Source organism: Triplophysa dalaica, chromosome 9 (genome assembly GCF_015846415.1).
Source record: "Triplophysa dalaica isolate WHDGS20190420 chromosome 9, ASM1584641v1, whole genome shotgun sequence".
Lineage (NCBI taxonomy): Eukaryota > Metazoa > Chordata > Actinopteri > Cypriniformes > Nemacheilidae > Triplophysa > Triplophysa dalaica.
In genome coordinates this window covers 16422615-16544510 of record NC_079550.1, presented here as the reverse complement: position 1 = coordinate 16544510, position 121896 = coordinate 16422615, and the positions used below count along the sequence as shown (strand labels likewise).

The following is a 121896-nucleotide window of genomic DNA, read 5'->3' as shown; positions in this document are numbered from 1 at the left end:
AACAAAAAACATTTTTTCATGAAAACTAATGAGTTTTATTGTAGAGTAATGTAATATTATACTCTATACAGAGGAGTAATGTACTTTGAATAAAATCTTTGTATTCATGTTCGTACATTTTGCTAAATCTGCATTGCACATTCGGTTAAAAAGCTGTTTGGTTTTATTGATAATCGTTGATAATTGATCATTTTACCTGCTGTGGTAAAATATATGTTGCTTTTTTCCATGTTTTTTATTTAAAAAGCAATGCTGTTTGTATATTGTTCATGTAAACATGCAATATTTACACGCTTATTTATACAGGTGTTTCGAAAAGGCCATCCATAGAAGGAATACTCACCATGTATAATGGATCTGTTGTGTCATTGGTGCTGACTCTGCACTCATTGGAACTGTCGGGGCCAAGCATTTACTCAGCATTCATATTTGGATTACTGGCATATTTAATAATTTTACTCTGCAATTTAACAATTGCTTTTACTATTTGCTCCAACAGAAGTCTTCATAAACCAATGTACATTTTATTGCTTAACATGCCTATCAATGACACGATGGGTGCTACGAGTCTTTTTCCTCAGCTGCTGTATAGTATATGGTGTGAGAACAGACTGATTTCTTACTCTGCGTGTGTTCTTCAAGGCTTTTTTGTGCACCTGTATGGTGGTGCATCTCATGTTATTCTAACAGCTATGGCCTACGACAGGTATATTGCCATCTGCTCCCCATTGAGATACGGTGCTATTATGACCAATAATAACTTGTTGAGAATTATAACTGGAATGTGGTTCCTTCATTTTATCATGATATTTGTGACTTTCTTGCTTCTTTTGCCCCACAAGATTTGTCGGACTTATATGGATGATCTTATCTGCTACAATCCATCAATAATGAAACTTGTATGCGAGAACACACGAGTTAACAACATCTATGGATTGATTGTTTTAGGTGTCTATCACATTCTTTCATTTTCTGTTGTGGCTTTTACATACATTCAAATATTAATTACATGCATTTCGAAGAAGCAGTCTGACGCAAAGATGAAGGCTATTCAGACTTGTGGTACTCACTTGGTGGTCTTTCTGTTTTTGGAATTTAACACTTTTTTCCCTCTCATTGCACATCGATCTGAAAACGTCCCGGCATACCTGCGCAGGGTCTTTTCTATTTCTGTTCTGGTGTTTCCCCCCATTGTAAATCCACTCATTTATGGTTTCAAAACTAAGGAAATTAGAAAGAAAATTGTCACCTGTTTTAAGAGAAAGATAGGCAGTGTATGAAACAAGCTGAAACTGCGGTTACAGTATATAATATTATATTGCTATATTTGATTTCTAAAGTACTTAACATTCATGATGCTGCTCATTCATTTTAACCCTTAATTTTCCTTAATTAAATTTTACAAGATTTGCACTTGCACTGAAAATCTGTTTTGTTTTGTTATTTTAAGTACTTAAGACTTTGCCATGCCATGTAAGATGAGAAATACTATTCTTAACAATTGCAGAAATATAATAACCAAATGAAATGATGAATAAAAAGTTATTTTTCATGTAAAGCTTTAATTGCGTGAATAATGTATTTGTCTTTTTTCCTACATATGAAGCAAATCAAATGTTTGCATGAAGCCATTTCCTTACTTTAAGTTCAAAAGCACAATTTCACACATTTCCATGCTGATTCAAGTTTGATGCTGGTCAAGTTGTTGGCCATTGTTTACAATAATAGAATAGCTGGTGAAGGACCAGACTTTCTGCTGTTTTTACTGCCCGGTGTGCAACCAGTGCAAATGCTGCCATGGGCGGCGTTTATGTAGGGCAGAGTATGGCAGTTGCCATGCCCTAGTATTCAGACAAAACAGTGGAAACAAAGTGTGCATTTTAATGCTCATTAAAAATATCAAAATAATCCAAATATTTTAGACTACTGTATACTTTTAGCATGGAAGTCAGAAGCATGTATATATTTTAGAATGTAAAAATGACAATCAGCCATTTACAGTTTCAATGGTGTAGTGGCTAAGATGTGTGCCTAAAAATGTTTGACACTATCACATTGCAGGTTCGAATCCACCTTTAGCTTGTTTACATTTTCACATCACATATTAGATCATAAAGGCATTTATTTTCAACTAAATTAAGAATCTATTTAAAAAATGCCTAACAGATGTTTAATAATAGTGTATGGTAAGGTAAGTAGGGAGGTCTTTATTATCAACATATGCCAATAAATCGGCAATAATTATTTTTTAATTAAACAGTCACATAACAATCTTATCTGCCCTAGCAAGATGTATAAATGCATTCCATTCCATTCCATTCCATTTTCTACCGCTTATCCGAACTACCTCGGGTCACAGGGAGCCTGCGCCTATCTCAGGAGTCATCGGGCATCAAGGCAGGATACAACCTGGATGGAGTGCCAACCCATCGCAGGGCACACATACCCACTCATTCACTCACACACTCACACCCTACGGACAATTTTTTCCAGAGATGCCAATCAACCTACCATGCATGTCTTTGGACCAGGGGAGGAAACCGGAGTACCCGGAGGAAACCCCCGAGGCACGGGGAGAGCATGCAAACTCCACACACACAAGTCGGAAGCGGGAATCGAACCCCCAACCCTGGAGGTGTGAGGCGAACGTGCTGATGTATAAATATTGTAAGATAAATAATATTTGGTACATTATCTATGAATAATTATAAAATGTACTCCATGTGCCAGGCAGTGGCGGCTCCAGACAATTTTGATTGGGGGGGGCAATGGGGGGTCCTGGTCATTTCAAGGGGGGTCTCATAAAAAAAACAAAAAAAATACAGTGGACAAGGCTAATAACTGTATATTACTGCTACTAAACAAATAAAACAAGATCCATGCACACTTCAAAAAAATGAAGACATGCAAAACAAAAAGCCGCGTCTTTTGAGAGAATATTCAACTGGTACTGTTTGAACCACGAGTAACTAAAACCCCTGGATGCTATGCCCTGCGATCCAAAAGAACGACATGGTTATGATTTTAATTTAAGCTGTCTTGGTTTCTCGGCTGCGCCATGGCTTAAATCCCCTGTTAAATCCTTTCCATTTCAAATAACGTATGTGCAACATTAAGTGCAAAATGAAAATAAAAATTCAATTATATCAATTACATTTGTCATCATAAAACCCGTATAGGAACTCCCAAATGTAATTGATATAATTTATTTTTTATTTTCATTTTGCACTTAATGTTGCACATGTTATTTGAAATGTATAATTAGATACACAATTGCATTGTCAATTTACATACTGCATTGCCATTTTGCATATTACATTGCAAATTGAATTTTGTAACACATATGCTTCCATATGCGAGTTGCTCCGGTCCCATCTCCTCATCCTCCAATTCCTCGGTGTCCTCTATTTCTAATTCTAGGATCAAGCAGGGCTCGCCCTCCACTGCAACGGGTATATTTTCAGTCCTATTTCCGTCTACTGTCATTTTGTTTTTAGGTATGAAGAAGCGATCCATTTTTAGCTTCAAGATATGAAGTGCGTTGCAGCACTTGCGTGCTCGCGGCAGCGCCTTGAACGCAATGACGCAAGGCGCAGAGGCAGGAACATTCATGGGGCGTCGCTGTGATTCTTATGTTTATATTTTTTTATATGTCGAATAAATTATGAATTATTATTATTCTGCGTAGTTTGAAGAGGACCATTGTTAAATCTTTATCCCGGATATATATATATTTTAATATATATTAAATATTTTTTAATCAGGAAGGGGGTGGGGGGTCAAATCGGGGGGCCAAGGCGTTTTTTGGGCGGGTCTTGAGACCCCCCAAGACCTCCCCTGGCGCCGCCGGTATGCCAGGTGCCAGGGTATATTGCACTAAATATCACAGCGTCTTTTGGATTAACGTTACCTGTGTTTTCATTTGGTTGCACTTGTCACAGAATTTGCACTGCTCCAACCTCACCGTAACTTATGCAATAAACTGCACTGCGACGAGTCATGTTTTATATTTAATCCTGTTTGCTGTTAATTTCAAGTTTTGCCTACATTTTTTACTCGTACTCGATTAATGGCTTATGGAAGGCCAAGTGGTTCAAATATACCTGAATTTTAACATGTTAAGTACATGTTCTAATTTAACGCGTAAACAAGACGTTAATAACAAGTTAAGTACATGTTAAACACTATTTTACTGTTATATTGTTGACATGTAATTAACGTGTTAAAATTCACGTATATTTTAACCACGTGGCCTTCCATGATGTATTTGCTTTAATTTATTTACAGTCCCTCTTTCACATAAAATGCGTATGTGAAAGTCCCTCCATTTTTCAGTGTCCATTCTTCAAACATATTTTATCCATATAGACATTCATCTTTCTGTTAGTTCTTTTTATTGCTAGTGAAGTTTAGACTATAAGAAGAAGGGTGTGAGATCAAGACATGACTCAGTGAACTCAAACTCATATCATTGTGAGGTATAACTATTTTGGAGCAAATGTGCAGACCACCATGCTACAGCTATGACTTAAATAAAAGCTTCTGACTTTAACATCAACAACATGTCTCATCATGATTCTGAATGAAAATCTTTTTAGATTTAATTTGGTGATGTAATTCAAAATCTAGTATTTCCATTTGTCCATTACGTTTTGTTATGTAATACATTTATCCAGAGAACAATAAGTTATTACCAAAAAAGTAAAAGAGACAATATATTTAGCATTCAATTTAATTAGACATCAATTTACATGAATGTCTGATCTAAAAACCTTTTCATTAAGTTAGAAATCTTTAATTTGTTAAGAATGCTTGACATAGAATAAAATAGGTGGGCAGATCATTTTAAGACCACTGTAAAAAGACATGTTTGTGTTTGATATATATGTTTGTGTATGGCCCACCTTTGTGTTTCTCAAAAACACATTCTCTCTTTAGAATGGCACTTAATATAAAATTACCTCTTTTAAGTGTCAAATATACAATTTAAAAAAATGATTAAATTTGGCAAACAATAATTCACAGTAACCTACTATTCAAGCTATACATTTAATAGTCGTGCATTTTGTTTGTGAGCCAAACCCATGATTTCACATCATTCTGTAGTTGTGCTACACACTATACATCATTATACATTTGAACATGTCATTGACCTGCATAAATCATCATATTTACAAATTGTATTAATAGCATAAAGTATACACACAGAAAAACGCTATGCTATTCACTTGTACTGTACTCTATGAACCGAAAAATGGATACTTGCTACATAGCCTATGCTTAAGGAAAGACTCATATTGACAGCTGTGCATTTGTTGAGACTGATTACTGTTTAATAGTATAAGAATAACCATACATCTTTACAGAAAGCACACCTAACTGTATTTTGGCTTTTTTCTTTATATTTTTCAATTGTCAAATGTAATTCACATTTAAAAATAATAAAAGATTCGATAGCACAAGAGAATACCTGCTCTTCAGAAAGGTACCTAGTATGAGCTCCATTGACACAAACAAGCCATAACATTGGTCTAATATAATAAATATGCCTTTAATAGCAATGTTGTTGTCTATTCTGAAGCATTTCTATCATGCAGCGTTAATATTCATGTGGCTTTTTCTTTTTGGCACAAATTGTGACAAAAATGTACTTTACACAGATATTTTTCTTTTAAAGACTTTAAGGAGATTTTGTCGTATTTCATAGCTGTTCAATCCATAAACAATTGGATTAACAAGTGGAGGCACTAAAAAAATGAGCATCCCTATAATCTTTTGCATATCTGCATTAACATTTGTGAACCTGTGTGATAGGATAGTGAAAGTTCCAACAATTTCATATGTAAGGAAAATAGTCAGTTGAGCAAGACAGGTATTGATGGCTTTGCTTTTCGCTTCAGATCGACTTGTGACCAAGCAGATGATCAAAATCTGAACATAGGAAAAAACTTGAATAGAAACACTAACAGTCTGCATTACGGCAGTGTTGAACAATCCTACAATGTTATTGACTGCGGTGTTGCTGCACGTGAGCTTGAGGAGAGAGGGGTTATCGCAAAATACGTTCAGAATGCGGGATTTGCATCTGGGGTGCTTGCTTTGCAAGGAGAACAACAAGACGATGAAAAAAAAGTCGAGACCCCACACTAAAACAACAATTCCCACTGCAACCTTGGGTGTCATGATAGCATTGTATCGCAGCGGCATGCAAATGGCAATGTATCGATCAAAAGCCATTGCAGCAAGAATAAACAATACACCACCCCCATACATGTGGAGCAGGAAACCCTGAAACACACAGAGAGGATAGTATGTGTAACTGGTTTCTGTTACAATATCAGACAGAACCTTGGGAAACATTGATGTGATGCCAACAAGATCATTTAGGGGAAGGTTGAACAAAATAAAATACATGGGCTTGTGGAGACTTTGTTGCAAAACAATGAGAAGCAACAGAGTCAGATTGCATATGATGCTGAGTAAGTACATGAAGATGCCGATGAAAAATATGGGATATTTGGCTCCGGAAGGGATGCAAAACGGATCCAGTGTCAGCTCAAAGCTGACGATGATGGATAAGTTTTCCATTACGGTTCTTGAATCTGTAAAAATCGGTAGAAGAGAAGTATTTTGTAATTTAATACTCAAAACATATTTGTGCTTATTAAAATCTATGAATTAAAAATTACCCACAAAACACAAACACATTTATATCATGTAACTCACCTCAAACATTAAGTAACTGCAATATTTGTCTTGATGTCGTCAAGGAAGCGTTAGTTCTATGATGGCCATCTAAAACATCTCAGTCTTATATAGACATATGTGATAGTGACAACATCCACATTAAATCCCCTGAAGAAAAAAAGTGTTTGTCACAGAAGGGAAAAGAATGTGCCAACAGTTGGAGGCAACTGCAATGTTTTGAGACAACATTTTTGTCACAATAATACAAAATACAAAAAAACGCACCATTGAAATACAAAAAAATATATGAAATCAAAATATACTTTTTGTGTTAAGTATGAAAAAAGACACAATGCAGAAGTAAAAGTGAAGTGCACACAACAAATTTGGTTATTCAGCGTTTTTTTATATTTTTATAATTGAGGTTTCTGTTGATAACTTTAGAAACGCCACCCTATAAAGAAAAGTTTCAGCCCAAGTACAGTTTTTCAAGGGTTCTTCGGTGGTTCTTCTGGATGGTTAAGGTGCTAAAGTGAAGTCCCTGTCAAGTTGTTTACAGGTACTTTTTACAAGCCAAAGAACTACTTTTGGCACCATTTTTCTTGAAATAATAAAGTGCTATATGGCACCTACAGTTTTTGACAGAGAGTCGAGTACCTTGAAGGCCCAATGTATGAAATTTTGTGTCATCTAGTGGAGAGGTTTCGAATTGCATACAACGTCTTACTCCATATCCCTCCCTTTCGAAGCACTACGTTGTCACGATTTTGCTTCTTTTCCGATAACGTATTTGCAAAACTCGCTCTGTAAGGCAGTGTGGGGCTACTGTAGAAACAACATTGCAAATTCAATGCAAGGGGACCCACGCTGATATAATATAAATACACATACCTTTTAACCTGCTCGTGAATTTTCGATTGATGAATGTTGCGTGTGTTTGAATTCAAATCCTCCCATATAACTTATTCACATAATTCACATACAGCCCACTGGGCACAACTGGGCCCCCAGGATTTTGAGTCCTGCTTATTTTTCCAAGATTTTGATAACTTATTTTATTTACTTGGAGGTTAATTTCTCCATTCAAATTTGGCTGGGTGGTTCATAACACACTTTTCTGTTGTGTGACAAACTCAGAACACACATTTCAATGTCACTTTACTCGGACTATAAGACTTATGTTTGTGTTAATTGGTACAATCAGAAATTTACTATATCAAAATCACAGGACAGTCTCAAAAAGAATGTTTCAAATAATAATGTTTTGGAATTTTAAACACATTATGAATCATTAAATGTTAAAGAAACAAAAGAGACAACACGTGGCTGAATTAAAAACCACAACATTTGTTTCGTCACCCTTTAATAAACCCTTGGAGTATTAACCTCATCCAGTAAACTCATTAAATGTGTTGATAAGATATCAGGCTAATACCCCAATGAACCCTCTCACTAATGACGCCTTTGGGATGAGATTCACACAGGATGACTCTGTATGTTTTGACCTTTTATTTGTAAATACATCAAAAAACAATGCCTTTAACTTAACTCTTAAAACTTAACTTTTATTGTTACATTACCACTAGTGGTGAGTGAAAGTCTAGGGTGCGTACTCTATACAAAGTAGAATGCAGTTGGACAGGCAACTTTATGACCTTACAGACTTAAGGGACAGTATGTAATGCAGACAAACAATGCAAAGTATAAATAGACAAACTGTCCAAAAAAAGACAATATACATTATACACATTTTGCAGACTTGACTTTGAGCATGCCAAGATCGTATGATGCATTATAGTCCACGAAACTGTAGTGATTGGTAAAAGGAAGTGGGAGCTTGTGAAGTGTGTCAGATTTTGATGTTGAGCAGCTTAATAGCCTGTGAAAAAAACTGTCCTTCAGATGGTTTGTGCAGGACCGGATGCTCCGGTATCGTCTGCCCAAAGGGAGCAAGGAGATCAGCAGATTCTGTAGCCATCTTTAAGAATCGGATGAAAACACATCTCTTCCATCAGCACCTGATCGATAAGTTCTGACTTCCATCTCTTTTCTACTCTTTCTATCTTTAGAAAAAAGGATAAAACGTGGCTTTGTATACTGTGGTGCGCTATAAGAGACCAGTTTTACTGTGCTTGTGCTTTTTGTTGTCCTCATGTTGTTTTTCCATTGCTTCCATTGTTTACCTAATTTGTTAATTACTTGGGATAAAAACATCAGCTAAAGCCACGTTTATATGATGAAAAACTTTTTTTTATCTATTTTCAGTTGAAAATGCCGTCATATAAACAGCCTCTTAATGACTTCATGTAAATATGCTAACATAGCTTAATATAGCTAATATGTGTTGGGAACTATTATAATTAGATTACAGGTCCAACAAACACTGCCCCTATTGGGACTGAAATAAAATGAAGCCAAATTGGTCCAGGCATAAAGAATGGGAGTCTGGTGAGAAGGTAATTATAGTCTTGAGAGATCAAAGGTCTGCACTGACTAAGTGATTTTCAGTCCCAGGTCACTTTAGTGAAACATGTGTATTATGGCCACCTGTGAGATTGAGGCCATGAGGCCTAAAAGCCCTTTCAGACCAAATGTGATATAATAACTGCACACCCTTTTACAAAGAAAACTTACACAGACAGCCATAACATATTTGAACTTTTAAAAAATTTCCAAAAACTTGTATAACTGTTTAATGTAATCTTAATATTATGTAGTGCGCAGTACTGTCAGAAATAAATACAAAAATGGACTTGGACCCTTTGAAAGGCGCCTTTAATGTACCATTCAGTTATGTGTACCCTAATGTTTACACTGGTACCAGTATATAGTTTTGAAGTTCTAATATGCACTCTTTAGGTACAAAGTGTACTTTTTAAATGGATACTGCTCACAAAATGAAAATTCTGTATATCTGTATTTGGAAGAATTTTACCACAAAACAGGAAAAAATAGGATTTTTTTATTTTGTTGAACAAAAAAAGAGGATATTTGGAAGAATTTATGAAAGAAAATAATTCTGGGGAAGATTTGACAACCATTAAAATGTTTCCTATACCTTTGTCACTGTGGGCAGGTGCCAAGTCCTGCTGGAAAGTGAAATCAGCATCTTATAATGCTTGTCAGCAAAAGGAAGCATGAATAGCTCTAAAATTTCCTGGAAGATGGCTGCATTGACTGTGGACTTCAGAAATCTTTTTTCATTATCTGTAAGCCATAATCATCAAAATTTCAAGAAATAAAGACTTGAAACATTTCACTCTATGTGTAATGAATCCATATTATATATTGATTTTACTTTCTGAAATGAGTGACAAAAAAATTGACCTTTTTCACGATATTTTAATTAATTGAGATGCATATGTATGTGCTCACTGATCAGATTCTTTTCATGCTTGTGCTTTATATTTTTTGTTTAATATGTTTAGCTGATCACCTACTTGTAAGTCGCTTTGGATAAAAGCGTCTGCCAAATGAATAAATGTAATGTAATTTAAGAGAAAAGCTGCAGTTAGTGCATTGTTGCACAATGACAGCACAACATATTTATACTTTAATTTGACATAATTATATAAATGGGGGGGGCACGGTGGCTTAGTGGTTAGCACGTTCGCCTCACACCTCCAGGGTTGGGGGTTCGATTCCCGCTTCCGACTTGTGTGTGTGGAGTTTGCATGTTCTCCCCGTGCCTCGGGGGTTTCCTCTGGGTACTCCGGTTTCCTCCCCTGGTCCAAAGACATGCATGGTAGGTTGATTGGCATCTCTGGAAAAAATTGTCCGTAGGGTGTGAGTGCGTGAGTGAATGAGTGAGTGTGTGTGCCCTGCGATGGGTTGGCACTCCATCCAGGGTGTATCCTGCCTTGATGCCCGATGACTCCTGAGATAGGCGCAGGCTCCCTGTGACCCGAAGTAGTTTGGATAAGCGGTAGAAAATGGAATGGATATAGATTGGTTTTACACTGTTTATAATTGCATGCGATATTAAATAAAACTCACAGTATGTCAAGGCAACCATGGAAAAATAAAGATACTGGGACAGGAGGTCCAATGTAAACAATGCCTCAGGTCTTCTGGCATCAGGTAATCGCGATACGTCAAGAATTTGGTTGATAAAATGCCAACAGCACATTGCCTATGGTATGATCAAATAAAAGCTGTTTATATTTTTCGTTACATCCTCGAGTGCCTTCGTATATTGTTTCTTATTAGTTGAACTACCTCATACCCAAATAAAACCGAAATATACACTCTTAAAAAAGGCTGGGTTAAAACAACCCAATTTGGGTAATTTTGGTAACCCAACGGTGGGTCAAATATGGACAAACCCAGCGTTGGGTTTTTTTAACTCAGCCATTTGGGTTAAATCTTTGACCCAACATGCTGGGTTATTCTATTTACATCAACTATTACATTGCTGGTTTAAAACAAACCCAAAATGTTTGAAAATACTAATAATAAAATCACAGAATTACTTGAGGCACTAGTAAGAATCAAAAGTTGAAGTTTTATTAAGGATCGAAATGCTAGACAAAAGGAATTCATAAACACTTGCAATATTTTAATGCTTACACTCTAAAAAAAGGCTGGGTTAAAATAAACCAATTTGGGTTATTTTGGTAACCCAACATTGGGTCAAATATGGACAAACCCAGCGTTGGGTTATTTTAACCCAGCCAGTTGGGTTAAATCTTTGACCCAACATGCTGGGTTGTTTTATTTAAATCAACTTTTGCTTAAAAATTACATTGATGGTTTAAAACAAACCCGAAATGTTTAAAAATAATAATAACAAAATCACAGAGAAATACTCGAGGCATCAGTAAGAATCAATAGTTTTATTAAGGATCAAAATGCAAGACAAAAGGAATTCATAAAAACATGCAATATGTTATGCTCAATGAACAATAAAATGGCATATAAAACACTTTGATGAAATGTATGTTTATACATATTTAAAGAACATTAATTTCAATAAATTACATTAGTTTAGATTTTAACATATACATTTAACAAGGTTATTAAAGTGGCACAAGTAAATATAAATAGTTAGACAACTTAACACTTCAAAACGCTATAAAAAGTATTTTACTAAACCCTTGTTAATAGAACCGCATTTATATGTTAAAATATAAGTCTATGCACAAGTTTTCTATAAAAAAAGAAATAAACAAGCGTTATGGATGTGAAAAAGGGACACCGTAACTTTCCTCTTCATATAAACTCACAAAACATTTTAAATAGTGTTAGTTCTTTCGGTTTCAGCACTGCTTAACCTGACATATCCACGGAGCAGTCTTACTTAAGAGGATTCTTTTCCTAGGAGTTGTAGACAACAGTGTGGTGTGCACTTTTGGAAGTGGATGTCCAGCAGGAGGGTTTCTTTATCAATTTGTTCATCTATAAAGAGACAAGAAAAGAGACAAGAGAAGAATGTAAGGAAACTGGCCAACCCAGAGCACAATGGATTATAATAAACATATAAAGAAGTACATTAACATTTTACCTAAATAATGTTTACCTTTAAGCCTGTTATGAAAACATCCACGTTCCAGTTGACATTCTCTTGAATAGAATGATCCATTAATATTAGCTGTTATTCTGCAACCTGTCAGTGGGGGGAAAAAGAAGAGTGGGATCTAGTACAGAAAGCGAAATACAGTCTTAAAGAATAATATTATAAACGTTAAAACAACCCTTCACTAATTCGACACACTCGGGAATAAGTTTAAGTCTAAAAAGAGCAACAATTGTTCGTCTCATATACCCAAAATTAACTATATCGCATTGTTAACCACTAACGTTATAAGAGCCAGCGGCTATTCCCGAAGCAATGGCCGAGATAGAGCTGCTCTCCACGGAGACACGACCGCTGACAGACTGAAGCTCAGACCTCCGACAGCGTCTTAACACAATCTCAAAGAGGCGTTATGTTTATATATAAATCACGTATTTGAGTTCTTAACAACAACATTCTCGTCTAAAAGACTCTTAAATCTAAGTTCCGTCACCGAACATTAGCGGTATTTATAAAAAAAATGAGCTGGATGTTTGCTTTTGCCACGTCGCTCTCGTGTCGACCTTAAACTAATATCAAGTTGCGTAAGTTACTGAACTAAATTCCTCACACAAGTCACACATTTCAGAGGAAATGTTGACCAAAAAGGAAGTTTAAATGATTAAAAAGCTGTAAATTAGAACAACGTGGGCATAACGTTACAGACTAGCTATCCAAAGCTAACGAAGCTAGATTGTAACGTTACTTTCAAACCTAATGCGAACAGCCGAATTTTGCATACTTTTGCATTTTTTTTTTACAGTAATAGTTTTATACATTAAAAACTCGTAAAACATACCTTTTGTTCTCCGAATAACAGCTTTCCGAGATGAAGTGGATCAAAATGCCCGCGAAGGTAAAGTTTGTCTGATGCGTAGAGGAGTGGGAGGGGTTTACTCTCTCAACTGTCACTCAATTGGACCAGACTGGTAACCCAGCGTTTGGGTTACTCAAAAAATGACCCAACACTAAGAAAATAACCCAACAAAATGACCCAACAGGCTCAACCCAGCTGTTGGGTTAAACAAATAACCCAGCATTTTTTAGAGTGTAATGAACAATAAAACGGCATATAAAACACTTTGATGCAATTTATACATATTAAGAAAATTAAACATCAATAAATTAAAGCTTGTGCTTGATGGGCCAGCAAAGCCCCCTGATTGAACCCCAGAGATAATCTATGGGGTATTGTTAAAAGGAACATGCGAGACACCAGACCCAACAATGCAGATGACCTGAAGGCCGCTTTCAAAGCAACTTCACTCTAAAAATGGCTGGGTTAAAAACAACCCAATCGGCAACCCAGCGCTGGGTAAATATTGGACAGAACACATACCGGGTTAAAGTAACCCAGCACACTGGGTTACACATGATAACCCAGCTTGCTGGGTTATTGTAAAAACCCAAAATGTTGTCATTTTAACTATTCATGTGTTTAATTCTGACTTATTCTTGCTGGGTTATTTTTAATTTATTATGTACTTCATTGTCAATCAAGACAATTGACATTTGTTTTTTAAAAATTCATTTTTATTTGACTGTAAAAATAATTGTTAATAAAAATGTCAACTTTTACACCCAGTAACAGCAATAACTTTAGATTTGCATAATTAAAAGAAAACAGTTTAATTATAATACATAAAAATGTTTCATTTCAAACATTAACAAGCATTATAAATGACTAATAAACATACTTCACAATATGTAGCAACAAATGTCAATTAATAAAACTAACTAAAGACATATAAATTATGTATAATACATTATGAATTACACCACTTAATACACTAAGAAACAACACGTGCAGCAAATCAACTCATTAAATACAGGCTACCACACTCGTCTTTCTTTAATATGTGCACAAACCTTGAAATGTTTGGTTTAAAACAGAGGGAGCAACATAATTGACTGGCCGCTTAATATCCAGAGTGGACACCGAGAGAGGCGTTCCTGAACCGTAAATGCTTGCCCGCGCTCGAGGGGCACTCGCCGGTTTGACTCAAATTTTGTTAAATTCTCACTAAAGTTCATAAACTTAGCTTACATGTGATGGGGTACACTAAAATTTTATTAATTCGCATTTTCGCGCATCTTCACAGGACTATGCGATGTCAATTTATCTGTAATGGTGATCTGAGGTAACAGTTGCTGGTCGTCTAAATTACATCACTAATGTTAGTTAAGACATGTTGCCTTGCAAAACGTTACAAATTATGCTTATTTCAATACATGTTTAATTAAAACGTAAAAAACGTAGCTTTAAATTGCTCCAGCCAGTAACTTTGCCCCTTTGTTCTTTATAAAAATGAAAGTTGCGAAGTACACTCAACGTCTTCAGGGCGGTAAGCGCTCGAGACTCTTCAAATAACCCAGCGGTGAGCAGAAACAACCCAGCACATTAACCCAGCGGGTTTAACCCAACACCTTGAAAACTAAAACTACCCAAAAAGTGTTTAACATGTGGAAAAATAACCCAACAAAACAACCCAACGGACTCAACCCAGCGGTATGGGTTAAAAAATAACCCAGCGATTTTTAGAGTGTTGGGCTTCCATTTCACCTGAGCAGCGCCACAGACCGATTGCCTCCATGCCCTGCCGCATTGATGCAGTAATTCATGCAAAAGGAGGCCCAACCGAGTATCGAGTGCATAGAAATGAACATACTTTTCAGAAGCCTGACATTTCTGTTTAAATTATATTCAATATTTAAATTTTCTGAGACACTGAATTTTTGGTTTTCATTATCTTATGTAAGCCATAATCATCAAAATTTCAAGAAATGAAGGCTTGAAATATTTCACTCTATATGTAATGAATCTATATAATATATTGGTTTTACTTTCTAAACTGAGTGTAAAAATAGATTGACCTTTTTCACAATATTCTAATTAATTGAGATGCACCTGTATAGGGTATTTGGAAATGTATTCAGACATTCATTTTAACCGTTAATAAAATTAAATATTAAAGAATATTAAAACACACATAGGATGTATATTTTAAAATGTAGTATGTGCAAAAAGTACAATAAAATAAATTGTAATAGGATTAGCCCATGCTGAGTATAACAAATTGAAACAGATGTCAATTATATTACATTTATGCATGTCTTAGAGTGAATTTAACATACAATTGAACAAATCATATGTTCCGGAATAAAAAAAACATGACATTGGCATTTCTAACAACATGTTATACCAGCTAAGCTACAGAAACAGCATTTGCAGTATAGTAATTTTGTCTAATTTTAAATTATGTTAATAAAAAACAAACTCATAACAGTAGAACTCAGTTAACACTGATCATGCAATGCTGCACATCTGCATTCTGTATTGAACATATAACGCATAACCAGTCCTAAGTTTTTTCAGGCTACTTATTGTTCCTGTTTTTCTTTTTTCAAACAGTTGTGCCATAGTTTTGCCTTTACGCAAATCGACTTTACACCGAGATTTTTCTTTTAAAAACTTTTAGCAGATGTTTTCGTATTTCTTGGCTGTACAGTCCGTAAACAATCGGGTTCAGAATAGGAGGCACTAAAAAAATGAGCAGCCCCATAATCTTTTGCAGATTTGAATGGACATTTGTAAACCTGTGTGACAGTACATAGAAAATCATGACAATTTCAAAAGTGATAAAGATAATTAGTTGAGAGACGCAGGTGTTGATGGCCTTGCTCTTTGCTTCAGATTTGCCTGTGCCCAAGCATGTGATCAAAATTTTCAAATAAGAAAACCCTTGAATAGAAAGACTAACAACCTGCATTGCCGCAGTTATAAATAAGCCATAAATGTTATTAACTGTAGTGTTGCTACAGGACAGCTTAACAAGAGAGACGTTTTCACAAAACGCGTTTACAATGTGAGATCTGCATCTAGAGTGCAGTCCCTGCAAGGCAAACAACACAACGATCATTAAAGTATTGAGGCTCCAAAAAAGAGCAACAATTCCTGACACAACCTTCGGTGTCATGATAGCATTGTATCTCAGTGGCATACAAATGGCAATGTAACGATCGAAAGCCATTGCAGCCAGGATGAACAAATATGCGTTCCCACTCATATGGAGTATAAAACCCTGAAACACACAGAGAGGATAGTAGGTATAATTCGTTTCTGTTACAATGTCAGACAGAACCTTGGGGAACATGGTTGTGATGCCAACAAGATCATTCAGAGGAAGGCTGAACATAAAAATATACATTGGCTTGTGGAGATTTTGTTGCAGCACAATGAGAAACAACAGAGTCAGATTGCAAACGACAACAAATAGGTACATCAACATGCCAATGAAAAATACTGGATATTTGGCTCCTGGAGACAAGGAAAATGAATCCAAGGTCAGCTCAAATCTCACAGTAATGGATAAGTTCTCCATAACACAACTTTGGAAATTACTGTGGAAAAAAAGAAATAAGTAATGTTTAATTATAATTAAGATATTTTTGATCTATCGTATTTAACCAAAAGTTCCTTACATAAATTGAAATTAAAGTAACTTATGAAACAATCAGCGGAGCATCTCACGATTAGGACTCACCTTATGTATTACTACCAAAAAAGTAATATCATCAAGCGTGACACACCTGACTATATGTATTGCCATCTTAATGGTGTCATCATACGATATCACTCCCGATGGGATAACAATCTGAAAAAAATGCTTGGTATTGAAGCCAGTAGCATGTCAGGAGCAGAAGGCAGAATCAAAGCTGTGAAGAATTTAAATGCTTGGATCGGTCCATTTGTCAACCATCTCAGGTATTGGTAAATGTCTAAAATGTATGTATAAACAAATTTAAGAATAAGACCATAGTAAAAATCTATTTTAGTTTCATGTCTTATACAAAACTTTCTAAAATAATTAAATAATAGTGCCCACAGCACAATACGCACCCATTCATACCCTATTGGTCATCACTTTAGGATCTCTTGACTGCAATTTCTCATCACCTTAAAAAAAGGTGCAGTGTATAAAATTTGTCAGTTTAGGGCTATTGCTGTTTATGTAGATATAAAAAGCGCATTCAAAGATAATAGAAACATAACGTTCATTATGTAAGGTCTTCATAGACCATTAGACATAGTTATGTAAGGGATATAGGGGTGTCCATGCCTAGGGATTTGAATAGTCGAATCAGAATTGTTACGTCTTGCCAATAATCTATTGATAGTCGAAACGCACGTGTGTGTGTGTGTGTGTGTATATGAATTTGTTTAGAACAGAATATACAGTACCTTTATAATAAATAAAAATATATAATAATAATGCATAATAATAATTAATAATAATAATTCATAAAATAAAATGCAGGATGTTGTCAGAAAGACGTGACGGTAGCCGTGAGGCGGGGAATCAGCTGTGCTCACACCGGTCCCGCATATCTCACGGAGGAGATTGGGAGCAAAAGAGGACGAGCGACGGGACTGTTGACGAGAGAGGACCAGGCCTGGCTTTTAGTTATGGTTTGTGTGTGTCGCCGGCAGTCGTCGGTGAGGGGCTGCCGGCTGTCTATTTACTGTGTTATTTGCCACCAGTCGTCCGTGAGGGGCTGCCGGCTGTCTTCTTACTTTGTTCTTGTTTTATTAAATGTTTAAATGTTGGCCGGTTCCCGTCTCCTTCCTTCCCTTTTATTGAATGTATTAAACAGGGGAACATATATTCAAAACAAAAGCCACGAATTGTATAATTAATGGACACTTACCATAAACATCACGTAACAATGTTGTGCCACATACTAGACCAGATCTCGCCTCAAAACTATTTTCAAAACTAGATAATAATGAATAGCTTTTTTTACAAACGTTAACTACCAATGAACTTTCAATAAAGCTACTTTATTAATAATGCAATGCAATAAAGCATTTACCATTAAAACAGTCCCTTTCATGACAAGTTCCGGAAACCCCGTCTAAGTGCAGCCCATTTTTTGAGACCGCTAGGACGTGACGCGTACAACAGAGCATGTGTAAGAAAAGAGCACTAGTCCACTAGTAGTCAATACACACACAAAACGTGTGAAGTGTGCCGTTGTCGAATGAGAATAATACAAAACCAACTGAGAACAGTAAGCTTAGAAGCATATCCTAGTCCATGTGGTTGGTGTTCTTGTTGTCTTGCTGTTTGTTCGGATTGTTTGCTATTGAGAATGACTTCCTCTATCATTAATTTGCAGTGTGTCTGTGAATGTCACGACTCAGCACTGCCCTCTGACCTCTGACCTCTCACCAGTTGTTATTGCAGTTGTTCTGCTTATTTCTGCGAAAACATCCGGCTACCTGTACATTATCCCTTATAGGGTGACCCCGAGTAGTCAAAGATATCGCTGATATTGCTGATATTTCATGAAAACAGCCAGCTGCTTGTACATTATCCCGCTTACTACATGGCTACTTGCCACAAGAGGGAAAAAAAACTGCACATGAAATGTGAATTTGAAATATTTGTTTAGCTAATTTAGCTAATGCAGACCTTTTGCGAGGAAAAGCTGTTTACTTTCAGTTTTAAGTACAGAAACGATGTTCAAATGTCATGAACAAGCAATTTGGTTTAATCATTTGTAAATGTAATGTAAAAAAATATGTCAAAATGATTTGCTGCATACGGGTTATTCGTTTTGAGAGGTTGTTATCTGGGAATAAAAAACCAGCAAATGTCGACACTGGACAATCAGTTTTAAGCATTCCAACGAACCTTGGAATAAGAATATTATTTTGCTTTTCTGTTAATAGATCCTCCAAAACAATTACATATTGGCCTTCAATATGAAGGTAATCCTATGCGATACCTCAAGAATCCGGTTGAGAAAAATGCAATATGCCATTTATATAATTTCTATGCTAATATTTTGTTCTTTGAAGATGAATCTTTTGATTTATAAATTTATTATGGCCTATTTAATTTCAGAACAAGGCAAAATATAGAGTTCGTCAGAATTTCATTTCAATGTTATTTATATAGCACATTTAAAAAGCAACCAAGGTTGAACAAAGTGCTTTACAATGTCCAAAAAAAGACTCACAAACAAGATAAATACTTCTTAACGCTATGTCATTCATAAGTTATACCTTAAGAGTGGTAGCAATATATTCTTAAGAACGACGTTGTGATACGAAGGTTTTGGGAAACCCAGCCCTGATAAATAACCAGGCGCAAACCCATTTAAAATCCTTAAAAACAAACAATAGAATCTTAAAATCAATCCTGAAACAGACAGAAGCCAGTGTAGTAAAGCCAAGACTGGGGTAATGTACTTTATGCTTTTTAGTCCCAGTTAAGAGCCGACCTGCTACATTTTGAATTAACTTTAAGCAATGAAGAGATGACTGACCCAAACCAACATATTAAGAGTTACAGAAGTCTAGTCTAGATTTTATAAATGCATGAATTACACTTTCAAACTCCTGATGTGGCAGGTGGGGCTTGACTTTAGCCAACAGTCTCAGTTGAAAGAAACTTGTTCTTACAACAGAACTAATCTGTTTTTGAAATTTAAAAGCACTGTCAAAAATCACACAAGATTCTTGGTAAATGGACAAACATACAAACCCAAATTACCAAGTGCATCTACACAAACACTAAAATCCCCAGGATGACCAAACAAAACAATCAAAGTCTTATTTTCATTAAGACTAACAAAGTTCTGATCCAGCCATATTTTTAAATATCTCAAGGAATCAATTAATGCCAGAATTTTGACAGGCAAATAGATATGTACATCATCCGCATAACAGTGGAAGGAGATATTGTATAAGCATTAATTAATCTTGGTTAATGTAATGTAGCCTTATATACAGTTTTATAAAGTTGTTATCAAAAAATAGGTATTTAAAATCCAAAAAAATCAATACAGGGTATAAAATCAATTGTATATATAAATTCTTTAAATGTATTAAAAATTGTATAGTATAAAACTGTAGCTCTGGTATGTAAAATGCTCCACTGAGAGTTTTTTTCTCACTCCAGACCATTTCATCATCATATCTTTTGAAGTCTGGTTGATGAGACCTGCGGGAAATTCTATTAATGAGTTCAATTTTTGTTTTGTCACATGTAAAACCCCTAGAAAATTAACCCCTCTTGCTTAATGAACACTGTTGCTAATAAAACTTTGGGGATTTGTTTAAAGGATCCTACGTTACACATGTTTACTAGCATCTGTGAATCTAAATGCATGAATCACAACAGGTATAACTTTCCCGTAGGAACATGAATTTTGCACTTTACGTTTAGTGAATTCCTACTGTAATAAATGTAGAGAGTATTTACATCTAGTTCCTTAATGCATTCATAATAGGACCAAAAAATATTCTGACTGTTTTAGACTATGTAATTTTGAGTTTTTTTTGAAGTGGACAAGAAACAGTGTCAGACTTTTCCTGCATTCCAATTTGCATAATATCCATGTTATCCATAAAATATCCACCCTAAATTGTATTTATAATTAGAAATAGCATGTCCCAAATCATAGCATGTTAAAATGAGTTTTCTCAAAGTACCCAGATGGTCTAGTATAGAAGATCAGAGTTCTGTGATAATACACTGTACTAATAAAATTAAATAAGTGATGCCTCACTGACATAATAAATAAAAGTATACAGTTAACATTAAGAAATATGAATAAATGTTTAAATGAAAAGAAGGGCTTAATGTGTGACCGTTATCACAGTCATCTAGGCAACAATGGCCACATATTTTTGGTGGTATCCCAATGCGTGCATACTGTTGTAATACATAGTTGTAAGTACATAGTTCCATAGCATGCTTTCCAATGAATTTAACTTTTCGTTTTTATTACGTGTGTGATGTCAATGAGGAAAGTGGACCTGCCCAGTGACTTCCACAAACAAGAGTGTAAACAATGCTGATGCGATCTGTCAATTTAGCTTAATGCTCCCAGAACTTACTGGGTTGCTATAAGCATTTTTCATCACTCTATAGTGGTAGGCCCACAATGTAACATCATAAAAGAGTACATATTACGAGATCATATAAATTACATTTCATGCCGTGTGTAATGTTGCCACGTTTCAATGTAAGCAGTCTGCCAAGTTGTAAAGCCGAAGGTCAATGAATAGAGTTCTTGGCTTGGAAAAAGGGAGTCGACTCTGAATCACGCAAAGAGTCGTGCCCTACATACTGCCGCAACTACATATTATACTCCCTGCCTACGTGTTGCTAGCAAACTTCACTCTTCTCCCCTAAACACTGTAGCTTGTGAGCCTCATTCGCTGTAGGATAATCACAGCAGACTTAACTCAGATTTCAAATGTTTCAATGCCAAAGTGATAGTCGCTATTGCATATTGGTTATTTTCTCAATATTTTTATAATATAACTTTGGATAAAAGACAAGTGCCTGCTAAATACATTTCATATAATGAACTTTAATAATACTCATACATTTATCGAAGTCTGCATCTAAGTCTTCTATAGTATGTTTTAAATAGAGACTAATAAAGCCTCAGACTCCTGATGTGTAGATTAAAGACCTTTTTTATTGAAATGCTGTGAGACATTAGTGAAATCTACCTGGTTCTTTAGCGACCTCTTGTGACAGTTGTTGGCTAACACAAGGTGGGTTTATGACAACAAACAAACACTATGTTCTGTGGTTTCTTTTAATAATATGAAAAACTTGTGCATGTGCTGGTAATGTTTAGGATTATATTCATTTAGGTTTACAGGCTTATACACATTGCTTAAGATTTAAAGGGTTATTCTCATTGGTTTACAGGCCCGTTCCCATAACATTATGTCTCTATTGTCCTCGTTGATCATATGACTAACAGGATTTCAAGAAAAACTAAATTCTCATTTGGACATTTTACTTATACTATGCTACAATAACAGTGTTTGACCGTTTGCAAGTTATTTTTTCAATTATGTCTCCAAAACTTTCTTTACCATTAAACACCTGTCTCTACTGCTGAAAGGCTGCTTAATAAACAGGTTTTGGCCACTTTGTAACTTGATCAGGGGCTTGAATAAATGATGGAGTTGGGTTCACTATTGGCACGGTTGTTGCTGTTTGCATTGCAAAACACACAACCCATCTGAACACAGATAATCTGTCTGAAAAAACTAGTGTACAGCAGCCTGCCATCAACACGCCGAGGATGAACACTGAGTAGTAAGTAGTTATGCCTCTGAAGACTAGACTTTATTGTTCTTTCTTGTTATTTACAAAAATACTACATTGCTAGCGGTAAAAAGACACAGGTATCAGGCATCTAAATGAATAATAAATGACTTTTTTATATTTACAGTGACTACCTGTTCAAATTGCTGCTGATCGGGGACTCCGGTGTAGGGAAGTCATGTTTACTCTTGCGGTTTGCTGTAAGCCAAATCATTTTCTCTCTTTATGTCATTGAGGCCTACTGTTGCTAGCCAACAAGTCTCATCATGAAACCTGTTATGAGTAGCGTTTGTTAGCAGTCAAATGTTGGGACATGATTCTGCATATAAAATTCTCATTTAAAAAAAGGAACAAATCTGTCTTTAAATCCTCATGCCATCCCACATCGTCTTTAAGTTTAACTCTTAACTATTTAAAATGCCGTCATGGTATCAGAATCAAAATGTTAAAGCCCCAAAAACTCATACATCCATCATTAAAGCAATCCACAACGATACGGTTGTTCAAAAGAAAACAATTGTTTTTTATGTTATTTGGTGATATTAAACCAAAACAATCACATCCGAAAATATAAATATGTTGCTAAATTAAAATCTAATCGGTTCTTGCATGTCTAGTTATCATATGATAAATCATGCCTGAATTTTAATACAAAATTATGTGTGTCTTGTACATCTGGAGTCAGTAAATTAGATATGTTCTTAAATATAAATGCTAAATAAATGTTAAAATCTGTAAACTGTTTAGCCAAACGGTGGCAATACAATATGATTTTTAGGCTGAACATTTTTTGCTTCAAAAGAATTTCTTGAATTTACTCACATAGTTGGAAAGTAACAACAAGTAACACAAATTGTTTTACAATACATTGTTTTACGTTGATATTTGACATAATTATTTCAACAGGATGACACCTATACAGAGAGCTACATCAGCACTATTGGAGTGGATTTCAAAATCAGAACTATTGAAATGGAGGGGAAGACGGTAAAACTGCAGATTGTGAGTAAAAGTTAGATATTTAACCTTGTTTTCTGAGACGACTACTTCTTTATTTTTACATAAGACCATGTGAAACAATGACAGTTGTTTTAACATTTTTCTATGTGGTTTTCCTGTCCTCAAGTGGGATACAGCAGGACAGGAGCGATTTCGCACCATAACATCCAGTTATTATCGGGGAGCCCATGGGATTATAATTGTCTATGATGTCACCGACCAAGTAAGGCCAATATTTTAGAAGTGTTTGTTTATATTTGATGTTATGGTTGTTTAAATTTGGTTTAATAAGGAACTTTACTTTATACAGGAGTCTTTCAACAACGTGAAGCAATGGTTAGAAGAAATTGATCGCTATGCCTGTGAAAGCGTCTCCAAGTTGCTTGTAGGGAACAAGAGTGACCTTGTTTCAAAAAAAGTTGTGGACTTTACCACGGCAAAGGTAAATCCCTCAGCTTGTTTACAGATGGTACCGTTTGTTTTACAGGGTTTGCAGATCAAAGGCCTTATATATTTCTATTAAATATGTATTTGATTGAACTGGTTTTAGGAACTTGCTGAGTCACTCAAAAGCCCATTCCTGGAGACCAGTGCCAAGAACGCAAACAACGTAGAGAAGGCATTTTTAACCATGGCCTCTGAAATCCAGAAGAGGCTCGGGACAGACAGTGTTCAAAATGAAACTGTTAAAGTGGGATCCAAAATAAACAGTGCCCCCTTGTGGCCTGGAGGAAAGAAATCAGCTGAGGAGGTCAACTCTTGTTGTTAGTGCTGAACATAATTTTAGTTCAGGGTTTTTTCACTTCTGTTTATATTTTTTTCTGTGTACGCTTTTCTTTTTCATCAAAGTAAATTAAAAGTAAGCCATGACTTCATGTTTCCGTGTGTTGAATGTGTTCATATGACATATTATGAACTAATTAAAATCAGATATACTACAATTACATTTAAATTTATTTACATTTATTCATTTGGCAGACGCTTTTATCTAAGGGGACTTACAAGTAGGAGAGCATTTAAACATTTTGTCAACACACTAAACAGGCCATGCTACTAGGATGATTAAAGCTAATTAAGCAAAGGAGAGAACGAACAACAATGATTTTCTTTGGACAGACATACAGAGTTATTGGTTAGTCAAATAAATGCAGAACAGGTATTTTTTGAGCTGGGGGTGTTTACTTGTGAAGGATGCTGCAGTTTGGATGGATTAAATACATTCCCATTGTAAGAAATTAATTTTAACATTTGTATACTTTATTTATTATGAGCTTACACTTGTTTATTGTTTACAAAAAACTCCGGACTATAATAACTGATAGTATTAATTTCAATACCACTAGAACTTCATGCATTTCATTTACAATTTCTCAGAAAGAAAAACGTGCATTATAATCTTGAAGGAAACTTCTTTAGATTATACAGATTCTGCAGAGCCCTTTTGCAAAGAAAACTGAAATAACTGTGCCATCTTAATATGCAATGCAGAAAATATTAATTCAGTGTTATAAGGATAGATGAACCATTTTCCTGCCATTTATTTATTTATTCATTCATTTTACCCTCTTTTAATTTACAATGGGGGTCGATTATTTTGAAGAAGAAAAAACATTAGCATAATATCAATAGATCAAGTAGATAGAAAATTAGGCATTCATGATGCAATACATATATATTATATATATATATATATTGTATAATCATACATAATAATTATACTGAATAAATATAATATTTATTTTCATGGTAAATGCAAATTGCTTAAAATGATTATGAAGCAAACAAATCTACCAACAAAACAACTGTGATCAATTGACGAGAGAGTAAATGTAGAATGACCTCATAATCAAAAATAAAAAGAACATTATTACACATTACAGCCAAGACTTCTTGCCAATACATCTAGCCATGTTGGCCTGTTTTAGCCGTATGCGCTCCCGTTCCTCTGAGTTTCTCTTTGGCAAGCACTCCAAAGTTGAGTCAGTCTCAAAAGCGATGGCAGGAGCGTGCGAAAGCAAAGCTGTCCCTGTCTTCTGAGATGAGGCTGTTGCAGGGGTCTGCAGAAACAATCCGCCTCGTATTGAGTGTCTGAGCTTCAGCAGCAAAGGTTTGTGCTGAGGGTACGGTTCCCTCTCCGTCCTGCAGCACAGAAAGCAGGCGGCGCAAAGCATGCGGAACACGTAGATCCAGCCGAGGTAGTGGAGCTCCACAATGTTTAAGAGGAAACAACCCAGACTGATGCTGAACATAAAATTAAGGAAGATGGTCTTTTCAGTGGCACGGGACACAAAACAGTCAGTTTCAGTTGGACAGGGGTATGTTTTGCAGCGGAACAAATGAGGCACCTCAAATCCAAACAGGTAATACTGACCTACCAGAAAGGTGATCTCTAGAACAGAACGAATCAGCACGTGAACAATGTAGATGAGTAGAACTTGACTGGAGAGCGTGGTCGGGTCTTTGGCAACCTCACCGAAATCTTCCTGCACCAGGCTTTGTTCCACACTCCCCTCATCCTGGACACCCCAGTCTTCTCCCTCAGGCCTATATGCTGACTCAGGATTGGGCCTTACTGAGCACTGGGTGTCTGCCGGCACCTTCTCCGTTTCCAACTTCTCATCTTTGGTGACCTTGTTCAAGACGTATACAACGTAGAAGATGGATGGTGTTGAGACGAGCACAATTTGGAAGACCCAGAAGCGCAGGTGGGAGACGGGAGCGAACGTGTCGTAGCAGACATTGTTGCAGCCCGGCTGCAGCGTATTGCAGGTGAACTTGGATTGTTCATCGCTGTACACGGCATCCCCAACCAGCGTCACCAACAGTATGCGAAAGATCAAGAGCACCGTCAGCCAAATCTTACCAATGACCGTCGAGTGATTCTGAACCTCTGTTAGAAAGCGGCCTAGAATAGACCAGTCCCCCATATTTTTATCTGCAGAAGACAGTGGAAGAATAGCAAGATATTCTAACATGTTACCATCTAAAATATAATAAATATGGAAACTTTTCATTTATCATTGTGAATATGTTATTTTGTGATATTTTGTGTTGTTAAAATATCTCGCAAGTCATTTCTAAATTCCTAAGTTATAACTATGAAAACAGAAAACAAATAAGAAGAAAACCCTTACCTCTGGTTGATTTGTGTCTTGATAATATTTACTATGCATTCGCATTGCTACATATGGAAAAAAGCTGTATGTCACAGGGAATGATCTTCACTGAGTGAGCTGGAGGGCAATGGGGTGACCACAGGCATACATCCAAAACCTCGTTGTACTTTATTGGGACAAAGAGTCCCAATGTACAATACCACAAAGATTTAAAACACAATGGGATGCAACTTCTCTGAATGTCCCTGAATGGTCAAACAAAATGTTCAAAAGAACCTGCTGGAATGGGAAAACAATTACCCCATGCCTGCTGTACAAGTGTGTGAAAGCCAAATGAAATGATTCCCTGCAAAACAAATTGTTGAACTCATATGCCTCTGCGACAATGTGAGAATAAATAGCATCAAAGTAATGACAAATTCAATTTGACTCTCATATTTTATAACATTGAGGTAAATCTGTACTCCTTGTGATATGTTGGAGTACTCCCCTTTTGTAAACACTTTTATGTACACCAAATTGTAACCATCTAATTTTAAAAACCAAAACGAATTGAGTCTTTGAAAGTAATATTACTGTAACTTGAACTGACCATGAACAAAACATTTTCAGGGTGTTCAGGTCACATATAAACGGGATTTCAATTACGATCAATATTGCTTGTAGATCATTTATCAGTATGAGAAACACTGCCTCACTTTGATGTACAAAACAAAGAGTGAAGATCAGGTTTGTTCATTTGTCATGGTCAGAACATAAGGGCTTTCAAATAAAACTTTTGGAATAGGTGAGGTTAGGAATTCCAATTACTATATAAATAAATATGTAAAAGTATAATATATAAATACAAATGACCTAGTATATAAATATAAAGTATCAGCCTAACTAAACTTACAATAGCTACACTGTAAAGCTTTGCCGTAGATTTGCTGCAGGTTTGCCAGTAACTTACTGTATATTGAATTACTCTCCTATTAGTACCATTTTCAATTTGAGTTAAACTTTACTTTAACCAAAATTAGAACACTTTGACTTTTGAGATTCAAAATGAGCAAGAAGAGCCTGGCATTAGCACAGTAGCACTTCAAAGCAATTTTGTCTTGTTTTTTACTAGTAATAAAATAAATGACAAAAAAAGTGACCTAAGATATTTTGTCTTGTTTCGTGAAAGAAAATATGAGATATAGGGTTTATGTTTGTGATAAGTTTATGTTTAAAACACAATTGCAAATAAAATCTACAGTAAGTTAGGCCGTCCTGCAGCAAAACTACAGCAACGTTTTACAGTGTAACAATAACTTAGAATTACTGTATGACGATTTTGGTAATATCTGCAAATGGAAAAAAAACACAATCATTTAACCTTAGATATAACAATAATTGAACAAAAAAAATCCATAGATTTAATAATTATTTACATTGCACCTGGGTGTATCCCAGAGAGCAGGGTTAATTTACCGTCAGCTAAACCCTGAACTCTCGTTGATTAACCCAAACCTTGCTTATTCGGGGTATGTCTGTTCCAAAACACCTGAGTTAGTTTAATCAATCTCCCGAAAGATACCCAGAGTTAACGCTCGCTCACAGAAACAACTTGAAGACAATGTCTATGGGTCACAGATTTCACGAGTCACCATGAAAACAGCCAGGAAGCTTAACGTTTTTTGATTGTAAAACAACGTTATAAATCAGAGGGTTTTTAAAAAAAAAACTTAAATCTGCTTCAGAGTATAAAGTGCGGAATAAAAATCATAAAATTGAATTATTTAGGTTATATTTTTATAAAACTATAAACGCTATTTACTAATTATTAATTAAATATAGAAATATTTTAAATATATGCACTATTTTTTTTAAATATATACTCATCATGGCTATCTTTGTTAAAGTTATATCTTTGTTAAGTTAAAACTGTAGATTTGTTGAGATGTTTGTAACTGTTATTTTAACTTGTTTACCATGGTATTTAACCAAAATTGTGTTGTATATATGCATTTGATCACATTGGTAATTTGGAAGGCAGAATTAAACCTCTTTTTTTGTTCCTTCTCTGTATGTTCCTTAAAAAATCTATTTGGTTTTCTGAAGACTGATTTTGCATTGCTGATGTAATCATATTAACGGAGAATCTTTTAATTCTAGAAACTACTACATTGGCCATAATCACAATGTATTTGCAACAGAGGATGAACGTCTGCTGTGACAGAGGTAGAGGTTTAAAATGTTAGGCCCAGTCATATATAAATAATAATCATGTTACCTTTTTATAACCCTTTATAATACACATACATTTTGTTTTTTGTTTGTTTCTTTAGACTTTGTTTGCTTAAAGGCCATGGCTTTCCAAATGCTAAAAGAGGTGGAAACGGCCTATCCTGAAAGTCTTATTGTAATTTGGAGAAAGGCCGTTCAATACTAAACTGTAGGAGGAGGCTGAGGATCAGAAAGACATTATTAAGGATGTATATACAGTCAGTTTGAAAAACCTTAAGTCTAAGCTTTTTATGTTTCTTTTAAGAGTTTCTTTTTAAGGATTTAAACATGTGAACAATATGCAATAGTTCCCCCCATTGGGGGTTCACCTAATAAAGCCTTGGACACCTGCCAGCCTGGGAATAGAACTTGTAACCTTGAGTTTGAAATCTGGCTCTCTAACCATTAGGCCACAACTATCTTTGACCCAATGCAAGAGAACAAGAGTACATTCACTAGGAGTTAAAATACTTCACTACTAACATGCATTTACAGTTGGAAATTGTAAGATGTGTAAATACATCCGGTGATATTTAGAGATTTCTTAATAAAAATAATTCAAAGTATATACAATATTTAATATAAATACATAAAGTTTAACAATAACACCGTACATTATTTTATTCCAAGATTATTTCATTTTAAAAGGTTAAATATTAAAGATTATAAAAATAGCGATGGGTGAGATTGGAAATGTAATTGTGATATTGCTCTAAGATTATTATATATTATGCTAATTATGTGTTTCCATGGCCACTTGACGCTCATCAAATGCGTGGGGTTACCTGCAAACCAACCCTTAAACTTACCTGGGTATGTCACATAACCAGCTTTCAGAAATTTTACCATTGAATATACAGCTATTTGTTTACTCTAATATTTATCCAATTATTAATAAATCAGGGTATCCGTTTCACTTTTGTGTAATGTATATAGTGTGTCTAAATTAAAATAAACAAGAAGTAAAATGTGCTTGTCTGTGTGATGTGCTCTGATGAAGAGCGCAGGCGGAATCTCAGCAGCAGCAGCGGTGTATCAGATGAAATGGTTTGGCCCTCGGGGTTACAGGAAGTTGTAGCAGCTGCCATGTTTAGCTGCTTTGTTGTAGATTTCTTGTAGGTTTCCTGCAGATTTTTTTAAGTGTTGCAATGGAGACGAGCTGGAGTTCATTTTTATTTCAGGTAAGCCCAGCGCTTGAAATAAATCGCGAACGCGCGGGAAAAACAGCGAGTCGGTCGGACTTTTAAACCTTGCGCGGGTCGCGGCGATCAGAGTTTTGATAGTGGATTTTTAAGGAAGTAAAAACAATGGTAGCTAAGCTAGTTCGCATTAGCCGCTAACGCTGCAGCTCAGACGTCCAGCTGTGAACTGTGAGGGAGACGTACGAGGGATTTCTTTCCCTCTTTTTCACACCCTTCCACTGCTCGCTCTTTTTTTACGCTTTTTTATTTTATGCGCTTGTTTGGCTAAAATTGAACACTTTTGCCGAGCGTCATGTAGCTCGGTCTTAGCTACTCATTGATTTTGTTGTGGTACAATTAGGTTGTTTTGGCCAGACGTAGCGTCTGCGTGGAAAACAAGAAAGTGTTAAGACGCAATTGCGAGCATAGTTTATAGTAAGTGTATGCAGTGTTTTTGCTTTCTTTATCTGTGTTGAAATGGATGTTATTAACGCAGGTCTCTTGGCTAGTTTTATTGGAGGGAATGTGGGGATAATGGATGTTTCTCAAAGCCTAGTAAGAAGCCTTCCTGGGTAGCACACCGTTGTGCCATAATGATCAAAGTTGAACGTTTACATGATGCTAAAAATGAGTCGAGGTTGGGATGGAAGGGCTGAATGCTCTTGTAAAGCACTAATAATAACACTAACGTGAGCTAGTTTGAGACACCTCTTAAATCTGGGATTATTTTTCTCCCTCCAGCTACAAAAAATTGAAGTAGGTTGCATAGTGAGTCTATGTTCAGGCTGGTGATATCTCTGATATTATTCGTGACATGATGCATGGTAGTTTTGGTTTGCTTATTGTGAAACGAGAATGCAATGGTTTGGGACGAAACTCACAACAGGAATTCCCCTTTTTTACTTTGTAATGTTTTAAAAGCTCTGATTTCTGTGACTACAAGGTAGTGACGAAGTTTTTTCTCTTTATTGTCAGTCCCCTTGGGAGAGAAAACATCTTAAGGGCTCTAGGCGTTGCTCCAAATATGTTTGCAGTTCCTTTTAAAATAGAGAGAGAGTAGCTGACAATATCAAGAAACATTATTGGGAACGATCTGTAAAAACAGAACGGGTTGTGTGTTCATAAGTGTAAATGCAAATGTGTTGTTGCATAGGGTTTTAACATCAGTTTAAATTTGTTTACCACACTTTTCTTGTTTGGAAAACAATAACACAAAGCCTTGCATGCAGTGGTCCCAATCCTTATTTGAATAGTTTACATGGTTGAGTTTAAACTCACTTTTTGCTCCGAATATTCTCGGTAACAAACAGGGTTCACTGACCATTTAGGAGATAAACAGCGCCATGTTTTATTTTTCGCTTATATCTTATTCCCAAATGTCTTATAAACCCATAAGAAAAGCTTAACACCTGCATAAACTTTGATCAACTTTGTACCAGAGAGATCAGTGGCTTTGGTTTATAGACCCAGATTTGGATTATAGACCTGTTAAAGCCGGTGTAAAAAGGTGCTTTATTTGTTCTTGATTCCACCCATGTGATGAGGCATCTAATGAGACGACGGTCTAGCGCGTCACTCCTCATTGTTCTGCAGGCGTCTGAGGTTAGGTTATTCATGAGCAAAGCATTGTCCAGCTCCCAACAGGCATCTCCTAATCCGTCTGCAGCAAACAAGAAGCTGATTCACTGGCTTCTATATGGAGAAAAGGAGTTCGGCCTGCTGTTGTTTTCTTGACAGGTTACATGAGTTAGGGGTGGGCGATCTGACAATCATAAATCGCTAACGATCTTGAAGACATCCCCAATCCACTTTTTTCGACGATATTGCGTGGATCATGATCTTGTCTGTTGTGTAAAACAAGAGGTGTGTAGAGTTTATTGCATTTAACTGTTTTCACTGTTTGAGAAAAACTATCGTCAATGAACTATACACACTGAAACTCAAGCGCCTTTTGCGACAACCCGTCAAAATAAAACACAAACGCTTGAATGAAAAAATACTGTAGTATTCTATAGTATTTGATATAACAAACTGTGGTATTCTTGTTGTAAATTGATAAACTAGTATACTTTAATATATTAACTATATTAAGGTTAGTATAGTAAGGAACACTATATTATCTAGGAATTTTACTGCAGTTTCCTAATGTTATATTTGTATATAACATGAATGTCCTTTGATGTTAACCAGTGTATTAATGTGATGATCTGCGTTTCTGTTTTTTAATGATGTTAACAGACTTTTTATAGTTGTGCTATTTGTACAACTATTTAGCCTGTGCTACAAAACCTAAAATCTCTTTAGCACCAGGGCTATGTGCAAGGAAGTTAATGTTCAGTCCTTTATTTAAAGATTATTTATTTATTTAAAGACGACCTTTTAAAGTCACACAGTGTGTGACGAATTTTGAATCTTTTTTATTTAGTGTATTTACTTTAATATTTAACCTTTTACCATTAAATTAATAAACATTATGCACACAATGACACAAATATTCTTAACCTTATCCCAAATAAAACGCTGAATTGAAATATAATTATAAATGACATATTTTTCATCTAAATCAGCATTTTGTCGTTTGCATCAGTGAATACTGTCGGATATTCAACATTTCTATCTTTAAACACTTGTGAAATATTGAATATTTAGTCACTTACAGTATATTGTGTGTTGCACAGCACTTTAAAACTGATTCTGAAGCATCTTCCTGAACTACATCTGAAGATGAGACAATAGCTGTGTCTTCTTTGATTTGACTGGTCACTGCTCGGCTTTTTAACCAGTAATTCCCGCCTCCTTTTATTTGCTTTCAATGTTAAGTTTACTCATTAATTTCACAAATTTGAACACACATACAGAAAAAATGTAGGTACAGCCCGGTGTGAGAAAATGGATGTGTGTCTTGAATAAATAAATAAAAAACTGTAATTTCACATGCTCTTGGGGGCCCCCTAGGGGCGGCGAGGCCCAAAGCTGCGCCCTAGTTCTTTTATAGGGTGAGCAGACTCTGGTTGTACCTCTTTTTAAATGTTAAATTGATCCAATTCACGTTCAGTCAAATGTATGTAATGCAGAAAAACTAGCTCGTATTGTCAAGTACTATGCAATGGACCAATATCGGAATTGGATGATAGTTGTTTGTTAAAATTGGTATCGATAAAAAAATCGAATGCTTGGGTTTGCCTTAGGTTTTGTATTGTTTGTAGTCACGCTTGTCTGGTGCAAATCTGCATCTGAAATCAACTACAGTGTTCTTTCTGTTAGTTTCTGTGTCCATATTGGTTGGAGTGACCTCGGCTTTAATTGTGAATTTATGTGAAGTCATCAAGGCATAATGAAAAATCCTGGTCTACCACTATGCTTTGAATCTTTATTTGGCTTCTTGGCAATCTCACATTCGTCCTGAAATTATAATATCAACAAAAATGTTGACCCATCAAATATGTGCTCGGATCAACCTTGGATAATTTGCATAAACCAGCTGTGTTCAGTTTAATTGCCATTGAAAACCGCACAGGTCTAAACCAAACTCATAGCTGTTGCTCAGAAACATTTTGAGTGTATGGGTCCAGAATGTATATTTTAATATGGTATAGCGGTTCTTCAGCTTTGTTTGAGACTGGTTCACCCCGCAGTTCTCTCGTTACTGTAGGTGCACAATTCTTGTTTTGGTGAATGCCCAGCTCACCAACTGGATGCCGTGACCAATGGGATAATGTGACCAGCTGCAAAACTGGGAGGCTAATAATCGTGTTATCTTTCTGCTGCTCTTATTTCAGGCCCTGCACTTGGATTTGCAACACCCACCAATCCCAATGCGGCACTCTTTTTTTTTTCATTTTTTAATAGTAAACGTACAGTAACAAACATTATTAGAGTTTTGGACTGCCGTATTGTATATCAAGTATTGTGTTATTATGAGACACTAATTCCTTTGTTTTGGCTGAAGCAGGCATTCATAGCAGTCATGTAGATAAAATGTGACCGTTAGCTATTTACATTCCTTTCTTTCATTTATAATGATACTCTGCTTTAGTTTTACCCCATGTTTTTGTTTCCCTCCCTAAAACACAATTTCATGTCTACTTGGCACGAGGGTTGGGAGATTGTGACGATGTTATCATATATCGCCGATGTCTTGACTATATCCCAATGTCGATTATCCTACCATCATACATGATGCTTTAAAATGGTTTGTATTTGACTTAAAATATTGTGCAAATGGCTATTCCGTCAACCGATGTGTGATCACTGAGACAGATGAGTGCTGTGTTCCGACGGCTCTCATTAAATCCTTGGCTGCATCAGAGCCAAATAGCGCATTTAAAGATGAAATTACTTTATCTGCAAATCGGCTTTTAAATTGACCTATGTCGAAAAAATCTAAATATAAAAAAATGCTTAATATCGATGTTGATAATCGGCCAGTTCGATAATCGGTCGACCACTACCTGATATCTACATATATCTCGATGATTTTAAAGTTTCTGAGTATGGAAATGGATGAGGTTAAGTAAACAATGACATATTTGTTTTTATGTGAGATGAACCTATTGTATTGACCATGTTTTTGTTGTATATAACATGTGTAAGTTCAGGTTGTCCCGGGCATTGGCATCTTAAGTTCTGTTAGGCTAGTCACATGAAGATCTGCTTTTATTACAAGCTCATATCGTTTTACGTGCAGCGTATTTACGTTTGTAGGCTAGAGGAAAGTGCCAGTATCTTTTTCAAAAGGCACAGGCATATTTAATATGATACACTGCTGTAATGACATCTTGATCTCGTGTAATCTATTTTTACACAAAGTTTCTAGGATTGTCAATAATTTTCTTAAAAAAAACACAATTGCTCTTTTATCTTTCTTTCTTTTTTAGTTATTTTAAAGTGTTGGTTACTTTGAGGTAATATAGCAAAAACAAATTCCAACTTGAAATGAAATCCAACTCTTTAGTTTTGTAGCTTTCTCGCTCGCTCTCTTCAATATCCACTCATCATTATGCACTTTGCCGAACAGCTAACTCGTCCCTGCTAGGGCCCCGTCAGGGCTTTTCTTGTTTTCCAAGTTGCACGGATGCCCTGGAAATGAGTCAGTTTCTATTTTTCACAAACATTCAACACCATCTCTCAGCTGAGGTCGTGTCTACCTCATTCTGTCCAGTAGCAACACTGGTCCATAATATCACAGAGAGCCATTTCTCACAGCTCAGGCATCCAGTTCCTATAACATTTTCAAATGAGCAGTCTTACACAACAACACTTTGAAATATGTCTTTGGAATGATTTACTCTGGAATGTTCGGTTTAATGTATGAAATAACTTTGGTTTGTGAAAATACTTTTTCTAGTTAACATTTTGCCATTTGTATTATCAGTATAATATTTTGAGGGTGAAGTTGAGGCCTATGGTTTAATGACATCCCTGTACTCCGGATGTTTGTGCAAAATCTGATGATCCGTGTTATTCCTGCATAATTTGAGAATGCTCCAGAGAACATCTTGTGTGCTACAGTGGAAGCCAAAAATTGGGCTTTCTTACATCGGATTTACAGTAGGGCTGCACGAAAATTTTACGCAATACCACTAAATCCTATTGAATTCAAGATGGCTGCGATATGCAATGTGTAATTTTTTTTTTTAATGCATAACATTTTCTCATCATGAAAGTACCTGATGAGGCTTGAGTAACAGTGATAAAAAGATGTCCAAAGGCATTTCCTAGATTCTAGAATGTGTTATGGTCTTCTTCTGCAGTGAGTATTTCGAGTTTCTGCACGAGAGCGCCCTCTGGCTTTCAGATGCAGCAGCATTTTCCCGGACATCACTCAAAAGCTGTGCATAAATCACGTGATGTTTATTGTGGTTTATCGTGACAGCCCTGATTTACAGGGCATTCAAGCTGTATGTTTTTTTTGTATATGTATTCCCTTGGTTTAAACGCAACACAATGCTAAATAAAACAAAATATATGACCAAGTAATGTGAAGGTCTGATGAACTGGGCTTGTTTATTGTTTTATATTGTTATATGAGGTCTACTTATGACGATTGCACCTTTTTTACATCCAAAAACATAAAATTCAAGAATTGAATTTTCTACCCAGATTTTAAGTGCCAGCTCTGTAAACGCCGGGTTTTGGGCGTGTCGCATTGAATACTTTATAAGTAAAAGCTCACAGCTTTGATTGGATAGCAGTTTTTGTAGTTTGAGCCTTCAGGCTTTGGTTAGATACATAATGTTAGGCACATTCGCACCATTCACAGTTTTGGCACAGCTTTAGTATTATCTGGAGACCTCCTGTGATTTATAAATGACCAGTATTTAATGTGCCGCATTCACACAGGATGATTTTACTCAAATTTACTGACTTATTTCCCGGATGTGATGGCAAGGCTTTGCGTATAGTTTGTATAGCCTATACTTGTATTGCGTTTAATGAAATGTGACCGTACCTGTCAGCATTTGAGACCCCTGGTCCCGAATAGGACAAAAGATCACTGTGATTACGAGTTTCCATGATAAATAAACAAATGGGAGACTCCCAATAACTTATGGATATCCCACAGTACCCAAAATAATACCAAAAAACTTCAAAACAGCCTCCATTATTCGCAAACGTTGGATAAAACCTTGAAAAACTATTTATGAGCCCACCAAATCGCAGATATCCCTATTCGCACAGGCTTAAGATCACAGACAACCTCTGCAATTAATACAAATGAGTAGAGGTCCCGAGGTAATACTAATCTCGTGCGATAGTACTCAAGCGATCTCTAACAAAGCTTGTGTGACGCAAAGTACAAAATGTTTTTACTCGCATAAGATCGCTGCACCATTCCTATCGGATCCAATATTGACGACACGGCACTGCTTTTAAATTTTAGTAATTCCACAATTCCAGTGTCGATCTCTGCCTTGTTCACGAAGGAATACTCTGTGAAATAAAACGAAAAAATGCTTTATGTTTTTCCCACATGAGCTGGATGGTCTTTAAAAATAAACTTTAACCCCGCATTACTAATGTTGGAATCCGAAGGAAGGTTAAGCAGTGACTGTATTCTTACACAACCAGGGATGGCACAATATTTAGCTATCGTTAACGACATGTTTGTTTATTGCATGCCGCTCGATCTCGTTACGCGCCACTTGTGGGGACTTCAGTTCTGTCATGCACGAACCAGTGGGCGGGGCTAAAATAGTACTCGTTGATATTTTTATGTGGAGGCGGTGTCCAACCTATCAATGTCGTCATGGATGGTGTCAATAACAGGTGTTATCTCAGTTACAAGGGCGTTTTCAATTCTGACACTTACATGATGTTCGCGTGAATAAGATTCCCTCTTATGTAACAAAAGATTGGGTCAAAATTGTGATTTTAATTCATGCCTCCTTTAAATAAAAACAAATGTTTTTTCCTCTCTTTTTTAGCAGGCCAATGAAGCCCTCCACCACCAGCATCAGGTCACCCAGAACAGCCTGCTGCCCCTGCTCAACTCTGGCCATGAGCCGCAGGATCAAAAGCCTATTCTTCCCATCCCTCTCGACCAGAAGCCCCCGGTCATTCCTTCCGACCTCCTCAAGGACAGCATGGCCGGCGGTACGGGAGGAGGAGGTGGTGGAAGTGGTGGAGGCGGGCAGGTGGTCATAAAGAAGGAGCCCAAGTCAAAAACGCCCTTCATATGCAGCTACTGCAACAAGGCCTTCCGGGACAGCTACCACCTACGGCGGCATGAGTCCTGTCACACCGGCATCAAGATGGTTTCACGGCCCAAGAAGACAACGACAGCGCCCACCATGGTGCCTCTAATCTCCACTGTGCCACGCGACAACAACGCCAACCCCTCTTACGTCTCCACTGTGGCGGGCATCCTCACCACGGCAACGACCTCTGCGTCCACTGCCACGGGTGTTATGTCGGCTCTGCCGCATCAGCCTGCCGTGCCCAAGAAGCCCCCCAAGCCTGTGAAGAAGAACCACGGCTGCGAGATGTGCGGTAAGGCCTTCCGCGACGTCTACCACCTCAACCGACACAAACTCTCTCATTCGGACGAAAAGCCTTTCGAGTGCCCCATCTGCCATCAACGCTTCAAGAGGAAAGACCGCATGACATATCATGTCCGGTCGCACGACGGAGGCGTGCACAAGCCGTACATCTGCACTGTTTGTGGGAAAGGCTTCTCTCGGTAAGTTGAACAGTTCACAGTTCAAGTTTAGCTAGTTTGTTTATGTGCTTGTCAATGTCAAGGTCAAGAATGTTTTTTTTTTTATTGCATGATGGGAGAACGATTTGCAAAGTCCTTCAGTATTTTTTACTTCGAAGTGATTAAATCCTCTCAAGTAGAAATGAGATAGGACTCATAAGTTTTAGGAGACAACTAGAAAATATATACAATTCTATTTGGCTGTGCCAGTTGATGGAATATAATCACAAAAAACGTCAGCTTCAGTTCGTCTTCAGTGAACAGTGAAGCTATTTATACTGTTTTCCCTCCGTCAGGCCAGATCATCTTAGCTGTCACGTCAAGCACGTTCACTCCACAGAACGACCCTTTAAATGCCAAGTTACGGTAAGGCTACAGTTCATTCAGCATTTTTGTTTCTAGTTTTTGACTCGTGTAGTGGATGATTGTTTCTGTTTTTAAACGTGCTTTTGATTTGTTTCCACAGGCCTGCACGTCAGCCTTCGCCACCAAAGACCGTCTGCGCTCGCACATGATAAGACACGAGGGCAAGGTCACCTGCAACATCTGCGGGAAAATGCTGAGCGCCGCCTACATCACAAGTCACCTCAAGACTCACGGGCAGGCCAGCTTCACCTCGCCCTGTAACAAAGGTATGACGATCCGCCTCCATCTCTTTCAAAAACAAATAAACTGGTTATTTGTGAGAACAGATCTTGGAGATTCGAAACTTAAATGTATCTACTTTTTGTCCCCAGACTCTAACAACATGTGCAACTCCGTCACACCAGTCACTGCTTCTAGCGCATCCAACACTACGGCCATGAACCGTGGCATCGTCAGCAACCCCATCACCATTGCTGCCCAGATGAACATCACCACCAACACTGTCAACATCACCTCCCCTGTCAGCCTCCATCACCCGGTCAGCATAAGCGGTCCGGTCAACATAGCCTCCATCAACATCCCAACCAACGCGCCCATGAACATCGCCCATCCCGTCGCCATCACCTCGCCCATGTCAATGAACATCACAGGTCCCCTCAACATCGCCATGAGATCGATGGATAGCATGCCTTTCCTCTCACAGGTCCTGCCTTCCTCTCCGCCTTGGTAGAACTGACCCCTGGCCCAAAAACTCCCCACCTCTCCTCTTAAACCTCATGTCTCCTGTTATAGTCTTCCTCTCCAACCGTGAGGGAAAATAACCTTGAGGAATTGGCAATGTATTTGTCTGCAGCGATAAGGAATACGGAAATCTTGTGGAAGTTAGTTGGTACTTTGCACGTCCTTCCTAAAGAATAAGCAGATCCAGGTTGAGTTAGTGAGGACAGAAATGAATGGGTAATGCATGGAGTGGAAGACTGCCGTGCTGTATGTTTGGTGATTTTTCACTTTTCTAGTGCCAGAAAATCCTTGCCAGTCACCTGTTAGTATTAACGGTTTGAGGACTTTGGCATATTTTAAATGTGAGGATTTTATTTTTGTTACATTAGCTTGCTTATCAGTATTTCATAGTTTTATGCATTTTAACGAATCGTGTACAACAAAAGGGACAGTGGCTTCCGTTCATGGAAGATGAGACGGTTTTATTTGTTTTGAGACAATACTCTACGAATGAGGAAAACTAAAGTTTTAAAATGCACAAAGGCTTTTACTTTGTGAGCCTTTTAATCTGTAGCCTTGTTTTTATTTCTATCATTATAACTATTCTTTATAGGTAATCTTTGGTCATTCCTGATTGTAGAATTATTACGTTGCGGTTCTTTTGATATCTGGGATATTCTGCTTAGTGGGGTTGGAGATTACAGTAACATAAAAATCTTGCACTGAACATCTATCTATTTGGCGATATTTTAATGGCAGTATTATTTTGGATCAAACATTTTAAGTATTGCTGGTTAAACCTCTTAATAGATGCCTGGTCACCCAGTGGCTTGGTCACTGAGAAGTCAATTTTTGTCCTTAATAATATTATCTTGAGAGCATTTAGTTTTCTAACTTTCTCTGCTCTTACTCGCTGAGGAATGAGGGCTGTTTCCTAAGGACCTTTTGCTCAGGAACTTTGCTGGGGGTGTCCTAACTTACGCTGCTCTTGTAGTGGATAGAACATTCTTCCCAACCTTATTTTCTACGTCGTAAACACACTAAATGTTTCTTTCCCTTTATTGGCGAGAACTGAGAAGCACCTCAGGGGTCAGGGTGCCTAGCTGTCGACACGGTCCTCCATCCCAGAGCGAAAAGTTTGTGTGCCCCGGTCACAGTGAAAACCAAAACTGCCTCAAATTTTCAGGGTTTGTCATGTTGGCGGTCATCATTCAGAGTAAACCTTTTAAAAAATAGTTTGACAACGAGCAATTAAAGAAAAGAATTTGAGTGCTTGGACTATAATGTTTATTTAGATGTAAGTCATGTTAAATGAATAGTTCACCCAAAAATTTAAATTGTGTAATTTTTCTTTTTAGTCACATAAAAGAAGTTTGTACTTCTTGTGCACTTTATTGTTTAACTCTAGGCACAGACCATAATTTAAGTCCATGTTGGCTGGCCTTGCTCTCATTGGTGCTTGAGATTTTAATTCTGTTTTCGAGTTTATACATTCAACACAGCCAGTATAAGTGATTTCTTCCTAAATTAGACTCATCTGATGACAACATTTAACAACTCCAATTAATTTAGTAATAATATTTAGATCATATTCTATATTGTATAAATTCAAATGACTGAATGTAGTGCTCAAGTTGTGTGAACTGCTGTCATGGTGCATTTGTGCCCTTTTAAGCTAAAAAAAACCTCTCGCAATGTAATGGCATGAGGAAAGACAACCACTTCAATTTAAAGAACGTGTCCACACCAGACGTGTAGAAAACATATCTTTTTTATGTTATTTTGAGTTTTTGTGCTGAGACTGTAATATGGCAGGCTACAATGGATTCTATATTAGAAACGTTGAGTTTTTTGATGTTGTGCATCACCTCTGGTGTGGACGCGGTGTAAGTCATACGAGTTTGAAATAACGTGAGGGTGAGTTTTCATGTTTGGTTGAACTATCCCTTTGTTTTTGGAGACCACAGCATATATTTCTAAATTCACTTTATTTGTTTTTTCGTTCTCCCTGTTGGATATATAAGCAATCTATCTTTCTTTGTCCTTCTGTTGACCCAGCCAGACAGCTGTCTCACCCGTTTATTTATTATGTGGGAAAACTGATGCAAAAGATGCTGTCCTATAATGCCCGCTCAAAAAAAAAAGTAAAACCAGCTGAATGTGATGATGTCATAGCTACCACTGTCTGTGCATGAAGTTTAGTTTGTATTAACAGGCACCCCCCTCCCAAATGTTTCTCAACTTACTTTGACAGTTTTGGCCTGTTAGCGAAATGTTTGTGGGTTGGCATTACATTGGCTTTTTCTTTTTTTCTAATGTTGCCTTGTTTTGTAGAGGCAGTTCAGTTTCCAGAACTGGAATTCAAGGAATGTGATTGAGTTGACTGAAGACACTACAAAAAACAAAGAGGTTTTAATTGTGCTCGTGATAAATGTCTGTCCTCCCGCGATGGCGTCACTTCCGTGCCTGAACTGCATGTGTGAAAATGCCACAGTGAAACGCATCTGTCTTCTCTGTTCGGCTTGCAGTGCTCGGCTATGGAACCTGCCTGGGCGCAAAACTGCAGTTTAACTGTTTACCAAATGTGTGTGGAGATTTAGAATCTATTTTGCATACGAAATATCAAGTTTTCCTGTTTCAGGAATTATGGATTTGTTATTTTTCTTAATCCTATAAAGTATTGCTCATGAAGTTATGCATCAGTATCTTTTAAAGAACACATTTGTTTAAAAGGGGTTCAAAGCGAAAAAGGTTTCGGATTGGAGAGTTAAAAATGAGTCCAGTCCTTTGTTTCACATTGTGTTTTGTTGAATTGGCAAACCCATGTGAAAGCCAATGAATGTATATCTCTGTACAAAACCATTTAGCTCAGAGAACGTGGTAGTTATGATAGACACATGCAAGGAAGAATACAAGTAAAATTACCTTTTATAAGACTTTTTGTATTAGAAACATTAACATTGGTAATTTTGTATATATGAAGACTAGACTTTTTTTGGTTAGCAGAAAGGTAAAACATTCCTACATTTTTTTTAATGTATGTCAAAATGATTATGTAATCACATTGCGCAATGTTTTATGTGCCTTTTATTTGGGTTGTCTAAATAAAAGAAAACTGTAAATTATGGCTCGGCTCATTCCATTTAGAAATGTATTTTTATCCCAAATGACCAACAATACATTTAAGTACACATTATTTCATGTGTACAGTGTCATGAGAATTGAACACTGTCCTGGGAATTTTGTGTTGCGAATGTTCTACTGTGGGAACAGTATTTATGTGCCTTCTCTTTGAAAGATTCTTCCTATGTTAAATGATTTAATGAGAAATCTTAGTATAAACAAACAGCAAGCTATACTCGTCTGATATGTTTACATTTTGTAGTGCTGATGTAATGAACTGAGACATTGCAGTTATTATTAAATTACTGTGAGCTTTTTCATGTCTTTTATTAGAATAAATGCATAGAAGAGCATAATGAGACCATTGTGTGTAGTTTATTAAATCAATGATAACTTTAGCTAAAGAAGCTTGCCACAACATTTTTTGAAATGTTAAAAAAGTATGTAATTACTTGTTTATCCATATATTACAATGTTAGGTATAGAACAGAGGATTAGAAAAAGCCTTTAATCGGTAATTAAATGCTGTATTTAAACACACATAACTTATATATTTTTAATAATGAGACTCAACAATTTGAACAATATTTAGATGTGTACAGTTGTGGCCAAAGGTGATGTCCAACTTTGTACAGTTGACATCTTCATTCTTAATGCAAATGTTTTCATAAAGATGCTGCAATGAAAAATAACCTGACTGAGTGATTTCAAAAGCTTTCCTGCAGCTCAGTGGTAGGAGTAGGTTGTTAACAACGCCAAGGACCTGGGTTCAATCACAGGGGATTTCACATACTTAGAAACAAATCTATAGATAATGCAACGTAAGTTGCAAAGCCTCTATATGCATAAAAAACTAAAAATATTATCAAAAGTACAAATATTAATATCAAATACTACATTCATTTTATCATATAAGCTTTTTGTTTTTATATGCATTTTGTTTTTTATATATATGTTATATAACCCCTGCTGTGGTTTGTCTTTTTGTTAATTAATTTTGTCCAATAAATACCTTTGTTTAGTGTTTTTGTTTATTTTGTACCATACCATATGGTTTAATCTAACATGAAGGTGCATTAAATATTGTAGAACAATTTGAGGCTATTTACTACACCGATATTACTTGCAAATTCACACATGTATTAAACAATGTTCCTGTAGGCTTATGCTACGTATGCATTTTTCTTTTGTGGAAGATATATTAAAAAAATTGATTTGTATTGTGGCTATAACTGCGTATCTTAGAGGTAGAAAGAGGATTTGAATGAGACTTTAATCTGTCTTAAAAAACATCGTATAACTGGCCATGTTTTTATATTTTTTTATATTTACTAAACATTTACAATAGGTCCATTATAAATACGAAAAATAAATGCTATATTTGAAGAACTCTTTTCCAAAACGCATTTAACGCCAAATATAGTACACAGCCATTTTTCTGTGTACTAAACCTATTCACTGCTCCATCAATGTTTCATGCCAAATCGCTATATTTCCTTGTTTAAAATGTTCTGCAAGATGCAGTTTCTTTCCAAAACGCTGTAAGTGCCGAACCTGTTTTTAGCCTAATTGCGATGTCCTCTCGACCAATCAGAATTCGCTCGTTATTTGTATGCCTGTTATTTTTGAATTATTTGTCGTACGTGGTGGAAAATATTGAAACATGAAATTGAATTTTTTTATTTCACTATTAAGTTTGTTACTATTTAATTGATTTGGCTGTTATTTACTTCATGCATTTGCATTTCTTTGATTTGTATTAATTTGTAGTATGAGTCCCTGATGTCATATGTTGCATGTTCTCTTGTTTGTTTGTTTTTAAAAAGAAATAAACCAACATTAAAAAAAGGAAGGATTTGTAGCCTAGCTTAGAATTTATAATCGACCATATTGTTGTTTAATTTAACAATCATTGTTTAACATGTTCAGACTGAGCCAACAGACCATTTTAACAGGATACATTGAATATTAACAAAATGTATGGGTCAAGAACCAATCATGAAAACTATTAAAATGGATTTATTACGTTTTGGAAAAGAGCTCTTCATTTATAGATGTTTTAAATAGTTGATCATTTCGATCATCTATGTTAATCATCACTACCCCTGTACAAATGTCATTAGTTTTAAAAGGTTGTTTTTGTCTTGTCTGGTAGGCTACGGGAAAAGGCAGCAGCCGTAGTTCCGCACTCTGTCCGCTAGGCGGCTGTGTGGCTCTTTGTTCCCTCACGCGCATATTGTGGTTGTGACAGATTTTTCCCATCTCTTAGATTCATCCCATACACAACAACACATCGCTAGTTCTCTTTCTGTGCGGTTTCACACGCTGGGACATAAGCGCACCGAACGAGACCGAGCCAGTGTCGACGGAGACGATGCCTGTCCATCAACACGGTGTAATAAAGCCCCTGAACATGAATAAATAGTCGTTATTTTTAAGGATATATTAGGAGGAATACGGGACAGTTTGGGACCGTGTGCTGGGGAAGCCTGCTGCTTCTGTTCACCTACCGTAAGTAGCTTTGTTTGTATACAGTCTTGATTTTACATTTACCTCAGCGACTGTTAGTTTTTTTTAAACGATTAAATCGTTAGATTCGCGTTTTGGGGTTGTTTTGAGTGTCTTTTTTTAGAGCAGGAGATCTTTTTGGTTACTGTTGCATGTTGTGTCTCGTGACTTGCTGCGGCCTCGCGTCTTGTTTGACGTTAAATATGTATAATTTATAAGCCTATGTGTGTTTTACACAGAGAAAATAATGATTTTCGCACTTGTGGTAACAAAACATGACTGAGATGAAAAGAGTGACACGTTTGCTCACGATCCGAGCTCATATCTGTCGTCATTCTCTCTGAAGCTGTGTTAAAAATCTAGTAAGCTGTCTATGTAGACAGCGTTTTGGGGCAGTTCGTGTATTGTGTGTATTGTGTGTATGTATACCAGGTTTAAACATAAAGATTAAACATTCTGTGTATGCCATCAGGACAGGATACTTTTCCAGAATTCTTTTAGTTCATGTTTTGTTTAGTGAATGTGACTTATACAATATATATTTCAGTGCACAAACACGTTTAATGCTTCTCATAGTAAAGTTTATTAATTATGAAAGTGCTTTTAAGGGAAATTTTGGTTGTAAGTGTATCCTGAAGTATTAATGTTGGACACTGACTTTAAGAGTCAACGTTATGTGCATGCAAACTCTGATGCAATTGTACTCTCACATTCAGCAATGCAAAGCATCTGTATTTGGAATATGAAGCACATTTCTGGTCAAGCTCTGAGATCAAGGATGTGGATGTCTGGCGGCCATATTCCTGAACCTTGTGATAATGATGAGGGAGGTGGTGAGGGTCTGACAGCTGGTGCCACTCCTTTCCCTTTACGAGGGTCTTGATCTGCATACGGCAATTGGCAACTGACCCTCTTTCTGTCCTGCTTGAAAATGCAGGAGGGGTCGTTAGACTTATTGTATCCATTTAGACACCATGCATTTTGTTTCGCATTATCTTGTTGAAAGCCTTTGGGATTGTCCCTTGTTCCATCCCAGGACCTCTGGGGAGGGAACAAGACGTAGGTTGACCCCATCAGATCCCCTTATTTTTGGCCTTTGAATGTTTTAGTGCTCGGGTTCCCATAACTATATTTTGGAACGTTTATTAATTTGCCTTTCACCAAGGTTTTAAAATTACCTTGTGATAAAAAAATTGGTTTCACAAATGAGCTTCAAAAATAGTCCATGTAAAGAGTTGGAAGGACAAACATGGGCCAATTGGCTGGGTCTTATCATCATAGGCATTTACAGTATGGCATTTACTATAATTTACGGTTATTTTAGTGGATACTGGTGCTACTGTACTTTCGGACAGTATTTTTGGCAAATGTTTAGTATGTTTGGCTCACAGGGCAGCAACAAGCTTCTGTTCCCTATGTGCCAGATGGCCCAAAAGATCTGTAAGGATCATCATTATTGGTTTTATGACACAAACCCCGTAACAGATGTACTCGGAGGAAACACCCTGAAAACAGGGCTTGACATTAAGCATTGTCATGTTTGTCCTTGAATGACAAATTTACTTGTCCAAATACAAATATTACTTGTCCTAATATAAAACAAAATATTTAAATTTGGGCCCGGTATCACAGACAAGGTTTAAGTCTAGTCTCAGACTAAAAGGAATGTGTGACCTGTCTTTACTAAATATAACTTGCCCAGAAATATCTTAAAATATATCAGTGCCATTGTTTGGTCTCGAGATGCTCTCCAGTAATGTATTCCTTTAAGGCATTTTCATAAAAGCGACATAAATATCTTAATTCAACTAAGGCATAGTCCTGGCTTAAGCTAAGCCGTGTCTTTGAAACCTTAAAGTGTCAATATAATTGTCTTGGGTCCTGATTTGTCAAGTTTGCTTATAAGCGTTTTACCTAGTGTCCGGTTCGGCCACCAAAATTTGTTAATACTCTCCATGATTGCTGTAGAACAAAGGCAAGCAGTAATTATTATTAGTGTCAGGGCTGTAAGTTAACTATTTTAACACATAGCACTGGTGCTACAGAGGTTTAGAGTTTTGTGGCACAGGCCAAACAGTATGAAACGTCTGTTGTCATCATTAAAAAAAATGATGTTCATCAGTTCTTCACATGAATATGTTACAGCCCAAATGAGGGGCCAGAGGGATATGGGTTGCAATATAAGGTATAATAACAACATTAAGAAATCTGTTTTATTTTTTCCCAAATTCCGTTTTCTCTGTTTTAATTTTTTGGAATTCTGTGTTTTCCGTCCTTCACTATTCAATAGTACTATATTTGCCCATATAAAAATAGTTTACAGTATACTACAGTATTCACTTATAAACTATATTAAAAATCCTGCAGTAGATACGTTGAACCATATACTAAAAAATCTTTTGTTTTTAAATCTACTTAAATGTAAGTAAAAAAGTTTTTATTTATGAAAAGTAATTTTTATGACTAGCACATTTACTGTAGTTTACTAAATAAAATAATATACTCCGTAAAAATATCAAGACGTATGGTGTGGTAAACCGGACTTTTATTTTGACGGGTTTCCGCAAAGGGTGTTTGACAGTTGCTTATTTTAACAGTTCATGTGCACGCTATATCTGAAAGCTCCACGAGCACACGCAAAACAATTGCAGATTACATATTTAAACACCATTTGAATATTTGTAAAGTAAATGCGCAATTTTAATCTGAAGTTCGTTCCTACTTTTTGCTTAAGGAATAATACATTTACCAGATTCTGTGCTATTCCGCGTCATACAGCAAACATGCCTGGATTCCGCGATTCAATCATTGTCCCCTAAATATGGGAGCCAGTATGTTGTATTTTAAAATAAAAGTTATTTCCTACTTTTAAACGTGCTGATTTTGTATTTTAAACAGCACAACAACAACATCGATACATTGTAAGATGTCAACGCAGAATTTTCTACATTCAAACATGTTCAATGGTTGTATTTTGAAACTGCATAACAAAAAGGGGAATTCTGTGAAACAATATTAACCTACTATAGGCGCTGTTCTCCGACGCGCTATTCAACCCCCTTGCCTCAGTACTTTGTAAATGGTGATCCTATTCGTGCTAGCGAAATGTCAGAAATGAAACTAATAAATGTTCTCATCAGTCATCTCACAGGAGAAAATAAAATTTACAACAAGGGTACTACAATTTCCTTTAGCAAGTTCTACAGTAATTTTTCGTCTGAGTGTTTAAGTTAATGGGACTTTTATTTTGACATGTTGTCGGGAAGACGCTAGAGCTACAGTGTGTGTTGGACTACAGCTTGGACAAGTGTATTAATGTCTTAATATCAAGTGCAGACAGAGACAAATCCTAGACCATCACTCGTGTAGTTTGTTAATCTGTGCATTCTCTCAGACACGCAGAACTGCCAAATGACATGTTTAAATAACAGGATTCCATGTCCGCATCTAGTTATATGGCCATTGATTAATGTCACATACAAACAAACACAACCAAGAAAAATGCAATTCACACAAACACACTGTCTAATGCACATGTTCTTATTATTCTTGGCACAGACCAATTTTTTCGTAATTACTGTCTGGTCGGGCTAGTTAAATTCTCTCACCATGCAAACATTCACTTGTCCCAGACAAGTGTTAATGTGGAGCCCTGCTGAAAACCCTCCAGAAGAGTTTTTGGACATGCTGAGGTGTAAGGCAAGGGCTGTAATTTTGGCTCTACTAGCCTAGCCTTGAACTCACGGCATTGGTTGAGCCAAATTTTCTATGCTAGGACCAGGCACGTATCTACTGGTGGACCTGGGTGGTCCAGGGCCTACCCACCTGCCACTTAGGCCCATCCAGTCAGTAGCTGGAAGTAGCCTAAAGACTTGTACACACCGAGACGATGATCACACAAGCTTATGGCAGCTTTTTTCTAGATGTTTTTCAGCATTAATACACAAAGGATTTTCACTGGCAATGAGCCGATTGAACCTGCGATTTCACTCCCAGACATAGATGCTGCTTAATGAAATACAGATATAGCTTAAGCTTTATGTGCAGTAAACAAACCAAAATAAAGACTTTATTCTCCTCTATATATAAAGTACTCTCGTCGCTTCCAAAGAATTAAATCGAGCCACTGGGAGCGGATGGACCAAATAATAAATTCTTTAGTACTTTTCTGTACCTTAACAACTATTCCATGATGTCTATGAGGAGGCCTGGAAATCCTAAAATATCTTTATTTGTGTTCCGAAGATGCCAAGAGTTCCTAAAACATGTAGAAAATTATGTGGGTAAGTTTTCCTTAAATGTTAGTTGGCTCTTGTCTGTTCATTTTGACAAATACAACTTTGATTTTAAATTGTAAATGTATTAGTTAGATTAACATCAGATTAACAAATAATAAATAGCCCTGATGTAAAAATATACCTCATTGTCTAGTCTTGTTCAATTTAACTTTTAATAAAGAAAATAGGGCCTTCATGTTATGGCAGTTTTTTCCCTGTGGTATCGAAAAAATGGTATTGAATATCTATATTTTTAAGCTTTCGAATAAAAGTAAGAATGCATTATTTTATTTTAGGCTCGGCGATCCTGATTTTTTTTTCTGGGCCCACCTACATTGTGATTCCTGGCTACACTACTGGCCAGGATGCTGAAACAAAGCATTTTTTTTTTACAATGCCCCATTTTTACACTTACAATGCCCCATTTTAACTGGGGAAATCAACCTACAACAGCCTCCTTCATCTTCTTCGTCTGTGAATTAAAGTGAATAAAAAAAATAAAAATGCTGTCATCCTTTATGTACACTCTTGTAATTTCAAACCAGTATTACTTTCTTTCTTCTGCAGAACAAAAGTGGAGATATTTTGAAGAATATTGTTTAATTAATCTTGTTTTGAATTTGAACCGAATGTAATGCAAAAAACTAACCAACTCTCATGCGGTCCTGTTTGCCAATGATGGGCAACCATACTGATGCATTCAGACAGACGCTTGCGCCTTTACAGAAAGCAGAGAATTACTCTCTTTCAAGCATGATTTATTCTTCGTCTGCAGTCTTAACACTTCTCATTCAGAATAAAAGCATATGAGTCGAAGCAGCCAGACATCACAGCCTGTGTAATTGATTGTGCCTTTGTCTAAGGTCTGTTTTACAATTAGTTTTGCTCTTGTCTGACTGCCAATGTGTTCAAGCAGCCTGGCTCGCTCCAGAATGTATGGAGACTTTCCAGTACTACCCCCCCACGGGTCTGTTCTGTTTATCTGTTTACTGAACAGCCATATTTTTGCTTCCGTTTATATCGCTCATCCACAGTCGATTCAGAATATAGGACATTATAACCCAAGATAATGTTTTTTCCATCTGTTTGCTTCATGTTCGCTGTTTATGCCATATTTATTTTGTTTCCAACAGAGCAAGTTGTCTTTAATCTCTTTATGACAGTTCAACATTGGACTGTGTCAAAGGAATGTAACGGCCTAATATTTGAGTCCCCCGATTTAGAAGTCTTTTGATCATGTCAAACGTTGCCTGGAAAAGATCTTCTATCAACATGCTCGTGTTTTTTTTCCCTCAGTTCATCAGTGGTGAAAGCGGCGTCTCCGTGTCTGTTTTCATTTTGATTTGCTGGTCTTTTGTGATCTTTTACTAGGTCTTGCTGATGTTGCTGAATGGATTCCCAACGGAAAAAGGACTTGTGGTTTTTACGTCTCTTTGGATGACTTGGTGTCTTCTACACGTTAGATGTTTGTGTTGAAAGAGTAGCTTCTCCCTCATCGGTTCGTGGATCTTATTATGGGATCTTGTTTAATATTGATCACAGTGCATACTCAAGGAATCGTTGGAAGCTTGTGTGCCTTTGATATGTATGTTCTTTTGAAGCCAGTTGCTGTTTTGGGGTTAGAATTGCCATAATTAATGCCAAATTAAATCTGTTTCTGAAACAATAGTTTGTTGATAGGACTCTGGCCAAACCTATGAAAATCCACAGATACACACAAAAAGGAGAGTCACATCATTGACCCACATATAACACAATATCCATAATCATGGTTTTTAATATCATGGTTATTGCCAATACCAGTATATTTTGACACTCCAAGTCAATGTCAACACTTTTGCCATTTGCCACCTGTTTTGCTTACAAAATGCGAACACAGGTTTTTTTTACAACAATTGTAGGGCAGGTCTTTATCCAACTTAAATAGATTGGATTTTGAAACGTCTTTTTTATGTGGTGGAGTTGAGCTGAAAATCATGTTTTGAAAACAATGTCTAAAGGGGGTCACTCACCGGATGCAGAAGCGCCGTGCCACGGATCGTCGCTTTTAGGACACCTCTGCTATTAATGTGGTAAAATCGAGAGGTTTTCTGTTTAATGCACTGTTTTTCTGTTATTCCCAAACAGATAAATACATCCTGCAGTTTATGGTGAAGCCAATGTGTACATTAAAGATGATTTCAGAAAAATATATGTAATTTAATGTTAAATTTAGCGTGGCGTGTTGTGTCGCTGCAGGATTTAGAACAGCATCCTGAGTTTTAGCATAGCGGCGCCGACAGCCACGGAATGCCGACAGCCGAGGCATTTTTACAAACAATAGCTCTGCGCGGCTCTGTGGTTCCACGTCCAGTGTGCGACCCCCCCCCCCCCCCCTCAGACATAATTTGGTTATAAGGTAACGTGATTCAGGAAAATTATCAGAAAAAGAAACACGATTTTCAGGCAGGCGTACGCAAATTTCACAAGAACACCATCAAAATGCCTTTACGATCAATGTTGATTTCATGTTGACTAAACTGTAGGCCTGTTTTTGATATCACGTAACATTGTTTCAAGCATGCTTTCCTGAAGCATGTTTTACAAACATAGTACAGGACAGGGGTTTAGTTCCTTCTTGTACCCATCAAGATCTGTCTGAAGCATGAGACTGTACCAGATGAATTATGCATGTGAGAGCTCCTCAGAGCAGGTGAAACAGGAGAAACTTCACCATGTTGTTCAAGCTTGTCTAAATGGAGTTGTAAATCCACTGCCACATCTGGATGTTTATTGGCATGTTGCCAGCATGCAGACAGGATATGACGTGTTTTCTCTTCCCATAATTCACATCACATGTTGATCTGGACGCCGTCTGTGCGCTGTGTGAGTTATGGACTAACGCGCATAGTTTTTTGAAGTCGTGGTGTGGTAGTTCATGACTTGCTTTTCAATTTTTTTTCTATATGTTTTTCTGCATGAAACCCATGCAGATTGTTAAGATGCAAACAAGAATGTCCCAAGATGCAGTTTGTGTAGAGCGTATATTGTGAACCACTGAAATTGACGGATTGAATTACAGAATGCTACCACTTCAGTTTAAAGCGTGAAATGCATGTTGGCTATTGATATAGACAATATTGATTCAATTAAATTGCGGCTTTTTTGACATGGAGACAAATTGTGCCTTATATTTATTTGTGCCATAATTTTCAAGTGTAATAAAACGTATTGTTGTCAAAAGATTTTCATACTGTAGATGTTTTTTTTAAGTTATTTATTACCCTGCGAGAAAAAACTATTAAACTGTCCAAAGTGTTTTAGTTGTTCCCAATTCAACAGGATACATTTATGAAACGCATGTTTAACATGACCCAATACATTATGGCTTCTATAGACTGCGGTGAATTATGCGGAGGAAAAAAGTCCCCTGACAAAAAATACAGGAAGCCTTCAGTAAATGTATACTGTTCTCAGATACAGATTATATTTTCGAGAAAAATAGCTCTGTGGAATGCACAAGCGTTGGCCCTGCGATGGCCTCGGAGGCCACGCCAGTTCTGAGCGTTCTTGCGTGCATGCCGCACCACGTTCACCATCGCTTCTAAACTCTTTGATATCAAGTGTTAGTGATGGGTGGGGTATGGTACGTGAAAACAGGAAGTGAAAGTTCCAAGAGGGGAAGGGTAAGTGGAAAGCGGGAATTTCTGGGCATTTGCATGTTGTCTTCGTTTGCATGTCAGTTCTTGGGGTTACAGCCGTTCGTTGTGAACAGAGCTGTTTTGATGAAACCTTTTACACTTTTTAATTGAAATGAGTGTTATAAACTATATTTTTTTGCACTGCACATGCCTTCTCGTGTCCCCTCTTTGAAGCATCCTGTTCCCTATTTCCTGTCTCCAGAATTCAGGAATCCCTTATGGGAGTTGAGAATACTGAAAGAATTCCATAATGCAGTGTTCCATTACACAGCAAGGCGCTTAAGACTAAAAATAGGAGCCTATCAATTTTGAGGTAGAACTATTTACAGGCTAAGCAACAGAGCTATGATTCTAAGGACCTTGAGATATGGCTGCAATGGATTACCGATAGTTGTTTTTTTATTAAATATCTTATTTTTTTAAGAGCTTGCCTCACAAAATGGGTACACCAAAATACTTCTTAAGTTCTCAGTGCTAAAATATCAGCACTTTCGGATGGCTGCATTGGAGTCAACACATAACACTTTACGGCTATGTGGTTTATATATACATAATATTTAAGAGATGATTCAACAAAAAATTCAAATTCTGTCATCGTTATTTTCCACTTATGTTGTTGAGAACTCTTTATGACCGTATTTGTGTTGAACACAAAATAATATATTTTAAGTTTTGTGTCCATACAATGGAAGCCAATGGTGTCAATGTTGTTCAGTTACCAACATCCCTCAAAATATCTTATTTTGTATTCTCCACAAGAAAAGAAAGTCATACAGGTTTTAAATGACACATTTTTCCTTTTTGGTGAACTACGCCTCTTATACACAGTGCCTTATAAGATGCCTAGTAAAATGTGAAACGTATTCTAGACACGAGAATTTTAGAACTAATTTGCCTTAGCTTATTTTCCTAGGCTACCTTTAGCCAAACAGGTCATAGTCTGAGGTCAAACGCTCTTGTTTCAGCTGCCTTTCTTGTTGTGTGTTGTCAAGGCATCTCAGCGACTAAACCGAATGCATAAATAGATGCAAACGGGAGCTTAGTTCAGTGGGGAACTTAAACAATACCTTTTCACTCACAAAACAATCCTCAAGCTGCCGTATTGGACACGAGAGGAGTTTTTCCTCGAGCATCAATCAGAGCTTCCCGCTGTCTTGCCAGCGTTCCCGTGGTCATCCATACGCTTTCATATCACTGCATGGCAAAGCATCCTGTTTGCATCACAAAATGTATCCATGCCAATGAGAGGCTGGTAAGGGTTGCTGGGTCCTGGCAGTGCCATGCGGGCTTGGCATGGCCTCAGCCGTGTGTATTGTTTAGGCGGAGCAGGGATTTCTCTGCCCTGCACTGAGAGGAGAAAAGGGGGGTCTGGAATGAGGCAGGGGAATTAAATCTTAGGGCATCACGGTATGTTTCAGCCGTGCTCTTGCACATTTAGAAATGCAGAGAACATTGGCTGGCTAGATATGGTAAGGACGGGAGGCTGTAGCTGGGAGGTAAATTAATGCATTCGTCTATGAAATTAATGAAAATATTCCGTTTAATTATTGGTTAAGCTGTGTGCCACTGTCTGCTTTTTGTATCATAAAATGGACTCGTCCTGTCCGTAGTTTGAGATCATGGTGAAAATTTATGATCGATTATTTTTTTCTTCTGAACCATGCTGGGATATCATCAGGTTTTGCAACTTCTGTCCAAGATATTGAGGATACTGTCATAAGTGCAAAAAAGCAGGAGACCAAATACTTAGAAAAGTATACTGAATACTAAAATTTCGCTTATCTGTCACATTATACTGTATTCTACAATGGGAAACCACCAGAAGTTACTTTACCGCTGATAAAATTCTGATTTATTAACGCAACGTCAGAAAAGAGTGCATGTGAACATGCAAGAGCATGTGAATATTTTGCTCAATGACTGGGCTTCGGTCAGTCGCTCACGGACGAAGCAAACACTCCGGTCACATTACGCGCACCTTGCAAAACAAATGCCGCTCTGACATAAAATGTGTCTAGCAAGCCTTATTGTTTACAGTTTATAATAAAGTTCTTGAATAAATGTCTCAGTTTAAGTATGGAGGCTGAAAAAGAGCAGTTATGTTTCAGTCCGACAGTTTGTGACATTACAAGTCAGGAAGGAGAGCAGACGCGAATGCAACGATCACACTTGAATTTCTGGATATGAAATTCTTTCGGACGTGGCTACCAAAAATGGGCGGGAACAGGACTACAATCAGTCACTACAGTTGATCATACACGCACAATCACATAAAATTACACGTTTCACTGTTTAAACTTTACCATTCGCTCCTGTTTCTATTGCCACCGCAAACCAAGCCTTTTCTCTTTTTATTTGGTTTTTGTAATCTTTTAAATGGGATGATGGGACACTGCTAGAATGAGCGATTCCTCTATTTTGGAAAACGACGTTTTCATGTTCTATTGGTCACATGCACTCACGTGACACGAATTTGCAGGTCAGAGTTCACCAAACTTGAACTTTGCTACGCAGTGAAATATTTCTGCAAGGGCTTGAGTTTCAAGTCTGTCGCATTTGCATGTGTATGAGTGGAAGTCAATGGAGGGAAAATTCAAGTGTGACCGCGGCTTAAGCGCAGTTTATCCTCTAGTTATTCGATCACAGATACAGTCAGTAGCACGGATGGATAAAAAATATAAATTACTTGTGCGGCCATAAATACACCTGGGCATTTTCAGTTCTGACAGTTGCAGGATTTTCCTGTGAATACTATTCCCTTATATAACAACTGCTCAGCATAAAATTTTGATTTTCATAGGACCTTTAAGGGATCTGTCTTATTTTCTCTTGTATATTTAGTATTGCTCTTTAATATAGAAAGAGTATTTATTATCGGAATACCCGATTAATCGATGGAAAATCAGTAGAATACTCCATTACTAAAATAATCTATTGCTGCAGCCTTCGTGGATAGTCTGTTTAGCAGCGGGAAAACAGTCCGAAGCTGTATTTATACAGTATATATCTTATGTCTGCAGAACCAGCATATTTTGAATCCGCATATACAACTGCATGATTCGAAGGCAGACTTTTATGCGTTATTTTACTATTACTTCCATTTGGGACTTTCAGACATGCGCACATAAACAAAACTGAGAGAAAACCGGTAAAGGTGTTTACAAGCAGCGAGAAATATAAGTAATGGGCAAAAAACTACCTTTAAAAAATAGGTAGCCGACAAAATAAAACCGCTTTACGCGTTTACGAGACCTTACATGTTATCACCTTATTAAGCATAACCGGGGTAAGACTGTGCATGTAAACGCACTCATTGTTCCTGCTAGGCTTGGTTCTTGATCACAATCACTACATGGTCTTATGGTTTCATATACACTCTGTTTGGCCTCTCACATGTCTCAGCAAGCAAACACCATGTTTTCTCACGTGGTGAACATTTTAATCTTTAAGGAAGAGCAGTTCCTGCAAGCTAGTTTTGCTGATCAGCTGATGTTTTGTGACTAACTTTACAGTAAACTTACCTTTTATTCATTTGCTACCCCACAGTTCAACTAATTTGTAGTTTCATGTGTTTAGTTTAGCTTGTGTCATTAGATCTGTGGATGTCATTATATCCTTCTGTCGGGATGACTTTGTAACAGCATGCCTGACCATACGCGACTAAATCCGAGCCTGTTGGTTTCCAGAGCAAGCCAATGAGAAGCATGAGATCAGACCATTAAACTGTTTATGTTTGGCAGTCAATGGTTTGTTTAATGAACTGCCTCATTTCAAAGCCTTTCTCATGTCTCTATATTTGTTTGCAGCCCAAACGGAGCTAATGGGGGAACACTGCCATGCAACACGTTTCAAATTAACCGCTTGATTCCAGACAATCTACTTCCTTGGTGCCAGCGATTCCATACTGTCGCGTTGGATGCAGCTTAACAAGCTGAGGAAGAGAAAGAAACCGTTTCCCTCTCTCCAGCGGACTAGATCTCTCTCGCAATGAGAAAGATAATTTGATTAGCCGCAGAACAAAGCGAGGCGTCACGTAAAAGTGAAACAAAGTTGAGAGACTCAAGCCGGAATCAAGACCCCAACGCCAACGTTTTCCACGTGGCGTCGTCGGGCGGGAGGCGAACGGGCTCCCGTAGGATGACCAGCCTTTTCCGCCGCAGCAGCAGTAATGGAGGATCTCGGGGGGGCTCGACAGCGGGGGAGCTCAACAACTCCAGGCCCAACCGACAAGTTAGGCGCCTGGAGTTCAGTCAGGCCATGGAGGACTTTAAAACCATGTTCCCCACCATGGATTATGAGGTCATCGAATGTGTTCTCCGTTCCAACAATGGAGCTGTGGATGCCACCATCGACCAGCTCCTGCAGATGAGCATTGACGGGCAGGGCTCGGATGACAGCTCGGATTCAGACGACAGCATCCCGCCAGAGGTCAGCATCCTTTTACACCGTATATGTTGTACTTGGTAGACCTTTTTTTTCTTTTAATCTTTTTGTGTGATATTCTAAGTCAGTCGACTCTGCAACGCTTCAACCCGCTATGAACGAGTTGCAGGAGACATGAGAGGAAATGATGATATAAATATGATCTTGAGATTATTAAATTATAAATGAAATTATATTAAATGTCTTTGTCAAAGCTCAATTAAAATGTATCTGCTCTGTTGCATCATGCTTGCACAAAGGAGGTTCAGCAAGGTTTATAATAATGCTATAATACATTTTATTATCGTCTGATACTGATTACATATTTTTTTTTACCATTTATCAGTCGATACAGGGGCGATAATTAATCGTGCATCCCTAGTGGTAAGGTTGCGAATTGCAACCAACGGCTCACTCCACACCTCCTTTTTGAAGCACTATGGTGGCTGACAAAAAAACTAAGATGTCGTCATGCTCTCACTAATTTATGAAATAAGAGATAACTAATTTACAAAACGTGCTCTGTAGAGCAGTTTGTCTGTTTAGGGCTACTATAGAAACATGGTGAATTCCATGTAAGGGGGCGTTGTATTTTGAGAAATATAACGCTGTATTATGTAAGGTCTTTATACACCTTTGAAGACATAGTTACGTATATTATATTGCATTCCTATCAATAGATACTTAATCTTCCACATTGCACCTTAAATTGTTAATGCCAATATTATGAGATTTGAAAAAAGAGCCAGTGTTGCACTCTTCCACCCATGATCCTCTGAGAAGAAACTGTGTCATGACTGAGCTCCGAGACTGACCAGAGACATATTACGGCCTTTATTTCTAAGGACGTTAACTATCTGCTTCATGGCCCAACAGAGATACTTTGCCATTAGATTCAGTCGTATATGAAGCATAAACTGCAGTGCATTTTTTTTAAATGTTCTGCCGTGATTCTGCGTGCAGCTCGGTTTAGGAATATCTCCCACTCGTGTACTTTCCCTTGCATTATTTATAGTGTTGTGTTCTGATAGGAAAGTGTTGGATCAGTATGTACTGTATTGCATGTGTTTGTCTCAAAAAATGCAGTGAATAAATGAAAACTGATCTCATTGGTAATAAAAAGTCTGAGTACCAGAACAGTCACCATTATTAAATATTTCTGTTGACAGTTTAAGTGCCCATCATGTCACATAATTAGACCACCAAAATCAAAAACATTGTTGATCAGATCACTCAAACTACATTTGGTGAAAAATAAATGCTGAAATTCATATTATTTGAGTGTAAACTCTCATTTGTCCTGATCAGTTGTCATCTATTCCAGAAAGCAATTATTTTTGGTTGAATTAATTTATGGTGTATACATACATGTATATTTACATCCCCGAGGGAATAGCTGGTGTAATTTAGGCCATTTAAAGTGTGTATTATTTGCATCATTTTTTTTTAACAGATTCTTGAGCGGACCCTTGAGCCAGACAGCTCCGATGAAGAGCCACCCCCTGTCTACTCCCCACCGACATATGACATGCACATATACGACAGGAAATATCCCGATGCTCCACCTGTTCCTCCACCCAGGTTATAAAAGACACTTTCCCTAGAAAAGTGTTCACTAGAAACCTTTCTTACTGTTTATAAAATAAAAAGGGTTTGAACAGCTTTTTCATAAAGGATGACAGGGTCTTGGAAACATGTATTGAGGTCAACACAAGCCTGAGACTGTTGTGTATTTTAGTCACAGTTCTGTTTTTTATGCCCCCTGGTGTTCATAAGACAAACTGCAGTTCACATTGAGCCTGCATGTTGTTCAACATGTGGTTCTTTTTCTGCTACCTTTCAGATTTGAGGCCCAGCCTCCTCCCGGACATACTCAAGTACGAGGTTATAAAAACTGGAACCCACCGTTACTTGGAAATTTACCAGATGACTTCCTGCGAATTCTGCCGCAGCAATTAGACAGTATACAGGTGAGCAGTTGAATGTAATAAATGGACCTTAAGGCATGCTTGGGATAGAAAACATGAGCACTAAAATGTTTATTAAATACAAAGGTAAAATATTTATAAAACACAAATGTAAGGCTGTGAATTGTAGAAGAAAAAATCTTGATTTAAGGTTATGATTCATTTTTCTGATTTTCTGATTCAGACTATTTCTGCTTAAGGCTTAAAAAAATGTCAACCTCAGCATTAGGCCGCGGTCCATTTTCACATTTTCAGGAACTATTCATTTACCAAAATCTGTGTTAGGGGAAAAGACCTAAAAACAATATTCTTGAATTTCTCCATCCTTTCAATATTCTGCAGGGGTCTCAGAGCAGCATCTCTGAGTCCTCCTCCTCTTCCTCAGTACCCCTGAAAGGCCCTTCTGTGGCGGTCGCATCAGGATCAGGCGGAGCTTCAGAGCAGGAACGCAAACTGAAGCAATATTTGGAAGACGAGCGCATCGCTCTTTTTCTGCAGAATGAGGAATTCATGAAGGAGCTGCAGAGGAACCGAGAGTTCCTTATTGCTTTAGAAAGAGGTAGGGAGACACTCCCCCACACAGTAAACGGGGCAACCGAGCTGTATCTGACATAAGGCTTCTCCTCCTCCCTCCATTCGACCTACACAGAATTCCTGAGGAGTGAATTTTAAAGTACTCAGCAGATTGAAGCTTTTCCAAGGCCACTAATAGCTTTCGTTTCTCAGAGATTTTGTTAAGAACTTGTTATTCATATCAGAAGACTTGTCTGGTATATCTTGAGCCATTTTTCCAGAGGCGTAAAAGGTCTTTATTGGATGATTTGACCCTCCCCCCTTCTGTTTTAGATCGATTGAAATATGAATCAAAGAAAACCAAATCCAGTCATTCATCATCTGGCATGGAGAACTCCACAGGTACATATCATTCACCTAAAGTGTGTCCCACTGAAGGATTACAATGTGTAAGGGTCATATTCTCTAATTTCAGTGTTATTGCTTGTATTTGATGGGGTGTACACTTTTGACATTAAGTTGCTTTCTAGCAACCACTGGACAATGCCTTAGCAACCACTCAGAACCACTGAGAACACCTCAATTACCTAAGAGCAACCGCATGGCAATATGCTAGCACATGCCTTACACTGCCCTTGTTACCATCCAGAATACTTGAATAATAAAGGCAAAAAATCTAGTTTGTGTCATCAAAATATATTTTTGGTCTAGACTGGGCTAAATTTTGTCTGTTTACTCTATAACAGGTAACCACTACGCTTCTGGATCCGTCGAGGCTTGCACAGCGGTTTCTGACGATGCTTTGTTCAGAGACAAGCTAAAGCACATGGGCAAATGTAAGAGCAGCCTGCTTCACTTGAGGATATTGCTTGTTCGCGAATGTACTTTCAAGACAAATTAATATTTGTCACATTCTGATTTGTAGCAACCAGAAAGAAGCTGTTTGAAATCGCCAGAGGGTTCTCAGAGAAGACAAAGCGCAGAAAGTCTAAAAGAAGAACACTTCTGCGGCATCAGTCGTATCCTTCAGCGTGTGCCAGACACACGCCATCTCAATTTCATATGCAGATCATAACATGCATGATTCCTTGTGGAATGAAAATATTTTTAGAGAAAGTTTAGAGTACATTGCAAATATTTTTCATTGCGACTTTCCTGTTGCTCCGGCGCTGTCAATTCTGCAGTGAATGTAATATATATGATTCTTGGCACAGTAATTTTGAGTTGAGTAAATGTAGTGCGTGCTGTCAACCTTGACTGCGCTTTCTCAGTTTGGGCACAGCCAACTCCACTGCCAACCTCCTCGATGATGTAGAAGGAAACCCATGTGGTAAGACCAATTTTTTGGAAAGTTTTATTTTGCATGCCTTTCAAAACCTGTATGACTTTCTTTTCTCTGTGGAGCACAAAAGAAGATATTTTGAGAAAAGTCTCAGTGGTTTTGTATTCATACAATGGACGTCAATGGGGTCCAGTGTTGTTTGGTTACCAGCATTCTTTGAAAATATCTCTTTCGTGTTTTGCATTAGAAAGAAAGTCAGGTTTGACATGAGGGTGAGTAAATGATGGAAGAATTTTTTACTTTGGGGTGAACTATCCCTTTAACAATCACATTTATTATGCAAAAATATCACGGTTACTAAAAGTACACAAGCAGACTAGCGGGACAGGGAAACCTAAATCTGGTTCGGACCAAAAAATGTGTCAAAACATCCTTAAAGTGCGATTACATTGTTCTGTAAACGATCTGTCACTCATGACGAGGGTTAAAATCTAGATTTCAATGTGTCTTTTTAGATGAAGAAAGTCAACTTAAACGATTGGGTGCTCAGGAAGAAGAGGAGCCACATAAGGAACCACTATCATGGTGAGTCTGATTCATTCATTGCAGATCATTTTGTGTTTTCAGAGAGGCCTTTAACATCCATACGGCTAAATGTTATCTTGCTAGTACAATCCAATACTCTGCTTTTGTGTTTACCTTTGGCATGTTTCGTTTCAGATGACACTGTGCAATTGGGAAATTAGGGTTTCCATGGTGACCTCAGCATAACTCATAGCTGATGGCTTCTTATCTCAGTGTCTCTAGTGATTAGCTCGGTGCCGAGCAATCCCGACTGGAGCAACAGCCTCCCCCAGATAGGCTGAAACAGGACTGTATGATCATTTTGTAGCAGACTTTTGCTAGCCTACGATTATCGTTACCTGCATTTGATTACTATTATAATTATTGTAATGTAACTGTTTGTTAGTAATAGATTTCATATGTAAAACAGAACAGAGACTGATTTGCAGCTATTTTCTTTTGAAATCTCACGAATCCGAATCAGCTGGATTCCTGTTTTTGTTCAATATAATTTTCTTTAAAAAATGCACCCCCACTTATGTACGATTTTGGGATGTGTTGACTTTGTATTTGCTTATTAACGTCCATTTTCTAAAATGTTGAGTGTTGATGTTTCAGCTCATTGGTATTTCCCGACTTCCTAATGGACCATTATACTAATCTGCACATTAAACGTCGAAAGCATTTCCACATTGAATGTACCCCAGAATAGAATGTTCATTGCCAACTCCGACAAAAAACGTTCTCTTCCTTATCTTTGCTTTAAGGAACACTATTGTTCAGGTCTCTGTTTAGTCTAGGCTTGAATTAAGGGTGCTGAATAGTCTGTTCCCTTTTGTGTAATACATTTGTGTACAATTTAATGATAACACATACAGCATTACGTCAAATGCGACACCCTTTTGGTACCCAAAGTGTCCACCTGCCAAGTAAAGCAGTACACATTGTGTATAGCTGTACACCTTTTGCGATGCCAAAAGTCAACTTCACTCATTTTTTACACAAGAAAAAGAGAGGACTGCTCGTCATTTCTGCACTGCCATGTCTGTTTTCAATAATATTGGAAATATCCCAGTGTGTCTTGTTGAAAGTGGGTAGATTGTTTGAGCCAGCACATATGTTTCATCACGTTTTTCAGTTATCTTAGAAATGATTAGAACGTTTTGTGGCGTTAAAGAACGAGCAGAGAACAATTTGAGTAATGCTTCCCTTGAACCAACCAAAAGCTGCTGTGTGGTATCCTTTTTAGTAAATCACACCAAATGACGCTGTGCTTCCAGTAGGTCACATGACAATGTCATCAGATCAGGGGTCTTACTGTGATCCACCAATAAGAACGTACCATCATGGTCTTTTCCATGTTGCATCCAAGTATTGATTTTGTACTTATTGTATTGGAGGATACCAGTGATGTCTTGTTTGTTTTTTATGTAAGTCAGCGTTTTGTTCAACAAGTCACAAACCTTAAAGTCACTGTATTGCATGTGCCAAGGCAGAAGGATTTGATCGTGTGTTGGTTCAACCATGTTCCTGATGCTAAGCCATAGTTTTGATCACAATTATGATGAAGTGCATTGTTACGAAATCATGATAATGTTTTTGAAAGCGCTGTATGCATTTGTTCATGATGTGTTGATTATATAGATAGCCGTAGGCACAGAGAAGACTTACAGCCTAAATCTCATCCACATAACTTGAGTGTGCTGTGACGTTTTAATAGCCAGTATGATTTATGGTGATGAAATACAATGACGCCATACACATCTGCTTGTTTTTAAGGGATGGCACAGTAAAGCAAGTAGGATTTATTGTAACGCTCGCTGTTGATCTCCAGAGGCAGCGTTCCCAGGGTGCACTTTGTTGCTAATGAGTCACAAAGGTTGCACCAAAGGTTTTCGTCCATGCCGCTTGTTAACATGTTTTATCCTCTCAGGGAACTTGCTCTCATTTTCTGGTAAAAGCACAACTACAACAGAACAATCATTAGCTGCAGAGCAGAGGATTCATTAAACCAGGTAGCACTGTTCTATATGCATTTACAATGACAAACTAATCTTAACCATATTTTGTCACATCATGACGAATTTAACAATGGTATGTTTAGCCAAATATTATCATTTTTTGCTTGTATGTCCATATGTATAAGGTCCTCTTGTTTCATCCTTGATCTTTGAATGGCAGAAATGAAAGAGAAGTGAGACTGAAGTATGCGAGTCAGATGATTTTCATAGCAGTTGATGTTCTATTTCTACTTTGTTAACAGGAAGCAACTGTATGTTCTACGCAAAATATGTAAGATGGTATCATTATTTTGCTGTCCACTGAGGAATAAGACTTAGGATCTTATCCCAAAATTGTCTGTTCACATTCAAGACTCTTTCAAGTTCCAAACTTTCTTAAGATCCAAATGTTTATTAGCTATTGAAATTAATAAAAGGGTTGTACTTTGTCTGACTGTGTGTATTTTTATGATAATCATTCAACAAAAATACTGTGTGGAGAGTTGTGCAACCAGTAGAGGGCAGTAGAATACCATAACTGTTTTCAAACCACTGAGAGTGAGGAAAATCTTCATTTTTAGGGGGAACTGATATAAATAAGTTGTGAATCATTCAACTTTATTGGTTTGTCAAATGTGGTAGACCACCAGTAGAAAGTCCTTCACTTGGCCGACTTTGAATTGGTATTCCTGAAATTGGATCACAGACATTTCGCCCTCCCCAGTTATCACTGAAAGACAAAATAAACATTACTATTGTGCACCGAGTGACTAGGTCACAGACAAAGATACTTAAAACATATCAAATACACTTATCTGTACGACACGTGCGTTTTTCCATTCTGTCTTCAATAGATACAGATTCAACCGGAAATGAGAACGTACTTGACCCAGATACACTATTTAAGATAAATCCCTCTAAACTACTATGACCCTTACACACTGACTTTATGTTAGAAACAGTGTTGGGCAAGTTACTGTGAAAAAGTAATGAATTACTAGTTACTAATTACATATTACATATTCAATCATGTTATTAGATTACTGTACAAATGACTCTCTCCAAAAAGTTTTTTTTAGCTTATTATTAATTACCATCTATGTGAGTATTATGCATTAAAGCACAGATTTTAAAGTTAGACTTTATTTTTTTTAATAAGTTTTTGACGTCAATTCCACTATAACACGAAGTGTTGTTTAATTACAGAAACATTTCAGTAATCCCTTTATTTACTTTTTCGTAAAATTGCATGATCTGGCCCCTCTGCACTTTTATCCTTATACACACCTAAGCGCCATTTCTGCTCCTCATAAGCAGGTTTATTAGCAGTCACACAGACACGGTTGCGTCTAGGGACAGGGCTTTCTCATCCTACACTCCTAGGCTTTCGAATGCACTGCCTCCTCACATCAGAGATGCACAGAATTAATGTATTTTTAAATCTTATTTTATTCTTTGATCTAATCTATTATTTTTTAAGGTTAGCTTTTTTTCTGACTTTTCTGTATATATTTGTATATGTACATATGTATATAACCTGTTCTTTGTCTGTTGTATTATCATTTTCTTGTTTTATATAAAAAATGCAAAGTGCCTTGAGAAGCTACTTTAAAGGGGCTATATATAAAAAAGTTATGATAATTATACTGTGCAAAGATTGATGTGACTGTATGTCATAGATCATCAGGATTTTTAAGATTTTTTTGCAGTTTAAGATTCTTTAAATCTTTGGTTGGTTAAAACAGATTTCATTAAATTTTACAAATGTTGTCATGCCCCCAGAACAAATTGCTTTGAAACTCGTCAAACTACAATTTTCTTTCAAAAGGTTTAAAGCTGTCAAGTGACTTTTGAAACTCCAGCACTGGGCTGGATCATGACTTCAAGTGTTGTTGTTTAAAGAGATCACAGCTGAAATGTTGAAAAGTGGCATTTGAATCCCATTCAAAGCAGTCTGCAAAACCCAAAGTTAAACTTTTTCAATGCTCATCTTCATGACAGCAGGAATTAAGTGTTTCTTTGATTGTAAGAATAAGAAAATACACAAATGAATAATAAGTAGTTCTGGAAAGTTTGTTTTATCATTTGTCTAGTCTCTTAATAATACAGAATATAACAAATTAATAATAAGTAGTTCTGGAATGTTTGTTTAATCATTTGTCTAGACTCTTAATAATACAGATTATAATGAAAATACTTTTACATGAGTGTGGGAATGATTTTATTTTTTATTATTTAACTGCAACTAGGTGAAATAAGTAAAGTGTTTAATGTTTTCTAAAGGTGCTTGTCATGACTGCATGCATGTTAAGACTGATTTTCTTTCTTTTCTTTTCTTTTTTTAATTTCTTTTTAATTATCCTACAAATTACATTGTTTCAATATTTGTCTTTGATAGGAAAATATAATAACAATAGATTTTCGTTTACAGTTATATTTTCTCGTTACATCTGACAAGCCTTGTAACAATTTATTTGTTCTTAACAATATAATTTGAAACACGTACGTTAAGCAAAATCTATTTACGCTATTTTCACTTTAAATATTTCAGGTAATATTTTAAATCATAAACAGGTTCCTTTGAAAGTATGCATTGGCTTTTTATTCTCTCCCACATAACATCTTCCCCCATCATTGTCTTTACACCCCCATCATCCCTCTCCTTACCAGCACGTGCTCCAAGATTTATTTCCATTCATTTCTCGAATATCGAATATAGAGGCGTGCTCTTCCGTCGCTGTGGCAACCGTCGTGACGTTGTTCCAGTACCCCGCCCATCGGCGTGTGTTCCAATCGTTAGGACGCTAGCGGCCATTACATTACGCTGTATTCAAGCGTAGATCAACGTGTTTCGACGAGCTACATCATTTTCGCTGTTTGTTCATTTAAACCAATTTTATTTAACGCATTTCTACCTTACGTAATAACTTCTTGTGGATATTTAACAGGCGTGTTCAATTGGCACATATTTAAATATTTTGCGTCGGCGCGAGGCGGTCGGATTTCTCAACGGACCTTTTTTTATACTTTAACCAAAGAGACGTCGGTTTAACATACACGCTTCGATTTAGATGGCAAGCTTCCCAGATTTTGTCAACGAAAATGAAATAGGTGAGTTGTATTTTATCGTTTGGGTTACTGGCTTTCTATATGTGTTCGGTTGATCACGTCAGGTCTTTTTTTATAGTAATTGTTTACATTTGAGCAACTATAGACGTACGTTCACATTAGATTCAACAACGTTACGTGACCCCATATTTTTATTATCGTCTGTGATTTTATATTGTTAGATACTATAAGGATAATATTTTTACCGTATGTTTAACATACGACACATTTTTGGATTATTGTTTATAGGCGTCTCGCGCTCGTCCGCACCCTCCCCCACAGTCAGCCTGTTTCTCCAGACCCCAATGAATGAGTCACCACAGCGGTGTTTCTCTGGTCAATTATTCACAATGTAAACCTTGTTTTATATAGTCAATCTTTATTATCTTAATACAATTAAAAAGGCTAAAACTCAATTAAATATCTTAATAGAATCAGGAGTTAAACTTTCTTGTTACGTCACACGTTAAACGACACCTGCTCATCTCACTCTTTCCATGCATAACATGTGCACAAACTAGGATAATTATATCTGAAATCTATCTGAAACGTCACTAAATTCATAAATGTAAATATAGTTAACATGACATAATGAATGAATAAACGCTGGATATTGATGTGTGTGATATTTAATGGTCACAAAACTTTTGTTTCCTATTAGTATGTCCCAGTGCCAATTGTTTTGCTACACACGAAAATGTATATACTTTTTCCGTAACAAAAACAGTACTTTAGTGCATAATATAAGTAGACTAGTTGGGGCGCTGCAAAATAAACTGATATCTGGCATGTTTTCTGTCACAACAGGTAAAGCAAAGTTCATCGGGGAACTCCTACCTCCTGTTGCTCCCTTCGACCAGAAGTCCGGACGGGAGACTTGGACTGTAGCTTTTGCACCTGATGGTTCCTACTTTGCTTGGTCTCAGGGGCATCGAATTGTCAGGCTTGTCCCATGGAAGAAATGCTTAACCAGCTTGTAAGTGTTTCATCGGTTTTCTTCATGAATTGTTGCATTGTGCCTTTTAAGGCCTTACAAAAGGAACCCTTTATGTGTTCTGGTTGTCTGGACTGGTCCATTGGGCATTAGTTTGATGGCTGCTCCACAGTAGTGCCCAGTGTTTGCTGTGTCGGTTGCCTTGCATAGGTCGGCAGTCATCGTCTCACCTTAGTGACCACACACTGTGGACAGAGAGGCAGCCGTCGAGTGCACATGCCTGCCAAAACAGCCATTGTCTCACTGTTAATGTGGTGTCCTCATAATGAAGAGCACATCGTGGCTATTGGCTGCTTGCCTCAACTAGAAAAGCCTTTTTTCGTGCGATTTTTGCTTGATGCCAGTTAAGGTCTCAGTTTTGGGCTTGGGTTAGAAATAAAATGTGATGCTAGAGCACAAAAGTCTTATAGAGCACGGTAACATTTTTAGTAAAAGAAAAAATACATTGTATGCATTGTCAAAAATCATTAGGATATTAAGTAAAGACCATGTTCCATGAAGATATTTTTAAATTTCCTACCTTAAATATATAAAAACTTTATTTTTGTAAATGGATTGCCTGCCACAGTGTCCCCGATTAACAACTTCAAAGGCAATTCTCTCAATATTTTGTTTTTTATTTGCTCTCTCAGAATCCAGAATTTTAAGTCAGCCAGATACTGTCCTATTCAAACAACTCATACATCAATAGAAAGCCTATTTATTCAGCTTTCATATTATGTGTAAAAATCTCAATTTGGAAATATTGACCCAAAAGACTGGTTCTGTTGTCCAGGGTCACAAATGAGTCATCCATCTGCTTCAATGATATTGGCTGTGATTCTTTGTTTTTTTTCCCATTTATATATACACGCTAGTAGCAGTCATAAAAATGTCAGAAAATAGGTGCAACATAAAGTGGTGAACAATTAAACTTTAACAAGGTAGTTATTTAAGAGCTGGATGTCCATAAAAGATAATTATGGCATTATAAAACCGTTCAGTTTAAGAATTTAAAGTGTAGTAAGTTTAGTTAAGTAAATTCGCACATCGAGCACCATGTGTTTATCTTACACAACATTTGTACAAATGAATAGTATTGTTTGGAATAGTGCAATTCTTATACTTTTATGATGATATTGAACTAAAATAAGGAGGTTAAAAGTGATAAGATTCTGCCATCTCGTTTGACTTTCTTTTGTCTGCAGAACACAAAATAATATACTTTGAAGAGTGTTGTTAACTGGCCCCCATTCACTTTCATTGGTTATTATTGGTCTATATCAGGGTTACTCAAATCTTACCCTGGAGGGCCGGAGCACTGCAGAGTTTAGCTCCAACCCTGATCAAACTTGCAAACCTGCGGTTTTCTAGTTATACTGAACAACTTGATCAGCTTGCTCAGGTGTGTTTGACCAGGGTTGGAGCTAAACTCTGCAGTGCTCCGGCCCTCCAGGGTAAGATTTGAGGAACCCTGGTCTATATAATAGAAGTGAAATGGGGCCAGTGCTGTTCGGTTACCGACTTCATTCAAAATATCTTCTTTTGTGTTCTGCAAAAGAAAGACAGCCATACAGGTTTGAAATGACAAGAGATTGATAGATGATGACAGAATGTTTATTTTTGGGTGAACTATCACTTTAACAATATACAATTCCGACTTTTATTTACAAGACGACATGTATTCTAACATTAAAAATATTTTAGTAAGACAATCTGTTACTTTTAAAGATTCTTTTAAATTTTCTGGAACTTGCTGTAATGCTAAAACCAAACAGCAGCTGCCGTGCCATTAAAAGCAGTAGTGGAGACGTGGCAGGCATTGTTGTGTTTCAGTTCCTCTTATTTTTCCAACACAGTAATGTCTTGAAGGTTGTAGACCGTCAGGCTTGATATTTTTTATAAAGACCTTGTCGCGGACAACACTGAGGCTGGGTTTTAACACATACAGTAGAATTGGCCAAGTGATGTTTTAAGGGTCAAAGTTGATGCAACACTTTGATAATCTTCACAGCATTTTCAGATATACTTAAAGTGATACTTGCCCCCAAAAATGAAAATTCTGTAATTTACTTTTCTTTACATACATTTCTTTGTTCTGATGAACACAGAGAAAGATATGTGGAAAAATGCTTATAACAAAATAGATCTTAGCACCCATTGACTAAATTAATTAATCATTTTTACACATTTTGAAGAAAGTAGGACAGCAAAACGTTCTGGGGCACTTTTGACTACCATTGTTTTTTCTGCTATGGTAGTCAATGGGTGTTGAAATCTCTTTGGTTAAAAACATGATTCCGAATATCTTTATCAAATTTTCTTTCTCATCATTTTTCACGAGTAAATGATGACAGAATTTTCATTTTGGGGAAATGTATCCCTTTAAGGGGTTATAGTGTTCAGCTTGTCTAAACCGACTTGTTGATAACCTTTTTAAAAGGTAAAGTATTATCTTGATTAACGTTAAAGAGTGTAATACCAACACAGCACAATTCTTCTTCCCTCAGTTCTGTAACCAAGGAAGATCAGCCAAGCAGCACGGGTCCTCGCCGGTTCTCCCGACAAAACAGCGAGGGCAGTCTGCTCCCAGGCGAGCCCAGAGAACACACCATCGATTGCGGTGACATCGTGTGGGGTCTGGCCTTCGGTTCGTCTGTTCCTGAGAAACAAAGCCGATGCGTGAACATCGAATGGCATCGCTTCAAATTTGGCCAGGACCAGCTGCTTCTTGCCACTGGGCTCAACAATGGGCGCATCAAAATCTGGGACGTCTATACCGGTGAGTGGGTTTGTTCACACTTAGGGAAACGTCAGGGACTAATTTGATTTGGTTGGTTATCTTAATCTTAAGAGATATAGCATCTTAAAGTGTTTTGCAACTAAAAGTTTATTAATAGCCATGTAATAGTCTTCAAGGATTTTAGATTGAATGTTACAGAGGATGCACATTCTGGAGCGTTACATTTTTAACAGCATTTACATAATCTTAAGAGTTTATACCATTTATAAAACAGGCAGTCATTTTTTTGTTGTTTTAATGCCACATAATTCAAGTATTGTATGCATAAAATAGACACCGCCTGTTTCTTTCCAGAACTGTGCTATTGAGTAAATGTGCAATAAAAGTTGCAGCCATTCGCTCACACCCTTCCCTCAGTACGCCTGCCTGGTTCACGTTGTCAGTTTGTATGCGTGTATGTGTGAGGGAGACAGGTGGTTATATAAGGTGTTGAAACTGATATTTTTAGCCCTACTTTTCATAGCAATGCCCCTTTGTTTTTGCCCATGGAAAGATTTTGTTTACATTACTTGCAGTTAGGGCTGTAGTCAAGTCCACCGTTGTCAAGTCCAAGACCAGGACTAGTCAAGACGGAGTCAAAAGAGGTTTGAGTCCAAGTCAAAACCAAGTCCAATTGAGACAGTCAAGACAGAGATAGAAAAATATCATGACTCAAGACCACATACTTAACTATTGATAATTTATGTGATGCAAGAGAGTCAGCATATCTTCTATTCTAAGATAATCATTTTCATAATCCTTTGTAATGATCAAAAAGCAGATAAATAAGGTCATTTTATTTACTTAAGGTATAGCACTAAAGTCACAAAGCTGTAGTGTAACTTCACATTGTTTTTATTAAAGTCTAACAATGTCTAACGTGCGTGCGTGCGTGTGCGCTTCCCCGTGCTCGTGCGTGTACGATAGAGTCGGCGCCAGACAGAGCAGAGGCCCCACAGCTCGTTGTTTATGGATGGGCACCGAAACGTGTTTATAAACATGTTTCGGTGCCCATCCTTATATAACATGTTCATATCGCAATGACAATAAAAATACGATCAATCTTAACTTTAAGCCCTACTTTCTAAACTTATAAAAATACTCAAATGCAATGCGTACTCTGAAACATGGCATTAACTTACCTCTCTTTGTGATGCCTTTGCAGGTGTCTAACGAAATTGGATGTTGTCCCACAGGTTTCGGAGAAACTTTTGTTGCAAAAAGTTTCCTTTTAAGTGCACTGACGATAAATTCTTTATGGTTTGTAAAACCAATTTGTATTATTCTGCTGCTCGTTGACATCGTACCTAATGAATGATTGATGCTCTTCTCGGTTCGCGCCATGGACGCGCCATGGCCAGTGAACCGGTCGAACCTGCCAGTTCAGCTGAATCTCCTGTTAACACTTAATATTATCCACAAATTAATTCAATTATTCACTTTCATGCGTGCATGACAGTCCCGTTGACTTGAACCAATATGCCGGAGTTATTCAGTTAAACCAACAGCACACATTGAGTTGAACTGCTGTGTGAAGACAGAACTTATGAGCACACAAGGCTTGAGTTGGGAGTCGGCAACAGTTTTCGGATCATTTGTTTTTGGATCACACGAATATTGCTCTATCAATGTATTGTTTTGAAGGAGAAAATTAAACGTATATCACTGGACTCGGACGAGACCGACTAGAACATTTGATGAGACCAATGACCAAGTACAAGACAAGTCAGAGTACAAATACTAACGAGTCCAAGACAAGTCAGAGACCATAAAAAAAACATCTTAAATCCGGAGTACTACAGCACTACTAACAGTGATCAGTGACGAACAATGTTGATATTTTTTCATTGATTTCTTGAGTCTCTACTGTGGGTGTGTCTCCAGTATGCTTTCACTGTATTTTATTGATCACAACCGCTCAACGCCCTTCATTTATCTATATTGTTCTTTGTTTAAAACAAAGCGGTAGTAGTTGACTGTAGAGGAAAGCAGGCAGCTCCTCTTCGTTATGTATTTATTTGTTTGCCAGCTGGCGAATGTATTAATAGGTGGGAAGGTCCTGTACAGCCACGGTCATTGGTTGCTTTGAGGGGCAAGAGATGTTTTGCTCGATGTATAACTCCACCTCCTTTCTAGCTGAACCGCAGTGCCATAAATTTACTCGACTGACTCATTTTGGGGTGTGAGACTCCTCCTCCAGTTCTTTTAGAAGTCATTTGAGAAATCTGTTTGCAGGGTAATGTGCAGTATCTTGACAGGACTTGGCTTTTTCAAGTGTTCGCCAAGTCGGTGTAAATGATATGCAACTAAACCCTCTATTACATTTCTATAAATGGGTGCCAAGAATGTGAATAGAACTACAAATTATGGGGATTTAAAGTGGATTAATTTAGCAGGAGGTAGTCATTGTATTTCTGGATACCTCGAAGCTATTCTGTTTCAGTCATGAAGAAAGGATTGCATGTGTGTCTGCAGGCATCTCGCACCCCTTTCATTTTAATGCAATGCTTCCTTTTGATGTGTACCTAAGCTTTCCTGAAGAAGCTACAAATGTTGTTTATACAAGAAAACAAAAAAGATTTTAAAAATGAAATGGTACAATTGTTACGCTAGGTCTTAATGTAGTCCCAAGATGCAATGGTGGGACGTTGATCTAGATGCAAGTTTGACGCAGTTTGAATCAATTAACATGTACTTTGTACCATAAACAGTGAGTGATCTTGTTGTTTCTCATAAACAGGAAAGCTTCTGTTGAACCTCATGGACCACACAGACATTGTGCGGGACTTGACGTTCGCCCCAGATGGGAGTTTAGTGCTGGTTTCTGCTTCAAGAGACAAGACTCTACGTGTTTGGGACCTTAAAGATGACGGTGAGTACAAAATTGAGCTTTTGCATTTTATATTAAAATAAGTATATCAACACATTAAGGCAAAGTATCTAATTACAGCTGAAAGTCTATAGTTTCCTGCAACTTCAGTTTTCTTTCTCTCCGACACACAAAGTCGAGCATGTGCACGCCCACTCCAGCATTCCAGTACTCAGGAAAGGGGTTGAAAAACAGTTTGATGCCAAGTCTAGTAGAATGTTTGCTGAAATTCCTCCTCTTGCAAAATTCTAGCACAAGCTTGCTACTACAAACCCATCAAAGCTCATTTTATTCGAGCCATTTTGAACTCCATGTATTTGCAATCTTTTTTTTTTATTTGCTAGTTTTATCAAAGCGACGAGGAATGTTGGCCCGAATCCACTTTCAGAATGGGAAACATTTGGTCTTTTAATCCATGATTCAAAGGATTTTAGCTATTAGCTTAAGTATATGTTATTGTTCTCATTGTAGACACACAAGAACAGTACATAAACAAATTATGTAAAGGTTTCACTGAGGCTTATGATCTATTTTTGTGCTCTTAATAGGTAACATGGTGAAAGTACTACGAGGACATCAAAACTGGGTCTACTGCAGTGCGTTTTCGCCTGATTCGTCTGTCCTTTGTTCAGTGGGCGCAGGGAAATCGGTACGTTTTCAGTTCTCGTTTATTACTGTTCCTGTTTGTTACCTTTGCTCTGTTTTTTTAAGGACCAATCCAAGAGTAATAAATCTATATATCATCATAATGCTCGGTGTCATAATCTACTTGTACAAACTCTGCCTGTAGCTTTAGTTTTTTTTGTTATTTAAATATGTGTGAATATGCAAATGTGCATTATAAAAACGCAAACGTCTTGTGACTTTGCAAAGCTATGAAGCTACTAACACCAGCTTCTAGTCAGTATAACACATATTACCAAGTGTAGAGTTTGGTTCAAAACTGAGAACCCGTTTTTAAAATCATGTTTTTCTATTGTCCAGTTCAATTCATATCAATCAAACTGCAGTTGGTTTGTTTTGATTTAGCAATAATAACAACAAAAAAGAGCCAACTAACGATTTTGGACAGTTATATCATATTGGAACCAAACTCTTGAAGTGTTTTAATAGGTTTCTTCTAAACAGTAATAATGTTCTGTTTTTACAAACATTTGTCAACATTTACTTCTCATGCTGGTTGATTATGTGGTTATCTACATGCATAAGCCCTTATGGCATCACACCAAGATAAGCATTCCAGAAGTACCAAAGTTCCAAAAACCACCTCCCGAGTGCTTCCAGCTCCTAGTTAACTCTTGTCCCATGAGCAGGCTGCAGTGGTTAAAGTGTACGGTTGTTTGTGTCCATAAGTGTCTTGCTTTCCTTGTCCCAGGTGGTGGCAAGCTCTGTGTTTGAGTGATTTTGAGGGAAGCGCCGCGCTGACATATAGAGCAGCCGGTGCGGGCCGCGGCTGCCATCGCAGCCCCCGTTGGACGCTCATGTGCCTACGTCCCAGGGGCTTCCATGCCTCCTGCTCGAACGGGCTTCCTGTACGTAGGTTCTGCTCCATGTCTGTCTACCTCTGCTGTCGCAGTCCTTACTTCCTGTTTCTAAAGAGTTGACTTATTTGGGAGTGAGATCCCCTCCCCACTTCCTTCTCTTATCCATCTTTATGTTCAGTAGAATTCCCATCACATTTATCCTCTCTTCCCTCTAACGCTGTCCAGTTTATAAAGGCTCTAGGCATTGTGTCTGCTGTATGTTTACACGAGCCATTCAGTAGTAACAGAGTCCCCCCCTCATTTAGCGCCTTAGTTAGCCGAACTCACTGCACCCATGTGTTTTTGAGCTGCAGCGCTCGAACGCTGTTCAGTTCGACTTGCACAAAAGCTCTGCTCAAAATCTTTTGCAATTGGGTTAGTAGTTAGGGGGGGGTTGGATTAGGAGCATTGTCGGGATGTGTGAGCAATGAAAGGGCTCGTTGTGTCTCTGTAGACTGCCTACAGTACGATGATTTTACTCTGCAGCCAATGTGAAATTTGTGTCAGTCTTGTAATTTGATGGTTCCTTGTTGCGTCATTAGCACAGCCACAGAGGCACCAAAAGTAATCATTCCAATGCAAATTACATTTAACCGTTGAAAGTCTTTTATTCTATGTTTCGAATGACTCATATGTGAGCCTGTTTCTTTGCCTCGGCATATGCCTGAGAGCTTTAGCGAACTGTCAATGATGTTTAGTCATTGCACAAACAACACCATGGCTAAAATAGGAATAACTTTTTTCATGCAAAATATCTGCCTTTGCTTAGCTATGTTTGCTGGCAGTTCTCTTATACACTGCAGCCCTTTCGTCCCACTTTGCCAAGTAAGAAAAAAAGCAGGAAGATAATCTTTGTAGATTTAGCACAGTAGTTACTCTCCCAACAGCAGAATGTTTAATCAGCAAACAGTGATTGAAATGTACTTTTGCTCAAGTGCAATGTCTATAACTAAAACCGACCAGGATGTTTGCTAAATATAAACATTCACTTAAGATCGTCCATTGAATTTCTCAAACTTTCTAAAATGTGTGAAGCATTGTGCTGGAGCAAAATGAGCCATAGGAAATCTCAATGCTGATTTTCATTTGAGTTTGCAGTTGTCACATGTTTCTGTATTCTGTATTCTGTATGCCGAAGGCGTCAACCTTTTGGCCATCAAATGTTCTCTTCTCTTGCAGCATCTGTGTCTCTTCGTAGGCCTCCACCGACGCGGTGCACGCCTATTGTAAACTCAAGTGAACTAAAACTGAAAGGGGATACCAGTGGATTAACATTATGTTACCTTAAGTTACTACTTGTTTGTATTTATTTTTACCACATTTTGTAGTAGTTTATGGAAATGTATACTGATGTACTGTTAATGTAATTTATGTACACTGTAGTATTTACAATCAAGCTGCTTTGTAGAGATTCATGCATTGATTTGGCATTTTGAACCAAGCCTTGCTGTTTTAATGGCATGCGCTACTTGCATTTATTCTGGGTTTGGTTGTAGCGCTTTAAAGATTGTTCTAGGAATGACACTGAGCACATAGTGATCTTGCTTCTTTATTTGAGCTAAATTCTCTGTCTGACTTGTTAAAGATGATGTATTTGAAATTTTTATTTTATTTCTGTAATGGTGCACTAGGTTATAACAGGTGTTTCTTGCATTACAGGTGTTCCTGTGGAACATGGATAAGTATACGCTGATCCGTAAGATGGAAGGTCATCATAATGATGTGGTTTCTTGCGAGTTCTCTCCCGACGGGGCTCTGCTGGCCACAGCGTCGTACGACACTCGAGTCATAGTGTGGGACCCTCACATGGCCACTGTTCTGCTCGAGCTGGGGTAAAACACTTATTTGCCTTAGTTCTTTTCTTTCTTTGCTTAGTAGATCTTTTCGAAACTGTTGTTTTACCACCTACAGGCATCTCTTCCCTCCCCCCTCTCCCATATTCGCGGGTGGAGCAAATGATCGATGGGTTCGCTCCGTTGCCTTTTGTCACGATGGTCGGCACATTGCCAGCGTCACCGATGACAGGTGAGATAACAACCTGCCTGCTCAGTTGCCCTAACATCGTGTTCTAACAGTTGCTCACTTGCTTTTGAAAACGTTTGGGTTGCAGGGAGCTAGTGGAGAGCGATAGGACTTTTAGGAGTATGTAATTCTTTACAGAGCCTCTTTCTGGGAAAGATCACATGCCTCTCATATGACATTCATTAATCACTATGAGGCGCCCATTTTCTGCTTACTTTGACACGCCTCCTGACGATTCTGGACTCAGTGGAAACTCTTTTGAAAAATGAAGCCATTTGTGCTCTGCAAAATGGCGGACTGCCCCGAAAAAAAGTTACATTTATATATGACCCTTGAACTTTGTATGTTTACTAAAATGACATTTGTTAGATATCAAAATGATGTGTGATTACTGAAGTCCACAAATGTGTTTTTCTTCAGGCTGGTGCGGTTCTGGAGCATAAACGAGAAGAGTCCTCAAGCAGTCGCCCCTCTTACTAATGGCCTCTGTTGTGCCTTTTCTACTGACGGGAGTGTCTTAGCTGCTGGGTGAGAATATTTCTTTGTTTCTTGATTTGAGAGAATGTCGCTTGTACATGATGTTCCACAACTGATATTATGCCACATGACAAAATGAGGTGTCACAGTTGTACTAACTGCTTAACCTGATTTGTATCTATTATCTCACAGGTCTCGTGATGGCAGTGTGCACTTCTGGGCGTGCCCGCGTAGCGTGGCGAGCCTCCAGCACCTGTGCCGCATGACCCTGCGAAGAGTCATGCCCACCCAGCAGGTGTTCACGCTGCCCATTCCCTTCTCCATGCAGGACTACCTTGCTTACAAGATGCTGTAGCTTCAAATGCACGCCACGGCCCTCTGTGAAACCAATAAAAATATTGTTTTCTATAGAAATGAAAAAAAAAGGACAAAACATTTAAAAAAAGCCTTAAAAATACCCGTTTATTCAGACCTCAATTTAGTGTGTGGGCAGTGTTTTGTGTTTATTTATTTTCAAAGTTTACTTCTCCCAGTTTTGTTAACGTTGGGGTTACTTTGACAAGATTTATGGTGTCCCACATCAGTTGGCGGCCTTTAAACAGCTTTAATATATCAATGGACCACATTTTTGTTAATATTATTATTATACGATTTTTGTGAGATTTCACTTTTTTCCTGCAAGTCTGGCACAACTCTTGTATTAGCTACTTAGAGTTTGTTATTGATTGTGCTTTCTCAAGAGTTCAGGAAACTCCTCCTCTGAGCTGAAGTGTCATGTGATGGGGGATAGGGTCCTGAAAATTACCAGTGTTTTTATTTTCTATGCCAGCTGTTAGAAGGATTGAAGGGAGGATGAAATAATGTGAATATGTACGTGTGCGTATGTGAAAGCGAATAAGAGTATTTTGTGGTGTGGTTCCTGCAGTAGGGATGAGTTTGGTAGTTCAGGGACACAGGCAGTGCCTTCCCTTTACGTGCCTCTTAAGAAGTTTAACTTCTGTTGCGTCAAGTACGTCTTACAGATGCAAATGCTGCCTCAATAACAACCTGTTCGTCTCCACAACTCCTTCAAATGATAGCAACACATGGGCTGATTTGTTTCCTCCGTAAATTGTATATTTTATACCTGTAAAAAGATTTGTAAAGGCATGTTTTGTTGAATGTATATATAGGCAAATATTTGTATAAATATGTTTGTAACTTCAGTTTTTTTCCTCCGTGTTTTTCATCTATCAGTAAATAGTACGTGTACTGAACGTCACTGAAACTGTGGTTTGGTTAAGCAGGAGAGATGGGTGATCGCCAGTTTTGGGTATAAGGATGAAGAGATGTCTTAACCCACTTGAAGGTTATGCCACATTCACTTCCTGTATTCGCTATAGGCTAAGCCTGGTCATCACTTCATTCTCATTATCCTCTGATATCTCTCTACCTTACAAAAATCACACGTTCTAACATCAGTCTAAGTTTAAACCATGAGCCAATGTCTGGTATCTACCTCTTATTTCAAGCAACTTGTAATAATGGGGCCAGAGATGATTGGATGTTCTGTTTAAGTAATGGGAACAGGACAGCATAGCTGTTAATTGATTGTTTAGGCATGTGTCCTTACGGCGAAAACTAGGTTGAAAGTGTTTTTTATTTAAGGATGTGGGAATCAGAATGTGGCATTTTCATCTGGTCATGCAGTCAAACTCTGCCATAATATGTGTAAAAAGCTGATCCCAAAGATCCACTTGGGTTCTTATCGATGTTAACGGTCTGTTTTTTACTTTTATGGCCGAAACTTGAAAGTCTTATGGATGTCTGTTATTCTCCTTTGGTGTTTGAAAAATGCTGATGTTACACAGGTTGGCTTGGCTTCACAGACCTTTTCTTAAGTAGATGCAGAAAGGCTACGTAGATGCACTTCAGTGTTCCAAACCATAACGTAAGCATTGCAGTTCGACTTCAATCGTTAAGGTCTATTATAGAGGAAATGCTTGGACATTAGTTAATATGTTCAGATAGAATGGCTCAACTGTGTTAAGCAGAAGCATGTGAATTTGTTGAGCAGGAATGTGCTTCTTTTTGCTCTTGTTTTTTGTTTGATTATGAAAATAAAAGTATTTTGAATCATTTTTGAGTCGAACCGCGCAGTGCTTTGTGATTGAAATGTTTTCATTTGATGTGCACAGATGTGTTATATTTTTTTTTAACCTTGCATCCATTGTCAAAATGAAGATAAAACAGCACGGGTAGCACTGTTGTTCTGTGAAATATTGACCGAGGACCGAGATTGTACAAACAGTCACTGTGAGATTTCACAGCTGTGCTTGGCTTACCAGGCCTTCCACAACAACTAAGTGAAGTGCATTCCAGCCTTCAGCCCAAGGCACTTAGTTGACCGAGTTAAATATTTACAGTAATGTTTGATGATATGTTTTTTGAAAATTCTTGAGGACAAAGTGTGGAAATTTACCGAACGGCTTGATTGTTTTTAGACTGTGTCCAAAAGCCACATGAGGTGATCATTATCAGGTTTATTATTGACCAGAACTGGTAATGGTAGGCGTAGTTTAAATAATAAGAGCCGTTTTAAATAAAATGGTTGCTTAAAATGCACAATACCATTAGGATAGATGTTGTTATTAGCCTAATTTTACCACTTTTAATTTGCAGAACAATCTGGATCTTTCCTTGTGTTTCTTCATATTTTGCAACCTCTTCAGAGTGACTCAACTTTCACATGTGAAAATCATTCAGTAACTTTAAAGAATGACAAAGACAAAAAGCTGTTTGAGAAAGATATGCGAGACACAAGTTCTGAACCAAATGTGACTATTTCACGCGAAGCTGTTATCAGTACAAAACATCAAGAGTGTCAGACATGTTCCTGTCATTTCCACAGCATAGGTTATGAAGTGTCCTTACAAAGTAAAATATCACCAAATATGAAATCTGTATTATGAAGTCAGTTCACTAAAAGACCAAAAACAGTCAAATAAATCTCTTTGATTCTTGAATATATATATATATATATATTTTAAATTGTCAAGCTTATGGGACCATTTCAATTTAGGAATAAACCTAATAGTTGAGCATCATAAAATGTGCTGCTCTAACAGGATTTTTAACTACAACACTTCTAATACAAAATGCACTAAAAAAAACGCTGTAAGTGATGCACTTTGTACCTGAACTAATGTTTTATCTCCTTGCCTTCTAATATGTGTGCCTCTGGATTGCTATTACTAAAGTGTAAAGTGAGCACATGGACTCATGATATCGCACCAGCTCCTCCAAACAGTTATATAATAGAAAAGTTGTGTAACAGACATAAAATCACTCAGACAGCCTGTGGTTCTGCCCCTCTCTCTATGATCTCACGACAGTAAAAGTAAATTTACAATGTTTTCTTGGAAAAGCCTATCAGTGTTTTTTCATCAGGCTGGAAGCTTTTATGTATTTTTTAACAGAAAGCCAAGTTATTTATCCTCATGATCAGTGATATTATGATGGCTTCAAAAAGAGGCTTAAATTATTGCATTGCAGCATATAAATTATTTGTGTACGTCCCATATAAGAGACGTAATGGCGATGACGTCATCACTAAATTTCCTAATATGTTTACATTTAGTCATTCAGCAGACGCTTTAATCCAAAGCAACTTGATCAATAAAGACTATAAAAAAATTCAAAATAATTCGACATGAAGTTGTGTTTAAACAAGCATGAAATGTGACATTTAAATAAAGAAACTTTTCTTGAAAAACAATAGCATTTGAATCTGCCTTTTGAGTTGATCGGTACAATATGAGAGCGCCCTCTAGCGCCTCCTGTCTGTGTGTGCACACACGCCTTGAAATAAATTCTCTCTCTGGAGCACATTTTACACAGTCAACGAAATTTCCCCATGTATTTAAAACACAAATATTAGGATTCAGGAACAAACAAAAACAATCGGGAAAATGTGAACAGCTAGATTTCAATGTCAATGTTTCTCCTTTACTTTAGTAACCATTTAACAAAAGAAAAACCAGTAGGCCTATAATATTTAATTTGATTATTATTGATTATTTTTCATTTAGCAGACACTTTCCGATTGCAGACACTATTTTCTTTTAGCTATTTTACTTTATCAGTATGTGTGTTTGCACAAAAAGCTGCAGGAACACGATTCATACTTGTTACAGAATTAAATTAAATTAAAAGATACATGTGGAAAATAGAAATACTTAATGTATTTTCCCATGTAGTGCTGCAATCACATGCTGTGAAATCAATTGGTCAAATTGCTTGAAATTATTAACAAGGAATCTAAAATGGTTTCCTATACTCTTAAAAATAAAGATGCTTAAAAGGTTCTTCACAGTGATGCCATATGAAGAATCTTTTTGATTCAACAAAGAACAGTTTAGTCAAAGGTTCTTAAAAGAACCACCACTATCTTACTTTTTTATAATATATATTTTGTGAAACAGGAAGGTCCTTCAGATATTAAAGGTTCTTTATGCAACCAAAAGGTTTGTTATGTCATCGAAGAACCTTTTGAAGCACCCTTTTTAAGAGTGAATATGCACAATGCTTTTTCTCAGCATATTTAAAGTTTCAAAGATCCTTCTAGTGAGTCAAGCTGATAAATGTATTATGCACTTTTCAGCCTTCCTTCGATTGTCCCAACTTCCTGTCAACCAAATTCTTTTGTAATTATGAATCACTTCCTTCCCTACTGTGGCATCAAACACTATAACACACCAGCACGTGTCCATATTGTAAATTCATGTGAAATGCCTGGAGCAAGTAAAATCTTAAACGTCGATCGTGCATTATATAAAACAATCGTCTGGGAAAAATAATGGTAAGTTAGTTTGTTACCTTCATTTATCTTCCAGTAGGGGGCGCTATGATCCTACTCAAATTATAATTGATGCGCCCATAGTATAAGATTATCATTTATATGCTAGTGTATGCGATAAACAAATTTTGTTTACACATTTTTTATATAAATGAATTTAGAATGAATGGATTTTGGGAAATATATTGACAGGTACAATAATATTGATGATAAAACTTATATCTAACAGAGGGTCTCTCTCTCTCTCTCTCTCTCTCTCTCTCTCTCTCTCTCTCTCTATTCAGCCTAACCTGTTCTGCCATGTCATTGCTCTGAAGAGACCGGCTGGGAATAACTAGTTGACTTGGCAGAAAGCATTTCAGCTGGTATGCAGAACTATCAAGCACCTGTCCTCTCCCCGACATACATGTGTACTGTCAAAATAAACGCGTGCATTATTAGCTGTGCACAGCGGTCCCGATTGTGTCTCTGTTTAAAGACCCTTCACAATGCACAGACTCTTCCTTGGCTTCAGTCTTTATTACTGTCCATGTGGAGATTATGTCTCGTGCTGCCCTTTTGGCATACTTGGAGGAGAGGAAATGTTCCCATGGGAAAGTGCGAGCAGGCAGCTTTACTGCACCAAAACATTCCATGTTACACTTTCGTATTTCATTCTCATGTGTTATTATGTAACAAATACTTCCATCAATTCTGAACTGCCAAGTTCTTGTTTTTGTGTATGACCATATATGTTGACGTAATTGTTACAACGCAGTGACCATTTGGTTCTTAACATGTCATAACTCAATGGAAAGTCTACAGCTTTTCATCTCTCATCTGAGTGGGAAGAGAACAGGCAACAACGCGTTTTTTTTCTATGAGAAGCTGAATGATATAAAATGTTACCGGGATGTTAAGATAATGTTTTTGAATATCCTAAATGAAATCAGATATGCATAAATATTTAAGGCAACACACGTTCAAACATATAAATGTATACGCACTTTGCACGCACGCACCCACACACTCACTCATGTTTTTCCAAGCCTTCCACATATTGCATTTATGACATAACGGAAACATTTTACCTCTGAGTAAACACGAGAAAGTAGAACAAAAGATTTGAAGAACTAAACAACTTCCAATAAAAAGTGTTGTAAAATGATGTATCAGTAAACATGCGTGCCCATTTATCTTCGTTACCAGGCGAAGTGACTTTAGTCTAACTTTCTAACATAAACTTTGGGCTATCTTCACCAAAAGTGAGGGGCAATTTTTCTCCTCTGGAAAAATACACAACGAAACCCACGATACATCTTCCAACGCTCCGATGCGCATATGGAGAACTCAATTTCCCACAATGCAACACGTCAAACGATGCTTCGAACAGCTGACGGAGCCTGAAGCCTCTGCGCTTCTTCTACAGGGCAGGGAGAGGGTGAGACAACGTTTGAGGCGGAACAAGCTGACAACGCGCTCCCTCTGGCTGTCAAACCAGTTGATATTGTTGAAGGAGTGTGCGTGTTTTCTGAACTAACGCATAACTGCGTAAAGTAGGAGCGCCACCTCCATTTAGTCCACATGCGCTTGCAAACATGTCTGTGGACTAGTGTTTGTTGTGGTTAGAGTCCATGCCCCTCAAGCCGTGCCAATGCCGAGTAATGGATACTAGCGTCCCTGGCAAAGATGGAAACATGGTCTCGAGTGATGAGGAGCGTTTGGACGCAGGTGTGGACGCGCTTCACCAGTGCGAACTGATCCAGAACCTGATCGAGATCTCCATCTCCAGTCTGAAAGGGCTCCGGACCAAGTGCGCGGCATCCAACGACCTGACCCAACACGAGATCCGCGCTTTAGAGGTAACGCACAGTCAGGGGAAAACTTTGCTAACTTCATAAGTGGGAAATATGTTTGCAAGTAATGCATACGATAGGAATTGTTTTTTTAATATATAATTTGACATTGCCCTGTTCTTTACGTGTTGACTTGTATATTTCAAATAGTAGGGTCATGGAAACCCCCTCTTACTTCCTGGTTCTTGAAGTGACTATCTAGGGTGCATCTGCCTAACCCCTTCCTCCTAATGTTACTATGACTATTTTGTCAAGTCGTACAGTGTGCATTAAAATATGGTAATATAATCTAAAAGGCAACTTCTGATATTTTGCAACATACGACAAATGTAAATAATTTAGTATTGAGCAATGTTCAACAGTCAGTAGGAGATAAGGAAACCCGTAAAAGTCCTATAGGTGGTTTTGAAGCTATATGTCCTATGTTAAACAGGCAAATAAGAGGCACATATGACACAGGAGTGTTTGTGCTATTTTTAACCAAACCAGATGCAGGTATTGAAACACTTGGTAACCCCTCCCACAGAAGTGAAATCTCAAATTGGTTGAGTCATTATTTCCTTCATTACAGGATTTATGAACCAAACATGGTTTTGTGTGAAGTTGAGGTTAATCGAGCTTCTTTGAATCAATAAATGTGTTTTGTTTGACTGTAGAAATCCGTGATTCTACAGATGCTTTATTTAAAATAATCATGAAACTTTTCGCATCAGACAGTTTGACGCTGGTTCCCACAGACACATGTAATTGTACCCACAATGCAATGACTCTGCTGCTTGTTTAGAAGTGGGAGGAGATGCTGTTCTATTTTCTCAATAGAATTTTAGGACAGGCTTTGTGTATTTCTCACGATGAAGTTCAATAATAGCATTCCCTCATGTCAGGACATGTCAAGTTGTCGCTCATTATCAACCTAAGTGTCTCTGAAACCACAGCCTGAAATATGTGCCATGAAACAAGATGCAGTGGCCCCGGGCCAAACAGTGGACTGCAATTACAAGCAATGAAGTTAAATGCTAAATAGTAAAAATAAATAAATGAATATGTATAAAAGATAATCCTCTGTTATTTTCTGTAAATAAATGGGCAGGTCATTGTGTATATCATAAGTATTTTTAGATTTTGTATTGTCGTCATTGCAGTCCTGTCAGTTTCTGTTGAATTTCAACAAATCAAACCTCAGGAGTAAAACAAAGTCATCCAACAGCAATGTGAAAGACTGACGGCATGACAAGACACATGAATACGTCACATAAAAGAATAATCTCGAAGTTTTCCTAAATGCACAATGTACAAATGTTACTGTCGTATTCTATAAAAGTGAATATGAACTTTTTTTTTGCAGTATTGGAGGTCTGAAAAAATACAGAGCATCTTTTCTGTTATTTTGACCTGTTTATTCAGTTATAATTATCTGCAAATCACTGCAAATAAAAACAACATATTGTTGAATGAATAATGTTAGTAGTTCACAGAATTGAACAAAATGTTCACAGTGGTCTATCAGGTGAGGTTATTTCCTCATGACACTCCTGCAGAAGCCAAAGTCGATTTGTGTTTCCAATGGACGGCTTAAGTCCTCAAAGGAGGAGGTGGTTGAGGTCCATGACAAAAGGAGACTCATGTTTTGCTCAACCTTCACAGCTTGACAGTTAACAATTGTTGCTTTGCGTTTCCTCACCGTGTCCCCATACACTGTCCTTTTATTTTTGAGGAGTGCCTCAGCTGTGATGTCATCGTGTAGTTATGTAATCGCTTTTATGCCTTTCGGAATGGTCTTGACTCTTGTCAGCAGGGTGGAGACTGGGAACCGGCTCATCCTGACTGTGGTGCAGAATTCCCTTCCCACTCCCATTCTGGACCTCTAACATAACACAGTGAACCTCAGCGTTCATCCGTGGCCTTCCACGGGTTGGGTAGTGTTGTTGTGATAATCATAACACCATTTACACACTAATGTAACCATTGACAGGCTAATGCAAATTTCTCATTTGCTGTCTCTGGTCACGCTTTGTTATCCTCTGTAATCTTTATTTTCGGAGATCTCAAGACAAAGCATAGAGAGATGATTCTGAAGTCCAGCGTTTTCGATCCCTGTCAATAAATCTAATTGAATTCCTGTGGAAAGCTGTCTGTCTCCTGCTCCTATGGAGACATTGAGTGATTGTGGTGGGCAGCTGAGAATTTTTGGTTAGGGGCTCGTCTTCCCCGGCCTTTTGGAAAGATTGAGGCGTAACGGTGATGCACTATTGTGACTGGTGCTATACTTAGCCATTCACATACGCATGGGAGATGTCTTGTAAAAAAAAAATGATCGGACAACTTGTGATTGGTGAGCTAGATTGGGGGACAGATTGAGAAAGTGAATCTGAACCCGTGTAATACAATCCTGTTCTGCTGAACTCCGCTAAGCATTTTGTACGGACGGAGGACATCCAATAAAGGCTCGAAGAACAAAGGTGGTGGAAAGTCCAGGCAATGCGTTTTAGCCTCTCCTGGCTTCAACAATAAGCTTGCAAGCGGCGGGCCGCTTCGGGGTAGAGTTACATCAGGCGCTCTGGATAAAGTGTGTAGACCGCGTGTGTTTGTGGATATTTGAGAAGACAGGCGGTTTGCATTATGACATCTCCTTTATCTGTCTCGCTGGTGGAACAAAGAAGATACTTCAATTCTTGTTTGATCTAGACAGGGGAACAGATGCAGACCTGGCCAATAGCAGATGTCCTACAACCGCACGTTACTAGAGAGTGTTCTGTTTCTGTCTGGACGCAGTTCTTGTTAAGATGTCAAGACTGATAGGTGGTAGCTAGTTGGTGTCTGCACTCCTATTGGACTTTCATTGCCAATTATTTAATTTTGGTCACGCTGTATTTGCAAATCAATTTATTTGAACACTTTACCCTGAAACTGAACAGAAACACATCCTGAAAAACATCCTGGGACGTTTTACACTATAATATGACATTCTAGTTTATAGATATTCAATCTTGAGCATAAAATATTCATCCTAACAGCCAAAATTGTGATTTAATGGGGATTTTAAAAAGTGAGCGTGTAATTTTGGAGTGCTGCAGTATTGCCCACTGTTTGAGATCATTTTCTACAAAGCATAAACTTAAGGGGATTGTTCACCCTAAAATGAAAATTCTGTCATCGTTTACTCCCTCACCTTGTTCTTTATATCTGCAGAACTCAAAAGAAGATATTTTGAAGAATGTCGGTAACCAAACAACAGTGGTATCCGTTGGTTCTGTGTCTATGCAATAGAAGTGAATGGGTACCGGCCGTCATTGTTCAGTTACCAACATTCTTGTTTGAAATGACAAGAGTGTACGTATACGACATCATTTATTTTTTTGGGAGAACTGTCACTTTAAACTCTTCAGTTATATGCCACCCAGCACTTAATGTCCTTTACAGGATTTCTACAGATCTAACCACATACATTCTGTGTCTGGAGTTAAATGTGTAGGTACAAAAAAATGTATTCGTGAGAAAACTGTATTTTAGAAACACCTGTAAACAGGTGTAGCTGGTCTGACAAAAATGCATCAAAAACGCAGTGCCTGACAGACCATAGATGCCTCACCAATCATCATGCCGTGCTTTTGATGACATGCATTCAAGTTCACATTTACGCCCATGTTGCACATTTCTGTGAAATGTATCTGTTCTTCTGTACTCTGAGAACCTTCAGTCTGGTGAGAAGGTCACTAGACTAACTTATTTTTGTCTGATCATTTCTCAGGACTTGAGTAATATGGCGGTTAGAAATCTTTAAATATTTGACCTGCGATAACACAGTTTAGCGACAGTGACGCGTTTGTGCTGCTGGGTATTTGGTGCTGTCCCTGGCTCCAACAGTGAGGTTACGTTAGAAGGGTCTTCCCCATCTGAAGACCTGACGGAAAATGGCCACTGCAGATATGTTTAACGCGACAACCTATGCATGCATCTCAAACTCTGGTGGGTTTTTATCTTTATGACTCCTGCAGCCTGCTTAACTAATTTGAAACATGGACGGTTGCTCGCAATTTTTTTTTTCTGTAACCCAATTTCCTCTTCTTGCTTTGTCGCCTATTTCTAATTACAAGATCATTAAATAAGCTGTGGATCTGTGATTTATGGCCACACTGCTCATAACCCGTTGTTGACACAAACTCAGCTTCTTTAGAAAAGCAGTGGCAATCCTACATTGCAAAATTTCCTTGTTGATGCCTTTCCAGATAATCAATTGCCGTCTAGTATCCTTATCGAGAGAAGAGATCAGGGGAAAACACAAGGCTCCTTACCGTCACAGTTTTGGTTTCTGGGAAATGCGTGTCTTTGCTCGACAGAGCGAGTGCTCATCAAAGGCTATTTGAGGCGCATTTGCACTTCACTTCTGTGGATGGAAACTTAACGCATTACCACGAGGCCCATTAGATGCGATGGAGCGTAGACCTTGCAGCGCACAAGTGTTGGTTTATATCAGGAAATCCCCAATGCGGTTTCACAAAAGTCTTGTCCTGTTGTGTTTTTTTTCTCATGGTTTATGTTCCACACACTTATTCATTGTGTTTTTTTCTTTGCCTTGTGTTATTCACGCTTGCTCTTTTTTTATAGCAAGCATTTTTGATTCTATTTAAAGTAATGTTTTTATGTGACCTTGAGTGTTTTATTCCTATCTGACCCTCCTCACCTGGATTATCCCATATGCCTTTATGTTGTCAGAAACAAAGAACCGGGTCTACTTGTATTGGTAACACGGTGTGTAACAAGATCACTCCAACACAGTCTATGGTTACCTCATCAGCTGCTACAACTTTGACTCCTTTTATGCAGCGGTAATCTGCTTTAAGTCAGTAGTAATTGACTAATCTTATATTAATCAAAATTACCTTTCAGTAAGACTGTGTGCATCAAAGGTTGGTTTCACATTTAGTTCGATTAACTCGTCCAAAAACTAGTTTAATTTCTCCCCCCGGCCAATATTATATATTTTTTCGTCCTCAAGCCTGCAGGTGTTTACTTTGTCGCTTTTAACAACGACGCAGGAGAAGGCGGCAAAATGCACATCATTGCTCACTTTATACATGTTTTTGAACCGTTAGTTTTGATCGGCACTTTCGTCTGTCTTGTGAATGTACTGCAAATGCTCCGAAGAATTTTGCGGCATCTAGCGGTGAGGCTACGAATTGCAACCAATGGCTAACTCCACCCCTCCCCACTTCCTTTCGAAGCACTACGGTGGCTGACACAGGACGAAAATGTCATCATGTTTTTGCTTCGTTACTATAGAAAACTTCCCTTGCATTAACAACAAGTCAACTGAAAGTGTCATGTGCAATAATATACTTCAGATGTGCACTTTATACACATCTGAAGACACAGGAAATAATATATTACATTTCTGTCAATAGATCCTCAACAAAATTTGAATTGTAACAAAACCGTATAGGTTTAGTTACAATACCGAACATACCGTATAGTTTTTATCTATCTATCCACAATAAAGTAAGTGGCTCATTTCTATCCAGGCACTTTAGTTTAACAGGTGGGGATGAATACCGGTCTCCCCTGCCCCATACTCCAACCCCTTGAGAAGTGTAACAGAGACAGCAGATGAGAGCAGAGATAGTCATTGAATACAGCATGTTGTGCCAGGCAGCGTCTGGTGCAAGGTAACACTCTCTTGTTTTTGAAGTATGCTCGTGGCCGGCCGATGCATCAAATCAGCTCGGGGACATTCTCAGATAAAACCTTGAGAAATGAGCCAGCGGACCTTCCTAGGGTGCTATAGAGCTGCTGAAACATTAATGATATACTGCTCCTGTCCTCCTTTGAAGACCACGCTATCTCTGAGACGTGTGGTTTTGTCTGGGCGAGGTGAAGATAAAGTTCAAATTACTTGATTGGAGAGGTATTAAACTTGCGGTCTTGTCTCATATTGAAGATTCAGATGAATTACAGGCGTGGAGGGTGTTATAATATTGCAGCTGCCACTCCTGTGCAGTGACCTTATATTGAGATAGAAATGGCAGGAGATAATAAACTGCACAGGTGGCTGGTTGCTGGGCTACAGGTGCAGGATTATTTGCCACAGTGACCTACCACGGCTCTTTTAGTCAACAAGTCTCTTGCAGAGAACTTGTCATTCTGTGAAAAATTGTGGTATTTTTTTAAAGCATTGTAATTTCTTCTTTCTCTCCTTTTCACAAGCAAGCAAACATTCAGAAAATAATTAAAAAATATGTAGGACTGTCAACGATTAATCGTGATTAATGGCATTCAGAAATATATTATGTGTACACAAACTTTTATTCTATGTACTCTGCATATTAATTTTGTTTATAAACACAGACATGTATACACATTTAGGAAATATTTACAAATAATTATTAATTTTTTTAAAGTAAATGTCATATTTTAGATTTTTCTTAAATATATGCAAATATGTTTTTATAAATTCAAATGTAATATGAACAGTACACAGACACATGTTATTTAAACACAATCGTTTATTCTGGATGCCAATAATCATTTGACAGCCCTAAAAATAAAGGTCTGCTCAGGATATTACGTTATATCGTCAGGGAATGTGTTTTGAAATAAATATATTAATATTTACTTTGTCTGCTTATATTGAGTTTTATGCATCAAAACGAAAATCCAATTTGCCAGAAACATACACTCAAAATATCCTTTAAAGATAAATATTTTTACTGGAAAACAATACAGAGATAAAAAATGTTAAGAAAGTTAATATTTCAAAGATTTATCCGAAAAGTTTCACCCATTGTATGACTGTCTTTCTTCTGAAGAAAACAAAAGAAGATATTTTGAAGACTTCCATTGTATGGACACAAAACCATTTTTTCAAAATAGGTTTTGAATGACATGAGATTATTTATTCAATGACAGAATTTTCATATTTTGGTGAATTATCCCTTTAAGGTAAATCTGAAACATAAAAATATAGTCGGGAATGCATTAAGATTGGTGCAAATGAGCATTTTGTTTACCAATAAATGTAACATTATATTTATGTTTCAAGCCCTGCATGTTTTAGTTAGGAAGTTTAGTCATTTAGTAAATAAACCTTAGCACTTATCATAATGTTTTTTCTTATTGATATAACGGCTGAAACGGCGTCTCGCAGCTGTGGCTGTGTCAAACCGTTTGATCTTGAACCTTATAAAGCAGGTGTGTGTGTGGTGGTTTATGTTAACCTGCTCCATGATGTCACATCGGGGCCGGCTGCAGTCAGGGTTACCATAGCGGCGTAGCAGACACCCCCTTGAGAAAGAGTCCAGACCTTACCATGATAACCGGTGTCTATTTATAGTCAGTCCTGTTTATTGCTGAGGGACCGCTAGACCCACAAAGGGAGGCACTGTATGAAAGGTCTTTGTCTTCAAAGCTTTGAATGCATTTGGCTTGTTCTATCAGTGTAGTAATGGAAAAAATAATAGGATGCATGAAACTGGCACGTATTTAAGGTGAAATAAGAGTGTGCGTGCGTGGTGTGTTTACAGTGTTTGCACTGTGGTTGCTTGGTTGTTGCTGACACCACATGCACATTTTCATCATGTCCCCTTTTACAATGAAGTCACGCATCGTGGGGACTTCCTCTGTGCATTCTGCATGCAAAGCTCACTTGCAGACATGAAAGCTGAGAGAAACTGTTCGTTTTGCTCGCCAGTCCTTTGTTATTAGCATCTCCGCTATGATCTCGTACGGTATCCGTCTACTCGCATTGAAAAGCGTATTTTTTAATGTTCTCAGAATGCTGTGAAGCACATGCCGTGACATGTGAATCCTATTGTTATATTGACGTCATTGTCGTGTCACAAGTATGCAGTGTCAGGCCATTCACGGTTTGTTATTTTTAAACATCTAATTTCTTTTAAATGTGTTTATTTTATTATTATTGCATCATGTTTGATATGTGAATGATTTTCCCGTTTTTGTTTATACTTACATATTTTGCCAGTTAGTTTGTTTCTGAGGGAGTTTATTCCCCAATGAAAAAGAAACGTGTATTTCATTAACATTTGTAAAAAGTGATAAGTAAAAAAGTAATAAACATATATTGTTACAAATATGGTACTCTTTAAAATAAGGTTGTATTTCTTAACATTAGTTAATGCATTAGCTAACATAAACTAACATGAAACAATATCTGAAGCATTATGTCATAGTATATTTTATCATTTATAAATGCATCTTTACAATTGAAAGGTATAACTGTACAATCAATTGAAATGAATAATTGTATTGGCATGAACAAAGATATTTAATGATGAAAAACTATAATGCTCATTGTAAGTTCATGTTAGCTAATCAATGTTAGGTAATGATAACCTACAGCCTTAAAGTGTTACAGTTTTAAAGTAATTTTAGTTAACTTTTGAACACCTCTTTGAGATATACAGTAAAAAAATACCAAGCTGTGTTTATTTTGAAGGAAAAAATGTGTTCCTCTGATTATAAACCAAATGATTGGTAATGACTTATGTAAGTCTAAATGTGTGTGTGATCGCTCTCTACAGGTGAAGCTGGTGAAGTACATCAGTAAACAGTTGGAGTGGAAGCACAGTGTTCCAGGGTGTTACAGACCGCCGGCCTTGGACTCTTACCCGCACATCAAATACTGGCTGTGTACCATCAACCTCAGGCCAGACCTCATAGAGGTACCGTGCATGCTTTTTTACAGAATTCTTTATTGCCTTTAACTTGAGCTGTCTTGTCCCTCATAATGTCATGCATCAATTAACATCTGAGTTTTGTTAATATTTGAAGAGTAGAGTAATTTGTTTAGTTATTATTACTTAATCACAACCTCCCAACTGCCGTTTGAAAAACGTAAAAGAATTTTCAACAACAGAGTTATTTGTTTTTGCAAATGAACTCTTCTTTTATTAGACAGGGTTGTAACAGTTTTGCATATTAAGATGACAACATTATTGTAAAACACATGGTTATGATCGCTGATGTTTATTATCAAATTTATCAAAGTCATGCTAAAACGCACAAAGGTAGTAGTAAGTTTATAAGTAAAACAATTCTTTACTTGGTGTATGTCTCTGCCTAGCAAAGCTATTTAGCAATTCTGTACTTGCAATATAGTTTGCCCAGTGTTTTGCCGAAAAAAAAAACTTTAAAGACGTTTAAAGCATGCAAGTCAAACTAGACCCATTCTAAATCTCCTACTTAATGAATGCTTAATAAAAGAATGATAAATATTTATTTGGCGGTTCGGATAGGAGTGGGAAGATGTTTTGCAAGCTCAGTGCTTTGACTCTCTGTGGAATTTTAGCCCTCTATGGATCCACACACCTGATCCCACTCCAAAGCTCAGAATGTGCAGCGTCAGCCACTGTGTCAAAACTCTCCCGCCAGTCTATTTTTACCCTTCCAAAGCGAGTCTGCTGTCATAAACTCAAAGCTGATCCGAACAGATCCACACTCACATGCACGACCACCCGGCAGACATGGAGACTTGCTTGGCTTAATTAGACACGGAAACAGACAAACAGGGAAATAAACAGAACACACAAGACTGAAGAACAAAAAGGGTAAAAATAGAGGCAGTTTATCCCAGTAGGGGGACCAGAGGGGGGTAATTTTGCGTCATGTCCCTGATTAGACGTCTGCTTCACTTCGGTCATTGTGGTAGGACAGCATGACCTCTGAGAGATGTGTTTGTTATAATGTGTCCTCCAGCTTTCTTCTTTTTTTAATCGAATGTCTGGAAATACTCGCCCCGTTGTTGTATTCTCACAACGATTGGTTTCTTTTTGTCTTTGTGAGCCTGTGGTCTTGTATGGTTGGTTTTGCTTCAGAATTTACTTTGGTAACCCAACACCGTACAAAAACTGTAAAATTATAAAAAAAAGTAAATAATTAATTTATCAATATTTTTTAATATAATTATTTATAATAATAAATATAAAATAGTGAGAAAAAGCAATGTTGTTTCAATCAATTCAGTGATTAATAATAACATATTAGTTTTCTTTTCCCAAGGACAGTTTTTGGTTTTAATGGTGTCATCGCCTGGTGACAGAAGATTTTGGTTGATTGGCATGTCAACAACATATTCAAAATGTATGTTTTCGCTTTTATGCAATTCACGACCCCTTCAGAACACTCGGTTGCGACCCAGCATTACCTTGGAAACACTTACTCAGTAAGGTCGTACTTTAACTTGTCACACCAGGCTGCCACCGTGTGATTCACAGGGCAGGAATGCATTTGGAAGGACACACACACGGCGGGCCGACCCCTCTCTGAGAGGACAGTAGGGAGTCTAAAGGCCCCGGCATTTAACACTGTGATGGGATAGGGTCGACCCCGATAGTGTTTTCTCAGGAAGAGCCGAGGAATGCTGTTCCTCCTGTGGGCCGGCATAATCTGACTCGTTGTTGCGGTTTTCATTTATGCACAGTTTCCCCAGCAGGTATTTTACATAGGCGTGACTAGAGATTCCCGATGTATAACTACCTGGAAACCATATTGAAAGCAGTGTTCCGTGTGTATTTTTTGCATATTTTTAAAGTTAAAGAAATACAAAACGTAACCACACAGGATATGATTATGATCTGATTTCAAAATTGTATCAGTCACATCTGATGTCATACTTCTAACTATACTGTATCCAAATTGTACTTTTGAATGAGATTATATACATATGAGAAGGAACAGATAACTATTTTTTAAGTTGTCAAAAATCATGTTTTTTTATCGTTCACTCCAAGTAATATCAATCAAACTTGAATTGTGTTGTTTTGATTAAGTATTAATAATGCAAAGAAAAAACTGCCAACTAACACAATAAAAACATAAGATAATAAAACAAATGTTTTGTTCTTTGCAAATAAACTCTTCATATATTATTTATTTATGAATTAAAGTTATCCAACCATATCTGATCACACTGGTTATCATATCTCAAATATCAGACATATTCTATAAATATTGGACTAATAATATTTAGCTTGAAACAATTTTGCTTAATCATAGTTCTGTATAATTACTAGGACTCACCCGCTCGTTGTGTGGCACAGCTGGCACAGTCTGATGGGTTTTCCAAAAGCTCATTGGGAGTTTAGTGTTGTTGTAGGAACAATCATAAACCTCCAGCCATTATTGTTTGTAATTCAATTGATTATGTTGTTGCATTTTATAGCTGGCATTGAATATGAGTGGGATATAATGCTCTTATAAAGTCAACCAGGTTTGGAACATCGGGGTTTTTGTCACCAAAAAACATGCTGGCATGGGTTAGCTGTCATCTAGGTCTAAAGGTCATAGGGAGGAGTAGTTGCTCGAGTCATTTTTTGTTGGTTACACATCCTGTTAATCTAATGGAACAAGGTCTTCCTTCTGGTGGAGAGAAAGAGATGGAAAGAAAAAACAGACAATCTCACCAAGAGCTCTGTTTCCTGTGCTCTGCCCCGATCTTGCCGTGCTTTGTTCTTCTGATGTGGCCTGTCGCATTACCCAGGACAATCCCTCATGCACAAAACGCATGTTGACAGGTCACAGAAAAAGACTAGGCTGGAAAAAAGACAAAGATCACCCTCATTAATCTCCGTTACACAAAAAGTCTCATTAAACATCTGACGTTTGTTCGCATTTGTAGATAATAGTCTTAAAGTGACAGTTGTTTTGCATTGTTCATGAGGGGATCAACACCAGAAACTAAAAAATTACGTAAGTTAAATTATAGTAGAACTTTTAAACTTTCCCCCTTTGAAGACCCTGATGATGTCATTTCCTCTTCATGATGTCATTCAAAAAGACAGTTTATCATTGCTTCAATGCAAATATGGGTATTCGTGGACACATAAATTCAAATGAATTCAAATTAATGTTTATATATAAAGGAGGGAATTGGAAAAACCCATACATATTTTTAGCATTGCAAATAGATTTTATACGTATTCATAAATGCACACGGTTCTATGTAAATATGCAAGTATTTTGTACCCAAATTTCTTGGTGTAATGACTCCTGAATTGAGTGCCCTCGGGAGGAGGGTCCAGAGGCGCACAGAGACTTCCCAGGCATGTTCACAGGAAGGAAAGAGAGATAGAGGGAGGAACAGCGGGGAAAGGGAGGAGGGACGTGGTGGGTTGGAGAGGGGAAGTTTGGTTTGGAAGGGTGCAGCACTGCAGCTCCCACAGTGTGTTTGAGTTCTGAGGGGAGATTCAACATTTTTATTTCTGTGATATGAGATTTAGGACGACTTCAGTGCTCAGTCTCTCATGGTATGGGCTTCTTGACTACTTCATATCTCCCTTTTAAACATTGTGTCAACTGTTTTGTCTTTTTTTGGTGTTTGTTGGTTTCCTGCCTGCATGCAAGTAGGGCTGAATGCTTCTGTGGTCATAGAGTCGCTAGAAGTCAATTAAGCAACAGTAGAAATCAAGTGCTATGTTTAAACATAGACATAGAGCAGGAAATTCTTCTAATGTTGCTTTTTAGAGATATCGCATCTAAATTCAACAGATGAGGTTTCTCGATTTTGTATTTTCTGCGTCTCTGCTTTATTTATTTGTTACGAGGTATTTGGTTTTAGTTTCATGTGAAACTGTGTTAACAGACAGGGTGGAACCGCAGCTCATCACTGTTAACAGTCGTTTGTGATTAATGATTTGTCAAAGGAACTCTCCCGGGTGCTTGTATTGGAGTGGGTGGGAGTGTTTGTGTGTTTGTTTGGTTGTATGGAAGTGGTGTACACAAGCTGTGTGTGGTTGGGTATGTTTGAAGCATCACTCCCTGTGTTACATCAGCTAAACTCAGGTTGGAGGCATGTCCAGACATCACCTTGGTATCGGTATGTGTCAGTTCACCTGCTCCTGCCCTGGCTTGCCTGTTTTAACGACGTAATTCACATACTGTACTTATTAACTCCGATGGATACAAACCGTATAGAAAAAGCAACAGGTGTGTTAAACTCCCTTGTTGTGCAGGTGTAGTTCTTTTATTGTTTAGTGCTTGTGGTTCCTGAATTGTTAAATAAAAAACAAATAAATGTATTGGACAAATGGTTTTAAAGGATTTTAGACATTGTTTATGTTGTTATTTACTTGTTCTTCTCCCAGGTGTACATTTGAATTGGACAGAAAGTTGGTCATGTTTGTTGAGAGGTGATAGTTGGAGAAAGCCCCGGTGTTTCTAATGATGATCTCAGTGGTGTTTTTCCAGAAAGGAAGTGTTCACAAGGATGCTGGGAGATTTCCATTCCCCCGAGCGCCATGCATGCCTTTTAAAAGGCTGTTTGAGTTGTTTGTGATGGGCATTGTTGTGGTTTTCCTTGTTTCCCACGGACGCACACGTTTAACTAAATGTTGATACCACAGACCTCTGCTGATTTGATGTGAACATTTAGTGACTGGTTACTTTTTATTGATGAACTAATTCATAATTCACAAACCTATTCTGATTTACATTTATTAATTTACATTTTAACTAGTTATTTTATTTTATTTGACATTTCTATGTTCTGATGAACACAGAGAAAGAAATTTGGACGAATGCATGTAACCAAACAGTTCTTGGCCACCATAGACTACCATGGTGGGAAAAATACAAGGGTAGTCAAAAGTGCACCAGAACTGTTTGCTTTCCTACATTCTTCAAAATATCGTCTTTTGTGATCAACAGAACAAAGACATTTATAAAGCATTATTTCCTACTATGGTAGTCAATGGTGGCCAAGAACTGCTGACCCACTCCACTTCTGTAGCTACAGCCAGTGGGGGATCTTTAAAAGCAGGGGCCACATTGGGGCAACAATTTACAGAGGGGGTATAATGCACAATTCTTTTTCATTCTTTTTCATTTTTGCTGCTGGCACTACCAGATTTCTAAACAAAACACTGGAGATGAGTTAGAGAATGATGCAGGTTTATTGATGATGAACAGAGATTTCGGGTGGGTTGCAACAACAAGGATTAGGTTTATTATCTAGATTAAATCAAGGTTTATTTAATAATTCTATTGCACTAAACTGTAACACGCTGTCTACACCGGAGGTGAGAGGCGCGAAGCGACACGTCATTAGAAACGTATTAGAACCCGTTATAATTCAAGATTTTGTCCACACTGGATGCAGCGATATGCGACAAACTGATTAAGAACAAGCAGGTTGTCATGTCGCGTCGCGCCTGTCACTTCCGGTGTAGACACGGTCAAAACCTTGTTTAAAAATAATCAGGGTTATATTTAAATTATCCTTTGATCCAGGGTTTAATTTGACAGTAAATCGAGATTAACTTTAATCCTGTTGCTCCATTATTTTAAACTCGGATTTGACTGATGTGTTTGTTGTAAATAAAAATGTAAATAAATAAAAGACCTCAGCACAGAGTGGGTAAACTAGGTGGTCGGCTGTGAAGCATCAAGTTCACCTGATGCCCTGCTTTCATATCCAATATGCCACATACAAGCACATTGTCTGTGATTAAAAGTGAAGAGACCGACATCCTGAGAAGAGGAAAGTAGATTTAGGGGCACCGGTATGATTTCAGGCCTGGGCGCCCTTTCTAAATTGTAATCCTGTCCATTCTACGGCAATCTCGACAGGCGCATCCCGGCCGTCAGTGCTGCTGCGCAAACAGCCTTGAACATGGCCTGCTAAGGTTGTTCGTGGCGGCATTGATGGCAGAGGTCCACCCTCTCGTGATTCATGTACTGAGCTCTTCTCTCTTATGTCTGCTCCAGTCGCGAGCTAAAGGATAATAATGCAGCTCAACTGTCATATACGTATGCTGTCATATCCCTCAAGGCTTGACAAATGTGTTTATGGGTGATCAGCCTCAGCAACGAATTATCCAGAGAGGGGTTCTTTTGAACACAAAATATGTTTTGGGGTATTTAGGAAAGCAAACATTTCTGCTATGGTAGTTAATGATGCCAAATAATTTTCAGTAGCTAACGTTCTACCAAATATCTTTGTGTTCAACCGAACTGAGAAATGTATACAGGTTTGGAACAACTAAAGTGTGAGTAATTCATAACAGAATTTTCATTTTGGAGTGGAGTGTCCCTTAAATAAAGATCCCATGTGTGCTCGAGGCCACGCACAGTTTTCTCTGTATGACATCCAAAAACTTGCTTAAGAAATAAGCAGGTTACATTTATTGAATAATGTAAAATGTGTACAAGCACCTCAATGTTTAAGTTGTTCTAGACCAGGGGTGTCCAAAGTCAGTCCTGGAGGGCCGGTGTCCTACAAAGTTTAACTTCAACCCTAATCAAACATACCTGAACAGCTAATCAAGGTCTCACAAAGCAGACTAGAAACTTCCAAACAGGTGTGTTGAGCTAAGTTGGAGGTAAAGTCTGCAAGACCGTGGCCTTCCAGGACCGACAATGGACATCCTTGTTCTAGACTGTGTATAGCGCTGCTCAAACGTGATATTTGGCAGCCGGAAGAATCAACTGTTGTGCACTCACGCGTGATTTTCATTTTCATTCATGTACCAAACATTGGTAAAAATATCATTCAAATGCATTGTCTAATACCACCGCTATATTTTCCTCTTTGATTGAGGTCACTTCCTGCGTACTCCCTGTACTGTAGCCTACCTGTCAGATGCTCGTTACCCACACTTTTGAGAATGGGTCCGGTCCTTTAGTTGCTAGGTATTCATTCTGAGTATTAATATACATTAAGAAACTCATCAATTAACATTCATCCTTAGAATATAAATAACAATTTTGGCGGCCACAGTACATTATGAAAGCTCCCAAAAATTGGCAACCCGTATCTCCATAATGTTTTATGCAACTGGCCAGTGCCCCTCTGTCCCCCCCATAGATCCGCCAGTTGCTACAGCCCTCACAAAGCCCCTTTATCTTCATATCACACTTTTACCCTTCATACCCTGAAGACCCTGCAAATGGATCACAAATCCAAATAGACTCTCATTTCCTCATCTGATCTTGTCAATGATGAGTCTCATGTGTCCGGTTATCGAACCACTTACAGAGACTACAATGACCACAACCACACATGTTGCCAGGCAGTTTCTCAGTCATGCGTGTGAGAATGTTTGTGTGTGTGTGTTTGGAGGGAGAATTGGAAAACTGTACGCCAAAGAGCGGAGGAATGTTGTTGGGTGGAGGAATCAAACAGAGGGGTGGACAGGGAGGGATAATCTGGACCTTTCTCTGATACCAGGAGATGCCAGCAGTCTTACTGGCGTCAGTGGGATTCCAGGAAAGCAAGAAGGTGCTTTCGTCTGCCTCATTTACATTCATGCATTTGACAGATTCTTTTATTCAAAGCGACTTATTTAAACTATACTTTTTTTTCTAACCCGTAACCTTTGTGGTGCTAACTCACTGCTCTGATTGAACTAAAGGAACTTGAGTTCATTCTGTGATTAAAACACACTCAATACTAAGCTACTTGAAGTGTCATGCGCATTTCATACATGTATGGGAGGTCCACACAGGTACAGGTGTGCTCATGTGTGTGAAACAAAGTGTTTTGGATCACTCTGTTCTATACCTTACCTTGTCAAAAGAGCCTTTCTCTAGTTGCCAGATTGAATTCCCACCCAGTCCATGTATATGGTCTATTCTGTTGATTTGGGGCGTCAACAAACTTGTTTGGATCATGGTTTCGTAGACACCGATCTGCAAATATGAGGCTAATACCTGATATTGGTATTTTAATATTCTATCAATGTGAATTGAAGCTTTTGCTTATATTATATTGAGGCATTAAAAGGATTGTTTACCCCAAAAATGAAAAATTTGTCATCGTTTACTCACCTTGTTTGTTCCAAACCTGTATAAATGTCTTTGTTCTGTTGAACAGAAAGGAAGATATTTGGAAGAATGTCAGTAACCAAACTGATCTAACCCCCCTTTTACTGCCATAGTAGGGAAAATAAAGGAATAAATAAATAAAAAACCTTCTTCATTTCACGATAAGGCTGACATTTGCGTGAAGTTTTCCAAATATAGATCTGTAGAAAACTATGTGGCCCAACTAAAGCCGTCAATGCACAAACTTTTGGAAACATCCATACACCTTTTACATTTTGGGTCATAAACCGTTCCTGTATCATAAACGTTTTCTGTTTTCTCAGGCGGTCCCTGTGAAACTTTCTCTGGATGCTCTCCTCCAGATGTCCACTGCTAAGGTTGAAGAGACCATGAAGCGTCTGGGTTCCAGTAGTGAGGAGTGCTCTCGTATCACCACTGCCCTCTCCTGTCTGAAGAGCGCTACTGACCCAGGTCACTATTGACCCCCCTCTCTGTCTGCTCTTAAAATATTCTCAGCTAAACTGTAGGCTTATTGCTCATTTAAAGAAAACTGTCCATGTTTCTCTTCAAGGAGGAGGGCTTAAGAAAGAAGGTATCCCATGGATAGCAGAACCCGCTCAACGTGACAACAGTGCCGATCGGGCCCGGACTTACAGTACCAACCCAATCAGTCCACTCCCTCTCACCCCTCATGCCTTGCCCATCCCTCGTTCCTGCGTTTCGGTGTCTTCCCTTTACTCTTCGGACTACCCTGTGTTTGCCCACACCCGCTGCGATGGGCTGACGGACCCTTTTGCGTCCTCCCAGACACTCTGCTACTCCGGGCTGCTGGCCACCCCTCCGGCTACCCCGCCGCAGAAAAAGTACGGCAAGCTAAAGAGTCCACGAACCCCACCACCACCCTCCCGCAAGCTTCTACCCTTTTTGCCCAACATCACCCTCACACGGAGCAAGAGCCAGAGCCAGCTGGAAAACCGGATAGACGACCCTAAACCCAACAAGTAAGTGCAGTATTTCCTCCACGAGTGTGAATTTTGGAGTGATACAGGGGAAAGTAGGTGTTTCTTATAGAATAAAATAAAGCCTATGGCATTTTTAATATAAAGAAGTCTCAGCTTTGGTCAGAGTACTTGATGGAGCGGTCATGTGCTGTTGTTTTGGATTTTTGGAGGTACCTGAACATTTGCACATACAATTCAGTACAGATACAGTTACAGATTTTCACATGAACCAATTTTTTCTCTTTAAGTGATAGTTCACCCAAAAATTACATTCCCACCATCATTTCAAACATGTATGACTTTCTTTCTTCCACGGACCACAAAAGAAAATATTTTGAAGATTGTTGGTAACTGGCTCCCATTGACTTGCATTGGTTTTGTGTCCATACAATAGAAGAGAATGGATGCCAGCGCTGTTCGGTGACCTACTTTCTCCAAAATATCTTCTTAAGTGTTCTGCAGAAGTAAGAAAGGCATACAGGTTTGAAATGGTTGAGTAAATGACGATCAAATTTTCATTCCCTTTTATATGAGATGTTCATCCATTTGGACATTAGCCTGCTTTCTGTCTCAAGTTTCCTTCCTGACACAAGCTAATAATGTGAAGATGATGTCAGATTCTTCGTAACACTCTGTACGACATTGTTTAGTCATGCAGTTATGCACTGCGGTGATGGGAATGGAACGTTTCCATCTAGAGGGTGCGACTTTTAAGAGATATTAAGAGATATATGTTTATATTTACTGTAATGAATTTCATGTTACTGTAGATTCTACAGTAGAGTTTATTTTTACAATTCTGTTGCATGAATCTGGAAAGCCATGGAATGCCAGCAAATTGTCAGTAACAGATTGCACAATATTAGCTTTGTGAAATTATATGTTATATCAGTTTCCAAAGCTTTATACCCTAAAGGTACAGAAGATTATAAATGTGGCTCCTTTGAGAAACCAATCTTAAACATAAGGTTCATAAAGGTTTTTAAAGGGGGGGCAGAGTTATTTCTCACTCACATCCTCAGTGCCTTCACATGCTCCCTGTTTTTCCCGTCAGCATGAAGCTGAGGTCAGGTCTCAGACTCGCTGGCTTCCTGCACTTAATCTTTCCCGCTTATCCTGTCCTTTTCTGATCCAGTAATGTACTTGATAAGATTTGTAGAATTGCACAACTTTCACATTCAATTGAACTCTTTGCCTATGAAAGTGCATGTTTGCATTTTTCTACCAAATTTTTGGACTATGCGTCGCATAAAAAAATGTGGTCAGGAAATGAAGGCGATGTTGATGAGTGTTTGTCGACTTCTTCATGTTGTGAAATGAAGTGTAGTTTTTCCTGGGAATTATGGACTTTTATTCTGTAGGTTTAAGGTTGAAGATTTTATATTCTGTATGTGTATACGAAGTTAAGGTGTATAGGCTATTTTAGATTCTGTAAATGGGTAGTTTACAGACTTATATGCAAATTTGTCTCACGGTGTGACTGCAAAAATGTAGAAAAAAAAACAAAGATAATCCAAGAGAGATAATAATTATGCTTTTTATATGATAAATCTTAATATTATTAAACAATTTGATATTAACAGTTTGTTTCCTAAATTTTCCTTTGTCACACCATAGGACACATGCACAATTTATTTGTTCGGTTTATTAAGGTGCATATTTCAGATTATGCAAAAAAAATGTTTTTAAAAGATCTGTTTCTGTACAAAGTACAAATTACATGTATTCTATTATTAATATGATGTCATTGTTTCATGCTAGACAGTTAAGCTGTTATCTATTGAGTTTCACATGTCACACTGCATTCATGTCATCCAGCAACACACATACTCATGAAAAATGTATATCTTGAAAGCGCAAATTGCATTGGATAAAACAAAGCGTCTGTCAGATGTGTCAATGTCAATTTACCGCAAATTCCACAGTATTTCATTTAGTATTCAAGATGTCACATGCAGCTTTGTCTCGTGTGCCCTGCAGGAGCGGGAAGATAAACAAGCCGCTGCTGAGCGTGCAGCGGAACGGTGGTGTAAATGGCTGGGACGACTCGCCGTCACGGTCACCACTGCTGTCAGCACGGTCCCCCTACATCCTACCAAACACCCCCACTCACCTGGGAGACCCTGCGGGTCGAGGAAGTTAGTGTTATCTCAAAACGCACTGCAGAAGAGAGTTTAATCACATCATTAATGAACAATTTTTTATAGTTTCTTAATTTTGTTGTGTTTTTAGACAACATTGCAACACACGGAAACTCTCCAGTAGCTTTGAGGAAGGGCATCCACATTGAAGTCACACACAGGTATGACCTTTATTTTGTTTTCATCCTTACATATGGACTTCTTTGCCTGCTTTTGTTAAAACCTGTGACATTTTCCTCAAGGTTTTCCACCAAGTCCTGGTTGTCTCAGGTGTGCCAGGTGTGCAAAAAGCACATGATGTTTGGTGTTAAGTGCAAACAATGCAAGTAAGAAAACGCAAGGATCCTTCTGGAAATTACATCCGACATTTCAGTATCTCACAATTGTTTTGATCTTTTTCTGTTTTTAGATTAAAGTGCCACAACAAATGTACCAAAGAAGCCCTAAAGTGTGGAATATCATTTGATTCAGGTAAGTTGGTACAAACCGTAATACATTTACTTGACTTTGTGCTTAAGCCGTAGATGATCTAAAATGTACTTTTGTTTGTTCTTTTAGTACCAAACGTGCTTAGAAGAACAGAATCAGACCCGTCAAGTATAAACAACCAGATAGAGAGACTCACGGAGTCTCAACAATTTGGAACGCTACCAAAGGCAATAAACAAAAAGGTATGAACAAACCAGGAAAATATATTTTATATATTATTAAAAAAAAATATCTTCATGTTGATGTTTTAAATTATATTGTATTATATTTCATATTATATATTGTTTTTCAAACCACCTCCTATGTGCACCTTCCATCAGGACCACCCTGCATCACTCAGTCACCTGGACTCCAGTAGTAACCCCTCCTCCACCACATCCTCCACCCCCTCCTCACCTGCCACCTTCGTTCAGAGCAACCCCTCCAGCGCCACCCCGTCCTCCAACCCCTCACCTAAGGGTCAAGTTGACATTCTCTTCAACTTCACAGGTCAGTCTTGTTCACCCCAGTAAATTGGGATGTTATTTAAAAGCTCACTTCTGACATCCCAGAACGCTGCTCTTTACAGCTTAACATTTTAGCACTCCTGTTCGTCCTTCTGTGCTTGTTATGAATGTCTACTAACCTAACTGTCCCTAATGTATAATGCTAACATCTTCATCTTATTTGCTGTAGTTTGCCAATGCTTAACTAGCAGGATTAACAAGGGCCGCTTGTGTAACCAAGTCTTTCTTTTCTCATTATGTGTGTGTGTTGCGGATGATTTGTACTTGTTAGCTGCCTGCTACTTTCAGCATAGACAACAGTTTGTCTTTCCCGGTGAGTTAACAAGCGTCCACCCCACAAAACTCTTTATTTACTCATCAGGTGTGGTGTATACATTCCTGGTTGTCACTGGGACAATTCAGTTATGCTTGAATGCCTCAACTGTCGCATTGTTTCTCAACACAGTGTTTCTCAAGCAGGTGGGATGGGAGCCACTCCAAAAAATTAATTTCTTAGTATTTTTGTCTTGTACTAATAAGATTTTTTTTTGTACTGGAAAGCAAGACAAAAGTAGTAAGTAGGATCTTTTATTTTTTTTGAAGTGTCATAACCCTCAACAAACTTCCAAGGCAGCCTTGCGTTAGCAATAAGATCATATTAAAATCTATATATTTCTAGGAATTTGGTTATTATAAAAAATATATAATTTTTAGTTTATCCAATGCTCTGATATATTTTATTGGGAAGAAATCGAGCTTCAAATATATTAGTATTGGAGCTGAACTGGAACAGGTTGAGATGCACTGTAAGACTGTGTTCGTTCGCCCTCTGCTGGTCATCTATGGGGATTGCACATAAAATACTTTGCCCCTTGATCTCTCTTTGTTTGCTTTTTGTGTTGTGCTTGTGCATATAGATTCTGCTGGACCACTGTTTGTAGAATGAAATTGCTTTTTATCATAACCACTTTGAATATATGTTTGTATATAAAACATATTCGTTTTGTTTGTGCAGGTGCACATGTTGTATAAATTACTTTGTGCACCTTTAAATGAGTACTGTTTCTATCACACAAAGATTCTGTACACTTCTAACAGGTTTTTTGTTTTTTTAATTTCATGTTATCACTTTATTTGATCACAAACTGATGAAATCTTTTATTCTGACAGAGGTATCCAGTTCCACAGATCCAGATGGATCGAATAACACCGGGTAAGATGAAACCTCCTAATACTGATCAGTATTTCTAGTGTTTCCACCCAGAACAATTAAAACACAATCCTAAGTAGTTTTGGTTCCGCATACCACTGAATTTTCTGGTCACGTTCATGAACTAAAGTCATAACCTCACACATTTTGTCATCGTTTCATCATGAGTTAGTCATTTACTCAGTCATGTGGAAAGCGATTGACCTCGGAAGCGATTTCAAAATCCGTACACATATCAGACAACCTTGACGATTTGAGATATATATAATAAAGTCTGCTTGGTGGGGTTCTTAGACGACAGTGTGTTACAATGTTATTTTTTCAATATAGAGACGCAGAGCAGGTGGACGGACACATCAGTCAGCTGTCAACAGGCCAAAGGGAAGCTGTGGTAAGAAACATTTCATTACCGCAAAGTTGCTTCGAATTATAAAATGCTTTGTGGGTAATTCCACCATGTGTCTTAGTCACATGCTTGTGGTTAAGAGCTGGTGACCTTTGTAGAAAATATTGCATTTTTTGCTTTATTTGCAATGATACACTTTGAGAACAAGTTGCAATACCTTACACAATAATGTAATGAATAGATATTTTGGTAACAGATTAGTATTCCGTTTCGCTTTAAGGATGAGGAATGTGACAAAGAGCAAAACAAACAGGACCATGAGGAATCGGGTGATGAAAGCGAAGACGATGAGTTAGACGATCTGCCCAGCTGCGGACGCTACGGGAAGGACTACATAAGCCGTAAATCTAGCGACACCAGCCAATACCTGCAGGAATGGGACGTACCCTTCAAGCAGCTGGAGCTGAGAGAGCTCATCGGTAAAGGCCGATGGGGAAAGGTGTGCCGAGGCCGGTGGCACGGAGAGGTGGCCGTTCGCCTGTTAGAGATCGACGGAAACAACCAAGAGCACCTGAAGCTCTTCAAGAAGGAGGTGATGAACTATCGGCAGACGCGACATGAGAACGTGGTGCTGTTTATGGGGGCCTGCATGAACCCCCCAGATCTGGCCATCATCACAAGGTACACTTTTTTCAGTTTTAAAATGACTTTAATGTTGTGTTTATGTGTAAAATTGAGATTGACAACAGTCTATTTTTACTGTCTAAATACTTTAGTTAAAAACGTTTGTGTATTTTTCATTGTTTTTGATCCATTTATGTTATTCTGTCGTAGTTTTTGTAAAGGACGGACACTGTACTCTGTTGTCAGAGACTCAAAACTTGACATGAACAAGATAAGACAAATCGCTCAGGAAATCGTAAAGGTAAGGAGCGTGTCTGTTGATCAAAGCGGGCTATATTTTTCGTGAGCTCGCCTCACCTCCAAAAAACACTTTTCATTCTCCAATCAGTTTTATTTTGTATTAAATATCCACAACTGTGTTACAATGTATTAATCTTTATTTCTTTTGTTTTGAACAGGGAATGGGCTACCTCCACGCAAAGGGAATCGTGCACAAGGACTTGAAGTCGAAAAACGTGTTTTACGATTCAAACAAAGTGGTCATCACCGATTTTGGTCTGTTTGGGATGTCGGGTGTGGTACAAGAGGACAGGTGGAGCGCATGCATTTATTTATCACAACAATGCGCTGTATTCATGTTCTCGTACGTTTAATGCGAATCTAAATTAACGTTTGTGTGTGCAGGCGAGAAAATGAACTGAAACTTCCACGAGGATGGATCTATTATCTGGCGCCTGAGATTGTGCAGAAGATGATACCAGGACAACATGAAGACTGTTTGCCATTTTCAAATGCTGCTGATGTTTACGCCTTTGGGTAAAATCTCCTCTCTATGTTCTTTTACATGTGGTGTTATTTGCTTTTTGTTTTAAATATAACTGAAGAACTGGTTTGTTAGACGATCTGTTCCAAAATGTCTTTAGTTGTATACTTGTATTGGTTTCAAATTGGGTCGATTCATTGAAAATGTATATCTGTTTTAGCACTATCTGGTATGAACTTCAAGCCAAAGACTGGCCCATCACCAACCAGCCGGCTGAAGCATTGATTTGGTTGCTAGGAAGTGGAGACGTCATTAAAAGGTTACTGGCCCAGAAGGGCACCAGCCTGGGCAAGGAGGTCACGGTGAGTCCTGTTCAGATGCTCTGGAACAATTCAACAAATAGGATTTCAAACATTTTTGACTAAACGTTCAATGACACATTGATTTATGGTAGGGATGCACTGAAATGAAAATTCTTGGCCGAAGCCGAATAAAAATGTAACACTTGGCTGAATCCCGAACATTGCGTTTTGCATCGCTTCTATGTTTTTAGCAATTTTACTATTGCACAAACCAAATGGTGAAAATTTGCTTTTTTATAGCTTGTCTTGCTTTTCAATATAACACAATATAACTTAAAATAAAATTGTGCAAAACAAGTAGGCTAAATTGAAAAAGAAATTGAGGCCCCTCCTTTCTTGAGCAGCCTATATTAGGCCTAGAACTGACTGATGAAAGAATGTACTCTAGCTACTTTGTACCCGTACATCAAAACACTTTATTAAATAGTGTCGTTCAACATTAGAAGATAAAAATATGAATAAACGAAAACTGTTGGATTATTATATGCTACACTGTAAAATGATTTAAAGAAAAACAGTTCACGTCTCTCCTCCAAACTCCGCCCACCAAAGCTGACTGTTCTCTCAGAAGGTTAACCCATGGCCGGGATCCACAGAACATACTTTGACAAGTTGTTTAGTACAGGGAACTGTCTGCAGGCCATGTTGTAATAAATATTGAAGTACCGTGTGATAAATCTGCACATTTTAGAGTGGCCTTTTATTGTGGCCAGCCAAAGGCACAACTGTGCAATAATCAGTGTATGTACGGATGTTTTTCAATAAAAGAATATAAAAAACATCTTAAACTCTGCATTAAGGGATGTATTTACACTCACTTAAAGGATTTTTAGGAACACCATACTAATGCTGTGTTTGACCCGCTTTCGCCTTCAGAACTGCCTTAATTCTACATGGCATTGATTCAACAAGGTGCTGAAAGCATTAGAAATGTTGGCCCATATTAATAGGATAGCATCTTCCAGTTGATGGAGATTTGTGGTATGCACGAAGCTCCCGTTCCACCACATCCCAAAGATGCTCTATTGGGTTGAGATCTGGTGACTGTGGGGGCCATTTTAGTACAGTGAACTCATTGTCATGTTCAAGAAACTAATTTGAAATGATTCGAGCTTAGTGACATGGTGCATTATCCTGCTGGAAGTAGCCATCAGAGGATAATTCATTTTCATTGTATAATGTTCTTTTCTGTGTTATGCTTTATTTAGCAGGCGGTTATTTCAATTAATCTGTTAGTAGGGTATTGCTTTGAAAGTAACAATAAAATTAATAAACTTTTTTCCTCCAATAATGTGCATTTGGTAGCTGGTTCAGGTGTTCGACCGGTCTGTAATAATCTAGCAACCCTGAACACCTTTATAATCATGGCATTATCCACCCTGCATAGTCGCAAGAGGCGGAGCTACTGTCAGACCGCCTGCTCCACTCTGAAGTACACACTTGTCACATGTCATGAACATAGCGTTTTTGCTATTTTCGGCTGATATTTTCGGATGCCGAGCATTCGGTGCATCCCTAAATTATGTTTAATTTGTACATATATATGGTTGAATGGATGCTGTTAATAGTGTAATTTCACAGTAAACAAACATTAAATCCTATGTACTCTTTACATCGTGTAGGAGATCCTGTCAGCCTGCTGGTCGTACGCGTTGGAGGACAGACCTACATTCACTCAGTTGTCAGATTTACTAGAGAGACTTCCCAAACTCAACCGCAGGCTCTCACACCCCGGACACTTCTGGAAGTCTGAGGAGTATGTATCCTAGTCGGTGAAGATGGCATGGTGCGGAGAGAAAGCTAGAGGAGACTAACCGATTGTTTTGGTTTGAGCTGACATTTGCCTTTTTTAATTCTGAGCCGTTTCATCTTAAATCTTAAAATTTACACGATTAGATGTTTATGTTCGTGTGTGTCATGAAATGTTATTTTTTACTTTAGAGTAAGTGGCATGTGAAAGCCTTGACGTGTGTTGATGATCTGAATGTTTTTGCCTGAATGTGAATGAGTGAACACATATGTGTGATACGATCTGTAGAGAATGTACTTTATTTATCACTTAAAAATGAAAGGATCAGGTCATGGTCCAAGTTCAATTGTAGCTTGGATGTAGTTTTGTTGTTACACTTTCAGGAGGTTCATAATGCATAGACTGTGAAAAGATTTTAAGCAAGTAAATAGGAAAATATTTATTATATGCCTCTTTGGGTAATGTAATATAATTATTATATAAAACAAAAGTGTAAATTAGATGCAGAACTTTTAGAATAATGTCTATGTTTTGTCCCTGTTTGTGTGTGTGTCTCTGCTGGAATTGGTCAAAACTGTGGTGAAACTTCTCCTGTTCCTGTTTCTACCCTGATGTCACAACCTCTGTCATCTTCACGCTAAACCTTTCCACATCTTCAACGCTCTCCATGCCTACATTGTCCATGTCGCTTAATCTTTTCTTCCGGACATGCTGTCTTCTCTTTTTCTCTTTGCTGGTTGTGGCTGAATGTGCAGCACTTGGCATCATCACTGTTTGCGTGAACACTGCAGTCAGGGGCTGCGCTCTCGCTGTCCCTACACGTACAAATATGATGGATTGAACACGCCTGCTGTTAACAATAACTAAGCTGCTATATCATAAGAAAGAAACTGAGTCGCTTTTTCATTTCCCCCTTTTTCTTCTGAGCCTATGATGTCTTACAGATTTCATTCATGTTGGTGACTGTTTTTAGGATTACATGGAATTGAAATGAACTGTGTTTGTAAATTTACTTTAGTTCAGACAGTTCAGTGTGCAGACTTTGGCATGTCCTGTTTTTTCAAATTCTTATTTCCTGAATGAAATGAGATCTCCCGTGATGTCTAGTTATAAGGGATAAATTTACATCTTGTCTGGCCACTGTCAATGTGTTCATTTCAGCAATAAATTAAAACGATAACCATTTACAAGATACAAACCCGGTGCGTCCTTCCAAGTCTAGATCTCGACTAGATCAGCAGGACAACGTTCAGGAACTTTTAATGTCTATTACCTCTCTTTCGAGTTTGTGTGTGTGTCAGAGTAAGTGTACGTGTGTGAGTGTTCGCATGGAAAGTTTTGGGTGATTTAGTTGTGGTGATTGTGTGGTTATGAACAACGAGAGGCCTTTTGTGAAAGGTTGCTGTAACAGTTTCCATAACAGACAACTTCAAAGACGTTTAAATAAAGAACTTGTTTTATTTATTGTACAGCTAAATTTCTTATATGATTTGTACAAAATTTTATATGTTTCGCTGACATTTTTTGGATGGTACTTTACTCCTGTTGTACAGCTCTTTGTATACAAAGTATCGCAAACGCAAAATGTACAGTTCTAGAATAAGATTGTGGTTGTCTTGTATGAATTCATATTTTTGTAAAGTTCGTGACTACTAGTCTGTAAACAATGTTGTTTTAACTTTTGAAAACAATAAACAAAACAAATATTTATTTCTCACTTTTACGGTAACACAGAATAGGTTATATCAGTTGGTGTTCGTGCTACTTACCTGCTTCCATTTGTAATCTTCAATGTTTTATATTTTTGATAAAAAAAGCAGATTATAAGGACAACAATTCTTGAACCACATTGAATAGTTGGAAAAAAAATTCAATAGAGATTCTGAAGAATGTAGGAAGGCAAACAGTTCTGGGGCCTTTTGACCACCATTGTCATTCTTTTCTACCATGGTATACAGTAGTCAATGGTGTCCGAGAAATTTTTGTTTACAAGCATTCTTCCAAAAATCTTTCTCTGTGTTCAACATAACACAGATATTTATACAGGTTTGGAGCAACTAGAGAGTGAGTAATTCGTGACAAAAAATTAATTCTCGAGTGAACTCTCCCTTTAATAGACATCCTTGGTCTTTGAAAGGAGCAAAGACAAACAGGAAGTGGGTTTTTGTTGCTCAAGACTCAAGAGTCTTTAACTTGGTTTTGTTTTTTATGGATCAGTTGTAGAAATGAACAGATCTCTTTTTGGACTTTGCCAGGCAGAGATGATAACACAGATTAGAGGTCACATGACTCTCATATAATTTGCTACTGTTACAAATTTACTCCCGTTATAACACAGTAAACGATCAAAGGGAGATAATGAAAGTATTTTAAACGTCGTTTAAAAGTCCTCTTTTTTACTTCTTAGTTTTAAACGTCTTTTCAATCAACTTTGTAAAGTTCCCATCCAGATCTATTGAATATGTGGATATTTATTATAACGTGTTCTCTCAGAAATCCATTAGTTGTTGTTTGTTCCTCCTAAAGCATTTTGCATAGTTTGAATAAGAGCTTTCAGAGGAAACGAAACACATGTGGGCGGTGTTTTAAATATTAACCAACCATCATATATCAGACGCTCGGCATCATATCAGCTAAAAGCTTGTGATCGGTCTGGAAAAATAGCTAGAGGTCCACCTAACTTTCAGAATGGCATTTTATCAACAACAGCCGTTTTACAACCCGGTAAGAATCCTGCAATTGATTTACTTATGTAGTTTTTGTCTTTTAAGTTGAAAGTTATAATGTGGTTTCATTATTGCCCCTTACGAAAATTAACCATATGGTTTTATGTGTGACAAGAGTGGTAGGCTTAAACATGCTTTTTTGTGCATTGATTACTTAGGGCTAAACCATGGTTTACAAGGTTTTACTAACCATCGTTTACTATGCTTTTTACAAAAAACATTGTGTAAACCGTGGTTATTTTGTGATAACCATCGTTTACAGTAACCATGGTATTTTTGTTTTAACTATAGTAAATTTGATTCGATCGTTAATAGCCCCTTGTAGATGGACATCAAAATGCGTTTGTGCAAAGCTGGGAAATTGAAACAGAAAGGAGATGATGAGTTTGATTAGGGGCGTCACACCCGTGGGGGGGGGGGGGGGGTTGGGGGGTGAGTTATGGTTACACTTTTTCCTGTGAGAGGGTTAAACACTCGCACCTTTTCTGCAGTTTTGTGCAAACGCCTGACAGCAGTTTCTCTTCCGTTTTTCGGGCCGCTCTGTGTCTGCTTCCCTTCCCTATGGAAAGCCAAATTGTTCATAAATGCCTTTTTTTGAGCTAAATTATACTTTTAATAACTGAACAATCATGATCCACTTACCGTTCATTATAATAACTCGCATATTAACAATCAGTTGTCCTCGATAATTCCATGTTATTTTGTCTATTTCGCAACCTAGCAGACAAAACATGACACACTGAAGCGCTAAAAAATGAGCACACGCTTTCGACATGAAGAGAGCACGTTATTTTCGCCTGTTTGGACACTTCGAACACACGTTTCCGCTGCTTGCTTTGTTGACCTGTTGACGTTCATAACGTGCGTTTATCCGGCCAAAAACGGGCGTCAAAAATGCACGTTTTTGGCTGGATAAAACGCACGCACAAAGCATGCGTTTTCGGTGGCTCCAAAGCGAACGTCGAGATTTTGCTTTCAAGATTTCCATACAGTGCATGCAACCATGTTAATAAAAAAGTTGTTGAAGATACTTCAATATTTTTAAATACATAAATGTTTGGTGGCACATTAGGAATAGTGGTTTAAGCAAGGGAATTTTGTATGGTGCATTATGTTGCACATTTCTTGCACAGAGCAGGTTTTTAGAAAAAAGTTATAGAAAAAGTAATAGGGGACGGTGCCTCAGTAAAGCTTTTGTTCTAGCAATGCCCCTGGTAGTATATACAAACACATGCTTACATGTTTTGGGTGGTTTTTGCGCCTCCGATACAGAAAACTCCATTCAAAGGTTCGATTCAGGGAGGCTTACAGGTTGGGAAGATCATAACCATAAGTGGAAGGGTTTTGCCAAATGCTAATAGGTGAGTAAAAATCTTTTGTTGACTATTTTAAAGGACAAATGTCTATTTTGTATTTTGAGATTCAATGGAAAATGTTATACTTTATATTTCTATGTGTAGCTCTTTGGTGTAACAAGGTGTAAAATGTGCGCAGGGTTGAAAAAACTTTGTTTTATTTGTTTTGCTATTTAATACGTTGTTGGTCAAATCCTATATCATCTTCAGTCGGTCTCTTGACGTTGCGTTGAGTTAGTTCTTGAGAACCTATCATTTCCAAGATAAATTTTTAACGTCAATGGGCTTGGCGAATGGCTCACACACGCCAGTCTCCGCCCGTTACATACGGGTATAAAAGGAAGATGGTTGCGGTCATTCAATCATCTTTCGCTATTCGTAACCTGTTTGGCACATGATGCAGCTATTAGCTCTTCGAGACCTTCAACTGCTGGAAAGGCTTATCGATTAGGTGTTCTGCCACCTCATACCCCGAACAGATCTATCCCTTCTCCGAGCGGGATGCCGTTCTCGAGGCGTGTCGTGGTAAAGATAGATGCCTCCCTGCAGGGTGGGGTGCAGTGTGCAACGGGCACGCAGTATCGGGACAGTGGACGGGTTCCCAACTGCGATGTTATTTCTACTGCCTAGAATTGTTGGCTGTCCTTCTGGCACTGAGGAGGCTTTGGCCCCTAGTGCAGGACAAGCAAATGCTAGTCCGGTCGGACAGCACCACTGCCATGTTGTACATCAATCATCAGGGCGGCATACGCTCATAGCAGATGTCACAACTCGCCCTATGCCTCCTCATATGGAGCCAGCAGGTAATCAAATCCCTGCAGGCCATTTTCATCCCGGGCAACCTGAACCAGACAGCCGATGTGCTCTCTCGTCAGGGAATGCCCCACGGAGAGTGGCGACTCCATCCTCGCACAGTCCGGCTCATTTGAAAGCGGTTCGGCCAGGCACGGGTGGACCTGTTTGCCTCCCCGGACTCCACCCATTCCCCGCTTTGGTACTCCCTGGCCGAGGGTCCCCTCGGCACGGATGCCTTAGCACACAGCTGGCCACGGGACAAGTGGAAGTATGCCTTCCCCGCAGTGAGCCTCCTTGAACAGGTCGTGTGCAAGGTCAGTGAAGAGGTGCTTCAAGAGCTCTTTGGTGTAACAAGGTGTAAAATGTGCGCAGGGTTGAAAAAACTTTGTTTTATTTGTTTTGTTATTTAATACGTTGTTGGTCAAATCCTGTATCCCTTTCAGTTGGTCTCTTGACGTTGCGTTGAGAGGTGCTTCAAGTTCTGCTAGTTGCACCTTACCGGCCCAACCAGACTTGGCTCTCAGATCTCGGGGCTCTGACGACAGCCCCCCTGGCCGATTCCACTGACGAAGGACCTTTCGTTGCAGGTGGAAGGGCACGGTTTGGTTCCCCAATCCAGGCCTCTGGAATCTCCGTCCCTGGACAGGACGAGACCTTGAGTGGCATGCCGCCGGCGGTAAGAGACCGTCCTGCAGGCTAGAGCCCCCCACCAATAGGCGTGTATTAGTGGTGCCTCTTCTCGTCCTGGTGTTCTTCCCACGGGAAGCACCCACAGAGTTGCTTTATCGGGTCAGTGTTGACCTTCTTACAACAGAGACTAGAGAGTAATCTCTCCCCATCCACGTTGAGAGTGTATGTAGCCGCTATTGCCACTCATCACGATCTTCTGGAGGGTAAGTCTCTTGGTCGACATAACCTGGTCACCAGGTTCCTCAGGGGCGTGACCTCGGCCATGATCGTTGGGCTCTTATGACCATAATATGGTCATAGAGGGCCTTGGTACAGCCGCTTTCAAGCCCGCACACAGAGCCTTAGAAGCTCTCATCAGGGGAAGGCTGTCTCCAAAAAGTGGCTGGCGCATTGGATTGTGGATGCCATTTCCTTGGCGTACCAATCTCTAGATCGCCTGTGCCCACTGGACAGCACCTTTCGCAAGGTTTTATAATCTCCGAATGGAACCAGTGTCAGCCCATGTCTTACACCCTACCGTATAGGACAGGCATGGCCTGGGCGTACGCCTGTGAAAACGCCTTCAGGTGAGTCCAGTGCGCTATATAGCCTCCCTACTTCCCCCTTAGGGTGGAGCGGTCTGATGGAACCAAGTCCAGTTCTGGTAGAGTTCCACCTACTCAGGTGGACCCCTATACTAGGACTATTGCCCCACACATAGTGACTCCCCTGCAGGGCAGTCCCGTATGTTGATTCCCTCACTCCTGATTTCCCCGTTGGTGAATCTGTGACCTCCCCTCCGGTGACACTCCCACCTGGGCTCTGTCTTCTCTACTCGGGCTGACATATTCTCGCATGTGTTCTCCCCACTGACGAGACCATGTCAGTGTCTCCCCATGTACATCCCCTAGCGGTAGGATGCAGTCTCTGTTACACACTCTCCAAGAGGAATGAACTCGCCTCTGTCCGTGATGACTGTCAGTACAGGCTTCTCAGTATGACCACTACTGTTCCACTGGAAGATTACTTCTCGCTGTAGCGATCACTTGTGACTCGCCAGGCTAGTCAGTGTTGCTCCGCTTGACGTCGTGATAAGGCACAGTTAAGTGTAAAGATAGGTTCCCAGTCTGTCTCTCAACACAAGGTCAAAATGTCTTCTTTTGTGTACTGCAAGTCATGAACGACATGAAGGTTTTATTCTGGTGTACTATCCCTTTAATGCGTCATAATTATTTCAATGTATTTATTCATAATTATTTATTTAATTATTAACATTAGCCTATATAAATATTTACCTGCTCTATATAAATCTGAAACAATGCTTAAATTAAATAAGCATAAAAGAACATTTTATACTTGTTACAACTGTTTCCTATTTCTTAATATCTCATAGCTCAGTTTGTGTTCTGCAGATTCGATGTGAACCTCCAGTGTGGTTCTCATTCCCAGGCAGACATTGCTCTGCATTTTAACCCACGTTATGAGAGTGGTTCTGTGTATGTAGTGCACAACACCTTACAGAACCGTATTTGGGGTTCGGAGGAACGCAAGTATGAAAATCCCTTCCCTCAGGCCACCCGTTTAACCTCCAGATCCTTGTCACCCAGGACTCATACAAGGTCATTATCTTACTTTGTAATGTGTTAATAAATCATTTGAGAGACATTTCTTCACTTTTTGTTTGTTCTCTCTAGATAAGCACTAATGGGGTACACTTCATGGACTTCAGACACCGTGTTGCATTCACTCAGGTTGACACTATCACAGTAAACGGGATGGCGGAGCTGAACTCCATTGGATTCCAGGATCCTGCTGTAAGTACAAAAATATATTATATAGATATGTATGAAATTATTAAAATGCATTTAGGATTAGAAAAAAATAAGCCACTGACTAAACATTGTGGCTTTAGTCATTTTTGGACACTGTTAAAACAGCATTGCATAAGCAAAACAAAATATCAAGATGCAACCACAAAACAATAGTGCTAGAGCTTTTTTGAAACTACATTTATTTTCTCTTACTATTACAAATGGTGTACAATACAAATGTTCCTGTAGCTCAGTGGTAAGAGCATTGCGTTGAAGACGCAAGATTTTGGGTTTGATCCAAGGGGATTGCACATACCTATGTATAAATGCGTAGGGTATTGCAATGTAAGTCGCTTTGGATAAAAGCTTCTGCCAAATGCGTAAAAATGTAAACATAACATGTTGTTTAGTATAGATAGTTGGCAAATAAATGTGTCATATGGTGTAACGTAGCAAAATTTTGAAAACAGACTGTTAATATTACATTGGTGTATAATATTTACATTTATCATAAAAAACTGCATTCTTTTTTACTTTCTTTCCTTATGTACCATAAGGGCAATTGGTTTTACAACAAGACCAGCATACAAAAAAGACAAGGACAGTACATACAAAATCGGATCTATAAATATTGAAGTAAAAAGCCAACAACAGGTCCAAACAAACTACCTACTTCCACATACTCTGGGTACTCCTAACAGAGGGAAATCTTAGAGCTCCTGAGATTAACAACTGAAACTGATAATAGAGAGGCTTGGAAGTATCCATCAAGATAGAATGGGCTTTCCTAACTACCTGACCTATATAACAAAGCATAAGAGAGATTTATCATTTTTTCACAAATTTGAGCACACCATAGGATAATTTTGCATATAAATCAAATTATACTTCATTGGTATTTTGTTGGAAATATATTCATGCATATTCAGGTGCAACAGTGGGGCCATGTTTTTTAATCAATATTTACTGCATTTCAGTAATCTGATCAATTTTTTTCTTGGCAGCCCTTCATACCTCCACAAACAGTTTTTCTGGTAAGTACTGTCACCTTTACCTGTGAAACAGAGGTGGGGAATTAACAGATCACTTGTAGCCCTTTCCCATCCACTTAACATCCTTAAACTCTCGTGGATATTTTGCATTTTAAAGAGCAATGTAAGTCACTTTGGATAAAAGCGTCTGCCAAATGCCTAAATGTAAAAAATGTAATGTAATGCTAAGTGGAATAATGTTTTGACTTTAAATACAATTATTTATAAGACATTACAAATCTTAAAAAGGTGCATTAAAATGTTTTAAAACCACTTTTATAATGCATTATACATACATGCTTCATGGAAAGTGTTACCATATATGTTTATAATTTATAAATATAAAATTGTGCGTATGATTTTACAGGGGGAAAAGGGGTGGGTTTGGGAAGACGAATTAAGACCTTATTTTGTTCTTGTACATAACATACATGTGGTAATGGGACTAGTAAGAAAGCCAAGGTTCTAAGCTTTCAAAAGATACCATATATGTCTAGGTTTGTACTTCACAACTTGAAAACTTAATGATGCAATATTGGACCCGCCGAATGGTCCACTGGTTATTTGGTTGTTGTTGGTGTCGGTCTCTTACAACGGGTTTATGGATAAAAATAAATGTTATACTATATTACGACCAGTTGACATTTTAATTTTCCTCTTAAACATCAAGTTTTATTTATTTACAGCCTCAGTTTGCCACACCTCCTGGATATGGGGTAAGTCATTTGAAGTGTTGACCTTAAAACACAAGTCACCTGACAACCTTTTGGTAATCTACACTATAAAGTTCAAAGATTCCTGCTTATAAGATTCTACAACCATTAAGAGCCACAATCCTTTAACACAGGTCATGTTGTTATTAATGAAAGCAACATTTATTTAGTAAAAGATATATTCTTTTGTCATTGTGTATTTGGTTTTGCAAGAATAGATTTGTACACAATAAGAGACCCTAACTCATGACACAGATAACACATTATTATAATACATAGTTTCCGCTTTTAAACGTTTACTTGCACATAAAGACTTTATTGTCAGATTTAATGCTGTTATGGCATTGCATATACTAATATTTTTCAATCTGTGTTGTGAGATAACATAGTGTTTATCTTAAAGTGTTTAAACAGGAGTCATAATTTAATTATATATTTTTATCACCCCACAGTTCCCAGCATATCCAACTGCAGCTGCCTATGTAAGAACATTTCCCACCACAGACATCATGTTCACATATATCGATATACATTTTTTATTAAAACTAAGACGTGTACCTTACATAAATGCTTACTTTAGCAGTTTCTCAGTTCTAACATTTTGCAGACAATAGAGAACAAAACCAGCAGATCTTTTTAGTGAGACGCTAGTATAATGCTTCTACGTGTTTGTGGTTTTCATAGGTTTTCTTACCTTTAATGACATTTTCATTAATTGCACACTGTTTTGCTATATAATGTTTTAATAACTTCTTGCCTCCTATTTTTTTAGGTTGTTGATTTATATTTCTAAAATGGAGGTTATGGCCCCAACTGTTAAGATTTCTGTGAAACCAATTTCCCCTAATGTGTTATCGGAATGTGAAACTTTCCTTCACATTTCGAATGACCTGAAATACGTTCCTTAACTTTGCAACACTGAATGAGCATGAACAATCAGAAGAAAGCTTAAGAAATAAATATCACACAGAATTCAGTTGTATTTATTCCTTTGTAAAACAATTAGTTCAATGCAAAAGGTTTACATACTTCAGAAACTATGCTCTTTACGGAATTTTACACATTTATTATACATATGTTCAATTGTTTTTATTCACTTGTATAGACTGTCCCATACAAAACGGTAATCAACGGTGGATTATACCCTGGCAAAAACATTATCATCCAAGGAATTATCCACCCTAATGCTAACAGGTTTGTCAATACCTCACACAGAAGATTGTAGCTCTTTAGTATTATACGTACAAAAGAGTTTGGTTCCAAAATGGGAATATTTGGGTATATTTTTCATATATACATGGCTTCTCTGTCTCTCAGAATAGCGTTTAACCTGCGCCATGGAAGCGGCATTGCATTGCACTACAATCCTCGTTTTGATGAGAACCTGGTTGTGCGCAACTCCCTTCACAAGGAGAGCTGGGGTTCAGAGGAACGGTTTGGAGGCATGCCATTTCATAAAGGACAACCTTTTCAGGTAGACCAACACAAATCTTTATGATCTTGATTTTAAGTAGACTAAACAGATTTGGGAAATGTTGTCATATTACATGATGATAATACTATTGTTCTTTATCATTAAGATGTGATGTGTACTTTATGTTTCAGGTCACCCTCTCTTGCAATCCCCATCATTACAATGTGTTTGTTGGTGGCCAGCAAGCACACACTTTCAACCACCGTTTCACAAAATTGCATGAAATCGACATTTTGGAGGTTTCTGGGGATCTACAGCTGACTTTAGTGCAGGCCTAAGGATTTAATGTCTGATATATTCATCCAGGGCACTTAATGCGAGGACATATTCAATGTGTACGAAATAGCTTACATGTACATTTATATTATCAAAATGTTTACTCCTGACAACAGCCTGTTAAGAATCATTCAGATGTATTCCTGTGCCCTTTTACTGTGAATTTTAATATCATCTATAAAAATAAAAGTTGTTTTTTAGACAAATTGCTGCTATAGCTTTCTTATTGCATGCAAGGATAACAATGAGCTGGCTATTAAATCTTTTAACCAAGAAGGAGACATTTCATCCAATTATTTGTAGTTCAACATTCAAAACCTTCAACGTGTAAAGTTAACGTGCATTTGAACTAAAGGATCATGAAAAACTAACCTGTATTCTCACATAATTTGACTGATAGACAATGTTTGCATTTTAGGAAATAGGCTAATTTATAAGTTTTTGACATTCTTTAATTTTCTTGTAGATTTAGAACATTTGTTTATGAATCCTATGTTATTTTCAATACGAAACACCCATGGAATCATGTATAAAATGTAGGCTTGTTTAGGTAAAGTGATTTGGTAGTTCTGCTATGATTGTAAAGGTCTTAACATAGTTTAAATGGTCTCAGGGTAAAGTTAATCTGATTTGGCGAAGAAATCCTAATTTCAGAATTAATAAATCTGACGAAGAAATCTCAGATAAACTGCATGTGAGACTGTTCCAGACCTAATCTGGTTTGGAAAAGAAATCCCATTTGCAGTATTGTTTAACCTGTTTCTGATGAAGGAATCTCAGTACAGTGTTATGTAAAGAGACGTGTAGATTTGAGTGACACTTCTCTTTCTACGTTGTAAGGGCCTTATAAATTATATTCAGACCTATGACACTCATCTAAACTTTGACCCTGCATATAGCCTACAAGCTTAGCTAACAGTTGATCATTACTGTGTTACAATTGCTGAAGAAAGTAGGGTGTATGGTGGTTTTTCTATTATAGTGTTGAGTTTTCTTATATAAAATAATACATTTAGTTAGTTATAGGTTTCATGTATTCTTAGGAAACAATATTGGGCCTCGTGTATAAGTATGAGCTCATGAACACCTGCTTGAAAAACAAGCATCTTATCTCAGCTG

The 121896-nt window shown here is 37.9% G+C and overlaps 10 protein-coding genes and 1 long non-coding RNA gene across 13 annotated transcripts; 7 read left to right on the top strand and 4 right to left on the bottom strand.

Moving 5' to 3' along the window:
- Positions 1-344: 344 nt before the first annotated feature.
- Positions 345-8997, top strand: LOC130428164 (olfactory receptor 52E4-like). Its single transcript, XM_056756026.1, has 2 exons — positions 345-1244; positions 8953-8997. The coding sequence occupies exons 1-2, from the start codon at positions 345-347 to the stop codon at positions 8995-8997; spliced, it is 945 nt and encodes a 314-aa protein (XP_056612004.1).
- LOC130429030 (olfactory receptor 4E1-like) lies at positions 5653-6588 on the bottom strand. The gene has a single exon (XM_056757383.1). It carries the CDS (start codon positions 6586-6588, stop codon positions 5653-5655), a length of 936 nt encoding a protein of 311 aa, XP_056613361.1.
- Positions 8998-11507: 2510 nt separating the features above from the next.
- LOC130429034 (uncharacterized) lies at positions 11508-12345 on the bottom strand. The gene is made up of 2 exons (XR_008907528.1): positions 12206-12345; positions 11508-12084 (listed from the first exon to the last, which is right to left on the bottom strand). It is a non-coding gene; the product is annotated as an uncharacterized LOC130429034 (long non-coding RNA).
- A 3342-nt stretch (positions 12346-15687) lies between these two features.
- On the bottom strand, positions 15688-16623 carry LOC130429115 (olfactory receptor 52L1-like). The gene has a single exon (XM_056757480.1). It carries the CDS (start codon positions 16621-16623, stop codon positions 15688-15690), a length of 936 nt encoding a protein of 311 aa, XP_056613458.1.
- Positions 16624-22363: 5740 nt separating this feature from the next.
- Positions 22364-24154, top strand: zgc:171927 (uncharacterized protein LOC100124616 homolog). The gene is made up of 6 exons (XM_056756546.1): positions 22364-22377; positions 22514-22586; positions 23293-23388; positions 23513-23608; positions 23696-23827; positions 23936-24154. Exons 1-6 carry the CDS (start codon positions 22364-22366, stop codon positions 24152-24154), a joined length of 630 nt encoding a protein of 209 aa, XP_056612524.1.
- Positions 24155-24690: 536 nt separating this feature from the next.
- On the bottom strand, positions 24691-28349 carry LOC130428879 (gap junction delta-2 protein). The gene has a single exon (XM_056757167.1). The coding sequence runs from the start codon at positions 26397-26399 to the stop codon at positions 25260-25262; it is 1140 nt and encodes a 379-aa protein (XP_056613145.1). The 5' UTR covers positions 26400-28349; the 3' UTR covers positions 24691-25259.
- A 1364-nt stretch (positions 28350-29713) lies between these two features.
- On the top strand, positions 29714-42348 carry vezf1b (vascular endothelial zinc finger 1b). 2 transcript variants are annotated; one of them, XM_056757449.1, is made up of 5 exons: positions 29723-29935; positions 37363-38117; positions 38432-38501; positions 38602-38767; positions 38873-42348. In XM_056757449.1, the coding sequence occupies exons 1-5, from the start codon at positions 29903-29905 to the stop codon at positions 39229-39231; spliced, it is 1383 nt and encodes a 460-aa protein (XP_056613427.1). In that variant the 5' UTR covers positions 29723-29902; the 3' UTR covers positions 39232-42348. The 2 variants fall into 2 exon arrangements, with proteins under 2 accessions (XP_056613426.1, XP_056613427.1); XM_056757448.1 differs by having other exon boundaries at positions 29714-29935; positions 38602-42348.
- A 2058-nt stretch (positions 42349-44406) lies between these two features.
- Positions 44407-64006, top strand: cuedc1b (CUE domain containing 1b). Its single transcript, XM_056756263.1, has 11 exons — positions 44407-44855; positions 56616-57237; positions 58685-58812; positions 59075-59201; positions 59541-59757; positions 60045-60113; positions 60458-60547; positions 60637-60730; positions 60983-61041; positions 61509-61578; positions 61714-64006. Coding segments are annotated over exons 2-11 (1146 nt in total). The 5' UTR covers positions 44407-44855; positions 56616-56946; the 3' UTR covers positions 61715-64006.
- Positions 64007-66281: 2275 nt separating this feature from the next.
- Positions 66282-79429, top strand: wsb1 (WD repeat and SOCS box containing 1). Its single transcript, XM_056756261.1, has 9 exons — positions 66282-66668; positions 67473-67641; positions 70149-70420; positions 73161-73292; positions 73838-73938; positions 76472-76644; positions 76724-76837; positions 77255-77362; positions 77504-79429. Exons 1-9 carry the CDS (start codon positions 66629-66631, stop codon positions 77664-77666), a joined length of 1272 nt encoding a protein of 423 aa, XP_056612239.1. The 5' UTR covers positions 66282-66628; the 3' UTR covers positions 77667-79429.
- A 4125-nt stretch (positions 79430-83554) lies between these two features.
- Positions 83555-111644, top strand: ksr1b (kinase suppressor of ras 1b). 2 transcript variants are annotated; one of them, XM_056756348.1, is made up of 18 exons: positions 83555-83989; positions 92518-92658; positions 101080-101227; positions 101328-101757; positions 103738-103895; positions 103990-104059; positions 104141-104224; positions 104308-104369; positions 104457-104569; positions 104708-104876; positions 106043-106085; positions 106413-106473; positions 106709-107109; positions 107263-107353; positions 107511-107644; positions 107737-107868; positions 108036-108177; positions 109800-111644. In XM_056756348.1, exons 1-18 carry the CDS (start codon positions 83762-83764, stop codon positions 109944-109946), a joined length of 2754 nt encoding a protein of 917 aa, XP_056612326.1. In that variant the 5' UTR covers positions 83555-83761; the 3' UTR covers positions 109947-111644. The 2 variants fall into 2 exon arrangements, with proteins under 2 accessions (XP_056612326.1, XP_056612327.1); XM_056756349.1 differs by lacking the exons at positions 83555-83989; positions 92518-92658 and adding an exon at positions 96119-96240.
- Positions 111645-112494: 850 nt separating this feature from the next.
- LOC130428373 (galectin-9-like) lies at positions 112495-120983 on the top strand. Its single transcript, XM_056756350.1, is given in 11 exon segments — positions 112495-112651; positions 113926-114014; positions 116885-117048; positions 117051-117091; positions 117167-117286; positions 118288-118317; positions 119001-119030; positions 119480-119509; positions 120133-120221; positions 120345-120501; positions 120633-120983. Coding segments are annotated over 11 exon segments (933 nt in total). The 5' UTR covers positions 112495-112615; the 3' UTR covers positions 120780-120983.
- Positions 120984-121896: the final 913 nt, after the last annotated feature.

Excerpts from the sequence above, each read along its gene's own strand:
- LOC130428164 (XM_056756026.1), top strand. The coding sequence starts at position 345 with ATGTATAATGGATCTGTTGTGTCATTGGTGCTGACTCTGCACTCATTG. Across the intron at positions 1,245-8,952 it reads AGGAAATTAGAAAGAAAATT|TTGAAAATGCCGTCATATAA; the intron begins GTCACCTGTTTT and ends ATCTATTTTCAG.
- LOC130429030 (XM_056757383.1), bottom strand. The coding sequence starts at position 6,588 with ATGGAAAACTTATCCATCATCGTCAGCTTTGAGCTGACACTGGATCCG.
- LOC130429115 (XM_056757480.1), bottom strand. The coding sequence starts at position 16,623 with ATGGAGAACTTATCCATTACTGTGAGATTTGAGCTGACCTTGGATTCA.
- zgc:171927 (XM_056756546.1), top strand. Across the intron at positions 23,389-23,512 it reads AGACGGTAAAACTGCAGATT|TGGGATACAGCAGGACAGGA; the intron begins GTGAGTAAAAGT and ends CCTGTCCTCAAG. Across the intron at positions 23,828-23,935 it reads TGGACTTTACCACGGCAAAG|GAACTTGCTGAGTCACTCAA; the intron begins GTAAATCCCTCA and ends AACTGGTTTTAG.
- LOC130428879 (XM_056757167.1), bottom strand. The coding sequence starts at position 26,399 with ATGAAAAGTTTCCATATTTATTATATTTTAGATGGTAACATGTTAGAA.
- vezf1b (XM_056757448.1), top strand. The coding sequence starts at position 29,903 with ATGGAGACGAGCTGGAGTTCATTTTTATTTCAG. Across the intron at positions 38,118-38,431 it reads TGTGGGAAAGGCTTCTCTCG|GCCAGATCATCTTAGCTGTC; the intron begins GTAAGTTGAACA and ends TCCCTCCGTCAG. Across the intron at positions 38,502-38,601 it reads CCTTTAAATGCCAAGTTACG|GCCTGCACGTCAGCCTTCGC; the intron begins GTAAGGCTACAG and ends TTGTTTCCACAG.
- cuedc1b (XM_056756263.1), top strand. The coding sequence starts at position 56,947 with ATGACCAGCCTTTTCCGCCGCAGCAGCAGTAATGGAGGATCTCGGGGG. Across the intron at positions 57,238-58,684 it reads ACGACAGCATCCCGCCAGAG|ATTCTTGAGCGGACCCTTGA; the intron begins GTCAGCATCCTT and ends TTTTTTTAACAG. Across the intron at positions 59,202-59,540 it reads AGCAATTAGACAGTATACAG|GGGTCTCAGAGCAGCATCTC; the intron begins GTGAGCAGTTGA and ends AATATTCTGCAG.
- wsb1 (XM_056756261.1), top strand. The coding sequence starts at position 66,629 with ATGGCAAGCTTCCCAGATTTTGTCAACGAAAATGAAATAG. Across the intron at positions 66,669-67,472 it reads TGTCAACGAAAATGAAATAG|GTAAAGCAAAGTTCATCGGG; the intron begins GTGAGTTGTATT and ends CTGTCACAACAG. Across the intron at positions 67,642-70,148 it reads AAGAAATGCTTAACCAGCTT|TTCTGTAACCAAGGAAGATC; the intron begins GTAAGTGTTTCA and ends TTCTTCCCTCAG.
- ksr1b (XM_056756348.1), top strand. The coding sequence starts at position 83,762 with ATGCCCCTCAAGCCGTGCCAATGCCGAGTAATGGATACTAGCGTCCCT. Across the intron at positions 104,225-104,307 it reads GTTAAGTGCAAACAATGCAA|ATTAAAGTGCCACAACAAAT; the intron begins GTAAGAAAACGC and ends TTCTGTTTTTAG. Across the intron at positions 106,474-106,708 it reads CAGGCCAAAGGGAAGCTGTG|GATGAGGAATGTGACAAAGA; the intron begins GTAAGAAACATT and ends TTTCGCTTTAAG.